General features: G+C 42.8%; 1 protein-coding gene across 2 annotated transcripts; it reads right to left on the reverse strand.

The window, feature by feature from the left end:
• Positions 1–59,202: 59,202 nt before the first annotated feature.
• SLC17A5 (solute carrier family 17 member 5) lies at positions 59,203–118,315 on the reverse strand. 2 transcript variants are annotated; one of them, XM_082669369.1, is made up of 11 exons: positions 118,127–118,315; positions 105,667–105,863; positions 103,235–103,468; positions 99,755–99,842; positions 98,249–98,335; positions 96,702–96,820; positions 86,101–86,259; positions 81,491–81,623; positions 79,466–79,613; positions 63,946–64,036; positions 59,203–60,577 (listed from the first exon to the last, which is right to left on the reverse strand). In XM_082669369.1, the coding sequence occupies exons 1-11, from the start codon at positions 118,218–118,220 to the stop codon at positions 60,440–60,442; spliced, it is 1,488 nt and encodes a 495-aa protein (XP_082525495.1). In that variant the 5' UTR covers positions 118,221–118,315; the 3' UTR covers positions 59,203–60,439. The 2 variants fall into 2 exon arrangements, with proteins under 2 accessions (XP_082525495.1, XP_082525496.1); XM_082669370.1 differs by lacking the exon at positions 63,946–64,036.
• Positions 118,316–121,186: the final 2,871 nt, after the last annotated feature.

The following is a 121,186-nucleotide window of genomic DNA, read 5'->3' on the forward strand; positions in this document are numbered from 1 at the left end:
CAAGAGTTGACTATTTCAAAGTTCGACATGAAATCCAGAATTGTAGTTAACACCTACCCTAAGAAAGAAAAAGTCAAAATGAAAACGGATGTTGGTAAGAGGAAAGCATCCCATGTTTAGAAGAAAGTGAGAGAAGTGATCTCTGTAAAATACACACAATTCATTGAACGTTGTCCCCAAGGCCCTCTGCCTGCAGATAAGCGTATACACTTAAAATACCTTATGGAGAATCCTTTTTCCAAACAGCACCTACGGAAGAGCAAAATTCTACATCACTCCTTGATTCGTACGTAAGTAACCTCCTGAGCACCACTGACGGGGTGCTCTTACTCATGTTGCGATAACGGCCGAGACTCTTGGGGACTGGAGGGATCTCGAGCCATACAGTGCGTTAGGGTCAGCCGGTGGCCACAAGCCTTTTCCCCGAGCAATGTTCACATTTGTGCTCTCGGTGGGACGGGAGCGCGGCGGGAACGCGCGTCGCAGGGAAGCCCGGCGCGGCTCGGGGCGCACTCGCGTGGCGAGGAAAGACGGCAGCGGAGGAGCCTGCACTGCGGGCAGAGCCCGCGCCGTCCTTCCCCCGCGCCCGCGCCCGTGCCGTCCTTCCTCCGCGCGCGCTCGGACACCTGTGGGCCTGCCGGGCTGGCGGCGGCGGCGGCGGCGGCGGCGGCGGCGGCGGCTGGCTCAGCTCACTGGGGGCCGAAGTCGCCCCGCCCCCGGCCACGCCCCGTCCTTGAGGTCACTCTCTTTGGTCCTCCGACTGCGGAAGGAAGCGCCCGAGAGGAGGCCGAAAACCCCACGTGGCTTGGGGTGGGGGATGGTTTTCGTCACCGTGGCGTGGCCTCCAAAAGGTTTCCCAGACCCTATGTTTGGAACGTAATCCTAGAGCATTTTTTTCCCATGACGTTACAGCAGTTACAGTGTGCTTTTTACTAACTTAGACGTTAAACCGGTAACAGTAACATTGTTGAGACTTGTAAATGTGTTTTGGGATCGTAATCTAAGGTCGTATTTTGTTTAAGATTTTCCTTAAAGTTGCTTGTGCCATTTAGAGTAGCAAACTGTTAAAACACATTGTAGTAAACATCTTCGCGACCCCTTTTAGGGGAAGAAAAAAAAAGATCTTGGTAATAACCAAATAAATTTACTTAGTAAAAGGGTGAACAGTGCTTTGGTATCTGTACAGTAATTGTGATTCACCGAGCATCTTTCAGCATTGGCTGATCTCTCTGCTTTGGGCCTAATTTAGAGCTGCTTTAAGTAATTAACATTTTGCTGTGGCTTGCCACATTTTCATCTTGCCTTTGCCAGTTGAAGATGATTTTTAAAAGGGTATTTTAGAACATGATTTTGCCAGGGAATTATTTGGATTGAGAATCCAAGTAAAATGGTACTTAAGTGTGCCAGTGTTCTAATATTTGCAATAGTTAATGTAATCCCGGCACCCACATTTTACAGATGGAGAGCCCGTAGGCAACTGATAGTTTGTGTAATAAGCAAATGCAGACATAAATTCTTTTTTAAAGTTTCACTCTTTTTCCCACAAAAGTGGTGAAATACACCTTGCTTTTTTTCACTGAATACATATTGGAGATCTTTTCTGTGAGAACACTGGGGCCCGGCAGAGCAGCGTTGAAACCCACATGGTCCGACAGGAGAGCTAGTCCAAACTTTTACCAGCAGGTCTAGGCAGCCCAGTCTAATGAAAATAGCAGTGGTAATTAGGTCGAGGGACTCAGTCCTCGATCTGCTGCTTACAGATCTGTGATAGGCAGCATTCTTGGCTTTTCAAGGCATCTGTTACAGTGGTCTGCTCATTACTCTTACTTAGTACCTATCTCACAACTCTGTTCACCTAATATGAAATGACGTGAAACGGTATCGCCTCAGGCATTCAATTATCGCATTTCTACAGGCTTTTTGGAGAACACCTTCCCTCAGTTGGTATGCCTTGTGACACTAACTTGATTCAGTAGAGAAAAACTCATTGGTATCTTTTTATTTGTAAAAATTTTGAAATAGGTACATAGTAAAAAATTGTACAGAAGTTATATAGTGAAATGTTACTCTTTTTTTTTTTGCGGTGCACGGGCCTCTCACTGCTGTGGCCTCTCCCGTTGAGGAGCACAGGCTCCGGACGCGCAGGCTCAGTGGCTATGGCTCACGGGCTCAGCCGCTCCGCGGCATGTGGGATCTTCCCGGACCGGGGCACGAACCCGTGTCCCCTGAATCGGCAGGCGGACTCTCAACCACTGCGCCACCAGGGAAGCCCTGTTACTCTCTTTTTAGCGCTTTAGAGAAAGTGTAAAAAATATTCCAGGAAAATTAAGGAAACTAAGGATATTTCTGCTACTGCTCTCATGATTCCAAATACAATGCCTACCAGGATATATGCTTTCTCATTTGGTATGAAAGAAAGGATAAATAATCTTCCCTCACTACTTTTTGTGAATCCACATTTTATAGGCAATATTCGTTTTTAGTATTTCTATGTCTTCATAGATAACATGGAAAGAACACTGGATTAAGAGAAGAGCTGGAGCCTGTTCCCAGCAATTTTATTTATTAGCTGTGTAATCTTGGAAAGAATCACCCTTGAGCTCATTATCCTACTGTAAAATATCTAATAACACCTACTTTACAGAACTGATCATACGATTAAATGAGATAATGTACCTAAAGATGCAGACCATTTCTACAAACGTTAGTGCTCTTTATACTTAGAAAATAATTGTTAGCTCTTTCAAAAAGCAAGAAAAATCTGTTCAAAACATAGAGAAACTTACTCTACCAATTGTCATTATTCATCCTAATAATGAGTACTTTAATCCATTTCTTGTAAGTATTAGAACTATAGATTCACCAATACATGTGACTGTGTGACTGTGCTTGTGCGTGTGCGTGTGTGTGTGTGTGTGTGTGTTCCATAAATGGCAGAGACTTTCAAATTATGGCATTCAGTATGATATACTAATTGTATAGGACCTCAGAGGTCAGTATTTATTCATCCATCCATCAGACATTAATTGAGGGAATTCTCTGGCAGTCCAGTACTTGGCACTCGGCACTTTCACTGCTGTGGCCCACGTTCGATCCCTCATCGGAGAACTAAAATCCCGCAAGCTCTGCACAGCCACAAACAAACAAACAAACAAAAAAACATTAATTGAGCATCTACTGTGTGCCAGATGCTTAGCTAGACACTGAGGAGACAAAAAACAATCACTGTTACATGGTGTCTGTGGCAGAGCCCTGGAGAGGTAGGGAGAAGGGACACAAACAGTAAGCAGATGCCTCCAGGGGGGCGTGAGTGCTGGAATCAGGTAAGCCTAGGGTTCTTTTGAGCAGTCAGGAGGGACCCAGACTGGGGGAGTGGATAAGGACAGCAGACCAGAGAGCTGCTCAGAGTAGAGAGGGTCTCACCTGGTTGGGTAAGAACTGTGGGAGTCGACCAGTGGAAGGAGACCATGGTGGGTGGGTGTTTTCGATGATTGCCCTAGAAAAGAAAGTGAGGAGAGTTTGCTCCTCCACAGATAGGAACAGAAAGCAAGATCTATCTGGGGTATTCACTGAGCCCCCCAAAGAACCTGTGAAGAACACCGGGGCTTCAGAAACAAACGGACCTGGGTCCAAGTCTCGCATCTATCACTTACCGGATGTGTGTCTCTGGGCAAGTTTTTTGGCCTCTAAGCTTCAGCTCCCTCCTCTATAAAAAGAGGATGCTAGTACCTACCGCATAAGGTTGCTATAGGAATTAGATAAGAATCTCTCAAGTCCTGAGTGTGGTTTTTTGCACCAAGTTAGAACAATAATTGGCAGGGAATTTTTTTTTCCTTTTTGTTTTTACCTGGTGTGTGTATTGTATAGCCCTTTTAAAGTGAGGCAGCTCTTCTGTCAGAAAGCCTTCACTCAAATCCCTGTTGGTGCCACCACAGCTAGCGATGGGATGTTAGGCAAGCGATTTAACCTATGTTAGACAAGGGATTTAACCTTTCTAAGCCTCAGTTTTCACATCTATAAAGTGCAGATAATAAATAATCTCTACCCTGGAGGATTGTGGTGAAGATTAAAGACAGTGAATGTAAAGTACTTAACCCAATGCCTGGCACCTGGTAAGCATCAACAAATGTAAATTGTTGTTTGTTACTCTGTTTTTTGTTATTTGAGAGTCCTCGTTAGCTGGAATCTTGTCACAGAATGAAGTTTCTTTACTAAGAAGATGCCACAGTGACCTTGCTTTGAGCTCTGTGTTTAACATCCTGCATTTTAGATTTGGTTATTAATTTCCCTATCAGATCCATTTTCAGAATCTTGAAGATGCTATGTTTTAAATATTGTAAAGTTAGAAATGTCAAAGAAAACAGTTTTTTTTTAACTAGGATTTTTAAAAATTAAAGGCAGCTTAAACAGTCACCCCTAATTCTAAAGTCCTGTCACATCCTTGTACTTTCTAAGATTAAATGCCCTGTATCTTAGGGCTTCTCTGGTGGCGCCGGCCGATGCAGGGGACACGGGTTCATGCCCGGGTCCGGGAAGATCCCACATGCCGCGGAGCGGCTGGGCCTGTGAGCCGTGGCCACTGAGCCTGCGCGTCCGAAGCCTGTGCTCCGCAACGGGAGAGGCCACAACAGCGAGAGGCCCGCGTACCACAAAAAAAAAAAAAAAAAAGTATTTTAATATAGTATCTTTTGAATTGCTGCTATGTCATCTCCTCTGTTTTTCCAGTACTTTCCATATATCTACTGGCAAGCTGTTTTTGCTGCAAAAAGAACTTTAGAGCCTTATTTTTTAAAAACACCCAACAATCTTACATGTAATGATTGTTTGGGAAACAGCATGTTACACAGTCATCACTGAAAAGGGAAAATCAAGTCTCAATAACTGGGGAACCACTATGGTAAGCTATTAGATCATCGTTTTTTTTAGAACACACTCATTCAAAATGAAAAAAGAATCTGAAAGCCATCGTGTGAATAGAGCTGTTAACAATCTCTCCATGAATTTGTTTTAATTAATTAATTTTTGGCTGCGTTGGATCTTCGTTGCTGCACGTGGGCTTTCTCTAGTTGCAGCGCGCGGGCTTCTCACTGCGGTGGCTTCTCTTGTTTCAGAGCATGGGCTCTAGGTGTGTGGGCTTCAGTAGTTGTGGCACCAGGGCTTAGTTGATCCATGGCACGTGAGATCTTCCTGGACCAGGGATCAAACCCATGTCCCCTGCATTGGCAGGCGGATTCCTAACCACTGCGCCACCAGGGAAGTCCCTCTCCATGAATCTGTATATCTGCCACCTGTGGGTCCACAGCAGCATGACTACTACTGTCCTTTTTTGTATAGTACTGTGTTGTTTCCTCACTTGATTTCATTAATTCCGGCTAAGCTGTACTGGCCTTTGCTATCAAGGTCTACAATAATAAACTCTCCAAGCTGGAAGAGAGTTTCTCTTTTTTTTTCTTTTTTTTTTTTTTGGCCACGCTGCACAGCCTGTGGGATTTTAGTGCCCCGACTAGGGGTTGAACATGGGCCCCTCAGCAGTGAGAGTGCAGAGCCCTAACCACTGGGCCACCAGGGAATTCCCAAGTGTTTACTCCTGATTTGCCTTGTGCTCACGAGGCTAAAGATAACGGCTGCCCATCTTTATGGCCTCCATTTTTTGCCTTCAGGGGTAAAGTGGCAGGGATTTAAAGGGCACATCCCAGAGCCAGACTAGTTAGGTTCAAAGTCCAGCTCGGATATTTATTTAGCTGTGTGACCTTTGACCTATTACTCAACCTCTTTAAGTCTGTTTCTTCATCTGTAAAATGGGGATAATGATGTTACTTATAGACTTGTTATGAGAATTAAATAAGTTAATGCTTTTTGTTCACTTGTTTTATTTGTTTGCTTGCTTGCTTGCTTGTCAAGCTGCGCGGCTGGTCGGGTCAACCAGGGATCGAACCCAGGCCCCCAGCAGTGAAAGCACTGGACCACCAGGGAGTTCCCAGTTAATGTATATTTTTAATGTTCCTTACATTCTCTAAGTGTTAACTATTATCATTTTGTCTGTTTTTTAAATTATTCTATCCTCAGCACCTAAAACAGTACCTGCTCAATAATTGTGTATTAACTGAGTCAGTGAATGGATAAAGGATGAGCTTTATCCCCATGCCATCATTGACTAACTTACTCTAAAAAGGTTTCTGTAAAAGATCTTTTTAGTTATAGGAAGTATGTTAAAGCTATAGGTAGAACTACTTAAAAATTTTTTTTTGGTCTACATTAATTAATATGATATGCAACAATAATGGCTGTACACTTTCCAAATTTGGTAAAGGACAGAGTCAATCTGTTCAGTGAAACACAAGGAAAACAATAAGACCCCTCTTAGGTACATCATAGTCAAACTGCTGAAAACCAAAGATAAAGGTAAAAACTGAATGTGCTCAGAGAAAAACAGGGGAGCACATATAGGGGAGCAACGATTGAAACGGCTGTGGACAAATCATGAGAAACATGGAGGCAAAGAGGCAGATGAAATGTTGTTCATCTTAAAGTGCTGAGAAAAAAGAAATCAAACCTGTTAACCCAGAATTCTATATCTTGTGAAAATATCCTTCCTGAATGACGGTGATAAAATCACAATGAGATATTATCACACACCCACTAAAATGGCTAAAATTAAAAAGACTGACAGTACCAATTTTTTGGTGCTCTCACATAGCTGGTGAAAATGTAAAATGGTATAATCTTTTAGGGAAAATGTTTAGCAATTTCTTAAAAAGTTAAACTTGTACTACCATATGACTCCTTCTAGGTTTTTACTCAAGAGAAATGAAAGCATGTATCCAAAGACTGGAGGCCAAATTTTCGTAGCAGGTTTAATTGTAATCACCCAAAACTGAAAATAACCCAAATGTCCATCAACAGGTGACTGGATAAACTGATGATGGTATACCCATACAACAGAAAACTATTCAGCAATAAGAAGGAATAAACTATTGATAGATGCAACAACATGAATGACATTCAAAATGATTGTGCTGATTAAGGAAACTATACAAAAAAGAATACATATTGAATAATTCTTCATTGGTATAAAATTCTAGAAAATGAAAATTAATCTGTAGTGATAGCACACTAATGGTTGCTAGGGAATAGGGAGGGAGGTGGGGAGGAGAGAGAAGAGGGAATTACAAAGAGGTGTGAGGAAGCTTTTGCAAGTGATGAACATGTTCATTATTTTGATTGTGGTGATAGTTTCATGAGTGTATACATATATGAAAACTTATCAGATTGTATACTTTAAAGGTACGCAGTTTATCATATGACAATCATACCTGAATAAAATTAGGAAAAATAGAGAAAACAAAAAAAAAAAAGAAAACAAAACAGATACATTTTTGGATAAAAGAAAACTAAGAGAATTTGTTGCCTGCAGACTTGCACTATAAGAAATGCTGCGAGTTACTCTCCGAGCTGAAGAGAAACAATACCAAATTGAAACTCAAATCTTCAGAATGGAGTAAACTAGAAATGATAAATATCTAGGTAAATATAAAAGGCTCACCTTTCTCCTAATTTCTTTAAATTTATGACTTTTTAAAGCAAAAATTGTCACATTGTCTTATAGGGTTCGTAATATATGTGGAGTGAATGCATATAACAATTATAGCTTAAAGGACAGGTGTGGAAGGTGAATGGGCCAATTGAGTTGCAAGGCTTCTATGTTGTACAAAAAGCCGATATCAGTTCTAAGTATTGATAGATTGTGAAAAGTTAAGGATGTATATTGTAAACCTTAGGGCAAACACTAAAAACATAAGGCAAAGAGATACAGCTAAAAAGCCATTAGATAAAATGGAATTCTAAAGAATGTCTAAACAATCCAAAAGAAGAGGAACAAAAAGCAGAAGGGACAAAAAAAAAAAAAACGAATAGTAAAACGGTAGACCTAAATCCAACTATTTCAATAATTACAATAGATGTTAATGGGGGAATTCCCTGGCAGTCCAGTGGTTAGGCCTCTGCGCTTCCACTGCAGGGGGTGCAGGTTCGATCCCTGGTGGGGAACTGAGATCCCACAAGCCGAGTGGCGCGACCAAAGGAAAAGACTTAACTGATTATAATGGACTTGGCAAATACTGTTTGGTGGAATTATCATTTCCTTATAACAATTACTTAATATGTACTTTACTCCAGTCATTCCATTGTTTCTTTCTGAACAGGCTCATCAATGTTTAATGTAAGCATTATCCCATTTACTAATATTACCCTACTTAATGATATATCGTTACCAATCAGCATGTTGAAATCTTAGTTTCAGAACCAAATATCCGTGAATTATTCTTTCCTCTGACATTTACGGTGTGTCCTTAGGCACGTTTCTTAACTTTATTTATTGAGCTTCAGTTCCTTCACCTGCAACAGGAGTATAATACTTAATGGATTAAATAAAATAACATAATGTGAAATGCTTAGCACAGAGCCTGGCACACAGTGAAGGTCAAATAGATGGTAGTTATCATCATCATCATCATTAATGATGACAAAGGTTAATTCATATATCTTCTTAAAAATATCATATAGCGGTCTTCCCTGGTGGCACAGTGGTTGAGAGTCCGCCTGCCGGTGCAGGGGACATGGGTTTGTGCCCCGGTCCGGGAGGATCCCACATGCCGCGGAGCGGCTGGGCCCGTGAGCCATGGCTGCTGAACCTGCATGTCCGGAGCCTGTGCTCCGCGACGGGGGAGGCCACAGAAGTGAGAGGCCCGCGTACCGCAAAAAAAAAAAAAAAAAAAAAAAAAAAAAAAAAAACATATAACAACTAACTGATGAGAAAAGACTTTTAAAAATTTTACATTTCTGTTGGTACTAACAACAAATTCATAATTATCATTATATTTTAAGGAAATAAATGGGGAAAAAATCTGCAACAACCCAAAGGAAGCAAAAAATGCTCCCCTAAATAATTCTCTAAATAAACAACAAAGAAAAAAAAGTAGCATCTTCTACAAAATTAAGTTGGTCTCTAGTAAAGTCTTCCTATGTTCGAAAACATTTACTCTGATACTAAACTTTAACAATAAACGAAGCAAATGAGAGCCAGATGGCAGAAGGAACCTATTATTAGATTCTTAACTTGAAGCAAAAGTTGCCTAGAGAAACCCTCTTCAGATGTGGGCACATCCGTTATGTGACAGGAAGGTGGGAGAACATAAAAAATTGCTGCTATAAGAATGGAAATTGGGGGACTTCCCTGGTGTCACAGTGGTTAAGAATCTGCCTGCTAATGCAGGGGTCACTGGTTCGAGCCCTGTTCCAGGAAGATCCCACATACCGCGGAGCAACTAAGCCCATGCACCACAACTACTGAGCCTGCGCTCTAGAGCCCACAAGCCACAACTACTGAGCCTGCGCTCTAGAGCCCACGTGCCACAACTACTGAGCCCATGTACCACAACTACTGAAACCCGTGCACCTAGAGCCTATGCTCTGCAACAAGAGAAGCCACCGCAATGAGAAGCCCACGCACCGTAACGAAGAGTAGCCCCCGCTCGCCTCAACTAGAGAAAGCCCGTGTGCAGCAACGAAGACCCAACGTATCCAAAAATAAATAAATTAATTAATTAAAAAAATAAAAAAGAATCCTCCTGCCAGTGCAGGGGACACGGGTTCAAGGCCTGGTTTGGGAAGATCCCACATGCCGCGGAGCAACTAAGCCCAGACGCCACAACTACTGAGCCTGCGCTCTAGAGCTCGTGAGCTGCAACTACTGAGCCCATGTGCCGCAACTACTGAAGCCCACGAGCCTTGAGCCGTGCTCTGCAACAAGAGAAGCCACCACGATGAGAAGTCCGGGCACCACGATGAAGAGTAGCCCCTGCTCACCGCAGCTAGAGAAAGTCCTCACGCAGCAACAAAGACCCAATGAAACCAAAAAAAAAAAAAAAACACCTGCGGTCCCATTTTCTTGCTGCCAGGAGCTGCTTGCTCTTAGCTCCCAGAGGCTGTCTGCATCCTTTGTTACATGGCCCCTTCTGTCTTCAAGTGTTTCCAATCCTTCTCATACTTCAGACCTCTCACTTCCTCTTCTGCCACAAGAAGAAAACTCTCTAATTTTAAAGGACTCCAGATTAGGTCAAACCCATCCCGACAGTCCATGTTAGGGTTGACAATGCCATGTAATGTAACCCAGTCACGAAAGTAACATTCACCACATTCACAGCCCCAGGGAGTATGTAGACATGTACACCAAGGGAAGGGAAACCTCGGGGGCCATCTAAGCATTTTGACCCCCGCAGGGATGGAGGTAAAGGAGGGGTCTTTTCATTTTGTGCTTTATACATATCTGTAATGTTTGAAATGTTTCGGAAAGACTGTATCACTTTTTGTAATGCAAAAGGTCTGGAAGAATATACTCTAATTTTTTTTTTTTTTTTTTTTTTTTTTGCGGTACGCGGGCCTCTCACTGTTGTGGCCTCTCCGGTTGCGGAGCACAGGCTCCGGATGCGCAGGCTCAGCGGCCATGGCTCACGGGCCCAGCCGCTCCGCGGCATGTGGGATCTTCCCGGACCGGGGCACGAACCCGCGTCCCCTGCACCGGCAGGCGGACTCCCAACAACTGCGCCACCAGGGAAGCCCTATACTCTAATATTTTAACAGTGGTTATGTCTAGGTGGTAGGAATAAGATTTCTTTAATATAAGCATATAATCATTTTTCATCATATAACTAAAGGACCATAAAGCTATTTCCACTTTGCAATTTTTTGAAAAATATTCATGCTGGCTGTAGACCAAAGCAGTGAACAGAGTTTGTATTGGTGCCTATTTGGTTAACGATAGTTTTTTGCAGTGGTTGTAAATATACATCCTGATAAATGCAGCGTGGCCAAGATGTAAAGCTATGAGTGGATTTGAGAAGAGTCTAGATACATTTCTGGATGCTAGACACACAGGTTATCAGGAGCACTGCAAATAGAGAGCATCAGGGGACAGACATCAGCTGAGGACTTAGGTTCTAGGGTCCGCTGACTTTTCCTGCACCCCTTTCCTTTCCTCGCAAAAATAAGGCGGTCACCCAGTGTTTTTCTCAGTCTTTTTGAGATTGTTACCATGGTTTCTGACAAAATTGTTCAAGTGTTACTGTCCTAAATAAACACCAGGCTGGAAGGATTATTAGCCTGATGCTGACAGGTAAGTCTTACATTCTTTTGAGTTATCAGTGTGTTCCCAGAAAGGAAGCGTTGACACTGGATTAGTCTGGGAAAAACAACGTACAAATACAGAATCTGACTGGAAGCTTGGACTGAGCGAGTGAGGCACACAGGCAGCACGGTAGGACTTTGGAACGTGGGAAGGGAAGGATCTCTCCTAGGAGCCCTCACACTTTGGGGGGGCTGAAGAATAAGAGCTTTCAAAGAAAACAGGCTCTTCTCAGAGACAACACTGACAACTCAGTCTTGATCAGGAGAAGAAAATATGTTTGGGTCATTTGTTATAGGCAGGTCAGGGAGCAAGGTCCATAAGTACAGGGCAATACACAGCAAAGTAAATGCTAAACTAGATTGATTTTTAATTTTCTCTTCTTTCCCAGCAGGTCTTTGTTCCCTGAAAGAAAGACTTATACCGATTAATTAGGAAAAACAAGTTTGTAACGATAAAGCGCTTCCCACACATTGCTGCCAGTCTGTGTACATCCCAATTTGCACACATTCTTAACATCTCTCTCCCACCCCTACATTCCTCCTCAACAAGGTCCAAAGCCTTCATTAGGACTACAACAGAATCCTCGCTCTTGTTGAGGTCAGAAGTCACGTTTTCATAAATAAAACATGTTGATCGAATGAAGAGAGCTGGGGCCCCAGAGTCAGCTATTCCAGACTCTCCCACTAACTAGTTCACTCATTTATTTGACAGATTTATTGAGCACCTACCATGTGCCCAGGCTAGGTGCTGTTCCAGGTGCCAGGGGCCCAGCAGGGAACCCAAACAAGTCCCTGCCCTCCTGGAGATTACATTCTAGTGGAGGGAGGCCAACAGTAAAGCAGTCCAGTGGAGTCTGGCAGATGGAGATGAGGGCTATGAAGAAGAGGGGAATATGGGCCGTGGGGTGAGGGGGAGGGAGTTCTCAGACATGACTTGCATTAGAATCACCTGGGAGTGAGGCACTTGTTAAAATACAAATTGCTGCACACTATCCTAGACTTTCTGATCCAGTAGGTCTGAGGTGGGGGGCTTGAGAATTTGTTTTGTTTGTTTGTTTGTTTTGTTTTTTTGCGGTATGCGGGCCTCTCACTGTTGCGGCCTCTCCCGTTGCGGAGCACAGGCTCCGGACGCGCAGGCTCAGTGGCCATGGCTCACGGGCCCAGCCGCTCTGCGGCAATGTGGGAATCTTCCCAGACCGGGGCACGAACCCGTGTCCCCTGCATCGGCAGGTGGACTCTCAACCACTGCACCACCGGGGAAACCCAAGAATTTGTATTTTTAACAAGTTCCCAGATGATGCTGATGCTGGGGTCCAGGGACCATACTCTGAGAATCAGTGGAGTAGAGCGTGTTATATAGGATGTCCAGGGAATGCTTCTCTGATAATGTGACATGTAAACAGAGGCCTAAAGGATCAAGCCATGCAGGGAAGAGCAGTGCATCCCAGTCAGAGAACAGAAAGTGGGAGCCCTGAGGTAAGCATATACTTGGTGTGTTTGAAAAATGACAATGGGGCCAGAGTGGCTGGAATGGAGGGGAGGGGAGAAAAAGATCTTACAGGTTTTGATGGCTAAGGTAAGAACTTTGATTTTTACCCCAAATGAGGCAGAGAGCCAGGAAAGGATTTTGAGCAGAAGAGTGATGTGGTCTGTGTTAAAAGTGTTAGGCAGGGCTTCCCTGGTGGTGCAGCGGTTGAGAGTCCGCCTGCCGATACAGGGGACGTGGGTTTGTGCCCTGGTCTGGGAAGATCCCACATGCCACGGAGCGACTGGGCCCGTGAGCCATGGCCACTGAGCCTGCGCGTCCGGAGCCTGTGCTCCGCAACGGGAGAGGCCACAACAGTGAGAGGCCCGTGTACCGCAAAAAAAAAAAAAAAAAAAATTTTAGGCAAATGTAAGGTATGGCTGCCCGTACTAATGACGATTTTTCAGCACACTGTAATAAGGTTCATATTTATTTCTTCTTGTGGATGGATAAATGGATGGAAAGAAAAGCCTGAAAATGTTTGACAACTACTATAGACTGAATGTTTGTGTGCCCCTAAAATTCGCATGCTGAAACCTAATCCCCAGTGTTATGGTATTTGGAGGTGGGACCTTTGGGAGGGGGTCGTGAGGGTGGAGCTCTCATAAATGGGATTAGTGACCTTACAAGAGACCCCAGAGAGCTCCCTCACTCCTTTGGTCTTGTGAGGACACAGACAGAAGACAGCCATCTATGAACCAGGAAGTGGGTCCTCACTAGTCTGCCAGCGCCTTGATCTTGGACTTCCCAGCCTCCAGAACTGTGAGAAATAAATTTCTGTTGTTTATACGCCACCTAATCTATGGTATTCTGTTATGGCAGCCTGACCTCACTAATATAACAACTTACTGAGTTTCATATTTTGAATACTACTTATAGGCCATGTTTAACTGAATATTAATAAACCATTACCTCATCCCTTAAAATAGTTTACTTTCCTGTGCCCCAATAGATTATAAAATCTATGAGGTCCTATGTGTGAATGGTGTGTATTTTGTGTGCATGCTGTCTTCTATATGGTTGTTTCTGTACCCTCAGTGTCTCATATCCTATGAAGCATAGTAGGTCCCCAATTATTATTTTCTTTCCCAATTATTTTTTGAAAGATGAATGAATGAAATATTTGTTTCTGTATAGAATTTTACAACACCAGCAACTAAGCCACAACATTCGTATGAAAAATGTTTCTTTTACCCATTTTCTCATGTGATCCTCAGAATATTCCCATTCGGTAAGATCATTCACTTTTTCAAGGGGAGACAGAGATGAAGTGATGACCCAATGCCTTGTGGCTCGTAAGGGGCTGAGGTGGGTCTGTAGCCAGAGTCTCACCTCCAGAGTGCAGGGCCTTTCCACTCTATTATGATCTTCCAGCACTAAGTTCACTTGAGGGATAGTCTCTGATGGAAATGTTCTAAAATTGGACTATGGTGATGATCGCATAATTCAGCACATTTGCTGAAAGTCATTGAAACCTACCCTTAAAAATGAGTGAATTTTCAGACATATAAAACAAACTTATGCTTTACCAAAGGGGATAGCATGGGGGGTGGGGGAGGGATAAATTAGGAGTTTGGGATTAACAAATACACACTACTATATATAAAATAGGTAAACAGGGGCTTCCCTGGTGGTGCAGTGGTTGAGAATCCGCCTGCCAATGCAGGGGACACAGGTTCGAGCCCTGGTCTGGGAGGATCCCACATGCCACAGAGCAACTGGGCCTGTAAGCCATAACTACTGAGCCTGCGTGTCTGGAGCCTGTGTTCCACAGCAAGAGAGGCCGCGACAGTGAGAGACCCGCGCACCGCGATGAAGAGTGGCCCCCGCTTGCCACAACTATAGAAAGCCCGTGCACAGAAACGAAGACCCAACACAGCAAAAATAAATAAATTTATTAAAAAAAAAAAAAAGAAGAGTCTAAATTAAAAAAAATAAATAAATAAAAAATAAAATAAAATAGGTAAACAAGGACCTACTGTATAGCACAGGCGACTCAATATCAATGGAAAAGAATCTGAAAAAGAATATATATAACTACGCATAACTGAATCACTTTTCAAGTATGCTTGAAACTAACACAACATTGTAAATTAACTATACTTCAGTTAAAAAATTGAGTAAATTTTAGGGAATTCCCTGGCAGTCCAGTTGTTACGACTCCAGGTTTCCACTGTCGGGGGCATGAGTTTGATCCCTGATCGGCAAGTGAACTGACATCCTGCATGCCGCACGGTGCGGCCAAAAAAAAAAAAGTAAATTTTATGATATGTAAATTATTTATCAATAAAGGTGTTTTTTAAAATGCAATTGTCTCAACTACTCATCTCTCTTCCCAAATCCTTGTAATTTCTTTGGCAGGATACTGTTAAAATCTCAGATTCCAAGACTTCCCTGGTGGTCCAACGGTTAAGAATCCGCCTTCTAATGCAGGGGATGCGGGTTCAATCCCTAGAGTGGGAACTAAGATCCCACATGCTGCAGGGCAACTAAGCCCACTCGCTGCAACAACATAGCCCACGTACTCTGGAGCCCGTGGGCTGCAACTACTGAGCCCGTGCGCTCTAGAGCCTGCAGGCCACAAATAGAGAGAAGCCTGCGTGCTGCAGCGAAGAGCCCGCATGCAGCAACTAAGACTGACGCAGCCAAATAAATAAATAAATAACTGTTAAAAAAAAAAATCTCAAATTCCTTTCCAAAAGTCCCTCAGGTCACTAAGTTACCATGCATTTATATTGACTAAGATTCTTGACCACACTCTAGCCACTCTCATCTGGGCCCTCTTGTCAACTAGACCTCAACTGTGGCCTATAAAAACTTGAGCAAAACACTAATAAAATTATTTCTAACAGTTCAAGGCCGATCTGTAGGATGACCCAATGACCCAATCTCCTCTTAAAGTGCCTGCCTGAGAAAACTCAAGGCTGCCAGAAGAATTTATGGTTGGTTTGTTCCAGCCCACACCTGGAGATAGGGCCCCTGTCTCCCAGCCTCTGTGGGAGGGGAGAAGCCTAACTTCCATAAGGGCCAGTTAACAAACACAGGTGGGTTTCACAGGGACCAACCTTTGCTTCCTACTTTTTGTGATTTTCACTTCCCTGGCTCTACTGAGCCCTCACTCACCTCCCTCTGTATTCCTTCATTTCCCCTTTGAAACCCCCAGTCACCTCTGTACAAATTGAAGCTGAGTTCAGTTCACACTGGGCTCTTCCTTATTGCAGTAGTATATTACTAATCAAAACCTGCCCTTACCACTTTAATTCGTGTCTGGCTTTGTTTATCTTTGACAATACGTGCACAAAACAAACTAACCACACATACACCCTTAATTTTATTTAACCCATTGGGTATCCAGTTGTGTTTTAGTGACATCTGAAATAATAACTATGTTGCTAGAAATCACATTATCAGTTTTCAAGCCCAAAAGATGAAACAACTTCTTTCTAATAACCTATGGTGGAAAAGAAGTTCTTGGAATCCAGTAGAAACAAGGAGGCATCATTCACATTCCTCTCATCACTACCTTACTTGTCCAAGTTCCTGATTTATTTACTGTGTGGTTTTTTTTTTTTGTCTTTGTATTGATTTGTTTTTGTGGTTTCGAAGTTTATTGGAGTTGATTACTATCTCAATATAGAGTAAGAATAACCTTAAAGAATGATCCTGAAGGTGCCAGATATCTTTTTTTCCTTCTGTTCTGTACACAAAGCATAGGGTCAGGTACTTTTCTTGTAGAAAATAATCAAATTATTTGAAATAACCCAAAGAGAGCTTTTTTTGGGGGGGGGTGATATAGGGTTTACTATGATAAAATATATATAACATCATATTTTTCATTTTAGCCATTCATAACTGCACAGTTCAGTGATATTAAATACATCCGCAGTGTTGGGTAACCATTATCACTATCTGTACCTAAAAGTTTTTCGTTATTGGGGCTTCCCTGGTGGCACAGTGGTTGAGAATCCGCCTGCCAATGCAGGGGACACGGGTTCGAGCCCTGGTCTGGGAAGATCCCACATGCCGCGGAGCAACTAGGCCCATGAGCCACACTACTGAGCCTGCGTGTCTGGAGCCTGTGCTCTGCAACAAGAGAGGCCACAACAGTGAGAGGCGCGGACACCGCGATGAAGAGGGGCCCCCGCTCGCCACAACTAGAGAAAGCCCACACACAGAAACGAAGACCCAACGCAGCCAAAAATAAATAAATTAATAAACTCCTACCCCCAACATCTTCTTAAAAAAAAAAAAAGTTTTTCATTATCCCCAACATCATCCTCTGTCCCCATTAAGCAATAATTCCCCTTTCTCCTCCTCTCCCTATGCCCTGGTAACCTCTACTTTTTCTACCAGAGAGAGCATTTTTAATACTACATGCTTAAACTAAAGTTAAATTTTAAAGCTGTTCAGAAAGGCATTTTAAGTTACTTTATCATTAGGGATAAATTGGACTCTCACCCAGCCTTTTATAAAGTATATTCTGATCTACATGCTGGCGATATGACTGTGCACGAGATACACACTACATTGTAGGCCGCAGGATGGAGAGTTAATCACACGAGCATGTAAAGCGCTAATGGACAATACCAAGTGTGAAATAATAGAAAATCTCTGTATTGTTCTCTGCCCCCATTCCTGGCACAGGGCTCCTAAAACCCTTGTATTTCCTAAGTGATAAGAGCATTAGGAGGACCTTTTGTTCTAACATTTGGCCTTCAATCCTATTTCCTGACATAGCTCTTAAATCCTTTGGCATTTCCTGGGGGATAGGATTGTCTTTTGCTCTTTTTTTTCTTTTTAATCAATTTATTTATTTATTTAAATTTGGCTGCGTTGGGTCTTGGTTGCTGTGTGTGGGCTTCTCATTGCGGTGGCTTCTCCTGTAGCGGAGCACGGGTTCTAGGAGCATGGGCTTCCGTAGTTGTGGCACACGGGCTCAGTAGTTGTGGTTCATGGACTCTAGAGAACAGGCTCAGTAGTTGTGGCACATGGGCTTAGTTGCTCCGCGGCATGTGGGATCTTCCCAGACGGAGGCTCGAACCCATGTCCCCTGCACTGGCAGGTGGATTCTTAACCACTGCACCACCAGGGAAACCCTGTCTTTTGTCTAATGAGGTTACTTGCTAGGCTCCTGGATGGCTTCAGGGTGGGGCTGGTCACCAGAAAGACCAAACCATGTTTGGAAACTTGGAACTTTCAGCCCCTAACCCTCATCTTCCAGGAGGGGGAGAGGGGCTGGAGATTGAGTCAATGATCCATCATCCATTATCATGATCAATCTTCGTAAATATCCATGAAGAACTTGGTTTGGAGAGCTTCTGGGTTGCTGAACACTTGGAAGTGCTGGGAGGGTGGCAAGTCTGAGGAGGTTGGGAAGCTCCTTGCCCTTTCCCCAATACTGTGCTCTAAGCATCTCTTCATCTGGCTGTGCACCTGTATCCTTTATTATATTCTTGATAATAAACTAGTAAACATAAGTCAGTTCTGAGTTCTGTGAACCATTCTAACAAATTATCAGACTAACGGAGGGGGTTATGGGAACCCTCCTGGCTGGCTGGTCAGAAGTGACAACCTGGACTTGTGATCGGCATCTGAGGTCGAGAGCAGTCTTGTGGGACTGAGCCCTTATCTTGTGGGATCTGACACTAACTCCAGGGTAGAGAGCGCCAGAACTGAATTGAACGGTAGGACACTCAGCTGGCGTCAGGAAAACCCACACATCTGGTGTCAGTAGTGAAAGAAATGTAGTGTGAGAGTAATGGAAAATGGGAGCTTGTCTTCAGACACCAAATCATATGAAAACAATGTGTCATACCGAAAACTTTTTTTCTTACATTAGGTGATCAGTGTCAAATAAAATATTAATTTTCATCATTTGCCTCTGTTCATATCTTCTTGACCAATTCTTCAAAACGTTGCATGCCACACTTGAGGCAGTAAAGAATTTGTTTTTGAAGCTAAATAGATATTTTAATATTAGACAAAATAGACTTTGAAGCAAAAACATTATTAGATATAAGTATGTCCAACACACGTGATAAATTGCACTAGGAAGATAACTTAAAATCTGTATGCACCTAATATAATTTCTTAAAGTATACAAGGCAAACATTAGGGAACGAAAAACAATGAGGAAAAATTCAGCATCTTAAAGTGAGTTTGTAATACATCTTTCAGTTTGGTGTATCTAATTGGTAATTCGAGCAAACCCCAAATGAGAAAGTTACAGAATACTTGAATGAATAAATATATAAATAATAATAATCCTGTAATAATCATGTTTAGAATATCATACTTGGGACTTCCCTGGTGGTCCAGTGGCTCAGACTCTGCGCACAGAAGCAGTGAAGAATTTTTAAACACATAGCTCAGGACTTAAATATTCATCATGCAGCCGCTTATATGCTCGTTATGTACAACCGCTCTCACAGGAGGTTGTGCTCCCTGTGGTTTTTCACAGCCATACGACAACTTTTTGGAAAACACCTAATCAGTACGACCTTCTTCATATATCTCATAGGCCCTGTTGCACCTTGAAGAGCCCGGTGACAGGCTGCAGTTACCTCCTCCCTGACGGCCACGCAGGAAAACGCAGAATTCTTCTTGATATGATGAAATTTTTATGTAAGGTCATTTACTAAGGTCAGCTTAAACTTCTTTTGTAACCAATACCAGGCCTTGGCAATCTTTTCCTATAAAAGACCAGATAGTGAATATTTTCTCCTTTGCTGGGCACGTGGTGTCTGTCTAACTCCCGGTGTGGTCCCAGCGGCCATAGATGATACATAAATGATGGGTGTGGTTGCATCTCAATGTGACTTCATTTAAGGATACTGAAACTAGGTTTTCACATAATTTTCACAAGTCATGCAATTTTATTCTTCTTTTGATTTGTTTTCAACTCTTTAAAAATGTCAAAACTTTTCTCAGCTCTCAGGCCCAACAAAAACAGGCCTGCTGGACCAAAGTGGGATCACTACCTCTACTCTCTATGAATATATTTGTTTGCACTGAGCCTTTATAGCTTATTGAGGTCCATTGAGTTTCACAGTGTGTGAAACATCTTAACATTTCTTTAAAGTGTCAAGTCCCACTCAGGTTTGAACAGTGAAAGTACTGATCAAAAAACAAGATCTTGGGAATTCCTTGGCGGTCCAGTGGTTAGGACTCCGTGCTTTCACTGCCGAGGGCCCAGGTTCGGGGAACTAAGATCCCTGCACTTGTGGTGCGGCCAATAATAATAATAATAATAATAATAATAAATATCTTACTCAGGCTAACAAGTTATTACTCTAAGATAGTACTACAGGACTCCCCTGGTGGTCCACTGGTTAAGAATCTGCCTGCCAGTGCAGGGGGCACAGGTTCGATCCCTGGTCTGGGAAGATCCCACATGCCCCAGGGAAACTAAGCCCTTGGGCCACAACTACTGAAGCCCGTGCACCTAGAGCTCATGCTCCGCAACAAGAGAAGCCACCACAATGAGAAGTCCGCGCACCGCAACGAAGAGTAGCCCCTGCTCAACGCAACCAGAGAAAGCCCGCGTGCAGCAATGAAAATCCAAGCCAAAAAAAAAAAAAGATAGTACTATAAGCTACACTTTGAATAACAACCTAGCTAGTTGCTAATTATTCCTTTCCAGTAGATTTTTTTTTTTTTTTTTGTCCACCACCTTGCGACTTTCGGGATCACCAGGGATGGAACCCGGACCCACAGCAGTGCAAGCGTTGAGTCCTAACCACTGGGCCACCAGGGAATTCCCTCCAGCAGCTCTTTTTGAAGTTACCCACACTTTTGGTCACACGTTAGGCATGATCTCATCCACTATACCTCCCAAATTCATTCACAGTTCGTCCCACTTAATCACTTTTTTTTTTTTTTTTTGCGGTACGCGGGCCTCTCACCGTTGTGGCCCCTCCCGTTGCGGAGCACAGGCTCCAGACGCGCAGGCTCAGCGGCCATGGCTCACGGGCCCAGCCGCTCCGCGGCACGTGGGATCTTCCCGGACAGGGGCACGAAACCGTGTCCCCTGCATCGGCAGGCGGACTCTCAACCAGTGCGCCACCAGGGAAGCCCTTAATCACTTTCTAATGTTATCTTCATCCATGTTGAACTATTCCTGTTCAGGAAGAATAGTTTTGTAATAACCTCATTAAATAAGTAAGGTTTTTGTTGTTGCTTTTTTTTAAGCTGAAACATTACTCAATTTGCGTGGCTTATGTTGCAACTATAAGAGTTTGGTGAGTCAATATCACTTCATGTGTAGCTTTCATCAAAATTCAAACCAGTTGGTAGCCAGGAGGATGAGAACGTGTGTACCCCCTGTTGGTGCTGTGCTAGGTTCCGTGGAGACATAAAAGAACTCCCTACCTTTGAGGAGCTTACCATTCAGTGGGGAAGACAACATGAATGTACAAGAAACCATAATGAATTCATTAATTAGTTCACTGAGAACTCCCACTTGCTACGAGTCACTGTATTGTGTATTGTATCAGTTAGTCCTAATGCAGAAGAGGGAAAAATTCTTTTTCCTACTACCCTCCTAGGTTTTCAGGCTGGAGCCTCATCAGTTGGACTAACAAAAGGCAGATTAACAGGAGAAAAGTATTAGATTTATACAACATAATTTTATGTGACACAGGGACCTTCATAAGGAAATGAAGACGCGAAAAAACAGTTAAACCCAAGTGTGTTTATACTAGGTTTGATGAACGGTAGAAAGTCATGGGAAAACGTGGTAGGACCAAAGAGTATGAGCTAAAGGCAGCGAAGTGGGGAAGCTCAGGAGGCCTGTCCACTTGGATTCCTCTCAGCATCTCTCTGTCTTTGCAGATAAAGATGCTCCTTTCCTCCAAGTTTAGGGACCGCCCCTCTCACAAGAGGCTCTTATGACCTGCTTCAGGGGTGAAGGGGGAGATCAGAGAGTCCTTCCTGGACCTGCTTTTTCTCAAATTCCTTCAGTTTGAAATATTCCGTATGCCAAAGTGCCATATTTTGTGGGTAGCGTGTTCTGAACCCTTCACTTACAGCTATTAAATAAGATACTGTAACCACTTCACGTGAGGAAACTGGGGCTATGAGAAATTAAGAAAGTTGCTCAAGGTGGCAATTCACAGGTATTTGTCTGACTCCAAGGCAAATTCTTTTCCCTCCTCTACCACTCAGATCATCTAGTCCAGTCTCCTCCTTTAAGGAAATAAAGAATTTACATGGGAAAAATAACTTTTTAACTTCCTAATTCAATGACCTATAATAGTGGTTATTGCTAGAATCAATATAATGAGAATACTGTGCTTGGGCAAAAAGGCCATGCTGATGAGACAGCTCGATCCACAAGAGTGTGTTTTGTATGGGGCTAAATGCTGTAAAGGAAACATATTTAAACTCAAATTAAAAACACTTAATCTAAATTTAATTTCAGTTTTATAGAGAGCTACAGTGCTAGAATCTATCAAGGGAGGTAGACATAGTGATATGATGCCTGTCCTGTTTGCAGACATCATTTAAGTCAGTCCCCAGAAGATGTGACAAAAGTTTTCTTTAAGGAAGAATGGGAAGAAACCAGAATGACTCCTGTTTAGATATTTTTTTAAAGAGTGTTAGCTCCTTTAATTGAGGCCATGCTGATCAGCGTTAATAGTGTCATCGAAGGGTCAAGGCCGAGCTTCCCCCAAGGTATTCAACCAGTGTGCCTTGTGCTTGGCGCCAAAGCTCCTAGGACTTAGAGTGAAGGGTTTAGAGAACGTTACCATCCCCTGAAGAGCTTTGTCCTGAGGTATAGTGAGGTGGAACAGAAGCTAGCCTAGGCTGGCCAGCAAAACAGACAAGTCTTCAGGATTACGTTACCGGATGTTGGGATGAATATTCATGTATAACAAAGTACTTAGGTTATTTTTTCAGATAACTCTTCTACTAAATGAGAGTATATGGGAACTCTCTGCACTACTTTGCAAATCTTCTGTAAATCTAAAATTATTCTAAAATACAGTTTAAAAATCTTTTAATGCCATCTTAACTATTCTTCCTCCTTTCCCCAGCAGTGCTTTTTGTAAGCCCCGTGAAATCCTACTAGCCTTTTATTGTTAGAAGTAAAAACCTTGGAAGTTACCCCAAGAAGTTAACTACCCTATGTGTAAACCTAAATAATCAATATTTGTTCTCACGTGGAAATGAAAGTGAAACTCCTAAAATTGTAGTTTCAATTTTATTCACATTGTAGTGCAGTAAAATTTTTTCAAATTCACCTGTAAAATACAGGCCATTAAAAAATTCCATTATCGGGAATTCCCTGGCAGTCCAATGGTTAGGGCTCAGTGCTCTCATTGCCGAGGGCCTGGGCTCGATCCCTGGTCAGGGAACTAAAATCCCACAAGCCTCACGGTGTGGCAAAAAAAAAAAAAAAAAAAAAAAAAAAAAAATCCATTATTTACATTTTTAAACTACTGAGGCAGTATAATAATAAGAAAAGGAATAAAGTTATAGCAGAAACATTCTAATGTCATAAATGTAAAACCCAAACATTCCCTCCCATCTCACTTCTCTTTTGATATCTCAACTTAAAAGAAAGAAAAGTTTAATCGCTGGGCTTCCCTGGTGGCGTAGCGGTTAAGAATCCGCCTTCCAATGCAGGGGACAAGGATTCGAGTCCTGGTCTGGGAAGATCCCACATGCCGCGGAGCAACGAAGCCCGTGCGCCACAACTACTGAGCCTGTGCTCTAGAGCCCGTGAGCCACAACTAGTGAGCCCACGAGCCACAACTACTGAAGCCTGCATGCCTAGAGCCCATGCTCTGCAGCAAGAGAAGCCACCGCAATGAGAAGCCTGCTCATGGCAACCAAGAGTAGCCCCCACTCGCCTCAACCAGAGAAAAGCCTGTGCACAGCAGCGAAGACCCAACACAGCCAAAAGTAAAATAAAATAAATAAATTTATTAGAAAAAAAAGTTTAATCACCAAAAAATAAAGTCCTTATTGTGGTACCTAACTTTTTCCTAACTTTTTTTAATTTGATAAGTGGAAATTAACATTTATTTACTGTATCCCAGGTGCTTTACAAATGCTGTATCATTTAATCTTCACAAAAGCGCCTGGAAGCCTAATAGGTATTTTTATCTCCAGTTTGCCTGTGAAGACACAAAGATTAACTTTTTAGTGACCTACAGCTAGTTATGAAGGAGAGGCAAGTCTTGATCCAGATCTGACTGATTCCAAAGCCTTTTACCACCACATCATCATGTTTAGCAAGAAATGTGAAACCTCTTCCCCATTCATCTAAAATATATTCTTCCTCACACTTAAGTGATTGCTAAGTTTTCATGCCAGGCAGTGTTCCTCAAAGTGTGGTCTGTGACCAATTTGCATTAGAATGACCCAGGACCCAGGCTAACAATGCAAATGTGGTGACCCTGCCCAGCCTCGGATCAACTGGATCAAAATCTCTGGGGAGGGGCCTGGAAATCTGCCCATTTAACCAGCTCCTCAAGCAATTCTGTGTACCTTCAAGCATGAAAAAACAGTTGGTATTTTTCAATTCTCCGTCCACACTTCTTAAACTCTTGCTTTTCCAGCAGTGGCCGCCAAGAACCCTCAAAATCGATCGCTTCACTTTGATGGAGTTTTGTGGGCAGCCTTGAGCTCCAAATTGTCAGAGGCAGTCTCACCTGGAAACCGGGTTCCCCTCTTGGTGCGTGTCAAAAGACACAACCACGTCAAAAGTCAGGACAAGGAAGGATTTATTAGTTCTAGCAAGTGAGGAGAAGACTGGGGGTGTTTCCCAAAGCCGCGTCTCCCTGAACAGCAAAGTTGGGAAAGTTTTAAGCTAAGAATACATGCATATTCATAAAGCGGCTTGAACAGGAGAATTCAGCAGAGAACTGGGGCAAAGGTTGACAGAGTCCAAGCTTTAGTAGATTGAAGTCATGAGGGTCAGAAAAGGTCAAAATCACCATCCCTTAGGTTTCAGTTGATCTGGAGGTTGAGCACTTGAGGGGGGTTTATTTTTATTTTTTTTGGCTGCAAGGCTTCAGGGATTGAACCCAGGCCCTCCTCAGTGAATGCGCAGAGTCCTAACCACAGGACAGTGAGAGAATTCCCAGAGGGGGGTTTAAATTCTGCAAAACAGCTCAAGAAAGCGCTTCAGGCTAGTCTTTACCTCTGAAACAGAACTGGGAGTCTTTACAACTGATTTATTTTCTTCGCTATTGTTACTTCTCTTGCCTGATAACAGTCATTTGTTCTTTTGCTCCCTTAAGATCATTATTACTGAGACCTGTGCAAAGGCTAGCAGTGTGGCTGGGCTTAGATCACAAAATGGCTTCCGTGTAAAACGGCTTCTCTTGTGTCCAAAAGCTATATCTGGTTCTTTTCCTTTAGGGACCCCCTACCCTATTTGCTTATGGAAACAAGAGTTTCTAGGTTAGAAATGCAAGTAATATCAATCGCAGGAGTTAGGAATTAAGGTTCCCTTTTAAACACAAATAGACACAACTCCCTAGGTTTCGCCTTCCATTGCTTCAGGTGGCTCCTCTGAGAGGTGAATGAACTTGGCCTTCCTACAAATATAGTGCAAGAAGCTTTCAGCACTGCATAGTGCTATCGATGATGTAAATGTTTTCCATCTCTCTCTCCCCTTTCTTTTTCTCTTATTTTCCTTTCTCTTTTGTATCTGTTTTTCCTCTCTAGTATGATAAATGCTAGAAACGAAATACACTAAAATGTTAACAGTGATTGTCTCTAGTTGATAGGGCTGTGAGTCGATGATTTTTGTCCTATTTTCCCCCTACTTTCTACTTTCAGGCTTGCCAGTGGTTAAGTCAGTCAGTAAACTTAAAACCTGTGTATGAGAATGGAGAAATCTGTGGAAGGAAGCACCCCATCCACTGGCTAACTTAGAAGGAGGGAGAGTAGGGCAAGACTCATTACTTTTTTAAAATTTTTATTGGAGTATAGTTGATTTACAATGTTGTGTTAGTTTCTGCTGTACAGCAAAATGAATCAGTTATCCACATACATATATCCACTCTTTTTTAGCTTCTTTTCCCATATAGGTCATTACAGAGTATTGAGTAGAGTTCCCTGTGCTATACAGTAGGCTCTTATCAGTCATCTATTTTATATATAGTGTGTATATGTCAATCCAATCTCCCAGTTTATCCCCCTGCTTCCACCTTGGTTACCATAAGTTTTCTACATCTGTGACTCTATTTCTGTTTTGGAAATGAGTTCATTTGTACCATTTTTTTTTTTTTTTAGATTCCACATATAAGCAATATCATATGATATTTGTCTTTCTCTGTCTGATTTACCTCGCTCAGTATGACAATCTCTAGGTCCATCCATGTTGCTGCAAATGGCATTATTTCATTCATTTTTATGGCTGAATAATATTCCATTGTATATATGTACCACATCTTCTTTGTCCATTTCTCTGTTGACGGGCATTTAGGTTGCTTCCATGACCTGGCTATTGTAAATAGTGCTGCAATGAACATTGGGGTGCATGTATCTTTTCGAATTATGGTTTTCTCTGGCTATTTGCCCAGGAGTGGGATTGCAGGGTCATATGGTAGCTCTATTTTTAGTTTTTTAAGGAACCTCCATACTGTTCTCCATAGTGGCTGCACCAACTTACATTCCCACCAAAAATGTAGAAGGGCTCCCTTTATTGTTTGTAGACTTTTCTTTTTTTTTTTAATTAAAAAAAATTTATTTATTTATTTATTTTTGGCTGCATTGGGTGTTCATTGCTGCGTGTGGGCTTTCTCTAGTTCTGGCAAGCGGGGGCTACTCTTCGTTGTGGCGCATAGGCTTCTCACTGCGGTGTCTTCTCATGTTGTGGAGCATGGGCTCCAGGTGCACGGGCTTCAGTAGTTGTGGCACGTGGGCTCAGTAGTTGTGGCTCACGGGCTCTAGAGCGCCGGATCAGTAGTTGTGGCGCATGGGCTTAGTTGCTCTGCAGCACGCGGGATCTTCCTGGACGAGGGCTTAAACCCGTGTCCCCTGCATTGGCAGGCAGATTCTTAACCATTGCTCCAGCAGGGAAGTCCTGTTTGTAGACTTTTCAATGATGGCCATTCTGACCTGTGTGAGGTGATACCTCATTTTAGTTTTGATTTGCATTTTTCTAATAATTAGTGATGTTGAGCGTCTTTTCATGTGCTTCTTGGCCATCTGCATGTCTTCTTTGGAGAAATGTCTATTTAGATCTTCTGCCCATTTTTTTTTTTTGCTGTATGCTGGCCTCTCACTGTTGTGGCCTCTCCCGTTGCAGAGCACAGGCTCCGGACGCGCAGGCTCAGTGGCCATGGTTCATGGGCCTAGCCGCTCTGCGGCATGTGGGATCTTCCCGGACCGGGGCATGAACTTGTGTCCCCTGCATCGGCAGGTGGACTCTCAACCACTGCGCCACCAGGGAAGCCCCTGCCCATTTTTTGATTGCGTTGTTTGTGTTTCTTGATATTGAGCTGCATGAGCTGTTTGTATATTTTGGAGATTAATCCCTTGTCGATTGCTTCATTTGCAAATATTTTCTCCCATTCTGAAGTTTGTCTTTTCATTTTGTTTATGGTTTCCTTTGCTGTGCAAATCTTTTAAGTTCAGTTAGGTCCCATTTGTTTATTTTTGTTTTTATTTTCATTACTTTCGGAGGTGGATCAAAAAAAATCTTGCTGCAATTTATGTCGAAGAGTGTTCTGCCTATGTTTTCCAAGACTTATTACTTTATATCTGTGCTTCTTCACCTGTTAGGTGTACTTTTTGAAAATAGTAAAGGAAAATTAGAACTGTTTCTCTAGGGGTTTTTTCACCCCGTCTGCCCCAATTTTCTCTTTCTCTTGCTGATTCTATCTTCTCCCTCCAACTTTCAATTCTGTGTTAGGGAAGCAGTTGGATGACACTTGCTGGAATGAAAGAGCCACTGTCTGGTCTTGCTGTGTAAGTATAAACCACACTGCGTTCATGTATAGCCTCTTCCTCCTGGAGGGTTGAGATTCCTCTTCATAACTCCACTGCTATTTTTAACATCTCAGGAGGGCAAGGAGAAAGCCAGTCCCTTTATCTTTGAGCTGGTCACAAGTTTTCGAAATCTCTGTTTTCCCCCCTGAACAAATGATACAGAGGTGAAGAAATCATCCACAGACAGTTTAGAAAGTCTTTCCAGACTCCTAAAGAAACCAGACCACTTAGTTCTTAAAAGGCCACAGAGAAAGCCTGAACATGTGTACATTGACTTGTATTTGGGGAAGGAGCTTATCATCCTTTGTAACCTCTGCAGCATCACTGGGCTTTGTCCTCTGGGTGAGAATGGAGGAAGCCCCAGAGAACGAACAGCCTAGCACATTGGCAAAGGCAAAAGAAACTGGCGACAGGTGCTCCAGGCTTTCAATCCCCAGGCCAAGCGGCCTTGATCATTTCCCTCATTACTCTAGAGACTGTTAATTTCTCAGTCTGTACTTGAAACTATAATTGCCCTCTGAGTACAGAGGGAGAAGCTAAATCAGCCCCTGGAGAAGACTGGCTGAGCTGGGCCAGCTGCCACAGCTGCTTCCAGGAGGTTCCTGGCTGCCCTCGCTGCCGAGACCAGAGAGCTAAGAACTGAACACAAGTACAACAGCCTCGGCTGCGCCCTTCTCACTAATTGAAAAATTAATTTGAACTCCCAATGCAGCGCTCATTTTTAGGTATATGGGGATTGTTTTAGCTATCTCAAGCCTGAGTTTTTCTTAGAAGTGTGAAAGCCTCATTTAAATAGCTTAAACTAGTACTAACAGCAGAAGTCCCTTGACTCTGCAGAAAAATGGGAAAATAATTTTGGGTAATTTCACAACAGAAGTGGCACACTTACATCGTGGTACAATCACATTTATAGTTGTTATCAGTTTATAAAGGGCTCACCCTTTATAAAGCTACTAAGGGCCGACTTCAACCACACCTGCTCTCCACTTTCTTTTTTTTAAATATAAATTTATTTATTTTTCTTATTTTATTTTTGGCTGGGTTGGGTCTTTGTTGCTGTGACCGGGCTTTCTTTAGTTGCGGCGATCGGGGGCTACTCTTCGATGCGGTGCGCAGGCTTCTCATTGCAGTGGCTTCTCTTGTTGCGGAACACGGGCTCTAGGCACGCGGGCTTCAGTAGTTGTGGCATGTGAGCTCAGTAGTTGTGGCTCGTGGGCTCCAGAACACAGGATCAGTCGTTGTGGCTCACGGGCTTAGTTGCTCCGTGGCACGTGGGATCTTCCCGGATCAGGGCTCGAACCAGTGTCCCCTGCATTGGCAGGCAGATTCTTAACCACTGCACCACCAGGGAAGCTCCTCCACTTTCTTTTGATTTGGGGTTACTTTTTTACACTAGAGCCTAAAAATAGGCTAGTGGGTGAGATTTCAGTGAGACGTGGAAATTAAGAAGTTTTAAACAGGGTTTTAGGCTGACAGGAATCTTTTATCTTGAGTTGTCCAGTATAAATATAAACCAAAAGCAAACAGATTTGGAATCTCACTGATTGCTGCTACATTTATACCTGAGAAAAAACCTACATGAGACCAGAGTCTATAATCGACAGTAATATATATACTGACTTTTTCCAATTAGGAGAACTTAAAAAATAGCCCGTGAACGCTCCAGCGTTCCAATGAATGATTACCAACTACATTGAGCCACCCATGATGTCCCAAGCAGTGTTCTTAGCATTAGTGATCCTGAAACACAAAAGACCAGGTCTTTAACTTTCAGGAGTGCTGTGGGATCGGTTGAGGGCACTGGAGGTGACAAGCATGGAAGTGGTAAGTATTTTAGTGTGGTATTAACAGACCCACTGCATGCTTCTGAAATAGGAGGGAAGGGGGCAGGGCACAACCTTTAAAAGAATAACATACAGGGCTTCCCTGGTGGCGCAGTGGTTGAGAGTCCGCCTGCTGATGCAGGGGACACGGGTTCGTGCCCTGGTCCGGGAAGATCCCACATGCCACGGAGTGGGTGGGCCCGTGAGCCATGGCCGCTGAGCCTGTGCGTCCGGAGCCTGTGCTCCGCAACCGGAGAGGCCACAGCAATGAGAGGCCCGCGTACGGCAAAAGAAAAAAAAAAAAAAAAAGAATGACATACATAGCTGTTCAGGATACGACAAAAACTGATTAGAACTGATTACATCCAAGATGGAGGAAGATTCGACTTCCAGTGGACCTTGAGCTTCATTATACTCTCATTGTAATAGATTAGCATATGATACATCCACAAGTGCCATGACAGTTCCAAGGCTGACCATAAAAGCCCAAAAAGTGGGCGGTGGCCCAATTCCTGGAAGTCTCCGCCCCTTCCCCAAAATAGTTGGAATAATCCTCCCACTCATTAGCCTATGAAATTACCCATCCCATAAAAACTAACCACCTTGTATTTTGGGGCCCCTCACCTTCTGTGATGGCCCACACTCTGTCTGTAGAGTGTCTCTCCCGGGGCCGTTCTCACCTTTTGAGACGGACTGCATTCTGTCCATGGAAACTCTCTCTCTCAATCTACTTCTTACCTATCACTTTACCTCTCACTGAATTTCTTCTGCATTGAGACATAAAGAACCTGAACTTCAGCAAGTCCTGAGGCCAGGTGTGCAATCTCGGTTAAAAGACAGTGGGTTCAAGCCCCAATCTGAGGTGTGCGGTTTCACTTCCGCTCCCAAATAGGCGATTTCTGGGAACCTTAGGGAAGAGAGGTCACCCAGGACGGAGGATATCTAGTCCTGAGCCCAGTCATGGCCTAGCTTAGTGCTCTTGTTGCAGGAAAGAGAGTGGGGCTTGAGAGGATGGTCATGTTCCAGGTCTCAGGCGAGTCCTTGGGATGGCCGCCAAGTGTGGGTTCTTGGCTTCATGCAGGAAATAATTCAAGAGGGAGCCATTGTAAAGTGAAAGAAAGTTTATTCAAGGAGAAACACACTCCATAGACAGAGCTTGGAAAGCGAGAGAGGCACCAGGGTACGGGGTTGTTAATTTTTACAGAGGTGGGTAATTTCATAGGCTAATGAGTAGGAGTGTTCCAGCTATTTTGAGGAAGGGGTGGGGATTTCCAGGAATTGGGCCACCGCCCACTTTTTGACCTTTTGTGGTCGGCCTTGGAACTGTCTTGGCGCCTGTGGGCGTGTCTTTAGCTTGCTGATGTGTTACAGTGAGCGGATACTGAGGCTCAGGGTCTAGGGGAAGTTGACTTGTCCGCCATCTTGGACCCATTTGGTTCTAATCAGTTTATGTCATGTCCTCGAGCTATGTCATTCTTTCAAAGGTTGTGCCCTGCGCCCTTCCCTCCTGTTTCAGCTTCATCACAGAAAAAAGGGAAAGCCCACAAGAATCTTTAGAACTTCAAGGGTTTTTAAAAAAGCATTACCTGGTACTTGGTCTAGAAAATTCTGTGAGGTAGGTGCTATTGTTCCTCATTTTAAATACCAGGGAGCCAAGGCCCAGAGGGTTGAGGTGACTGCTCCGGATGCGCAGGCTCATCGGCCATGGCTCACGGGCCCAGCTGCTCCGCGGCCTGTGGGATCTTCCCGGACCGCGGCACGAACCCGTGTTCCCTGCATCGGCAGACGGACTCTCAACCACTGCGCCACCAGGGAATCCCCAGTGCAAGTCTTTGATTGTTAGTCCTGGACTCTTACCACTACAACAATGGCCAGGTTTGTTTAACAAAGAGGACCTGTGACAAAAATCCATCTATTTCTTTTTTTTTTTTTTGGCTGAGCCTTGTGGCTTGCGGGATCTCAGTTCCCCAGCCAGGGATGGAACCTGGGTCATTGGCAGTGAAAGCCCGGAATCCTAACCCCTGGGCCACCAGGGAACCCGCATCTGTTTCCTTTTGTTTTTAAATTGCTTAACCTTTAAATTATTCAATCTCTTGCCCTCTTTTGCTTTGTGTTTTCATACCATCCTGTCATCAAAGAGGGAGAATACTTCTTCCTTGAGTAACTCTTGTATCTAAGCACCCACATGAAATGCTTAGGGAGTTATTTTGACTTTAAGAAGAAAACTCGGATCATTGTGGGTGAGAGTGTGCTTTGTCAACAGACAGAAATGGAGAGAATCAGGCACCCAAAGGTGAAATGAGAGAGTGAACAGTTTCCAGAATTTTCTACCTCTTTTATAATTGCTAATCACCACTGCTATAACTGTAATAGAAACCACGGGACTTTCCTGGGGGTCCAGTGGTTAAGACATGCTTCCACTGCAGGGGGCACGGGTTCTTCGATCCCTCGTTGTTTTTTTTTGGGGGGGGGTGCAGCCAAAAAAAAAAAAAAAAAGAAAAGCCAAATCCAAAGGACTCTCACTTCTCATTTCTATTCTTCTAATTCCCCTCCCAAATCCAGTTTCTGGGATACAAATTGTGGAGCAGCCCTCCCTCCTGCCACCCAGTTTCTAATCCTATTCCCCTCATTTAAATGAGCAAAGTAAAATTTTATATATGATAATTGTTGTTCTACAATTCCTTGTGCAAATTTAAAAATGCCTTACAGGAAACAAAAAGTCAAGTTCGAGTATGTAGGAATCAAAATTTTAGGAAATACCCTAATCCCATCACTCCATTATCTCCTTCTGTTGTGCTTCAGAGGGAAACGTTCAACAACTAAATATCAATGCTAATAGTTGAAGTTTTATCTGTAGGTTTAGAATTTCCTAAATCATGGAAGATTAATTTTTAACCATGACCCCATGTATTTGACAAATGCCCCTTCATAATTGGAAAACTATCATTGTTACTTAGAAAATAATGATACCCACAATATTGTTCACCTGCCAGTGGAAATTTTCAGAGGGATCATTTCAGTACCTAATAGTGCATGACTATCTAGGAAACAATTTGGACCTACATGGGAACACTTCAGCGTCAGCGGCCTTACTGATCTTACCAGAAGGTGGTTAGGGAATGGGCAAGCAAAGAATTTATCCTGTTCCCTTGCCATGGCCTGACTATTCCCCAAACAGAATGAACAGGATCTCATTCTCACTAGGATCTTTTCTTTTCTTTTTTTTTTGCGGTACGCGGGCCTCTCACTGTTGTGGCCTCTCCCGTTGAGGAGCACAGGCTCCGGACGCGCAGGCTCAGCGGCCATGGCTCACGGGTACAGCAGCTCCGTGGCATGTGGGATCTTCCCAGACAGGGGCACGAACCCGTGTCCCCTGCATCGGCAGGCGGACTCTCAACCACTGCGCCAGCAGGGAAGTCCTTCTTTTCTTTTTTTGAGGGGATGTATAATGCAAGAAAGGACTTGGATTTCTGCTCCTGGACATTATAGTTGTGGGAATTTATTTATTTAAATTTATTTATTTTACTTATTTATTTTTGGCTGCGTTGGGCCTTCGTTGCTGGGCGCGGGCTTTTTCTAGTTGCGGCGAGCAGGGACTACTCTTCGTTGTGGTGCGCGGGCTTTTAATTGCGGTGGCTTCTCTTGTTGCAGAGAGCGGTCTCTAGGCGCACGGGCTTCAGTAGTTGTGGCTCGTGGGCTCAGTAGTTGTGGCTCGCGGTCTCTAGAGCGCAGGTTCAGTAGTTGTGGCGCACGGGCTTAGTTGCTCCGCGGCATGTGGGATCTTCCCAGACCAGGGATTGAACCCGTGTTCCCTGTACTGGCAGGTGGATTCTTAACCACTTGGCCCCCTGGGAAGTCCCTATAGTTATGGGAATTTAGTATCTATTCTCAAAAATTCATATCTATGATTATGTAAGCATCATCAGGTATTTTCTTATTTGTCCACAGAGTATGACTATAGAAGTATCATAAAACAGAATAAGTAAATCTTAGTTGGGACCTTAAATCTATTCAGTTAAATCAATACTATTCATCCACCTCCATCATCCTGGCCAGCTGACTGTCCAGCTTACTTTGGAATACCTCCATTAACAGGGAATCCACTCCCTTCTGGAGAAATCATCCTATTTTTCAAGAACATTGATCAATCTTTTGGGGCTTTTTACAACAAATGTATTCTTTTTTTAAAAAAAAAATTTATGTTTTAAATAAATAATTTTTTAAATAAATTTATTTTTGGCTGCGTTGGGTCTTTGTTGTGGCACGTGGGCTTTCTCTAGCTGTGGCGAGGGGGGGCTACTCTTCGTTGTGGTGCGCGGGCTTCTCATTGCGGTGGCTTCGCTTGTTGTGGAGCATGGGCTCTAAGCGCGTGAGCTTCAGTAGTTGTGGCACGTGGGCTCAGTAGTTGTGGCTCGCAGGCTTAGTTGCTCCGTGGCATGTGGGATCTTTTCGGACCAGGGCTTGAACCCGTGTCCCCTGCATTGGCAGGCGGATTCTTAACCACTGTGCCACCAGGGAAGTCCCCACAGGAGATTGTACAGGATGAATAACCTGAGGAAAATAATGTCTAAGGAAGTTAGCCTGGACGAGCCAATAGTAATACTGATTTCTTTCTATTGAAACCCTGATTTGTGCCAGGGACTTGACCAACAGCCCTAAGAGGACAAGAATTACTGCTTCCATTTAAAACTTTGTAAAATGAGACTCTGAGAGGTCAGGTGACTGAGTGAGCAGCAGAGTTAGTATAAGGCTGAGGTAGGGCCCACATTTGGGTCTGTGCCTCCAAAGTTTGCACTTTAGAGCAGAGGTTGACAAACTTTGGTGTACCAGCCAAGTCCAACCGGTTTTTGTACAGCCCTTGGGGTAAGAATGGCATTTACATTTTTAAAGGTTAGAAAAAAATCAAAAGAAAAATAAAATTTCCTAACTTGTGAAAATTCTATGAAATTCACATTTCAAGGCCCATAGATAAAGTTTTATTGGAGTTTAACCACACCCCAAAACCCACATGTCATCTGCCTGATTTCATTCTACAATGGCAGAATCGAGTAGCTGGACAGGGGCCCTATTGCTCACGAAGCCTAAAATTTTACTACCTGTCCCTTTACAAAAAGTCTTCTGACCCTGCTGCAGAGTTTGCAGCTCAAAATGTGGTCTGTAGACCAGGAGCAAGGAGTACTATCCGGGAATCTGTTAGAAAGGCGCAATCTCGGTCCTGACGCCAGAGCTGCTGAATCCAAATCTGCATTTTAGCAAGATTTCAAATGATTTGTTTGCACATTCAAGTATAAGAGGCGTGTGCTGTTATGCGTTAAGGCTTGGTGGAGGGCAAGTCTGGGGACCAGGACATTGGCTGGTTTAAGATTAGGAGACGGAGTGGGGAGGGACGGGGTCCGCAGACATGTAAAGAATGTTTGCCTTTTAACTGTGCACAGGCAGCCGCACATTCCTGACCCGGGTCTCTGGGATTCCTGCATATAAATATGTAGAGAATAGGACACCATACACGAGTTAACACGCAGCTCTGCACTGGTTATTTTAAAGTGTGTTTTGCCATGGCTTTTTTTTTTGGGGGGGGGGCTGCATTGGGTCTTGGTTGCGGTGCATGGGCTTCTCTCTAGTTGCGGCGAGTGGGCTCTCTAGTTGTGGCACGTGGGCTCCAAAGCACAGGCTTAGTTGCATGTGGGATCTTAGTTCTCCTACCAGGGATCGAACCTGCGTCCCCTGCATTGGAAGGCGAATTCTTTTTTTTTTTTTTTGTGGTACGCGGGCCTCTCACTGCTGTGGTCTCTCCCGCTGCGGAGCACAGGCTCCGGACACGCAGGCTCAGCGGCCATGGCTCACGGGCCCAGCCGCTCCACGGCATGTGGGATCTTCCCGGACCGGAGCATGAACCCGTGTCCCCTGCATCGGCAGGCGGACTCTCAACCACTGAGCCACCAGGGAAGCCCAGGAAGGCGAATTCTTAACCACTGGACCACCGGGGAAGTCCCTGCCATAGCATTTTTAATAATTCTGATCAACAGGAGGATAATCGCATTAGCTAGTACCAACTTCACATCTCCAGCCTCCATTTTCAGATTTGCAGACAGGAAAAGGGGTTCCTGACAAGCAGGAATGTCTATGCTACTAGGAATTGGCCTGAAGCACTGCTGCTGGGAAGTTTTGAGAGATAGTAGCTCAGATATTTTGCTAAAGCATTTTTGCAAATGCTAGAATAGTTGTAAATAAGATGATGCGGCCTGCAGTCCTCCCCAAATATACTCTGCAAGGAAATGTGCCATTTGACTACCTTCTAATTTGCTTTTTAATCATTAGGCAAATTCAAGGAAGACTTTAATGCTCTCTAATTTGAAGACACTGGAGTTTGCAGCTATACACTCTTTTTAAAAAAAAAATTATTTATTTTTGGCTGCATTGGGTCTTCGTTGCTGTGTGCGGGCTTTCTCTAGTTGCGGCGAGCGGGGGCTACTCTTCTTTGCAGTGTGCGGGCTTCTCATTGCGGTGGCTTCTCTTGTTGCAGAGCACGGGCTCTAGGCGTGAGGGCTTCAGTAGTTGTGGCTCGCGGGCTCTAGAGCGCAGGCTCAGTAGTTGTAGCGCACGGGGCTTAGTTGCTTCGTGGCATGCGGGATCTTCCCGGACCAGGGCTCGAACCCGTGTCCCCTGCACTGGCAGGCAGATTCTCAACCACGGCGCCACCAGGGAAGCCCCATTGAATTAGTTTGATGAACTGCGGACGTGGGTTGTTACATGATTTACGTGTTTGTGGAGGATGCACTCAAACAGAAACAAATACATTATATCCAAAGGATGCCAAGTTCCCTCTGGGGATTGGTGCCCTAGGGCCTCAGCGACAACCATCCGATCTAACGCAGCTCCCTCTCAGCTAAGCCTGTGGAAATCATGAGACTCATCAAACCTTTATTTTTTAACTTTAAAAATAATGATAATTCCTGATTTTTCAAAACCTATTTCACAGCATCAACCTCAGGCTAAGGTAGTAAAAGAAAGCATGAAAAATATTTTAAAGCATGAGAAATATTTTAATTGTTGCAAAGGGCAATATTTTCATAAAATATTTTAAAACACAAGCTACGATTGCTTTGTGTAATTTGATTTCCTATTACCGCAAGGCAGCCAAGGATTCCTGGGATAGGGAGCTTCTTTAGGTGTCCCTGGCCTGTTCTGGGCTCGCGGAAGGAGTCAGGTGTCCCGTGCTCACCCTGCTTGGTAGCAATTTGAGGTTGCATAAGAGAACAGGGTAATAAGTACACAAGTAATGCTTCAGTTTGCATCATTTATCTGTTACACGTATTATCTCGACATGGCTTAGAGGTTGGTGGCATGACGGTAAATTGGAAGATGAGCGAGTGAGTGAAGTGAAGCTGGGGAGAGGTGGGAAAGCGGGTGGGACTGGCAGCGTTTAGATTAAGGATTGTGCGCGGAGGAAGAAAGTGGGTTCTTGCAATGACTGGGAATGCAACAGGCCAGCTGGGCATTCCTGGTTCCAAATTCTATGCAATCCAGGATGACCACGATATGGCTCAGGGTCTTTACCCTAGAGCTGCTGAGTAAATGCAGCTTCGTTGCATCATATGCATTCATTCATTCATCTGTTCAGTCTCAGCCATTCATTCACTAAACATTGATTCAGTGTCAGGTGCCACACTGGGCATTAGAACTACGAAGATGAGCAAGTGATCGTTTTAGACCACTAGAGGCATTCAGGGTACTAGAGGAGACAAGACAAGGAAGCAGGGGATTCCAGCAAGGATGTGAATATTGAAATAGAGGTCTGTATAATGGCTGGTGGAGTACAGAGTGCTTAGAGCAGATCCCCAGAGGAGGTGGCAGTGGACCTGAGTCTTGGAGGATGAGTGGAGACATTCTAATTTATGCCAAAGAAACAGTACCTGTAAAGGCAAGGAGACCAGAAAGAGAATGACTTCGTATGGTTGCTTCCAGGGTGTGGCAAGGAAGTGGCAGCAGACGGGACGGAGAGATAAGCAAGGACATCAAAAAAAGCAATTGCGGGCTTCCCTGGTGGCACAGTGGTTGAGAGTCCGCCTGCCGATGCAGTGGACACAGGTTCGTGCCCCGGTCCGGGAAGATCCCACATGCCGCGGAGCTGCTGGGCCCATGAGCCGTGGCCGCTGAGCCTGCGTGTCCGGAGCCTGTGCTCCGCAACGGGAGAGGCCACAACAGTGAGAGGCCCGCGTACCGCAAAAAAAACCAAAAAAAAAAAAAAAGCAATTGCACTTGTAACCAGTTATACCAGCTTTTGTTCTGGATAATAGCATTTGGAACAGATTGGTTAAATATAAAGTAGGAAAATTTCAGGAAGTGTGAGATAACTAATTGTGGAGTTTATAACATATCAATTTTAACCTTAAAGACAATTGTGTTTCTTTATAAGGAAACCGAGAAAAAGTATTCAGTTAAATGTGTATTAGGAAGGGCAGTTTAGGTGACCAAAAACACTCAACACTCGGGACTTCCCTGGTGGTCCAGTGGTTAAGACTCCGCGCTCCCAATGCAGGGGGGCCCGGGTATGATCCCTGGTCAGGGAACTAGATCCCGTAGCGAAGATCCCAAGTGCCACAACTAAGACCCAGCACAGCCAAATAAATAAATAAATATGAAAAAAAAAAAACCCACTCAGTACTCTGTAGGATGGTGGTAGATAAACTTTACTACCTTAGTTCAGTCATGCTATTTGAGTATTACGCATATAATGAGAAAAAGAAAAGAATCATCAAAACGAGTTCATTCCTATGGACCAAACAGTATAAAACTTCTCCAAGTCCGTACACATCTTGTCCTCTGAGCCGAGGAACCATGCCTTGGAACTGATTTGTTGGGTTATCAACGTTAAGAAGTTCTCATATTTTTTAATTTGTATTTACAGCCTTGAACAGCTAGAGAAAGGGTGATGTTTAATTGTTTGCCTTTTCTTTTGCATTTTTGGTACATGTATCTTATCTACATTTGAGCTGCTATAATAGAATACCATAGACTGGATGGCTGCTAAACAACAATTATTTCTCACAGTTCTGGAGGCTGGGAAGTCCAAGTACAAGACTGGCTGATTTCGTGTCTGGTGAAAGCCTTTTTCCTGGTTCAGAGATAGCTGTCATGCCCCTGAGTCCTCCTACAGCAGCAGGGGCAAAGGAACTCTGCAGGGTCTCTTTTCTAAAGTCATTAATACCATTTATGGGCTCTTCCCTCATGACCTAGTCGCTTCCCAAAGGCCCACCTCCAAATGCCATCACACTGGGGATTAGGTTTCAACGTTTTGGGGGTACACAAACATTCAGTCTATAGCAATACCTAAATCAATTTTAACCAAAGCGTAGTGCTTCTCTGATACGTGGCTATGAGATTTTTCTTAAGACATGTGGTTACAACATTCAGAGAAACTTATGTCTGGTACCAAAGAGAAAGGGAGAGGAGAAATAGTCTTGCAGGAGAAAGAAGGTTCTGGTTGTTGGTGAAGACTTCGAGAGAAACCAGAGTCTTCCACTGATATTAACGTACTTAGTTAACATTTATGAGACATTTACTGAGCCCCACAATGTACCAGACATGAGTCTTGATGATGAAACAGAGATGAGGGCCTGGTCCTGCTCTCAAAGGGCTCAAAACCTGAGGTAATAAGAAGTTACAATGACGCGTGATAAGTGATTTAAACAGAAGTCACCTCAGAGAGTCCCAGAGAAACAACATCTAACTCAACATTGGGGATGGAGTGTATGGAGGGTTAGGAGGCAAAAAATGCATCCAAGAGAAGTTGCTGACACTTGACTTAGATCTTTTTGAAAATTTATTTTATTTTATTTATTTTTTGGCCATACCACAAGGCTTGGGAGATCTTAGCTCCCTGACCAGGGATTGAACCCAGGTCCCTGGCAGGGGAAGCGCGGAGTCCTAATCACTGGACCGCCAGGGAATTCCCTTGACTTAGGTCTTTTGAAAAATTATAATTTAAAAAGTTGTTTTATGAAATGTTTCAAACATTTAAAACATTTCAGGCAATAATATGACACCCGTATGACTATCATCCAGCTTTAACAGATGGTAATAAGGGTGTCATTTATTTTCTATACTTTTCAATGTCTGAAATGTTTCATAAAACTGGAGTTGGATTTTGCACACTGGCAAGCTCTTTTGCAATTAGATGCTGTAAATGTTTTGGGGGTGACACCTAATGTATAAGCTCTAAATCTCAGTAAATCTTTCAGATCTGTAATCTCATCTGGCCACCACTCCAGTCCCCAGCAGGACAAGTATTTGAGGTCTCATTTTGTAAACCAGGAACCAGAGGCACAGAGAGAGTAAGCTGATAGGAATAAATGCTGTAAGAACATATGATTTTATGAAAAACACTTATATTTGTCATTTGTTCTTCAGAAGTAGCATTAATAAGTAGGTAGTGGATTCTGGGCATGAAAAATCCATCAGAGGTATTTTTTTACCTTAAAAAGAAATCATAACAGTGACATATATAGCACGTATAGCTTACAAGGGGTTTCACATGCATTTAATTAAAAAAAAATTTTAGAGAATATTTATTTTCTTTACTTTTTTGGCTGCGTTGGGTCTTCGTTGTGGTGCACGGGCTTCTCTCTAGTTGTGACATGTGGGTTTCTCTTCTCTAGTTGTGGCATGTGGGCTCCAGAGTGCCTGGGCTCTGTAGTTGGCGGCACGCGGTCTCTCTCGTTGAGGCAAGCAAACTCACTAGTTGTGGCAGTCGGGCTTAGTTGCCCCTCGGCATGTGGGATCTTAGTTCCCCGACCAGGGATTGAACCTGAGTCCCCTGCACTGGAAGGCAGATTCTTTACCGCTGGACCACCAGAGAAGTCCTCTCATGTGCATTTTAGAACTTAAGCTTCTTAGAGCTGTGAGATTGAGATAATAATGTTCATTTTGGAGACTAGAAAATTGAACCTCATGGAGGCCTTGCCCACCGGTCACCACACTGAGTGGCAGTTCTCTAGTCCTGAAGCCACATTCTTCTCACTCTACAACGTTGCCGGTTTTTTACCAACTGGTGCCCAAAATGTGTTCTCTAAGACAAATGGGTGGAAGGCTGGGCAAACTCGTGGCTCTCTCTCCCCTAGTTTGGGGCTGTAAGACCTGTGCACTGCAGTGAACCCTAAAGTCTGTTTGCCTCGCAGCAGTTTCGTTCACACACTACTGCTGCTTGTCAACTATGTGCTTACGAGTAATTTTTTCTCCCTCCCATGCTGGCATTTTTTCTGCCCCTTTTTCTTATTGTTGCTGCTCTTCAGTTTATGGCCCTGCAGCTGTCAGGGCTCTGTCCATCTTTCTGATCTTTCTTCTAAATTCCTTGCGCCAGCAGTTGGCCTAGGGCACCTGATCCTGTTTTCTGCACCCTGCCAGAAAACACTGCCATATCCCGGTGGAAAGTGTGGCTTCCTGAGCTGCCTCCTGGCAAAAGGCTCTTGCCTGTCCAGCTTTGGGCCAGCGCCAGGGTCTATGGGTTCCAAGAGAGGTGATGAAGTTCTGTGACAAATGCCTGCCCTGGCAGATGGAGCAAGCGCTGGCCAGCTTGAGAATGCAGTGTGTCAGCGGCTGCCCTGAGAAGGGACTCTGTGCTCCTGATGACGCTGTACATGCACTGACCCACCTGCTGGGTGAGGTCTTCACAAGCACCAGCATCTTTGGAGATCTTTACCTTCAAGCCATTGGCAGTTGCCACCAGCGGGCCATTGAAGGAATCTAAGCGGGATCCAGAAAAATTAGCTAAAAATCATTCTTTTTTTTTTTTTTTTGCGGTACGCGGGCCTCTCACTGTCGTGGCCTCTCCCGTTGCGGAGCACAGGCTCCGGACGCGCAGGCTCAGCGGCCATGGCTCACGGGCCCAGCCGCTCCGCGGCATGTGGGATCTTCCCGTACCGGGGCACGAACCCGTGTCCCCTGCATCAGCAGGCGGACTCCAAACCACTGTGCCACCAGGAAAGCCCCTAAAAATCATTCTTGAAAAGCATCCTGATGGAGAAGCTTGGTCCCGGAGAAGTCTGCGGACCTGGATCTTAGGGTTGGCTCATATGTTGGGATGTTACAGAAGACTCTGACTCAGTCTGGCTTAAAAAAAAAGGAAATTTATTATTTTTTATAACCAGAAGTAGGATGAGCTCCAGGCCTTGTGGGATCAGTGGCTCAGTGATGTCATTTTAGGAGCCAGGATTCTTTCTGTCTCCCCAATCCCTTTATGCTCAATGTTGGTGACATGCTAACACCAGGCCTGCCAGTTCCCCTTCATGGTTCCAAGTTGATTCTCACTAAGACTGCCAGGCGAACAGAGCTAGAGGCTTCCCCAGTCACTACTAGCAGGCAGAAACCTCTCCCAAACATGGACTGTAAATCCTCTGCTTCAGTCTGATCAGCCCAACCTGGGTTTCCATTCTGGACCTAATATGGGTTGTCATGGGAATGCCCTGTTGATGGGCTCAGACCTGCCTTATCCAATATGGAAGCTACTAGCCACATGTGGCCATTGGGCACTTGAAATGTGTCCAGTCTGAACTAAGAGAGGCTCTAAGCATAAAATACTCATCAGATTCCCCAGACTTCTCTCTGTCTCTCCTCTCTCTGTCTCTGTCTCTTTCACGATCTCTCACACACAAGTAAAATATTGATTTAATGTTTTTTTATATTGATTACACGTTGAAATGTTAACATGTTTTGGGTTTATTGGGTTAAATGATATTTATTATTAAAATTAATTTCTCCTTTTTATTTTTACTTTCTTAATGTGGCTACTAGAAAATTTTAAATTACACATGTGAACTCACTTTCTATTTCTATTGGGTAGTACTGGCTTAGAAGAAACAAGGGTCTACTTTCAGAGCTGGAGATGGAAAGATACCTGAATAAAATCGTGGTTCTTTTAGAAGGAGGAGTCTTTTCCTTTTGCAACGATACATATGTATATATAAATCTATATAATTATATGTATATATTTGCCAACATTTAGCAGAGAGGATGAATGAAGGGCAAACAGTGTGGACTGTACATTCAGAGAATTACTTATGTGAAAATGTGCTGCGCTAAGGGCTGTGGGGAGAGAAAATGCTGACTCAGCAGGGGAGGTAAGATACGCAGGCATGTGAGTGGTGCAGATAATAGAGGTTGTGGGATTTCAGACTTTGGAGAGTTTCTGTCCAGTGTGACAATGGAATGCCAGTTTGATCTGGGCCTTGAAGTAGATGGGGCTGCAAAGAAAGAAGTCAACTGGGGAGAATTGCCTTGGGGGCCTTCTAGGTGGAGGGAAAAGCACAGAGACAATGCTGAGGCAGGAAAGTATGAATTGGAATTTTTGTCTAGCTGAAGCTGGGGGTTAAAGAGAAAAGACTGGGTCACACTGCTGAAGGCCTTACACCGCCGGGGTGAACCTTAGTAGCAGATTTAGTTTAGGATGGCTGATGGGAACACCTCTTAAAGAGGTATGGGCAGCAGCTGAACACAGTTTTGCTAACACATCTTTAGCAAATGCGCTTAATTAAGCCAGTTCACATGTCTACTGCCCTTATGAAGCATTCACAGGTCAGATTAGTGTCTGGATGTGTGAACTCTGGCATGGACTGCCTGGGTTCTAATCCTACCTGTGCAATTTATTAGAGATGAGATTTTGGACAATTTACTTAACCTCTCTTTGCCTCAGTTTCCCTATTTGTATAATGTGAATGATAGCAATATACTTCATAGCGTTATTGTGAGGATTAAATGAGTTCAAGTTCTTAGAGCACACAGCACGTGCACATAGTACGTGCTGTGAATTTGTTAAAAAGATGACTGGTTGGCTACTGCTGACTACACAGAGCTAGGATGCTAAAAAACCCTCTATTTTTTATTGCTAAAAAAAAATCTCTATTTTTTTCAAAATTTGTCTATAGGCAGGTAATTTTTTTTTTTTTTTTTTTTTTTTTTCTGGCTGCATTGGGTCTTTGTTGCTGCACCCAGGCTTCCTCTAGTTGCGGTGAGCAGGGAGCTACTCTTCGTTGCTGAGCAACGGGCTGTAGGCGCTTGGGCTTCAGTAGTTCCAGCACGTGGGCTCTAGAGCGCAGGCTCAGTAGTTGTGGCGCACGGGCATAGCTTCTCCGCGGCGTGTGGGATCTTCCCGGACCAGGGCTTGAACCCGTGTCCCCTGCATTGGCAGGCGGATTCTTAACCACTGCACCACCAGGGAAGTCCCTGTATATAGGTAAGTAATAATCATGTGTAGATAAAGAATCCCCAGGAAGAAATACCCTTGTCAGGTCAGCACAGTCAGGCTAGTTCCACATCCGCTTCCATGTTTGCTAACCTTGCTTTGCTGATATCCACAGAAATTGTTGCAGAGTTCACAAATAAATCTCCAAGTATTTAACAAAAGCGGTGCAAAATACACGAACTAGGTCTAAGAGCTCTTTTTTTTTTTTTTTTTTGCGGTACGCGGGCCTCTCACTGCTGTGGCCTCTCCCGTTGCGGAACACGGGCTCCGGACGCGCAGCCTCAGCGGCCATGGCTCATGGGCCCAGCCGCTCCGCGGCATGTGGGATCTTCCCGGACCGGGGCAGGAACCCGCGTCCCCTGCATCGGCAGGCGGACTCTCAACCACTGCGTCACCAGGGAAGCCCAGATCTAAGAGTTCTTAACGAAATAGGATATTTTTCAAAATGCAGTGCTGAATTGGGCTTTCTTTTCTTTTTAAACTGCATCTCCACCTGCTTCCCTCCCTCCCTCCTTCCTTTTCACTGGGAGTGTGAGGGGTAAGGAGTGTTTTCTGAATTCAGATAAATTGCTCAAATCCCCCAAGGTGACCCTAGTATCCTGGTTTGCCCCAGACGGGTTTTCGGCCTTCGTCCATGTGACTCATTAACATATCCCTTTCCCTTTTAGAAGTCTTTTTTTGTTTGTTTGTTTCTGTATTGATTTTTATTTATTATTTAAAGAGAAAGTCTCTTTCTTCAGACAATTTAAAGAGAACACAAGAAATAAGTAGAAATCTGCTATTATTCAAATTGGTCAACCCAATATTGTATGTATTTATATTACTGTAATCTATCAAGCAATCTGGGTATCCTTAGAATGTTTGTTAAAAAGCACATTTTGAATTTACCTATTTTTACCATATATATATATATATATAAAACAATTGGGGATTTACCTTCATTCTATAAAAATTAAACAATGTATGATTCATGTCAGGTAGAATATGGATATTTCCCTTTTTATTTTTATAATTTTTTATTTTGTTGTTAACCATTTCCTAATCTCATGAGATTCTGAGATGACCTTGTTTTTCAAGCTTTATGGTAACTGCTAAAGTTCAGGTTTGAACTGATCCATAAAATTTAGCATTGTAGTTCTCTATGACTCTTGTCTGACAGAGTGTTGAGCAAATGAGATATTGACACCAGTGGAAAATTTCTGTGTGGGAGTATTGAATGACATTTGATCATTGGTTATCTTTTTAAAAAAATTTAATTTAATTTATTTTTTATTGAAGTATAGTTTATTTACAATTTGTATTAATTACCGCTGTACAGCAAAGTGACTCAGTTATACATCTATACACATTCTTTTTCATATTCTTTTCCATTATGGTTTATCACAGGATACTGAATATAGTTTCCTGTGCTATATGGAAGGACCTTGTTTATCCATTCTATATATACCAGTTTGCATCTGCTAATCCCAAACTCCCAATCCATCCCTCTCCCACGCCCCCATCCCTTGGCAACCACCAGTCTATTCTCTATGTCCCTGTTTCAAAAACAGGTTCATTTGTGTCATATTTTAGATTCCACATATAAGTGATATCATGTGGTATTTGTCCTTCTCTGACTTACTTCATTTAGTGTGATCATCTCTAGTTGCACCTCTTAGAAGTCTTGGTTTGGATAATAAACCATATGGTTAGCTCATCTACAGGAAAATGAGAGGGACTCTTCATGTGCTAGTGTATCAGGGATTGGGGGTATCAGAGTATGGGGATTCGTGTGTTCTTGGAGGCTGGGAGGGAGATCTGGGGGGCGGGGGCAGTGCATGGGTGGGGATGGCATCCTGGGCTTTTGGGCTGGCAGGAAGCTGTCCTGGGCAGAGCACAGGGGGCCAGCCAGCCTGAGTGGGACGCGGAGGCGATGCTTCTCCCCCAGCGCGGCGCGTCCTCCGCGACCTCACTCTGCTCCGGGGCTCGCCGAGCCAGGGCGCAGCGGGCAGGAGCCCCTTGGGCTGCACGGGCGGCTGGGTGTGGGGTGAGGCTGGGGGCGCGCCCGGCCAGCTCGGGGGCCCTGCTGGGGCTCCCCTCCTCCACCCCCCGGGACACTGAAGAGTGCCCGCCCCCGCCAGCACCGCCTTTCATCCTGCGCACCGGCAAACGGGCCGACGACATCAATCAGGGTATGAAACACATTCTATTGATTTTGGAATCTTGGCTGCAGCTGCCAGATTCCTCGAGAGACACTGAGTCCCGGACAAGAAACCCCAAGCTCAACACGTTTGTAGTAGACGATTGCTTTTTCCAGAAAAGAGCTCCTAACCACCAGGGCCTGGGCTAGCTTCTTCCCCCAGTGTCTGTTCCCGCCGAAGGGCGAGTTCGTCCCCCGCGAGAGGCAAGCCTTCACCCCTGGCCTGGAAGCCGAGGCTGTGATCTGGGCCCTTGCGCCTTTTTTCAGGATAGTTTTTGGTGAGTGAGGAGAACATGTACAGGGTCCTGCCCACCCCCGGCGTCGGCGTGGGAGTCGATTTGGGGTCTCCGGGCGTTTTTTTTTCCTGCGCCGCAGCGACCCTGGCCTCTGGGAATGAGATCCCACGACTCCTGTGAGTTTTACAAAATAACATCATTATATTGTAATCGTAAAAGCTAGTTCTGCATCTTAGGCAAAAAAGCAAGAAAAGAAGGTTAAGTAACAGTCACTTTTACTTTTTGGAAGCGTCCCTGGTGCCCGGAGCGGGTGTAGACGCCGCCGCGGCTGGCTGGGAGGCCCAGCTAGGAGGCCCCGCTGTGACTCTCCATTGTTCGCGCGGCCCGGGCTGACTCGTTCTAAATGCTTCTCTTTGTGTTTTCCCTCCGCGAGCGCGCACAGATGGTTGCTCTAAGAGGCATCTTCTTTCCTCAGACGAAAGAAATCTAGTCTTTGAGAGTTCCGCTGCACGAGTCAGCTAAACTATATGAGTTAAACTCCAGTTTCCTGAGAGCTAGAAATATCTGCTCCGCCCCACCCTGATGGGAAGTGCCAACAGTTCGTGTTTCGCCACCAAGTGGCTCAAATCTGGAGGATTTCTTTGGTGTCCAGGGCAAAACCGATCTGCGCGCCGTGAGTGGTTTTTAGGGCAGTGAAGCTGCAGTGTAGGCCGAGCTGCTGCAGAGGGAGGGGTGTGTGTGCGAGGAGGGGGCGCGTGCGCGCACACGCTCCTTAATCATCAGTTCTTTATGAAATTGTTACGGTGGAAACGGTGGACATTATACTGGGATATAGGAACGAAGAAGATAGCAGAACTGAATGGCATCCTCCACGGTATCTTGTGGGGTTTTTTGGGGGGCAAGTAAATACGGGTCGTTTGGCATGGCCTGTGGGCTGACAGGGATATCGACAGGGGCCACCTTTGTAGGCCACAGAAGCCACTTTACGCCCAGGGTGAGGTATAATTTTTGAAGGTGATGACGCCGGGGGGCGGCTCTTTCCAGTAAGAGCTCCAGGGCCAGAGACTCTGGGTTTGGTTTTGGAAATATAAGGGGACCAGTTCTGGGGCTGACCCTGAGTTTCTGGGATTTTTTTTTAAACGATGTGTTTTTTCCTGATTAAAAAAATCAATTTTTATTTTCGAAAATTGAAATTAAATAAAAAAGCTCAAAGGAGAAAAAAAATGAATTACCTATTATTCCACTGTCCAGAAATTAACATTTTGGTGTGTGTGTGTGTGTGTGTGTGTGTGTTTTTTGTTGTTGTTGTTGTTTTGCGGTACGCAGGCCTCTCACTGTTGTGGCCTCTCCCGTTGCGGAGCACAGGCTCCGGACGCGCAGGCTCAGTGGCCATGGCTCACGGGCCCAGCCGCTACGCGGCATGTGGGATCTTCCCGGACCGGGGCACAAACCCGTGGCCCCTGCATTGGCAGGCGGACTCTCAACCACTGCGCCACCAGGGAAGCCCTGTTTTTTCTTTTTAATGCATATTTTATTCAAACAAAAATGGAATCGCTGTATTCAAGAGAATTGAAAACATATGCCCACACAAAAGACACCTGTGCATGAATGTTCACAGCAGCATTATTCCTAACTGCCAAAAAGTGGAAACAATTCAGATATGTCCATCAGCTGATGAGTGGATCAACAAAAAGTGGTCTATCCATTTAATGGAATATTATTTGGGACTAAAAAGAATGAAATGCCGATACATGCGGCAACGTGGGTGAACTTTCAAAACATTACACTAAAAAGAAGCCAGACACACAGACAGCATGTTATGTGATTCCATTTTTATGAAACGTACAGAATAGGCATATAGAGAGAGACAGGAACTAGATTAGCGGCTGGCAGGGGCTGGGGGAAATGAGGTTTCTTTCTGGGGTGATGAAATGTTCTGGAATTACATATGTGATCGTTGCACAACTCTGTGAATGTACTAAAAACTACTGGATTGTACACTTTAAAAAAGATGAATTTTATGGTACGTGAATTATATCTCAAAAAAGCTGTTATTAAAACAAAAGCAGATATAATCTCACTATACCCAGTAATATATTATGAACATTTCCCTAATATTCCTAATAACTACTCTTCTGTAATATTTCTGTTTTCAATTATCAAAGTAATGCACATTCATTCTAAAAAAAAATTAACTAATGCAGAAGAGCGAACAGAAGAAAGTGAAGTATTTCTCCCCCGGCCCAACTTCAACACCTTCCAAGTACCTGCTTAAAAATTATTTTTATCTCATACTCTTCTGTTCATAGAAACTTCAGTTTCAGTGAAAGCCCACTGTTTTGTTTTATTTTTAATTTTCCTCTTCCCCCCAACTCTGTTTTCATTCTTCCCTGTGTTGCCACTCACTCTAATGTGTTCGTTACATGTTCTAAATTATGCAAGTATCCCTGGAAAATATCATGTTTTTGTATGGGTTTTTAATTTTCGGAAGTGGTTATTGTGCTATTAATTCTTTTTACACAGCACATTCTGAGGCCTCTGCATGTTCTTGGGTGATACTATTCCATAATAAAATTCACCATATTTAGCTTATCTATTTCCCTAATGAGGGACACCTGGCTCGCCTCCAGCTCTGTCACAGTGAACAGTGTGGTGTATATGCTCCCTTAAGGACTTGAAGGTGGGATCTTCGGATCTATCATTCTGTGACAAATACCCAGGTATGGGGCGGTATACCGGGGCAAAGGACATATTCTTATTTAATTTAAATACAATCATTTGCTTTCTGGAATGGATATGCCAGTTTATATTCCCTTCTTCCCCCTGTGGACAATAATTTTCATCTCCCCACATCCTTTGTCAACACTTGGTAGCATCAAACTTTCTAATTTTTATTAATTTGATGGGTTGAAAGTAATATCTCGTTTGAGTTTTAGTTTGCGTTTCTTTTTGTTTCTATAATTACTAGGGAATTTAATCACTTCTTCATATGCTTGTTTGACATCTGGTGTTCTGTTAAGTGAACTGTTTATTCATTGCTCGTTTTTTCTGTTGGGTTTTCTCACTTTTTCTTGTTGATCTGTAGGAGCTCTGAAAAATCTAGATACTGAACCTCTTCTACTGACAAGATGTTGCAGTCTCCTCTAGTCTGACATCTGTTAACTTTGTTTGGTATGTTTTGCTGAATGGAAGTATTTAATTTAATGTAGTGAAATCCATTTAATTTTCCCCCTACTCTGAGGTGCTAAAGATATTTTCCAATGTTTTTTGCTATTCACTTTCTAATTTTACATTACTACTATTTTTTAAAAGTACTTATTTATTTATTTATGGCTGCATCGAGTCTTAGTTGCGGCACGTGGGCTCCAGAGTGCATGGGCTCTCTAGTTGCAGCACCTGGGCTTAGTTGCCCTGCGGCATGTGGGATCTTAGTTCCCCGACCAGGGATTGAACCCATGTTCCCTGCTTCGGAAGGTGGATTCTTAACCACTGGACCACCAGGGAAGTCCCTACATTGCTACTGTTAACAGAACCTTTTTCCATGTATGTATCAATACATCCATAATTTGTTTGTTAAAAATACGATAAAACAATGTATATTGTTAGGTAACTCTTTCATCCTCCAACAAATTGTATGGACATTCTCCTATGTGTCTATTTCAGATCTTCTTACTGTTTAATGGCTGCATAGTATTCTCCTCTGTGAATGCACCATAACTTCTTTAACAATTTCCTTACTCACAGAAAATTGACAATACTCTAAAAAATGCCTGGTGCTTGTTCAAGTATTTTTAGGCTGGATTACCATAGGCAGAATTGCTGGTTCAAGGACTGTATTTAATGTTGACTTACTGACAAATTACTCTCCAAAAATGTGGCAGTGATTTGTATTCCCATCAACAGTGTTCAAACATGATTTGCTGCTGTTGTAGTTGTTACATAAATTAACCCAATTATTATAGGCTAGCAATGTTTCCAATGGTGGTACTTCTACTGGTCTCTCAATTCCTTCAGTCTCTGATGGCGACTTCACTGTGAGGGTAGTGGTGGTGTGGCCCAGGCACCACCGGCCACCGTTTTGATGCATGAACTGCAGCTTGTCTCTTCATCTGGGTTTTGCCACAGAAGGAGTAGGTGTCCTTGGCGTGTGGGCTGATTTTCTTCATGATCTTCCTGTGGGAGGCACTATGTTGACATCTTCCTGTATTGACGATGGTTCTGACCTTCCGGGTGCATTTAGCCACATTGCCTCAAACTAGGTCCAAGCCCAGAGAGGAACCAAACATGGTTTGTATTTTTTTTGGTTTTTAATTTAATTTAATTTTAATTTTATATTGGAGTATAGTTGATTTACAAAGTTGTGTTAGTTTCAGGTGTACAAAAAAGTGATTCAGTTAAACATATACATATATACATTCGTTTTCAGATTCTTTTCCAATATAGGTTATTATAGAATATCGAGTAGAGTTTCCTGTGCTATACAGTAGGTTCTTGGTTTTTAAAAATTAATTAATTAATTATTGGCTGCGTCGGGTCTTTGTTGCTGCACGTGGGCTTTCTCTAGTTGCAGCGAGCAGGGGCTACTCTTCGTTGCGGTGCACGGACTTCTCACCGCGGTGGCTTCTCTTGTTGCGGCTCTAGGTGCACAGGCTTCCGTAGTTGTGGCATGGGGACTCAGAAGTTGTGGCTCACGGGCTTAGTTGCTCTGCGGCATGTGGGATCTTCCCGGACCAGGGCTTGAACCCGTGCCCCCTGCATTGGCAGGCGGATTCTTAACCACTGTGCCACCAGGGAAGTCCCCAGGAGGTCCTTGTTGATTATCTATTTTACATATAGTAGTGTGTATGTGTTAATCACAAAATCCTAATTTATCCCTCCCCCTCCACCTTTCCCCTTTGGTAACCATAAGTTTGTTTTCAAAGTCTGAGTCTCTTTCTATTTTGTAAATAAGTTCATTTGTATCATTTATTTTATATTCCAAATATAAGCAATAACATATGAGATTTGTCTTTCTCTGTCTGACTTACTTCACTTAGTATGCTACTCTCTAGATTCCTGCATGTTGCTGCAAATTGCATTAGTTCCTTCTTTTTAATGGCTGAGTAAAGTTACATTGTATATATAGTACCACATCTTCTTTAACCATTCCTCTGTTGATGGACATTTAAGTTGCTTCTGTGTCTTGGCTACTGTAAATAGTGCTGCAATGAACACTGAGGTGTATATATATTTTCGAATTATGGTTTTCCCCACATGTATGCCCAGGAGTGGGATTGCTGGATCATATGGCGGCTCTATTTTTAGTTTTTTAAAGGAACCTCTGTACTATTCTCCATAGTGGCTGTACCAACTTACAGTCCCACCAACAGTGTAGACGGGTTCCCTTTTCTCCACACCCTCTCCAGCATTTATTGTTTGTAGACTTTTCAATGATGGCCATTCTGACTGGTGTGAGGTGATACCTCATTGTGGTTTTGATTTGCATTTCTCTAATAATTAGTGATGTTGAGGATGTTTTCATGTGCTTCTTGGCCATCTGTATGTCTTCTTTGGAGGAATGTCTATTTAGATTTTCTGCCCATTTTTTGATTGGGTTGTTTGTTTTTTTTGATATTGAGCTGCATGAGCTGTTTGTATATTTTGGAGATTAATCCCTTGTCAGTTGCTTCGTTTGCAAATATTTTCTCCTATTATGAGGGTTGTCTTTTCATTTTGTTTATGGTTTCCTTTGCTGTGCAAAATCTTTGAAGTTTAATTAGGTCCCATTTGTTTATTTTTATTTTCATTACTCTAGGAGGTGGATCCAAAAAGACATTGCTGTAATTTATGTCAGAGAGTGTTCTGCCTATGTTTTCCTCTAAGAGTTTTATAGTCTCCAGTCTTACATTTAGGCCTTTAATTCATTTTGAGTTTATTTTTTTGTATGGTGTTAGAGAATGTTCTAATTTCATTCTTTTACCTGTAGTTGTTCAGTTTTCCCAGCACCACTTATTGAAGAGACTGTCTTTTCTCTATTGTATATTCTTGCCTCCTTTGTCATAGATTAGCTGAGGTGTGTGGATTTATTTCTGGACTTCCTAGCCTATTCCATTCATCTATAAATCTGTCTTTGTGCCAGTACCATACTGTTTTAATGACTATAGCTTTGTAGTATAGTCTGAAGTCAGGGAGCCTGATTCCTCCAGCTCTGTTTTTCTTTCTCAAGATTGCTTTGCTCTTTGAGGTCTTTTTTTGTCTCTATACAGATTTTAAGATTTTTTTGTTATGGTTCTTGAAAAATGCCATTGGTAAATTAATAGGGATTGCAATGACTCTGTAGATTGCCTTGAGTAGTACAGGCATTTTGACAATATTGATTCTTCCAATCCAAGAGCATGGTATATCTTTCCATCTTTTTTTGTCATCTTCAATTTCTTTCATCAGCATCTTATAATTTTCTGAGTACAGGTCTTTTGCCACCTTAGATAGGTTTATTCCTAGGTATTCTTTTTGATGAGATAGTAAATGAGATTGTTTCCTTAATTTCTCTTTCTAGTCTTTCCTTGTTAGTGTATAGGAATGCAAGAGATTTCTGTGCATTAATTTTGTATCCTGCAACTTTACTGAATTCATTGATGAGCTCTAGTAGTTTTCTGCTGCAGTCTTTAGGATTTTCTACATATAGAATCATGTCATCTGCAAACAGTGACAGTTTTACTTCTTCTTTTCCAATTTGGATCCCTTTTATTTCTTTTTCTTCTCTGATTGCCATGGCTAGGACTTCCAAAACTATGTTGAATAATAGTGGTGAGAGTGGACATCCTTGTCTTGTTCCTGATCTTAGAGGAAATGCTTTCAGCTTTTCACCATTGAGTATGATGTTAGCTGTGGGTTTGTCATATATGGCTTTTGTTATGTTGAGGTATGTTTCTTCTATGCCCACTTTCTGGAGGGTTTTTATCATAAATAGGTGCGAACCAAACATGATTTTTATTATTATTATTATTTTTTTCAAACATGATTTTTAATGGAGACAGTATAGTTAGGACTAAGGAGATTCTGCTCTAACATCAGAGAGACCTGGTTTGAATCTTGCCTCTGCCTCTTAGTTGTGTGACTTTCTCAGTTTCCTCATCTGTAAAACGTGGGGTAGGGGTGTGGAGAGAATTAAATAAACATTAAATGTAGAGCCCTTGTACACTACCTGGCACTAACTCTCTACTCTGAGAAATTTATAAATATTGTTTTTAATTTTAATTTTTTTTTTTTTTTGGCTGTGCCACATGGCTTGCAGGATCTTAGTTCCCTGACCAGGGATCGAACCCTGGCCACCGCAGTGAAGACGCCGAGTCCTAACCAATGGATGGCCAGGGAATTCCTATAAATGTTGTTATTTAGCACATAATAATTCTAGGTACCACTACATCCAATTCTGAACATGTCTTTGCTATTTCCTCGTCTGCTTTAGCTTTTGTTCCGTTGACAGCCTCAGATAGTCCTGGTTCCATTCCATCCCTTCCACCCTCTTCCTGTTCTTTCCAGCATCCTCAGGGTCATAGCGGAAGGATGGGGACTCAGAAGACTTAACAGCACTGTGCACCCCATGCCTGCCTGCACCTCTGCCAGTCTAAACCTGGTGAAGGAAATCAGCCTATTGGGCTCCATTTTACTTGTAAGTTAAAAAGAAAGGGCCGAAAGAGGGACTGGTGGCTGAGGAAGCCTCCTGGAAAGGACAGAAGAGCCAGGCACACCGACAGTGACTCTGCACTATCGTTCCTGCTATCAGCAAAGACGCGTGATGGTTAGAGCCTGCCATCTGTGAGGGGACCCTGTCAGAGGCCAGCAGTGAGGAAGATGTGGAAGGGGAAGTACGGAAAACACAGGCGGAGGCTTCTGGACTTGTTTTTCTCCTACATTCTGAACTTTCACTTCCCAGTGGGAACTGAGATCCTTGCCCCCCAAATCCTTGCTTCCCATCCCATGATTTGAACTAACAAAGTCCATGCACCAAGAATGGAATGTCTACAGCTCTCCTAGAGGGAGTTTATTTTTCAGGAACAGCACAGAGCGGGAGGGTTGGTCTTTTGCCCCACCCCATAGTGTCCTAAATTGTTGAAAATTTCAAACCAGTACAGTAATAGAAATAATGAGTTAAAGTTTTTTCCATAGAAGCAACTGAATCGTACTGGCATGCTTAGGTTTACAGAAAACGTTAAAAAGATTCACAGTACTATCGAATAAACATAGAATAAATATTCCCTAATATCATACATGGAGCTAAGCTAGTGATACAACAAATTCCCAACCAATGTCATAGTTTGAGTCAGTGGGTTTATTTGGTTGAAGTTGGCACTGGGAACCAAGATTGCTGGCGGGGTCCCTGGAAGGGCCGAAGACCACTCCTTTAACAGAGCGTGTATCTCTCATCCCAGCTTTAACTAGGTCTTGTTGCCTGCACATTCAGGGGTATTTATGAGTATGTAGTGAGGTAATCTATGTGACAGTGGTATAGACATGCTGTCACCTACCATATGCTTCTCTGTAGCTGATGATGATACAAAAGGGACCCCTGTGAATGCCCCAGGATAAACTTCCTGCCACTGATGACAGAACAAATCAAAGCACAGCAGACACCTGAAGTAGCTTCTTGGTGCGAAAAAAAAAAGCTGCATTATCATACATATTGTGTAGGTAATTTATACAATATACCCATTGGAATTTCCTCTGACAGCATCCCAATACTTCATGTAAAACAGTTCTTGAGCGTTAAAAGAAACAGACTATATATCCTAGCCCGATCACTTTCAATCCCAACCAAACTTCTGTGGGAAGCTCAAGTTTCAGGCTGTGGAGTGAGTGCGAAGTTGTGAAATGCTCAAAACGAGGGGCTATTTGTGGCTGTAATGCAAGATGAGGCCAGCATGCACACTTGATCCCCGAGAGGCGGCGTCTGTCGGAAGGGCTAGCATATTTCAGTGGTTTCTGCTGAGGAGAGCACGCCAGGAAGAAAACTTAATACGGCTAGGCTGGAAGGGGGATCGCTGTGTCCCAGGTGCAGCCTATCATAGCAGGAAGGCTGTGTGAGGGAAACAGGTTGCTTAAATACTTTTCCAGCTCAGTTGTACAATCAGGGCTTCTCACTTAGAAGCACAGGACTGGCAGTGCCGGGCCGTCAAAGTTTCCTCCTTCCCAACATCAAGATAAAGTGAAAGCAAGCAGGCACTCGGAAAATTACTGGTGTTCTTCCTCATCAAGCCGCATGGCAGAAAATTGGTCACATTTCATTTGGGTTCAGTATTTCCTGTACTCAAAGCTATCCATAGCAGAGCCCCTAGAAAGTAGTTTCTTCTTAAAATAATTTTTTTAAATTAATTTATTTTTTATTTTATTTATTTTTTGGGCTGCATTGGGTCTTCGTTGCTGCACGCAGGCTTTCGCTAGTTGTAGCAAGCGGGGACTACTTTTTTTTTTTTTTTTCCGCTGTACGCGGGCCTCTCACTGTTGTGGCCTCTCCCGTTGCGGAGCACAGGCTCCGGACGCACAGGCTCAGCAGCCATGGCTCACGGGCCCAGCCGCTCTGCGGCGTGTGGGATCTTCCCGGACCGGGGCACGAACCCGTGTCCCCTGCATCGGCAGGCGGACTCTCAACCACTGTGCCACCAGGGAAGCCCAGGGACTACTCTTCATCGCAGTGCGTGGGCTTCTTATTGCGGTGGCTTCTCTTGCTGCAGAGCACGGGCTCTAGGCACATGGGCTTCAGTAGTTGTGGCACGTGGGCTCAGTAGTTGCAGCATGCAGGTTCAGTAGTTGTGGCTCGTGGGCTCTAGAGTGCAGGCTCAGTAGCTGTGGCGCACGGGCTTAGTTGCTCCGTGGCATGTGGGATCTTCCCGGACCAGGGCTCGAACCCGTGTCCCCTGCAAAGGCAGGCGGATTCTTGACCACTGCGCCACCAGGGAAGTCCCGAGAGTAGTTTCTATATGGCTCTCTTAAAGCACAAACTTTTATAACTGGCTTTTCTGCTTATGGTCGCTCTAAGAGGCAGAGGCATCTGAAAAGGCTATGTGAGCCACCTCAGTTTGCATTTCTATGAGAAAGATAATTTATTCTTTAAAACTGAAATTAGACATTCACCCCATATCTAGTCATCTGAGGCAGTGACATGCTTTTCCTGAGAGGAAGAGGAACCAGACCATTTCCTGCAATGTTCTTCCTGCCTTCAAATCTAAATACTCTATCAATATTTTTCTACTGGGTGAATTTTATTTTGAGCAGTGATAAACTACCCCCAAGGAAATTATTTACTTTGCAATAGGGTCTAAATTCAAACATCTCTATTTCTGATTCCTTGAACATGAAACAAAGGCTGAAGTAAGAAGGACATTAAAATAGTTAATCCAAACTGCAGACTCCAGCATTTGCCTCTGTTTCTTTCATAACTCTGGTTCCCAGGGTCAGTTGGCATGCTCATTCCCCCTGGATTTGATTGTTAGGTGGATAATGACATTCTACAAGGCAGGTTTCAAAGGCTGGACCCTGTGAAGGAAGGTGTTCAATAAATCAGAGTGTGAGCTCCATGGGAAAAGGGGTTTTTTTTTTTTCACGCTGTATCCCAGGTACAAGAACCAAGCCTGGCCCCTGATGAATGTGCGGTAGATATTTGTTGCATAACTGAGAGGGGAAGTACTTTGCCTATATTGGACTGAGCTATTCTCAAACACTTTCAGAACCATTTACCAATAACCGCCACTCATAACTTACTGTGAGGTGAGCATATCATTAATACGTTAAAAGGTGTTGCACATTTAAACGACTTTTTTGAGAAGAAAACAACCTATTGAAAAAAACAATATATGAGATTTTAAAAATTCCATTCATTTAACAAAGGGTTATTTACTAAATATTTGTTAAGCAACTAAAATGTTAAGACAACACATATTGTTATGAGGAAGATCATGCTGAGATTAATCAAATGGACATCACCCTCAGGATGCTTGTGGTGTGGGACTTCCCTGGTGGCGCAGTGGTTAAGAATCCAGCTGCCGATGCAGGGGACACGGGTTCGATCCCTGGTCCGGGAAGATCCCACACGCCACGGAGCAACTAAGCCAGTGAGCCACAACTACTGAGCCCGTGAGCCACAGCTACTGAAGCCCGCGCACCTAGAGCCCGTGCTCCGCAACAAGAGAAGCCACCGCAATGAGGAGCCTGTGCACTGCAATGAAGAGCAGCCCCCGCTCGCTGCAACTAGAGAAAGCCCATGTGCAGCAACGAAGACCCAACACAGCCAAAAATAAATAAATAAAATTGATTCTTTAAAAAAAAAGATGCTTGTGGTGACTCTAACAGGGAGACAAACACAGACATGTGTTCCTGTGTATTGTACAGAGAATGCTGGGGAGGACCCGGGAGATCCGGGAGGCTGACAGTTCCAGGGAGACTTCCAGGAGGAAGAGGACTGTGTCAAACACATATCTGTGTATCCTTACAGCCGAGCAAAGAGTAGATATTCATGTTTGTTGAATGAATGAATGATCCTTTCTCCATCACTGAGCCTGAGTCCTCAAGTTTAAAACAAAGCAAAAAACTCAAAATTAATAAATAATATGGTGTTTCAGTGGATCAAAGAAAGAGACCACATCTAGATCACAGAGGGTAGAAGAAATCGAGGGTCCTGAAGCAGATGGGGATGAAGCGCAAACTTCCAGGCTCAGGGAAGGACGTTCGTAAAGCTATGGAGGGGGAGGGGAAAATGGAGAGTGCGGGAAGTCCCCGGATGTAGCTGAAACAGGTGTGGGAGATGAGGATGGAGCGGACCGAGCCTAGGAGTGAGCAGGGCAGGCTGCTGGGCTAAGGGATTGATTCCCGGGTGGGCAAAGGGAGGTGCGGGGAGCGGGTTCACCTCGGGGGAGCATCCTGATCCGGGAGAGGGGATGCATTGTACTTGGACCAATGACCCAGCACAGGTGGGAAGCTGGACAGAAGAGGCAGTGAGACCAGAAGAGGCAGTGAGACCACTTAACTTTTCCATTCCAGGTGGAAACAAGAGCCGCAAAGATCTTATTTAGGAGATGGCCAGAGGGATTTTTTTTTTTTTTTTTAAATCCGGAGACTTTAACGAACTGGAATGGAAAAGACAGATGGTTAATTATACACAGGGTCGAGGGTGAGGTGGGAGATGCAGGAAGAGGAAGGATAAAAAATGACTCCAAGCCCGAGCCTCAGTGACAGGAGTAAGGAGAGTGGCAGGAACAGCTGGTTTCATTGGGGGTGAGGCGTGAGGGTGAGAGCGTGAGGCTGGATTTAAACCTCTCAGGTGCAGTGAAGACAGCTCGCTGGGCATGTCCGTCGTGCAGTGCAAAGCCTGGGGGTGATCACACAGTAGTAGCTTGAGCAGCAGGTGTCTCGTTTTTTTAAATGATGTTTTTATTTGAATAGGTTATACTGTCACATTTGGCAAGGTGAAAATGAATTCCCCGTCCCAGCCCTGGTTGCCTATTTTTTCTCTCTAGAAGGAACCACTGTTTCCAGTTTCTTGAGGATCATTCTAGAAATATTACATACGTATGTTTTGTGTGTGCGTGCCGCGCTGTGCGGCTTGTGGGATCTTAGTTCCCCAGCCGGGGACTGAACCCGGGCCATGGAAGTGAAAGCCCCGAGTCCTAACCCCTGGGCCACCAGGGGATGTGTGTGTTTTCATGCCCCCAGGAGGGTTAGGTATTTTTGTTTTTTTAAAGGCTAGAAGGCTTGTATGTCTTTGAGACAGAAGGGAAAGAACAAGAAGAGAGGTGGAGACTGTGCAAGAGGAGTTACTCAAGCAAGGTCTGGAGGAGGTGAGAGGACATAATCAGGGATGCAGGCATATGCTTTAGCAGGAGGAGTTGACCCATTTCAGAGTCAGGAAGGGCAGGCTGATGGCAGTAGAGGTTTCTGATGCTGCATCACTTAGAGGACCTATGTATCCTGGCTGAATGGTGGCAGAGATGTGGGTAGAGGTAGATCAGTGGTTGAGGAGGACGAAAGAGAAGATATAAAATAGCCACTGTGGCTACTAGAAGGTGTCACAGGGCTGTCAGATCCAAAAATAATCAATCCAAAAAGGTTTATTTTGATAATTTATAAAAGAAAAATCACCATAGCAACTTAAAGTTATTTACAGATTTAAAAATAAATTTACAGAAATGTGTACATGTCATATTACATTAAATAGCTTTAGTTAAGATGTTCCAGGTAGTGTTGAACATACACAACAAAACGTAAGTCAAGTTCCAAACCACATAAATGCCCTCGAAGCACGCTCAAAACCCACTGGACGATGGCCCAGGAGAAACTGGCAGAATGAGCTTTCAGAGACCAGCAGTAAAGACGGTCACTCCACTGGTTGCAGGTGCTGCGGAAGTAAGAGTCACCCTAACCTTGAGCTGCGACCAGACACTGACACGTAAGACAGAGGGAAAACATGTGAGAGTGCTTTTTTTAAATTTAATTATCCTGGTGGAGCTCATAGAACACAGGACTTGAAAATTTATACTCTGATCCCACACGAAGGTGGGATGATGCTACTTGTGGCTAATTGGGCATCATACTTTCTTTTGCAGGTTACATGGCAGTCAGTCTTCCAGCGTGCTGGGAAGGGAAGGGTGAGGGGCATGGAAGCCATGGCTGTGGACTGCGCTGTCCCTGCCGGCTCAGGGCTTCAGGCACTCGTTAACAGCCCCAGGGGAATGACACCATCCAAAGCCTTGGCGCTGACCCTGGTCTTGGATGCTGCCTCTGGTAAGTGCTGGGCACTGTCCCTGCAGCCAGAGAGGGAACGCCTGGCAGCGGCCTGGGCACGCTCCCCTCAGTGAAGTTGCCAGGCTGAATGATACAGTGGCTGGCAGCTCCGTGGAGATGCTGAAGTTTGAGAGCTAAGTGTCAGGGAATGTTGATGACAGATAAGTTTCTGAGGAAAGTGTACAAAAAAAGGTGTTTACCAGGACCTGAGAATTACTATCCAGCTTAAGCAAAGGTATAGAGGGGTCCGTTTCTGCTCGTCCCTTTAAGTATGGTCTTGAAAATAAACAGAACTCCCCTCTTTCAGATTGCCTGACTTGCAGCCAGGTATGTGACCCTGAATTGTAAGTTCTAGCAAATGTGTTATTAATCATTAAAAACAGCTAATTTTACGAATCTGGCAACTAGTGACATTTCATGATTACAGGCCTTAAAAATTTAATACAGTACAATTTTTTCTTATATATAGATTGCTTACACATTAAAATATCAAAGGCACTGCTAGGTTACATGATAAACAAAAATACATCGAGACAGGATTATTTATTGGTTCCTTCAGTTTCTGGGTCCACCGTGATCCCTAACAGCCCAGTTTTGTGCTTCGCCTTTGGAGAACAGTGTGAAGGTAATGGCGCCAAATACGTTGACAGCAGCAGCAAGGCAGAAAACAGTCTGCCATTCTCCAACAGTGTTCTGCAGAGAAGGAAAGAAAAAATGCAAATGAAAAAGGATTTTGTTTGTGGTCCGCTTTAAAAAAAGGTGGTGTCACAAGATTGTTTTTATATGGCAGTAGCATTATTCATAAAAACTGGAAACAACCCAAATGTCCATCAACAGTGAGATGGTGGCATGTGTGTTCCACGGACTACTTACAGCAACGACAACGAATGACCCACAACGACATCGATACGCCTCACAAACAAAGAGTGCACACTGAACGATTCCACTGATATACAGCCCATAATCTACGGTGTTAGAAAGGAGAGTGGTTCCTGTTGGTGGGGGTGAAAGAGAAAGGAAGGGCTACCCGGAGGCTTTGTGAGGGAGATAACGTGCTGTTTCTTGATTGGGTGGGCACTGGTCACACAGATGTACTAACTTTCTGAAAATCTGTCCAGCTTGTGTACTTAGGATTTGTGCATTTAAAAAAATGCATGTTACACTTCAATAAAAACGTTTACTAAAAATAAAACATTGGCATGTCCTCAACTCATGTGTTACTAGGAAAGTATTAGTATTATGCCTGCACATCATCTCCCAAGTTCTCAGGTATGGGGTGTCAGGGGCAGATCGAGTAAGGATGAGTTAAGATGGACACAGGTTCAGCCTGGCCTGAAAGATCCTGCAGGGCTCTTGAATGGCACACAACACAGAACATAGATGGGATCTGTCGGTAAGAGATCAACAAGACACAGTGTGTAATCCAGTGGTGTAAAAATATCCAGTAGTTATCTAAACCTCTGGGTCGTGTGACTATCTTTAACAACGTTTTTTTTGGATTTTCACAATTTCAATGTAACCAGAGTTTGCAGCAGTTAGAAAAGAAAAAACCGAGCAGCTGAACTGGCAATGAGGAAGAAAAAGGAAAGGCACCAGCAAGTTGGCATGAAGTCATTTATGTAGGAAAAAAGGAAAAACACGGAGAAAGAAAGGAGTACTCTGTGGTCAAATATACTTTTCTGAGATGAATGTATTCTGGTGGAAAAAAAAATCTTAGAAACCATCTTAAATTTTAGGGACTATTTAGATATGCTTGCTAACAACGTGTTACCATCCTAGAGCAGAAGTCGGTCAGTAATTACTAATTACTAATTACGGTCAGTAATTACTAATTACTAATCATATACCCGAGAGACGGGTTTACCACAGCTTCTTAGGATTCTAAGAAAAAGCTGCTCTGTGTGATCTGCTGGATAAAATAATACCCCAGTGTTACCTGGAGGCAACGGGTGACTTAAAATCAATCAACTGTACCAGAAATCACACAAAGCTCCTGGTTTGTTTTTTAACAAAAACTCCACCAGTTTTTAGAGAATGCTGTTGTGTCTGTAACGGAATTGAACCTCAGACACACTTTGACCTTTACTTCATCATCATTATTATTATTATTTGGCCACACTGCGAAGCTTGTGGGATCTCAGTTCCCCGACCAGGGGCTGAATCTGAGCCATGGCAGTGAAAGCGACAAATCCTAACCACTGGACTGCCAGGGACTCCCTATTTCATTATTTATTTATAATAAATAAATTATAAATTATAAAGTGCGGTAAACTTTAATTGTAAGCAATTACAATTGTACAGGTAAATGTGTTTCTCCTTTTTAAAAATAATGGCCTTTTTAAATAACATGAAACAAATGCTGTAACAATAGATCTGAAATCCAGTTCAGTTCCCACTTTACAAACATTCAAGACTTGAATTCAGGAGTCCAGATCTTCCCAGCAGAAGTGCCAGGACTAGTGATAATGAATGAAATTACTCGTGGTAGTGTGCTGACTTAGGTTCCTGTGTTGCCACAATGCTCCATGAAGATAAGGGTAAACATCTGTGATGGGACATACTGAGCGGTCCCAACATTCCTTTCTGTTAAGTGGGAGAAAATGGTAACAAGGAGGCACTGATTCACTTGAGTAAGGAATTAGAAATGGTAGAGCACCACGTGCAGTGAACACCCCCGTGTCTGAAGTCAGAGTATTCGGTAATAAGACAATTTGTAGGCATATACTGAAATTCTAAGGATTAGATAGTGTTAATTTCATCACAGAGACAAAACAGAGAAAATTAAGTCTCTTTTAGAGGTTAAGTCAGCCTCTTGAAGAACACATTTCATTAGTCCTTTAGATTTTCTTAAGCAGTAGAAAACTGGAGTTGGAAAGGGCCTTTGAGGTCGCTGAATTTGATTTCTTACACAATATAACTCAGTGTCTCTGCTTCAGGCCACACAACCCCGGGCCCGCTGTGTTTCTGGGGCCTCAGTGCCCTGACACAGGCCGGATACCAGCCCTTCCCACACCCTGGCTCACTCCTCCAGGCTCCTTCCCCGCAAACTGGTTGTTCCCTCCTCTGTGTCCACAGCAAGAGCATACATTTTTTCTGCAGCTTTGTCACACTGTACTTTCATTACATATAATCTCTATTTTTTTTTTTTTTTTCGGTACTCGGGCCTCTCACTGTTGTGGCCTCTCCCGTTGCGGAGCACAGGCTCCGGACGCGCAGGCTCAGCAGCCATGGCTCACGGGCCCAGCCGCTCCGCGGCACGTGGGATCTTCCTGGACTGGGGCATGAACCCGTGTCCCCTGCATCGGCAGGCGGACTCTCAACCACTGCGCCACCAGGGAAGTCCTTTTACATATAATATCTAAATAATGAATTTCTCAAGTGTAGAATCTTATAATTTTGCCTTTGAATCCTTAGTATCTGTCACAGTAATAAGCACTCAGGAAATGCCAGTTGAATACATGTTTGACCGTTTCAGGGCTCACTAACTCAAAGGGCAGCCCATGCCACACAGTAACAGCTCTAAACAGAAAACTTGCCTATTGTCTCCTCGTACCTTCTCTCCATCTGGCTTTGTGGAACTACCGAGAATAAGTCACCCTCTTTCAAATCTGTGAAGACACCTATACATCTTCCTAAGTATTCTGCTCTTCTAAACGTTCTGGATTCTTTCAACTGTTCTTATTCATTCTCACCTGATTTCCTGACACTTCCGTGGTTCCATTTCTGGAATAATTCTACATTGCCAATTTTTATTTGTTCAAACCAAAGATACAAGTTATTTATCTGGTATAATATCACAACTTTTAAGTACTTGTGTGGTTTCAGTTACAAGATCTTCATTTAACTTAGTTCCGTTGTTCTGTCTAAAATTGAAAGTGTTCTTTGAAAATATACTTTCCTACCTATTACGGTATTTAGCTTTTTGTTGCTGTAAATAATTGCATAAGAATAGACATTCAGAATTTTATCCTTAATTAAAATATACTCAACTTTGACACAGGTGTGCAGCTTCAAATGAACTGTTTAGAGCTTTTCAGTTTATAGGCAAATTATCTACTTACCTCAGGGGTCAGACTTCTAGCAATGATGGGCCCAATCATTCCAGGTATAGTGGCAAAGGTATTTGTGATGCCCAGGAGGATACCAGCATACCTGCAGAAACATTTTCATAGGGGTTTATAATTGTGTTACACATTTTTTGGGGGGCGGGGGGCACTGTGCAGCTTGTGGGATCTTAATTTGCCAACCAGGGATCGAACCCGTGCCCCCTGCAATGGAAGCGTGGAATCCTAACCACTGGACCGCCAGGGAATTCCCTGCATCACACATTTAAATAGCTTTTGTCCATAGATAGCTAGACCATTCCAAGGCTGTATTCTTGTGAAATTTTATGTCTAAATGAAACGTCTTACTGAAATAGGACTAAATATTTGGGGAGTGAAAAACTTACATTTCAATAGTTCTAACATCATATAGAGAAACACAGCCATTAAAATGATCCCTTTTACAGTGAAATAGAAAAGTGCAGAGATATGATTTTCATACAAGGCTGTATCTAGATAGGAAGCTTCATGTGCCTTAAAATTTTTTAAGTTAAAAAGAGAATTTAGGGCTTCCCTGGTGGCGCAGTGGTTGAGAGTCCGCCTGCCGGTGCAGGGGACACGGGTTCGTGCCCCCGTCCAGGAGGATCCCACATGCCGTGGAGTGGCTGGGCCCGTGAGCCATGGCCACTGGGCCTGCACGTCCGGAGCCTGTGCTCCGCAACGGGAGAGGCTGCAGCGGTGAGAGGCCCGCGTACCGCAAAAAAAAACAAAGAGAATTTATTTCCCGATTACAAAATTTATGTCATTGTTAAAAATTTTTAAAAAATATTACAAAGAAAGTAAAATTACTTATAATCCTTTTATATAGAGATAATCGACATTAATATTTTGGTAAATATCCTAATTTTTGTTTTCTGTATATATTTTTAATATAGAAATGAGATCATACTGAACACACAATTTCACAACTTATTATGTATCTTCTTGTCGCTAAATCCTTGCACACTGTCCCAGAAATAGACAAGTTGGGTTTATATATATTGTAGTGTATGACAAAAATGCATTTTGAACTCTGTCTTTTCAGAATCTTTACTGTCCTCAAAGCTAGTACTTTGTGTTTTAAGAGGTACTCGTTCTCTAATTCAAGTTTGCTAATTCTGACTCCATAGTCTCCCTGAAAACGCGTGTTTTATTCCCCTTTATTATTTCCAGTAGCCAGTGCAACATCTATGCTCATTCAGTATGTGCTGACCACAGAAGTGCGTGTGACCCACAGGTGTTCAGGCCCACGCGTGGTCCTGTGAGGCTGCACTGCAATGACTGCTGAAGCTTGTCCCATGGAGACTAGCACCACTTCTGCGCTTTGGCGCCAAAGGGTCGTACAGTATGCAACATTTCGGATTACATGCTAGGGTCGCTGAACATTATTTTAAGTTGTTGTGTGTATCGATAGTTGTGTGTGTCCATTGAAGAACCTGGGATTTTGTCCTGTAGATGGACCTACATTCTGGAGTTTGTAGACTGAGGCATCATTTAACATGGAGTTATTGTCCCCTGTATTTCCTGCACACTGGTAGTATCTAGACTCGAGATCCTAAAGGGTTCATTAGATTTACGTTTGATATTTTTAGCAAGAAAACGTAACGGTGGTGGTGGAGTTAAAAACTAGTTAAGCACGGACTTCCCTGGTGGCACAGTGGTTGGGAATCCGCCTGCCAATGCAGGGGACATGGGTTCGGGCCCTGGTCCGGGAAGATCCCACATGCCGCAGAGCAACTAAGCCCATGTACCACAACTACTGAGCCTGCGCTCTAGAACCCGCAAGCCACAACTACTGAGCCCGTGAGCCACAACTACTGAAGCCCGTGCGCCTAGAGCCTGTGCTCCGCAACAAGAGAAGCCACCACAATGAGAAGCCCGCGCGCCGCAACGAAGAGTAGCCCCCGCTTGCCACAACTAGAGAAAGCCCGCGTGCAGCGACAGGGACCCAAGGCAGCCAAAAATAAATAAATTTATTAAAAAAAAATTAGTTAAGCAAGTAAATGGCATTTATTAACTTATCACCTAGGTATATTCAAAGTCCAATTAGAGCTTTTAATTGTTTAATGAGATAATCAGTATTATAAAATTGTGGTCCAAATGAAAGAAACTTGATGTTTATTAGACCATATCGTCTTATTGTGGGATAATACTATTTCTATTAGGGTTTAGGATCCTCAGTACCTTGGTTGCAGACTACTTATCTGAAATTCCTCTCCCCATTTTAGACATGGAAAAGTGCCCGCAATGGACTGAATTGTGTCCTCCCCCAATCCATACCTCCAATGTGACTGTATCTGGAGACAGGGCTTTTAGGAATTAATTAAGGTTAAATGAGGTCATAAAGGTAGGGTCTCAACCTAATAGGATTGGTGGCCTGCCAAGAAGAGGAAGAAAGAGAGATCGGGCTCTCTGTCTCTGTGAGCATATATGGAGGAAAGGCCACGCGTGAGGACACAGTGAAAAGGTGACTGTCTGCAAACGAGGAAGAGAGCCTTCACCAGAACCTAACCCTGCTGGCACCCTGACCACGGACTTCTAGCCTCCAGAACTGTGAGAAAATCAATTTCTGTTTTTTAAGCCACTCAGCCACTTGGTGTTTTGTATGGCATCCTGAGTTGATTGACACAGTGCCTAAATAAAATATCCTGCTGAACCGAATTCAGTTATCTATAAACATCACAAATTTTTATGTTGAAAACTCGTGCACACAGGGTACAATAACAAAACCACGTGGCACAGATCTTTTTGGCTTATGCCCTTTAGGGAGCTGATCTTAAATTAACCAACCTTGGCAGAACCTGTCCTTTTTTTTTTTTTTTTAAAACCATTAACACCTTGGCAGTAGGAGGAACCAACTGCAATGTTGCCAGGCCTTTTCAGTGACAGATATTAAGTGCAGATGAATGCTGTGAAATTCTAAATGTCAGCACCAAGAAGCTCATTCAAGTATTTATATTACACTTGGCCAGGAAAGGCCATGAAAGATTGATGAGAGCCTGGAAAAAAGGAACATGTTGTATGGACTCAGTCTGGATTCTGTGCTATTGGAGTCCTAGAATTCTGTGGGATTAATGGTTAAAAATCTATCCAAATCCCTTGAATCTGGGCAACAAAATTATCCATAGAAAATATCTATTTTAGTCCACAGAAGAAAAGGCTTAGAAAAATACCATGTAGACATATATTTATATGCTAAGAGGAATACTGACTGCCTACTGAAAAACCTTATGTCAGGCAGGGTTCTAAGTATTTTATATAATTTATCCCACTTTAATAGTAAAATGAACCCCAACAGGTAGGGATTATTACCTATCTTCATTCGATAGGTAAGAAAGAGAGACTATAAAATGTTACCCAATTTGCCTGATTCCAAATCCCTACTTAATATTGGGATGTTATATCTATAATGCTGGGGCTTGTGGTGAAAAACTAAGCAAGAGAAAACTGATCTTTCCTACAGATTGAATTCAGTGATGACTGTTTTCAATAAGGCAGCATTATAGATATATAAAATGTCCATCAACAGATGAATGGATAAAGGAGATGTGGTACACATATATACAATGAAATGTTAATCAGCCATAAAACAGAATGAAATAATGCCATTTGCAGCAACATGGATGGACCCAGAGATTGTCATACTGAGTGAAGTAAGTCAGACACAGAAAAGACAGATATCATATATCGCTTATATGCGGAATCTAAAAAAAAATGGTACAAATGAACTATTTACAAAACAGAAATAGAGTCACAGATGTAGAAAACAAACTTATGGTTACCAGGGGGTAAGGGGAGAGGAGGGATAAATTGGGAGATTGGGACTGACATATACACACTACTATATATAAATAGATAACCAATAAGGACCTACTGTATAGCACAGGGAACTCTACTCAATACTCTGTAATGAACTATATGGGAAAAGAATCTAAAAGAGAGTGGATAGGGAGTTCCCTAGTGGCACAGTGGCTAAGACTCCATGCTCCCAATGCAGGGGGGCCCGGGTTCGATCCCTAGTCAGGGAACTAGAGCCCACATGCATGTCACGACTAAGAGTTCACATGCCACAACTAAGGAGCCTGCCTGCTGCAACTAAGACCCAGTGCAACCAAATAAATAAATAAATATTAAAAAAAATGAGTGGGGCTTCCCTGGTGGCGCAGTGGTTGAGAGTCCGCCTGCCAATGCAGGAGACACGGGTTCATGCCCTGGTCCGGGAAGATCCCACATGCCGCGGAGCGGCTGGGCCCGTGAGCCATGGCCGCTGAGCCTGCGCGTCCGGAGCCTGTGCTCCGCAACGGGAGAGGCCACAACAGTGAGAGGCCTGCGTACCGCAAAAAAAAAAAAAAAAAAAAAAATGAGTGGATATATGTATATGTATAACTGATTCACATGAAACTAACACAACATTGTAAATCAACTATATTCCAATAAAAATAAAAAAAATAAACTATAGTCTCCTTGAGGATAGAATCTGGGTCTGCCTAGGACACATACCACTTTGGACAGTAGATGCTCAGTTAATATCTGTTGAATAGATTTTTTAAAATGTTTTATTTTCCCGCAATTTATCTACTATTCTCAGAGTAAGGGAGGAAAAGTATGAACCAAACCAAATTGTTGATTATGAAGATACTCCTCAAATGTGCAAGAAATACATCCCTCACCCCACCGCCTCGCTTGGATACAGCCAATTCTCATCACAGTTTCCAACCAATTATAATTATAATGCACAAAGGAGAGCCAATGGTTCAAACCATTTTAATAGTAAATACCAGTTATTGCTGTCATCCACCCATCCATTCATTCATTTAACAAACAATTCTTAAGTATGTCACTTATGTCAACCACTGTGGAAGACTCTGGTGTCCAACAATGAATTAAACATAGTTCTTGTTCTCAAGGAGCTCACAGTTTACTTAATGAGAAAGATTATGGGCCAATAATGGAATAAAACCTAGTAGCCCGAAAAATCAAACTACGTTAGCAATTCATACCACGGTTTACAGAAGCACAGAGGCAGGGCCTTAATCAACCCTCTGTGTGGGCGGGGGACATTTGAGGGGACCAGCGGGGGGATGCCTCAGGAAAAGCTTCTTAGAGGAAGTAGTGCTGGAGTTTGGCTGTAAGAGACGAGTGGGTGCAGAGAAAGTACAGGGAGGGGATGAAAACGTGTGAAGTCTCGGCAGCTGTCAAAGTAACAGGACAAGGGCCCACGCGGCACGTCCAGACATGGGAATTGCTGGGCTTGCCCAATTTCCACTCATTTTCAGCCGTTTAGCTTGAGATTTGAACTCTAATGAGGCCTAGAACTGTAGCCTGTTAGTATCTTCCCAAACTTTCTTTCACAGTATTACTTTCTGTTCTAAGTTTAAAGGCAACCACGTGCCCACTGCATTCCTGAAATATTTCTTTGATGCTCAGAAGCTCTACTGTTTTCTGTGATCGTTCATTGGTTTTTAGCTTATTTTTCTAAAACAAACTGTGCACTTGAAACATTTATAATGAGTACCACATTAAGATGTGAAAAAAAAAATGTGATATTGGTGGAAGGTCTTTGTTTCATAAAGGTTTTCTTCTATATGATTTAATATGTGTGAGAAAAGTCGAGGTTATAAAAGCCAAATGATTTGCAGTGAGGCTGATGTGGTCACGTGTCACAGCTAGTGTAATCTCTCAAGTCAAATAAAAATTAGATCCCTTATTTCAGCCATACAAGGCTTATTTTGTGGTTTACATGGAATAACTATGTTATTCTTATATTATTTTGAATTCCAAGTATTATTTTATTTCTAGTCTGTTTTACTGATTTGTACTATATGGAACTTTAATAAAATTACTGTCATTTTAAGAGCAAAATAAATAAATAAATAAATAAATAAAGGACTCATAAAATGTCAGGGCTGGACCAGGGTCTTTCAGACCGAGCGTTCAACCAACCCAGCTGATGCTTGAAGCCCAGTTCCAGGATACTGCCTGCAGGCTGCCCAGTAAATGCTTCAGGACAACACCATATCACCCTCCAAGCCAGCAGAAGCTTACCCAGGTGCAAGCAGGGTTTCACGTTTATGTCTTCAACATCTGCTACGGTGCTTGGCACAGTGCTTGCTTAATGACTAGGTCCATTAATCAGCATGCTATGACACTGAAGTTTAGTGATGACAAATCCACCTAATTGTACATGCAGTTCCTCTCTCTCCATCCTGTCTAAAAGGACATCATGGGAGACCTTGCTGAAATCCTGATATACCAAATATACTGTGTATACACGGTCGAAAATGATGTTGAGAACTTTGCTATTTTGGGGCTTAGTGACCCAGTGGTGGCTCCTTAGTGATCAGTATTTTCTTTTCCAAGAGCTCACCAATCATCCCTTTAGTATTCTGCTTGGATTGATTTGTGACCCTGATCATGGCACCTGACTCAAAGTTTGCCAGAAAATAATAATGAAGTTTATCGCATTATGTGCAAATGCATTTATTACATTATGAGTGAAGTGTTCTCTGTCTCTCTGTGCTTTACTTAATCCTCAAAACAATTTTATAAGGTAGGTACCATGGATATGTGTTTTTTCCTTCTCTAGCATGCATTTTCTTTTTAAATTAATTAATTTTATTTTATGTTTATTTTTGGCTGTGTTGGGTCTTCGTTGCTGCACGCGGGCTTTCTCTAGTTGCGGCGAGCGGGGACTACTCTTTGTTGTGGTGCGTGGGCTTCCCATTGCAGTGGCTTCTCTTGTGGCGGAGCACAGGCTCTAGGTGTACAGGCTTCAGTAGCTGTGGCTCGCAGGTTCTAGAGCGCAGGCTCAGTAGTTGCGGCGCACGGGCTTAGCTGCTCCGCGGCACGTGGGCTCTTCCTGGACCAGGGCTCGAACCCGTGTCCCCTGCATTGGCAGGCGGACTCCCAACCACTGCGCCACCAGGGAAGCCCTGGCATGCATTTTCATCTTCTTTTGACAATAGCTCCAATTTCTATTTAATGATCCAGTTTTCCTTCACTGCCCGTTTGCGAGAGCATAGTGGGGCCCTTGCCAGAGCTCTGACAGACTTCAGGCACCTGATCAGTCCCAGACTGCACTGCAGCTTCATGAAATGGAGTGCGTGGCTTACCACCCTCCTTCTGGCTGGGTGGCTGCTTAGCCACTTCTACATTCCTTATCATTTTTATTTCCCGTATTTATTTCCTTAGTTTTATAATAAAATCACATTAACTGAGGCAACCAAAGTACGTATCTGTTCTCTGCAATGAATTCTTTTTCCTGAGTTTTCAGAATAACTGCTAGTGCCTCTTCAATGACCAATTTGTAAGATCTTTTAAATAAGTCATTGAGAGGCACCTTGATGTAGCAAAAAGATCCCGGGACCACAGAGCTGGAAGACCTGGATTCAAGCCTTCGGTCTGCCGTTTCCTAACTGTGACTTTGCAAGTCACACAGCTCCTCTGTGCCTGAGTTTCTTCATCTTCCAAATGAGTTCTTTTCTTTGTGTTCATATCTTCACCTGTTGTGTGGACGTCGCCAATGGCTGCCTCGGCGTCCATTCCCATGAGGCTTAGGGGCCCTGACTCCTTCACCTCTAACTTAGGGGCGGGTGCTGATTGTGCTGAAGTCTAATGGCATTCCCTTGGCCATGGGGGTTGGTTCAGGCGTGGATATGTGACTCAGTCTGGTTCCAAATGAAGCCTGTATTTCCCTGATGGAAAGAGGAAAAGATCATTTTCTTTCTTGCTTCCTGTGAATGAAGAAGCATGTAGGGCTTCCCTGGTGGCTCAGTGGTTGAGAGTCCGCCTGCCGATGCAGGGGACACGGGTTCGTGCCCCGGTCCGGGAGGATCCCACGTGCCGCGGAGCGGCTGGGCCCGTGAGTCATGGCCGCTGAGCCTGCGCGTCCAGAGCCTGTGCTCCGCAACGGAAGAGACCACAACAGTGAGAGGCCCGCTTACCGCAAAAAAAAAAAAAAAAAAAAAAAAAAAAAAAAAAAAAGAAGCATGTAACCCTCGTTGTTACTGGCAATCATTTCACTGTATGATTTTATTCGCAGATCCAGCCTTAGGATAAAACAGGTATGAAAGGCAGGGTAGAGAGTGGAAAAGAAACGAGTCTTGGGTGAGATTAGTGGACAGCTGGATATCAACTCCTGCTTGAAGCCTCCCGTCTCTGGACTTCACACGAATACATTATGATGTTTAGCCAGCTTGAATTAGGGTTTCCATTCCTTCAACTAAAAGTGTCTGAGAGATAACACAGCCTGGGCCTCTGCTGTGCCCAGACTCCCAATTCCCAGATCCCTTTGACTCAGCTTGTTGAAATCTCAAGCCTAGATCAATTCAACAGCACACTTTCAGTCCTCCACTCGGGCTGCTGAACAGCACTCAAAGGAAAAACCACCTTGTAAACTAGGGAGAGCACACGAGTCCTGTCCAACCTGAGGTGATCCTCACCAAAGCCCAGATCCCTTCTATGAGTTCTCAGTGACTATTTTTCTCAGGCTCCGGACGTGCAGGCTCAGCGGCCATGGCTCACAGGCCCAGCCGCTCCGCGGCATGTGGGATCTTCCTGGACCGGGGCACGAACCCGCGTCCCCTGCATCGGCAGGCGGACCCTCAACCACTGTGCCACCAGGGAAGCCCATTCTCAAGTCTTTTACTCTATTTTTTTCTTAGTCTCAGCAATGAACCTGACTCCCATGTCACAGAGAAAATCAAAAACACTTAAGATTTTTTAATCAGTTATTTACTGCCACATAATAAATTACCTCCAAAGGCAGCAGCTTCAGATAACAAATATCTGTCATCTGACAGTTTCTGTGGGTCAGGAATGTAGGAGGGGCTCAGCTGGGAGATTCTGGCTCAGAATCTCTCAGGAGATTTCAGTGACGCTGTTGGTCGGGGCCGCGGTCATCTGAAGGTCGGCCTGGGGCTGGAGGACCAGCTTCTGATCCCACTCATGTGTCTGCTGGCTGGAGGCCTCGTTCCTCCCCACTGGGCCTTGCACTGGGTTCTGAGTGTCCTCACCATGTGGCAGCTGGCACCCCCAGTGTGAGTCATCTGAGAGAGAAAGAGCAAGCAGGGTGCTACACTGCCTCCTGGGACCCAGTCAGACACCATCACTTCTGCCAGATTCTACTCCTTAGAAACAGGTCACTAAACCCAGCCCACACGCAAAGGGAGGGGACAAAGGCTCCACCTTTTGAAGGGAAGAGCGTTAAAGAACTTGTGGAGTTATTTTATTTTTTTTAAAGCTTTGTATATGCATTTTATCTTTTGAACCAGAATCTTTTTTAAAAAAAATTAATTCTTTTACTTTCGGCAGCGTTGTGTCTTCGTTGCTGCACGTGGGCTTTCTCTAGTTGCAGTGAGCAGAGGCTACTCTTTGTTGTGGTGCGCGGGCTTCTCACCGCGGTGGCTTCTCTTGTTGCGAAGCACGGGCTCTAGGTGCGCGGGCTTCAGTAGTTGAGGCACGCGGCTCAGTAGTTGTGGCTCATGGGCTCTAGAGCGCAGGCTCAGTAGTTGTGGTGCACAGGCTTAGTTGCTCCGTGGCATGTAGGATCTTCCCAGACCAGGGCTCGAACCCATGTCCCCTGCATTGGCAGGCGCATTCTTAACCACTGCACCACCAGGGAAGTCCCATGGAGGTATTTTATTATTTATTTATTTTTTTGCGGTACGCGGGCCTCTCACTGTTGCGGCCTCTCCCGTTGCGGAGCACAGGCTCTGGACGCGCAGGCTCAGCGGCCATGGCTCACGGGCCCAGCCGCTCCACGGCACGTGGAATCTTCCCAGACTGGGGCACGAACCTGTGTCCCCTGCATTGGCAGGCAGACTCTCAACCACTGAGCCACCAGGGAAGCCCCCATGGAGGTATTTTAAAACCACAATCCTTGGCTTCTCAACTCACCTGAAAACTTTTCTTCAACTGAACCCATCTTACTGCTTTCCTTCTTTTCTCAGTTGAAAGCTCATCCCTTCCACTGGGCACTGGATGTCATTCCTTCCTGCATTCTACCAGCCTGTCATTTTTACTTCTTTCTTTTAACTTTTAATCTCTCATCCTTTACTGGCCTTCTTTTCTCAGCATATTAACATACTTAGGTCTCAAAATCCTCCAGCAGCATGTGTCCATCTTTAGTTTTTTTTCCTTCCCTTCATGGTTAATAGTTTTGAAATAGCTGTTTATTGGCAATGGTTCTCAAATTTTAATGTCCATGAGGACAACATGGAGGGGCAACAAAATGCAGATTCCTAGTTCTGTGATCAACAATTCTGCTTTGTTTTCAGCAAGCACTCCTGCTGATTTTGATGTGGATGGGTTAAGGATCACACTCTGAAACCACTGCTGTATGCTGCCTTCAGCCTAGCTTCCTTCTCCTTCCTCCATGGAAGCACTGTCACCAAGATCTTTAATGAACTTCTCCATCTGGTTGTCCAATCCAAGGAACACGTTCGTTCTTATTTTACTTGGCTTCTCTGGCGCATCTGACATTGCTGATCAAACTTTCCCTTTGGGGATCCTAATCTCTACTTATTTTTCCTTATCCTTCTCCTGTTGCTTCTTCTCAGTTATCTTTTTTTTTTAATAATGAAAATGTAAGTCTTTTTTTTTTTAAATAAGTTTATTTTACTTTTGGCTGTATTGGGTCCTCCTTGCTGCGCACGGGCTTTCTCTAGTTGTGGCGAGCAACTACTCGTTGCAGTACGCGGGCTTCTCATTGCGGTGGCTTCTCTTGTTGAGGGGCGCAGGCTCTAGGGGCGTGGGCTTCAGTAGTTGTGGTGCGTGGGCTTCAGTAGTTGTGGCTCGCGGGCTCTAGAGCACAGGCTTGGTAGTTGTGGTGCACGGGCTTAGCTGCTCCACGCAATGTGGGGTCTTCCGGGACCAGGGCTCGAACCTGTGTCCCCTGCATTGGCAGGCAGATTCTTAACCACTGCGCCACCAGGGAAGCCCCCTTCTCAGTTATCTCTGCATCAGGCTCTTCTTTCTCTTAATGGATTCCCAAGGTTCTCGTCACAGTTTGCTGAGTAATTTCGTCCAAGCCCACGGTTTCATCTACTACTCATACGTTGACCACTCCTACACCTTTATCTCTTGTTCAGATCTCATTCTTGAACTGAAGACGGGATAGTCTTGGCTTCCTTGACACCACATTCTTGATTTTCCTTCTATCTCCCTGGTTGCTCCTTGCTGGTCTCCTTGTCTGGTTATTTCCCCTCTTTCTGGTCTCTACATATTTGTCAAGACCCAGTCCTGGGGATCCCTAATCTTGTCATTCTACTCTCTCTCACCAGTCAATCCTTGTCTTTACAAACTCTGAAATGTGGATTACTCTTCCCTAATTTTCATTTCTGGTCAGACTGATTTTCTGAGTTCCAGATCCAAATGTCAACCTGCCTACAACTACTATTTTCTAAACGATTTTCACAAATATCTAAAATTTAAGGGACTTCCCTGGCGGTCCAGTGGTTAAGACTCTGCGCTTGCAATGCAGGGGGCCCGGGTTCAATCCCTGGTCGGGGAACTAGATCCTGTATGCCTCAACTAAAGATCCCGCATGCTGCAGCGAAGATCCCACGTGCTGCAACTAAGACCCAGCGCAGCTAAATTAATAAATATTAAAAAAAAAAAATTAACCTGTGAAATTTTTTTTTTTTTTTTTTTGGCGGTACGCGGGCCTCTCACTGCCGTGGCCTCTCCTGCCGCAGAGCACAGGCTCCGGACACGCAGGCCCAGCGGCCACGGCTCGTGGGCCCAGCTGCTCCGCGGCACATGGGATCCTCCCGGACCGGGGCACGAACCCGCACCCCCCCGTATCGGCAGGCGGACTCCCAACCACTGCGCCACCAGGGAAGCCCTAACCTGTGAAATTTTTTATCTTACCCCAAGACTCTTCTTCCTCCAGACATCCCAGTTTCAGTAAGCGGCACAACTATCTGCCCATGCAAAATACATGGAAATTATCATCCTTGGTATCTTCCTCTTCAGGTCTAATCTACTGTCAAGTCCCACCTATTGTAATCACAAAGATCTCAAATCTATCTACTTCTTTACATCTTCTATCCCCATTCCAGGCCATCATCACCTCCTATATGGATTACCGCAATAGCCTCCTAATTGGCTTTCTCCACTTGTATTCGTCCTCACAGAGTGACCTTAAAATACAGAGAATGTCACTTCTTACTTGCTTTGGATACAATATAAAACGCTTACTATAGGCTCCTGCTTACTTCCCAGTGGCTTTCTTCCCTGCATCTCAGCCACAAATGACCTTCTCTCAGTTACGTGCAATACGCTGTTATGGACTGAATGCGTGCTTCCAAAATTCATATGTTGAAGCCCTACCCCTCAGTGTGATTGCATTTCGAGACAGGGTCTTTACGAGGTGATAAAGGTTAAATGAGATCATAAGGGTGGGACCCTAATCTGACAGGGCTGGTGCCCTTATAAGAAGAGTAAGAGACACCAGAGCTCTCGCCCTCTCTGCACACACCCATACACGCATACCTGAAGAAAGGCCGTGTGAGCACACAGCAAGGGGTCAGCTCTTCTGCAAACCAGGAAGAGTCCTCACCAGAAAACAATTGTGTTGGCACCTTGATCTTGGAATTCTAGCCTCTAGAACTGTGAGAAAAATTTCTGTTGATTAAGGTACCCAGTCTATGGTATTTGTTCTGGCAGTGCAAGCAGACTGAGACACACACCAGTTTCTTCTTCCTGTCATGTAAATTCCTCTATCGGGAATACTACTTCCTTTTTGCCTAACTTCTTACTCGTTCTTCAGGCTTTAGCTTAAATATCACTTGCTCAGAGAGACCTTCCCTTGCTCCCTGATCTGCATTATATCCCCCTACTATATTCTCTCAACTTTCTCTTCAAAAAGTTGGTTTTTATTTCTTTCATGTCCACCACCCTACACTAGGAGCTCCACAGGCCACAGTTGTGCTGTTGTGGCTGGTAGGCATTTGATAATTATTTTTTGAAAGAATTAATTATCATCGTAATATATTACAATTGTTTATTTTTTATTGTTTCTTTCCTAACTAGACTAATCTCATTGCGAGCAGGAGCTGGGTTTTATTTTCTGTAGCACTACGTGGAGGACTGATGGTATAGCAGGTACTCTCTAAACGTTTGTTGTATGCATCAGAGGACTGGACCAGACCAGGGTCTCATGCTCAAAGGTACAAGGGTTCTAAAGGATCCCTTAGATCCCTGAGGATCTAAAGATGCAGATTCTAGTTCAGTAAGTCTGGGGAGATGCCTGAGGATCTGCATTTTGCACAATCATGCCGCTGCTCCGTGGACCACAGTCGGCATAGTAAGAGACAAGAACGCTCCAAATCCTTCCCACTTCTAACTTTCTCTGATTCTATAAACCACACATAGTTTATAAAAACAATGCTATTTGTTTAACTTATTTCAAGGGAAATCCTTTCCAGATTCCTTTTCTAATCAGTAGCGTAAAGGAACAGTCCTTTAATTATTTCCTATTCCTTGAATCCTTTTCTCTACTTTGTAAATCTCAAGGCCAAGTCTCAAGCCCGAGCAGAGATTTGTTTAGGGCAATGGGCTGGCCCTGGTCCCCACGGAAATGGCATCTTACGCCTTTACTCCTTCTGCTTCAATGGGCTCTTTATTATTTCAGTTAGGTTTGTATCCAATCTTTCAAACTTTCACTACGTTTAACGAAGTTCTCTTGAGATTAATTTACTTTCCAAGTAAATTACTTTTTTAAAAAAAATTAATTAATTTACTTTCCAAGTTAATTTACTATTCTTCTTCTCTTTCCTTATGTTAAACTCCTTCAGTTCTTCTTCTTTTTTTTTTTTTTTGGCTGTGCTGCATGGCATATGGGATCTTAGTTCCTTGAACAGGGATTGAACCCATGCCCCTGCATTGCAGGCGCAGAGTCTTAACCACTGGACCGCCGGGCAAGTCCAAAACTCCTTCAGTTCTTAACTCACCAATATGTATACTTAACAAACATTTTCCAGCTTGTAAAGTTCACAAAATTCTTCCCTTATTTCTTATTTCTCATAAGAAAGAGCTTTAAAGAAAAGTGTTGACCGACACACAGTAAGGTCAACACACAAATAGCGTTTTAGAAAGAATTTTGACATGGTACTGAATATGAACGTCTATTTTCATTCTTCCATTCATGTAATTGATTGACTGAGCACTGACCATGGCCCAACACAGGGCCAGGTGCTGGTACTTCTGGGGTTAATAAGACAGACTTGGGCCCTGAACTCTCAGAGATTATAGCCCCAGAGTGTTTGCTGAGGCTACATTTTGTTTCAAACGGTTTCTTGGCCCAATACACAAGTGTTGCTGGTGTTCTTTCTTTGGTTCCCCACTGTTAAGGGTATGTAGCACTGAAGCTCCTATTTGCTTAGTATGATCAGATAAATCAACCACTCAGCAAGTATGGACTGGGGGTGCCTCTCCTTCTGCAGAAGCTGTGATATGGGTATACAGGATGTCTCAGTCTGAGGAAGCTTACATGCAAATTGGGGAGGTAAGAAAGAGAAGAGTTACATTTAGAAATAATTACAAATTAAGGTATGGTATCCAGCATAAAGTTGTAAATTGAGAAAAGGAAGAGAAAAAGCACAATGGCCTGGAAAGGCTTAATGAAGAACTGGGATGTGAACTGGAAAGGATTCGGATGGATGGAGAGGAAACGGCAGTGGACCACAGGCCGAGAATGAGCCCCTGTAGCATTATGGAGCGGCAGACAGGACCCCGCCCAGAGTTAAGCATCTCCCATGCTACGGAGCCTTCCTGGACTTCTTATATAAAACCAGAGACTGGATTAGAATGATTTCAAAGGTCCACTCAAGCTCTGTGAGCATCAGTTTGTTGGAGCTTATTTAGAAGTATTTATTGAAGGGATGGGAGACAAGGATTAACAGAAATCAGAAGATTCTGTGGTAGTCTAGGTGGGAAGAACTGGGGGTAGGGGAAAGGTGGCAGGAGACTACTGGTCTTTTCTCCAAAAATAAATTCATATTCATTATTTAAAAAAAAAATTAAGTGCATCAAATCCCCTGGGTTAAAATATTTACATAATCCCCTCCTCTACCTTGTCAACTGGCACAGGCCCAAAGAATATTTCCAGAGAAATAGCTGTAGAAAGAATTCTGGGATTAAAAGTAAGATTTTAGGGGGAAGTTGTGGCTCTATCATTTACTAGCTGTGTGGTGTCATTCCTAGAGTAGTCAAATGCATAGAGACAGAAAGTAGTAGAATGGCAGTTGCCAGGGGCTGGGGCATGAGCGGGGGGAATGGGAGTTAGCGTTTAATGGGTCCAGGGTTTCAGTGTGGGAAGATAAAAACGTTCTGGAATGGATCATGGTGATGGTTGCATAATAATGTGAATGGATGTACTTAATGCCACAGAACTATACGCTTAAAAATGGCAAATTTTATGTTATATATATTTTACCACACTTAAAGGAAATAGTTTCAAGTCAGTCAGAACGAATCTTTATATATCAGTACTCACGAAGGAGCAATGTCCAGATGGTTGATGCTAAATCCAGAGGAGCAAAAGCCTCCCAGTGTTGTGGATATGGTTAGGAACGCAACAGCCAAAGAATAATCACAACCTATAAATCCAGCGGCTACCAGGAATACTGCAGGTCCAATCATTCCTGGAGTGAAAAAATTATAAAAAGAAAAAAAGGAAGCCCCAGCATTAATATTTGCTTGCTCTTTAATATAGCATAAATCTGAGATTTGATATTACTGCCATCTACTGTAGAAACAGTATATTGCCTAGAAGACTCAGTTTAAATTACAGTTTCATGAAAAAAAAATTTGCTGGAAAACATATAGGATTAATGCAACTATTATAAAACATAAAAAACAAAAATCTCACTATGCAATGTTATTAAATCTACGTGTGACCAGCACTCAAAGTTCTACAATGTTTAAGAAAAGAACAAGAGAATGACTGAAGAATATGGTTCTAGAGAGAAGCAATAGTTGATACAGAATGTGATTCAAAGTTCACATAACCAAAGAAGATAAACTAAATAATAAACTTTGCTGGATAAAGTTAGAAAAACACTCCATCTAGGTTTTGACAACTGAAAACGATACGTGGAGTTTATTACAGGCAGTTAAGCATAAAATACAAGTAATACAGGAAGGGACCTAACGAGTGGGCTGCTGTTTTCTCTCTGTGTCAATAGCAGTGCCATCCAACAACTCTCTGTGATGATGGAAATGTTGTATTTGTATATACTGCAACCAAGGAACTTATTTTTAAATTTCAATTACATTTAAACAGCCACATATGGCTAGTGGCTACTGTACTAGACAGAGCAGGTCCACAGAAAGCCAAAAAAGAAAAAATCGAATTAAATCTAAAGGGATTTATTTCACTTGTAGATGTGGAAAAATTTCTCCAGAGTCGAGGTCAGTAAGCAGTGGGACTGGACAGCACATTGTAGCTGCAGGTGCTCAGAAGGTGTTTTCAGAATTACATTGAATAGGGTCCCTTTACAATGTAATTATGGAAGTACAGTCATCAGTGACTTTGAGGGTCTCTACTTACTCGAATAATTGTCCTACATGGGTTTTTTTGTTTTTTTAAAAATTTATTTCCTGGCCACGCCACATGGCATGTGGGATCTTAGTTGCCAGACCAGGGATCAAACCCGTGCCCCCTGCAGTGGAAGCCACTGGACTGCCAGGGAAGTCCCTGTCCTACATAGTTCTAAAATTCACATTTCTGAAATCAGACTCTGAAACACATGATTATTTAAGCTTCCTTTGAGTTACAGCTTTGATTTATAGCTCCTCATTTGATATAATAATGTTAGTATACATTTTTGATTGAAATTTAAAATAGAAAAGGGATGGAGACTTAAAAATCTTATTTTCATTGCAAACTTAGAGTTGAAAACAAAGTGATTTTTAAAATTCTGGGGAAGATGGACTTCCCTGGTGGCGCAATGGATAAGAATCTGCCTGCCAAGGCAAGGGACACGGGTTCGAGCCCTGGTCCGGGAAGATCCCACATGCCGCGGAGCAACTAAGCCCGTGCGCTACAACTACTGAGCCTGCGCTCTAGAGCCCGTGGGCCATAACTACTGAAGCCCGCGCACCTAGAACCCGTGCTCCGCAACAAGAGAAGCCACCGCAATGAGAAGCCCGTGCACCACAACAAAGAGTAGCCCCCGCTTACTGCAACTAGAGAAAGCCCGCGCGCAGCAACAAAGACCCAACACAGCCAATAATAAATAAATAAATTAAAAAAAAATTCTGGGGAAGATATTCAGCAAAGCATACCTTTTTTTATAGTTACAAGAGTATGGTAGATATAATAGGATATTATAAATCTTAATCTTCATAATGCATCATTCAAAAAGAACCATCTTGTATAGACGTGCACTACATGCATTAAAATATATTGTTTTAATATGTGAACAAATGACTACTATTATCATTTTTATTTTGCCTTGCCTTGTAAACACAGTAAATAATTGTAAACCAAAACCAAACCTGATTCATTTTTACTTACCTATAAGGCTAAAAACTCTTCGAACACATAGAGTTGAAAAATTCCATTTTGCCCTTAAATTGTCAGCGGCCTGACCAGACAGGATCATACATAACCAGCAGCCTAAATAAGGGACTGCAGATAAAAACCCATTCTGGAAGGAATAAGAAGATCCGGAATTAATTATGGAGGGAGGAAGAACCAAAACAACATATACACACACACACATCCACCACCATATGAAAGCAAAGGAGATTCATAGCAGTATTCTGTTAATTTTTATATAATACAGCAAATAAGTCTGATTTTTCTAAGGATTATGGGATTCAGTTCAATGCAGTCCCAGAGAGCCTGTCTCAGAGGGAACCAGAGCTCCCATAGTGCAGTATGCTCAGGGTAATCTTGAATGTTATTTTGGGACTTGGGCTGTAGCTTCAGTGAGAGAAGACGTCCTCCTATTAGCCTATGGATTTTCCCCCACAGGACAGTTTTCATTTAGTTATTTACTTTAAAAATAATTTTTATTATAAAATAAAATTCAGATAGAGAAAAGCACATAAGTCAAATGTATAGCTTAATGAATTATTCTAAAGTGAGCACCGTCTAGGTGCTGCTCGAAACTATACTGCTCTCTTCCGGCTTCTCGCTTGAGGATCCCCAGACCTGCTCCAACCGCTTCTACTGCATGATCGAGCTGGGCAGGGGCACTGATGAGGATGAAGTGACAGCGCTATCTGCAGACTTTGTTCCCTCCGTAGAGTGTCCCCATGGCTCCCCCAGCGGCAGCCCCAGTGGCCCTGGCCCACCTGGCTCCCTCTGCTGACGTCTAGTGGTTTTATTTTTGTCCTTCTGTCTAAGGCAGGATACAAGGGTCTCAAGTCCTATCCCTTTCCACATTTGACATGGGGTTTGAAGGTTGTGTATTGTGTTTTTTTTTGTTTATTTTGTTCCGAAATTAAAGTATGCAAAATCAAGATGCAGTTAAAAAAAAACAAACGTGGGCTTCCCTGGTGGCGCAGTGGTTGAGAGTCCGCCTGCAGATGCAGGGGACACGGGTTCGTGCCCCGGTCTGGGAAGATCCCACATGCCGCGGAGCGGCTGGGCCCATAAGCCATGGCTGCTGAGCCTGCGCGTCCGGAACCTGTGCTCCGCAACGGGAGAGGCCACAACAGTGAGAGGCCCGCGTACCGCAAAAAAAAAATAAAAATAAAAAATAAATAAATGAAGGCAATTAAGTACATATACTAATTACCAGTAAGCTATTGATATTTCATTCTTTCTATAGTTCTCCTGGGAAAATTGCAAATAGAAGCATCAGTGGAATGATCTTTAAACTTGCATGCAATTTGTCACTACAGTAGGAGACAGGCTCTGTTAACAGAGAGCTTAGGAAAAGCAAGGTTGCTTGCAACAAATCCGTCCCACGCTATTGGCAAAGCCTTATTTCAGTTTAACTTCTGTCAATGCAATTGGTGGATATATTTCAAGTATAATGGATCTCTTTTTTCAAAAGTCACTAGAGGAGTTCTTCACAGCTTAGCTGTTTGGGTCACGTTTAAGGTTTGGTCCATGTGGCCAGTGTTTTCAGTATGCCTTGGAAGTGAGGTGACGGAACAGTTCACTTTAACACTGTTGACAGCTCTAAGTCCTTGTAACCAATGCAGTTGTGCAGTCAGCCTTGCTATCATCACATTCACCACCCAGGCTTCTGCTTTACTTCCAGGGCTTCCACTCTGTGGCTGCGTAACAGTCCACTGTGGAATATACCATATTTTGTTTATCTATTCACCAGCTGATACATATTCGGGTGGTTTCCACGTTTTCATCATTACGAATAATGTTATGAACTTTTGTGTACATGTACATGTTTTTGTGTGCACAGATGTTTTCAGTTCTCTTGGGTATAGACCCAGGAATGGAATTTCTGGGTCATAATAATAACTTTATGTTTAACTTTCTGAGGAATTGCCAAACTGTTTTCCATAACAGTGACATCCCCACCAGCAATGTGTGAGGGTTCTGTTTCCTCTACATCCTCACCAACACTTGTTATTGGTTTTCTGATTCTAATAGGTGTGAAGTGGTATCTCATTATGGTTTTGTGTTCCATTTCTGTGTATATATATATATATATATATATATATATATATATATATATAGTTTTGGCAAATAAATTTTATTTTTTGACATCTTTATTGGAGTATAATTGCTTTACAATGGTGTGTTAGTTTCTACTGTATAACAAAGTGAATCAGCTATGTGTATACATATATCCCCATATCCCCTCCCTCTTGCATCTCCCTCCCACCCTCCCTATCCCACCCCTCTAGGTGGTCACAAAGCACCGAGCTGATCTCCCTGTGCAGTGCGGCTCCCACTAGCTATCTATTTTACATTTGGTAGTGTATATACCAGCATAGTCAATGCTACTCTCTCACTTCGTCCTCCCAGCTTACCTTTCCTCCTCCCTGTGTCCTCAAGACCATTCTCTACGTCTGTGTCTTTATTCCTGTACTTCCCCTAGGTTCATCAGAACCTTTTTTTTTTTTAGATTCCATATATATGTGTTAGCACACGGTATTTGTTTCTCTCTTTCTGACTTACTTCACTCTGTATGACAGTCACTAGGTCCATCCACCTCACTACAAATAACTCAGTTTTGTTTCTTTTTATGGCTGAGTAATATTCCATTGTATATATGTGACACATCTTCTTTATCCATGCATCTGTCGATGGACACTTAGGTTGCTTCCATGTCCTGGCTGTCATAAGCAGTGTTGCAATGAACATTGTGGTACATGACTCTTTTTGAATTATGGTTTTCTCTGGTATATGCCCAGTAGTGGGATTGCTGGATCATATGGTAATTCCATTTTTAGTTTTTTAAGAACCTCCATACTGTTCTCCATAGTGGCTGTATCAATTTACATTCCCACCAACAGTGCAAGAGGGTTCCCTTTTCTCCACACCCTCTCCAGCATTTATTGTTTGTAGATTTTTTGATGATGGCCATTCTGACCGGTGTGAGGTGGTACCTCATTGTAGTTTTGACTTGTATTTCTCTAATGATTAGTGATGTTGAGCATCCTTTCATGTGTTTGTTGGCAATCTGTATATCTTCTTTGGAAAAATGTCTATTTAGGTCTTCTGCCCATTTTTGGATTTTGTTGCTTATTTTTTTTTAAAATTAATTAATTTATTAGTTTTGGCTGTGTTGGGTCTTTGTTGCTGTGCACAGGCTTTCTCTAGCTGTGGCAAGCAGGGGCTACTCTTTGTTGTGGTGCATGGGCTTCCCATTGAAGTGGCTTCTCTTATTGTGGAGCACGGGCTCTAGGCACACGGGCTTCAGTAGTTGTGGCATGCGGGCTCAGTAGTTTTGGCTTGCGGGCTCTAGCGTGCAGACTCAGTAGTTGTGGCACACAGGCTTAGTTGTTCCGCGGCACGTGGGATCTTTCTGGACCAGGGCTCAAACCCGTGTCCCCTGCATTAGCAGGAAGATTCTTAACCACTACGCCACCAGGGAAGACCCTTGCTTGTTTTTTTGATATTGAGCTGCATGAGCTGCTTGTATATTTTGGAGATTAATCCTTTGTCAGTTGCTTCGTTTGCAAATATTTTCTCCCATTCTGAGGGTTGTCTTTTCATCCTGTTTATGGTTTCCTTTGCTGTGCAAACCATTGAGTAATAATGTTGAGCATCATTACCTGGGCTTATTGGTCACTTGCATATCTTTGGAGAAATGTCTATTCAAATCCTTTGCCCATTTAAAAAATTGGGTTATTTATCCTTCTATTATTGAGTTGTATAAATTCTTTATATATTTATCAGATATATGATTTGCAAATATTTTCTCCCATTCAGTGGGTTTTTATTCTCGATAGTGTCCTTTGCGGCACAAAAGTTTTCAATTTTGATGAAGCCCAATTTATCTATATTTTCCTTTGGTCATTGTGTGCTTTTGGTGTCATATGTAAGAAACTGTTGCCCAGCCCAAAGTCACAAAGATGGACACTTTTAAGAGTTTTATCATTTTAGCTGCTAACCTTCACATCTTTGATTTATCCTTCATCTTGAAGGCAAAAACACGACCAAATTTACTTACAAACTGTGCCTCTTTCTCTTTAGGTTTTTCTTCAATCTCTTTAAAGACAAATTCCGTCAACATAGAGATAATAGGAATTGCCTCAGTTTGATGAGTTCAGAAGGAACTGGCAGTTTTAGTGGGGGGTCTGTCTCACACAGCTTTGCAACTATAGCTCTGCCAACACCTGGATAACACTGCAGAGTGACTTCTGTACAAGAACCTTGTGTCTCCCAACACCCCTCTTGGCTCCCAGCAGAGTCGGGCTACCATCCCAAGGGAATATGGTACCACCTGCATTTATCATCTGAGATCCTGGCATGTTCCTGGGGACTAGTAAGACCTTCACAGTTAAAGGGCATACCAGCCAAGATACTCTGAATCAAGAGTTAACACACACAGAGGAAAGGAACAAGCAAGGCTAAAAAGAGCAGTCTCTAGGATTTAGTATATCAGAGTAAAATGGAAGATGCAAAATAACTGAGTCTCACATAGATAAAAACAAATTCTGTACACTCTCTATAAGAAGCAGATACTTATGTTTTCTTACCTCTTGAATATTGAACCTTAGGACCTCCTTCATATAAGTAGGCAATAAGGTCAATAAAGTATAAAAAGTCCAGTTGTAAGAAAAATGTGCAACTACAATAGCCCAAAGTGCTAGTGATTTCAGCATAGGTACCCATGGCACTGACTTCTGTGAAGAGAGCTGAAAAAGAAAAAAAAAAAAAAAAACAGGCATAATTAGGATAAGCTACAGCTATGTTCATGCTATGTTTAGATCTGTATCCGATCAGCTAAAATTCCATCTAGAATACGTTATCAACCTTGATTACTAAATCCCAGAGTTTTAAACAACTCTATTAAAGTATTAAACAGCAATAGAAACTCCATGATTCAGATCTGAAGAAAAAACAGAAATGTAATCTTAGAGCTAAAATGTCAAACTAAATACTCCTTACGAATGTCAGAAGTCACCTGCAATATTACTTTCTCCACCTAAAAAACAGAGGACAGTTTAATAATCAAATTCAGAGGCTGACATAAGGGCAAAGGAAAGAGATTAGAAGTCCTATTAGAATTCATATTTCATTCTCCAATCTTCATTCATTTACAATGATCTATAAGAACTGTGCAATAGGTGGTTTTTATGTAGCCATCTGGAGTAACCGTCTTCAAAGCAGGATGTAAGCACCCCAGCGGTAGCAAGATAATACACCATGGTGTGGAAAGACATAACAGATCTTCTATCTATACTCACTTTTATTGTACAAAGAGAAATTAAACTCTATTAATATTTAACAAACAGGTTGGCCCTGGAATATGTCAGACCATCACATGTTGTATGATCTCCCCAATGAAAAGGGGTTAATGGCATCCTTACTTGTTGGTCTGCCCTCGGTGTAATATTACAGCATGTTACAGTTTACATCTGCCTTTTAAAATGGATGTATGGATTTTATTAGCCAGTTTTAATTAAAACAAATCTACAAAATCAAACAATGTCTTCAAAAGATTCTTAAGGAGAAAGTAAACAGAAGTCTAATAATGTAAGCACGAGTGAACACCAAGAAAATAGTAGAATTGACACTTTTCCTCTTGAGTCCTTTCACCAAGCGAAATAATGGCAGGCTCATCAAATACACCGTATTGGGACTTCCCTGGTGGTGCAGTGATTAAGAATCCACCTGCCAGTGCAGGGGACATGGGTTCAAGCCCTGGCCTGGGAAGATCCCACATGCCGTGGAGCAACTAAGCCCGTGCGCCACAACTACTGAGCCTGCGCGTCTGGAGCCTGTGCTCCGCAACAAGAGAAGCCGCCGCAATGAGAAGCCTGCGCACCACAACAAAGAGTAGCCCCTGCTCGCTGCAACTAGAGAAAGCCTGTGCACAGCAACAAAGACCCAATGCAGCCAATAAATAAATAAATAAATAAATTTATTTTAAAAAATACACCGTATTCAAACACACTGGTCCCATTAAACAACATATCATTACTAATTTTAAGTGATAAAAAGGTTTCTCCAATTAAAATTCAAAACTGATGTACATACTGTTTATTTCACCTTACTCACCCTTTAAAGAGCCTATCTTTATGTAAGTTTTATAACGTCCATACGTACAGCAGTGCATGTAGATAACTGTAAAAACATGCATATATTCAGGTTGTTAAGCCCCTGTCCCCATTGCTTTATTGATGCATGATTAAGTAAAGCCTGAAGACCACTGGCCTGGGAAATCAGTTCCTTACATTTCCTATATCCTGAGGCTCTGCTGTGTCTTCCTCAAAAGCTAGAGCAATCTATGTTTCTACCTCCAGGGTTCACTATTATTTCAAAAAGAGGAAGAACCAAAAAAAAACAAAAAAAAAAAAAAAGAGGAAGAACCAGTATTAACCTTCTTGTGGCCTTTTTCTAGGGACTTTTGTTGTGACTTGGTAGATATGCTCTTGTGCTCTCCACTATGTCAAAGATGTAGGGGAGGTGGGAGCAGAGAAGGAGAGGGGACATTTATTCTTACATAGCAGTGGTTCTCGATTCCAGCTACACTTCAGAATCACCTTTGACACTTCAAAATTACAGATGGCTGTGTTCTACCCCAGACCTGCTGAATCAAAGCCAAAGCCAAACTTCCGAGTGGAGGGCCAAGGCATATATTTTATTTATTTATTTATTTATTTATTTATTTATTTATTTATTTATTTATTTATCAGTAAGGGATTCATTTTTCTTTTATTTATTTATTTGTTGCTTATTTAGTTTTGGCTGCACTGGGTTTTCGTTGCTGCGCGCGGGCTTTCTCTAGTTGCGGTGAGCAGGGGCTACTCTTTGTTGCGGTGCGCGGGCTTCTCATTGCGGTGGCTTCTCTTGCGGAGCACGGGCTCTAGGCGTGGAGGCTTCAGTAGTTGTGGCTCGCGGGCTCTAGAGCAAGGCAGATATTTTAAAAAGCTTCCCTGGTGATTCTACACAGCAGTGGTTCCCAAACTTTGCTGCACATTAGAATCACCGGGGGAGCTTAAAACACTCCAGGGCCAATATTACACTGAGACCAATTAAATCAGGTTGGGAGGTGTGTAGGAGGTAGGTGGCTGTATTTTTTAAAGATCCCCAGGTGATTTCAAAGTGTAGCAAACTTTGGGATCCTCTGCTGTAGTAATTAAAGAATTCTGCAACCTCCCCCCTGCCCTCTGCCACCCCTTGCTTGAAAATCTTAGGACAAAGAGGAAGGAAAAAACCAGTCTAGAGATTTTAGAGTTTAAAGGAATTTGGAATATAGCTCTTTTTACATGGCTGTGAAACTCACAAAGGAAACGAAATCACACTTCTGTGTTGAAAGATACGAGCTTAAATGTATCTGATCTCTGAAAACTAAATATATTCTGAATAATGTATTCCCCCCTCCTGGAAATATAAACTTTAATGTGAAATACGTAACAATTTTAAGACTCATGCTGCATGTATTTACACTTACTGATGGTGATGTTTTAGAAGCTCTGATAATAGCTTTTGTAGCTCTTCACCAGTATTTAGGCGTAATCTTGCTTGTACAAATGAAGCAAAACTGAAGCAAACTGGGCCATACTGGAATATTTTTGCAGTATATCAATTGAATTTTTGATAATCTGATGTTTCTGGAGAATCACTCAACCATAACCAGCTATATGTGGAGAGTGACGTCAGCAAGATGGCCAAATAATATGTCTCCTACTGGTATCCATTGTCCTCCACCCCCGGCAACAATTTGGCATCCATCCACGGGCAAAAGTGCCTTTCTGGGGGCAGAGGGATCTAGAAACATGTCAAGAGACCTGGCAGGAGTCACGCATGCCTGTGTGTTATGTAAAAGACATACAGATCTTGCTCCCAGCTGTGAACCCTGAAGTAGCCTGTGAACCAGCTCTAGCCCCTCTTGGCTGGGAGCAAATTTTCTTTAGATATTTGAGTAAGGGAATTTCTGAAGGAACAATCAATGAGGTCTTGGATCTTGTATAGAGAATGCATCATTAAATTAGCAATAATAGCCCATACAGCTTTTTCTTCATACAAGTTGAAGCAGAAAAGGACAAAACAAAAATGTATTTGTTGTCAGATGAGCAAATTCTTCTAGACTATAAAGGAAGGGTAAGGATATTCAACAACATTTGAGTATCTTCTATGCGTAACTTCACAAAAAAAATGTCTTCCTGTCAAATGCAAATAAAAGCAAATTGGTTGAGAAAAAGCTGCATGCAATACATGTTCTTAAGTTAGGTCAACTAAATATTCAAGCCAGAGCCCTCATTTGCTTAAGGCTGCAAAATTGTACACTCTTTCTAAAAGGTATAAAAGAGAAGCAAAACAGTTATAAAACATGCTGTTCTCAAGACTTAAGTAAAGGGACTTCCCTGGTGGTCCAGTGTCTAAGACTCCATGCTCCCAATGCAGGGGGCCTGCATTTGATCCCTGGTCAGGGAACTAGATCCCACATGCCGCAACTAAGAGTCCACATGCTGCAATTAAAGAACCTGCATGTTGCAATGAAGACTGAAGATCCTGCGTGCTGCAACTAAGACCCAGCACGGCCAAATAAATAAATATTAAAAAAAAAAGACTTAAGTAAAGAAAAGAAAAAAACCAAAAGCAGATCTACTCCCACATGCCACAACTAAGAGTCCACATGCTGCAACTAAAGAACCTGCATGCTGCAACGAAGATCGAAGATCCTGCATGCTGCAACTAAGACCCGGCTCAGCCAAATAAATAAATAAATAAATGTTTTTAAAAAAAGACTTAAGAAAAGAAAAAAACCAATACGAGATCTCTTGAGAAAAGAAAACTTCAATGGGTAAAGTGGTAATGTCTTAAAAATTTTTTTAAAAAGAGACCTTCATATAATGTGTTCTTGGATCGGAAGAATTAATATTGTTACAATGACCATACTACCCAAGGCAATCTACAGATTCAATGCACTCCCTATCAGAATACCAATGGCTTTTTTTGCACAGAACCAGAACAAATAATTTTAAAATTTGTACGGAAACGTAAAAGACCTCAAATATCCAAAACAATCTTGAGAAAGAAGAACAGAGCTGGAGGAATGTGCTCCTGACTTCAGACTATATTATAAAGCTATAGTAATCAAACCAGTATGGTACTGGCACAAAAACAGACACATAGATTAATGGAACCGAATAGAAAGCCCAGAAATAAATCCAGGCACTTATGGTCAATTAATCTAAAACAATGGGGGCAAGAATACACAATGGAGAAAAGACAGTCTCTTCAATAAGCGATGCTGGGAAAACTGGACAGCTACATGTAAAAGAAAAAATTATAACATTCTGTAACACCAGACACAAAAATAATAACTAAAAATGGATTAAAGACCTAAACGTAAGACTGGATACCATAAAATTCCTAGAGGAAAACATAGGCAGAACACCCTCTGACATAAATTGTAGCAATATTTTCTTGGATCTGTTTTCTAAAGCCAAGTAAATAAAAGCAAAAATAAACAAATGGGACCTAATGAAACTTAAAAGCTTTTGCACAGCAAAGTAAACCATCAACAAAACGAAAAGACAACCTACTGAATGAGAGAATATATTTGCAAATGATATGACTGATAAGGGGTTAATATCCAACATATATACACAGCTCATACAACTCAACATCAAAAAAACAAACAATCCAATAAAAAATGGAAAGAAGACCTAAATAGACACTTCTCCAAAGAAGACATACAGATGGCCAAGAGGCACATGAAAAGATGTTCAACATTGCTAAATATTAGAGAAATGCAAATCAAAACTACAATGAGGGGACTTCCCTGGTGGTCCAGCAGGTAAGACTCCATGCTCCCAACGCAGGGGGCCTGGGTTTGATCCCTGGTCAGGGAACTAGATCTCACATACCGCAAATAAGAGTCTGCATGCCACAACTAAAAGATCCCGTATGTCGCAGCTAAATATTCTGCATGCTGCAACTAAAAAAAAAAAAAAAAGATCCTGCATGCTGCAACTAAAGATCCTTCATGCCACAACTAAAGATGCTGCACACCGCAATGAAGATCCCGCATGAAAGTCCTGCGTGCAGCAACGAAGACCTCACATGCTGCAACTAAGACCCAGTGCAGCCAAATAAATAATAAATATTTAAAAAAACTACAATGAGATACACCTCACACCAGTCAAAATGGCTATCATCAAAAAATCCACAAGCAATAAATGCTGGACAAGGTGTGGAGAGATGAGAACCCTCTTGCACTGTTGTTGGGAATGTAAATTGGTGCAGCCACTATGGAGAACAGTATGGAGGTTCCTTAAAAAACTAAAAATGGAATTACCATATGATCCAGCAATCCCACTCCTGGGCATATATCTGGAGAAAAACATGGTCCGAAAGGATACATGCACCCCAATGTTCATTGGAGCACTGTTTACAATAGCCAAGACATGGAAGCAACCTAAATGTCCATCAACAGAGGAATGGATAAAGAAGATATGGTAAACATACACAATGGAATACTATTCAGCTGTAAAAAAGAATGAAATTTTGCCATTTGTAGCACCATGGATGGACTTGGAGGGCATTATGCTAAGTGAAATAAGTCAGACAGAGGAAGACAAATACTGTATGATATCATTAATTGTGGAATCTAAAAAAAATACAACAAACTAGTGAAGATAACAAAAAAGAAGCAGACTCACAGATATAGAGAAAAAACTAATGATTATCAGTGGGGAGAGGGAAGGGGGGAGGGGCATCATAAGGGTAGGGGATAAAGAGGTACAAACTATTAGGTATAAAATAGGCTACAAGGATATATTGTACAACATGGGGAATATAGCCAATATTTTATAATAACTATAAATGGAGCATAATCTTTAAAAATTGTGAATCATTATATTGTATACCTGTAACTTACATAATACTATACATCAACTATACTTCAATTTAAAAAAAAAAGAGAGAGAGGCATTGCTTTGGGGAAAATCCCCCGTGTTCTCCTTACTCATTGCAAGTAATAATAAATCCTTCCTTCTACATCTGAAAAAAAAAAGGGACATCTTCAACACAGAGCAGTAGTTGATGATCTTAAAACACTCACTAGTTACTTACTATAGGCAGTCTATCCATGAGCTAGTCATGAGCTGGCCTTCTGAGTTTACCTGCAGAGTGCCTTGAAGATTTTATTCTTCTCTTGTAACATTTCTGAATCAGAATTAGAACTATCCATGCTGTCATAAATGTAGAATCTACTTATTGCAAGAATGAAATCACATTTCTGCCTATAAGTACAGGCTTTTCTTAGCTGGATAACTGAGAGAGCATTGTAACTGGAGCCCCTGCTTGTCTGGCTCAGACCTTCTCTCCACACAGCTGTTAGTGTAAGCTTTATAAAACTCAAACTTCACTCTGTCACCTCAAGCTTACAAACAGTTCATGGCATCGCAGTGCCTAAAGGATAAAGTCTAAGCTCTTCAGCGGGGTGTACCGGACGCTCCATGATCAGGCTTCTGCCCACGCCCTACGATCTCCTGCCACTATCTGCCTTTGCCTTTTACCTGCAGCAATAGCTGACTCCTGGCACTATCCTGGCAGGTACGACTCTCTCTCCTCTGTCTCTGCTTATACCACATCCTTGGCCTGGGATGCCCGCACATCTCTCACTCTCCCAATTTGCCTGGTTAACTCCAACTTCTCTTTCAAGATTGTGCAGATACAGCCTTTACCAGTAAGAAAGAAACAAGCAGCCTCTGGCTGCTGTCACCTGAGCTGGCCTGCTTCTAACAACTGGGCCACAGTGTGCTCCATTGACTGTGAACAAAGTCACTCTATAAGAACGATGGGGCTTCCCTGGTGGCGCAGTGGTTGCGAGTCCGCCTGCTGATGCAGGGCACACGGGTTTGTGCCCCGGTCTGGGAAGATCCCACATGCCACGGAGCGCCTGGGCCCGTGAGCCATGGCTGCTGAGCCTGCGCATCCGGAGCCTGTGCTCGCAACAGGAGAGGCCACAACAGTGAGAGGCCCGCGTACCGCAAAAAAAAAAAGAGAATGATGGAATGAGACAAATAGGCCACTCCTTAATCACCTCTGAGCACAGACAAAAACAAAATCTATGAGGACTTCCCTGGAGGTCCAGTGGTTAAGACTCTGGGCTCCCAATGCAGGGGGCATAGTTTCGATCCGTGGTCAGGGAACTAAGATCCAGCATGCCGCTCAGTGTGGTCAAAAAAAAAAAAAACACCCCCCAAAAACAAAACAACAACAACAACAACAAAACAAGAAGGTATGAACCACACAAAGGTGCAAAACCTTCCTCTCCCGGCTAATGTGAGTCACTACTGCTTCCTAACACAAGTCTAAGCTATAACAAGCTGCCCTCTGCTCTCTCGCTGGGATGCTCTGTGGTTCCTCATGGTGTGCTTTCTTCTTCACTGCAGCAAAACAAGAAACGCCGTGTTCACACTGGCAGCACATGTACTAAAACTGGAACAATACAGAGAAGATTAGCACGGCCCCTGCACAAGGATGACAGGCAAATTCACGAAGCGTTCCACACTTAAAAAGAAAAAAAAAAAAAAAAAGGAAGAAAGAAAGAAACCCCTTTGTTCAACTACAGGTATGTTGCTGACAGTCTTTGGCCAGAGACCATCAACACCAGAACTTTTCCTATCTGTTCCTAGGCTGGCTGAAGACCCCTGCCTTCTCTGTACCAAAGATGTACTGTGTAACCTGTAGCACAGCACTGTTCAGCCTGTATTATATTGAAATTCTGTTCATCCATGTCTGTCTCCCTCTGGAGATCACAGGTCCCACAGGAACCATGTCTTGTTCACTCCCTCTCTTTGATTAATTTTTTAGTCCTCAGTACCTGACAAAGAACCTAGAACACAGTAAGCTTTCAAGGAAGTTTAAGGAATGAATGAAGTACAGCAGATGCCGAACATTTCTTGGATCCAAGATTTAAAAGTGGAGCTTCATGTAACACAGTATTTTATGACATTTTCAACTACAGTGTCATCTGGTTTAAGAATGCAGTTTGGAGTTCTATGAAACCTAATTCCCCTAATTCCTCTTGCTTCTGACTATTCCAATTTCTGAAGCATATGGAAAAACAAATTAACCTTAGGTTTGGATAATGGACAGATTTAGGCATATATTAAGCTAGCTTTAAAAAAAACTAAATAAACTAAAAGGTTTCATAAGTCCACAAAAAGAATGATAAAAATGAAGTTTTAGAAGAAGCAAATTAATCATCAATGCTGAAAAAATGTGAGAAAACATATCAAGTTTTTTAAAAAATTGAAGTATAGTTGACTTACAATATTATATTAGTTTCAGGTGTACAAAAGAGTAATTCAGTATATTTATAGCTTATGCTCCATACAAAGTTATTATAAAATGTTGACTACATTCCTGTGCTGTGCATTACATCCTTGTAACTTACTTATTTTAGCTGATAGTTTGTACCTCTTAATCCCCTTCACCTATCTTGCCTCTGCCCCGACCCCTCTCCCTCTGGTAAGCACTAGTTTGTTCTCTGTATCTATGAGCCTGTTTCTGTTTAATATTTGTTCATTTGTTTTATTTTTTAGATTCCACATATAAATAAAAAGACATAGTATTTGTCTTTCTCTGTCTGACTTATTTCACTAAGCATAATACCCTCCAGGTCCATCCATGTTGCAGCAAATGGCAAAATTTTATTCTTTTTTATGGCCAAGTAATATTCCATTGTATATATAAGATATATCAAGTTTTACGTGGCAAGACCCATTTACAATGCATTTAAGTCTTTTAATCTGTTCCTTAGTGAGAAAGAGTGGGTGATTCATTTGATTAACATCTCAGAGAACACTGAGATCTCAAAGTCATTTTCTTTATTACACTGGTGATTTCTTCCAGATTTTTGTCAACCTTTGGCAAAGACCAAGCGATGCCATATTTCTTAAAATTCAGCAGTTTATAGAGATCTTTGTAGCAAATTGTAAAACTTAAAAAGAAATGCGGGACTTCCTTGGTGGCACAGTGGTTAAGAATCCGCCTGCCAATGCAGGGCACATGGGTTTGAGCCCTGGTCCAGGAAGATCCCACATGCTGCGGAGCAACTAAGCCCGTGAGCCACAACTACGGAGCCCGTGCGCCTAGAGCCCGTGCTCCGCAGCAAGAGAAGCCACTGCAATGGGAAGCCTGTGCACCACAACAAAGAGTAGCCCCCACTCGCTGCAACTAGAGAAAGCCTGTGAGCAGCAACAAAGACCCAATGCAGCCAAAAAAAAAAAGGAAATGTGAGTGAGTAAATGTTTAAGTACTGTCTGGTTTACTATATATAAAAATTGAAAATATCAGTAATAATAACTCAGTGGGCAAGAAAAGTCTTACATGAAATATTTTATGTTCTTAAACAAATAAAGTGACTATGAAGCCATTAACAATGCTAAAGAAAAGACTGTATATATTTTAATTTTCCTAATGTTTTCATGTTCTTCTTTTATTCCCACCAAAAGGCAAATATTTTGTCCCCGTGGCTTGAGAATTTATGATAAATTATGTATTAAATTATGATACATAATTTATTATAAATTAAATTATGATAGACTTTTATTTCTGACTTGCTATTGTGCTCAATTAAGTGAAACAAATCTTACTTTAGTTAAGTATAAATTTTTCCTGAATGGCTACCCTAGAGGAGCAGACAGGTGTATATCATATTATATTATTATATATTACAATAAATGTGCTGTCCTTGTTAAATCACACTCTAAAATACAGATAAAAACACACTAGTTTTCTAACAACTAGCATTTAGGGTATAGCTATAAGATTCCTTTTGTAAATAACACATCTTATTTTCTACTAATTAAGAAGACAAAGGAGGCTCACTTGATGATCATTACTCTAGAAGGTTTAAAATGACTTAGAAAAGTAATTTTTCATAGATTTAAACTAGATTTAAATAAATTTCTAGATTTTAAATTTCATAGATTTAAACTAGAAAGAATTGACATTTCTTGGACAAAACAGTACTTTGTAGATTTATTTAATTCGCCTGCTCTACTTTGCCTAGAGTGTGCACAACAGAAATATCTATTAAAAAAACTGGTATCTTAATTCTGAAGAAAAAAAAGATTCTGAAATTATTTTTAAAACGTGCCAAAGTCCTTACCTGATTTCTTAATGATGAAAGAATGTATTCCTTTTCATAGGGGGAGATTGTCTTGTGAGTTTCTGGTGTATCACTAACTAACCAGATCCACAAAATAAACCAAATGATTCCAACTATACCTTAAAATAGAAAAATAAGAGGTAAATGAAATTAGTATGCACCAACGGCAATTTTTCTGTCTTGAAAAAATTATGTAATTATAAACTTAATGAAAAATTGGTTTCAGCTTTGTTTTCAAGTTCTTCTCATAATTCTTTAATGGGATAACTGCTATTTGCATTATCTCCTATAAATTTTTTTTTTCTCCTATAAATTTTTAAGAGGAAAAACTTTTTAAAAAAATTGCAGTATAACTGACATATAACATTACATTAGTTTCAAGTGGACAACAAAATGATTTGGTATTTATATACACTGCGAAATAATCACCACAATATGTCTGGCTACCATCTATCACCATACAAAATTACAAACATTTTTTTTTCTTGTGATGAGAACTTTTAGGATTTATTCTCTTGGCAACTTTCAAGTATGTACCACAGGGACTTCCCTGGCGGTGCCATGATTAAGAATCCGCCTGCCAATACAGGGGACATGGGTTTGATCCCTGGTCCGGGAAGATCCCACATGCCGTGGAACAACTAAGTCCGTGTGCCACAACTACTGAGCCTGCGCTCTAGAGCCCACGAGCCACAACTACTGAAACCTGTGCGCCTAGAGCCCGTGCTCCACAACAAGAGAAGCCACTGCAAGGAAAAGCCCGTGCACCGCAACGAAGAGTAGCCCTCATTCGCCGCAACTAGAGAAAGCCCACTACAGCAACGAAGACCCAACGCAGCCAAAAAAAAAAAAGAAAAAAGTATGTACCACAATATCACTGTGCTGTACATTACATCCCCATGACTTATTTATTTTTAATGGGAAGTTTGCACCTGAAGAGAACAACTTTTAACCACATGACTCTGCCTATCAGGGCCTACCAGACAAACCTTTTAAAAAATAAAAGTTTACAATCTATTATTTCCACAGGTATCTGCTTTTGTTTATTGATGTTTTTTGTTTTGATTGCAGCTATATTTCCTGCATAAATGTTTACATGGCAATCTAATTTATTAAATATGTGTATCGTCCTGCTATTGAGATTGAGAAATGAAAGGCCCTGGGACTAAACAAAGAAATAAAAAAGATTAAAACTACCAAGTGAGAGCATCCTACTTTGTTTGAGAAGAAATATTTTCAAAATATACATTTTTTATAATAAACAACACAGCAGTTTTTATAGTAAGTATAGCATTTATGTCCTGGATTCAACAGCAGTTTCTATTGAACAAATATTCCAAAATTAACATCAGGTCGCAACTCAGCTGGATCATTTTAACCACATAAACTTGAAAAACAGGTTATCAGTAAATGTTTCAGAGCTTTGTGGTCTAGGAGATGGGTACTTCAGTGAATTGGAATATACATATTTTAACCAATTATTAGATCACTATTACATTTTGGATCTATCACATTATAATTTAGGTTACATTTTTGAATAAACTTACCAAAGAGGTAGAAGACGTAAGTCCAATTCATATAGTAGCAAACTATACCAGAAAGAGGAAGAGAAACTACTGTCCCAAGCTGTGCTCCTAGAATAACAACAAAGACTTTGTAAACTTTGGAGAAAAATGAACAAAGAGGGGACACAGGTCTACAGCCTAAAGAAGACGGATAACAGACAATAGAGAAAAGAAAGAGTGATTCAAATCCTATAGGAGTTGAGTTAGTCACATGTAAATATAAACAACCCATTCTCTTAAGGGATCATTTACTAGAAAACCCACAATATGTAAAATGTATACATTAATATGTAGTCATATTAGTTACAATTATGTAGCTACTGATGAATTAGAAGGCATCAATCAATAGAAGACCTATTATAATATGAGCTAGTAAATGCCACATTACTAGTAAATGTGTTAGAAAACCAAGTGTTTGGGGAAAGGCTCAGAGATGGTCTCTAAACATAGCCTACTGCAGCACACCTGGAGAAAAAAGAACGAAGCTTTTGGTAATCTAATTTGCCCCAAATATATTACACACAATTGTTTCGGATAAATAAGTGATAAAATTCATTTTAACCACCAAACAGAAGACATCTTAGAAGGTACAGTGGGAGCTAAAATAAGCAGACATTGTTTCTGGTCTCAAATTTTAGTCTTATATAGGAAGTAAATATAAACAAATAATTATTACACGTTAGAAAGTGTTGAGTGTCACAGAGCAATATGGAAGTTCAAATGTAGGACAGATTACCTCTGACCTCTAGAGATCAGGAAAAGATGTAAGAAGCAGCAGTGGGACTTTGAAAAGATGGGCAAGATCTGGTCCCATAAGAAAGAAGATATAGAGGCAGGTGTAACAGGGTGAGCAAATGAATGGAAGTAGGAAAGCAGAAAGTGGGTTTGGGAACTTCAATTGGGTGAAGGCAAGGAATAGGAAGCCTAGAAAACCGGGTTGAATAGTTACTGAATATCTGCTCCATGCCAGGCACTATGTGTCAAAAAATAAATAAAAAGTTTTCATTCAGTGTGTGAGCTGGAAAAGTTATAATTCACATATAAAGCTCATGCTATCTTACCTATAGACCAAATGATAGCAAATAAATGCATAGAAAACAAGGTGTCTGAAGGGAGGGGTTGAAAGTCATGACCAGCTTATCAGATGATCAAATCAAATCACAATTTAAGGACAAAAGTGTTCAATTTTCCAGCTTTTTTTTTTTGGCTTTGTTTTGTTAAAGCATTCTCTATATCAACATCTGAAAAGGCAACATGTTTTGAAATAAATCATGGCAGACGGAGAAAATGACAGTAGTCAATGAAGCCACTTTGCTATATGCTGGTGAGCCAAAGAAGAACATTAAGAATAAAGTTATACCCCTGCAACTTAAGTTTTCCCCAAAGAAAGCACCTGACATTGCATGATTCTGCTTTGCGCCCTTCCCCCAAGGTTGATATACAGATAACACATTGTAGCGAAAACCTTCACAAGAACAGTTATCTCACCTGCATATGAAATGCTGAGAAGCTTGCTTCTTTCAAGAGGAGGAGCCCACGAAGACCACATGGCATGCATGGCGGGAAATGTGACACCCTGGGAAGGGAAAAAGATATTTCTGACGAAATGCAAGGTAGTTTTGTTCATGTTTTAAATTCAGTTGAGTATTTTGTTGCAAGAGAAGTTTCTGGATAAGACTCACGCTGGAATCAGGTTTCATGGAGTGAGATGTCTTTACAGTGCTGAGTGCAAATACCTCATAATGAAGTACTTTCAAAATCTGAACAAAGACTTGTGGACTCTGTCAACTGATTTGAGGACTGCAAGGCAAGGGTTACAAAAAATGTAAAAGAATGTACTGAATGAGGATATAAAGGTACCCTCCCACGGTGAATTTTACTCATTTACTTTATTATTATTATTTTTAATAAATTTATTTATTTATTTATTTTTGGCTGTGTTGGATCTTCATTGCTGTGTGAGGGCTTTCTCTAGTTGTGACAAGCAGGGGCCACTCTTTCGTTGTGGTGCACAGGCTTCTTATTGCGTGGCTTCTCTTGTTGCGGAGCTCGGACTCTAGGCGCACGGGCTTCAGTAGTTGTGGCATGCAGGCCCAGTAGTTGTGGCTTGTGGGCTCTAGAGCACAGGCTGTAGAGCACAGGCTCATTAGTTGTGGCACACGGGCTTAGCTGCTCCACAGCATGTGGGATCTTCCCAGATGGGGGCTTGAACCCGTGTCCCCTGCATTGACAGGCGGATTCTTAACCACTGTGCCACCAGGGAAACCCTCATTTACTTTATTTATGGCCTGAATGCAATGGGAATGTTATCAATACGTAACTTTTAAAAATACTGAGCTAATACTGTGGGATACTAGAAGAAAATTCAGATTCACCTTACTCAACAGGAAAAATAGTCCTACCAAAAAATGGTACTACCAAAAAACACTCAATTAGAGTGTTTACCAGTATTTTTTTCTTTTCTGGTGATAATTAGCCTAGTAAATGCCAATTAGGGGAGGGGCAAGATAGGAGTGGGAGATTAAGAGGTGCAAACTACTATGTATAAAATAAATAAGCTAAAATGATATATTATACAGCACAGGGAATATATAACCAATGTTTTATAATAACTATAAATGGAGTATAATACATAAAAATTTGGAATTGTTATACACCTGAAATTTATATAATATTGGACATCTACTATACCTCAATTTTAAAAAATACTAGTTACTGGTAATGGAGAAGCAACAAGACAGTGAAGGCAGGGAGGCTCACAGAGGCTTGGGAGAGGAGGAGATGCTACAAGGGAACAGGAAGGAATAGATTCTGGTAGATTTGCAGCAGTCGATTCACAGCTCTCCTTGGCCATTCACTAGCTGTGTAGCCTCAGAAAGATCAGTTAACCTCTTAGAACTTCAGTTTATCTGTAAAACATATATTTTACTTAGATGAGGAGAAAAGGAACCTGTTAGTAGGGGGGTAATTTTATTTTGTAGTCAAGGAGGGTTTAGTTTTTTACTTAGATAAGGAGAAAAGGGACCTGTATATATTTTACTTAGATAAGGAGAAAAGGAACCTGTTAGTGGGGGGGTAATTTTATTTTGTAGTCAAGAAGGGTTTATTTGGTATACCCCTATTTGATAAGGACAAAATAAGAATGTCCAGATGAGTGACCAAAGCTTACATTTAAAAAGCACTTGGCAATTTCCAAAGTTTTTTAGCAGTTATTATCACATCTGAGCTGTGACTGAGGATGGGGCACGTATTTAATATATTTGATTTATATTATATATTGTATTTGTATAATATTTATATTAAAACCTATGGTTCCAGCGTTAGATACAGTGGAGTCATTATTCAAACTCTGATTTTACTACTCCAGTCAGTGTTTTTCCTACACAGCATGATACAAAATAACCTTTAAGCTGTACACTAAACCCAGAGGCCACTATCTTGGCTTGGTTAAAGAAATGTTAAGAGAGAGCGAAATAAACCTATGCCTTGAGAAGTTCAAAGTTAGAAATGAAACGAGATCATTATTTAAAGGTGGAGGTACACATGACGAAATGCAAAAGAGAAGTGGAAAGGAAAAAAAATAAGAAATTAAATTTTTAAAATAATTAAAAAATGATCAAAATCTTAGGAGGAGAGGAAAAAAAAGATAAAAATTAATAATAACAATTTTAAAAGCAGCAGAAAGGCCAGAAGAATCACAGGACTAAAAAAAAGATAGCTACATAAAACGATAAATTATTTGTCTCTAAGTTTGATCACCAGAAGAAAGAACAAATGATAAAGAAGAAGTTCTATGAAAAACAACAAATTTAAAGGAAAACAAGGCAATTTGATAGTCTATTGGGTAAAATATGTTTTAGACCTGGGCAATCAATGATGGAGCAGAGGTAAACAGTGGCAAAAGTTCAAGAAGTAGGATGGTCTGTCCTCATGGTTTTAATAGTGGTTTCTTATCTCCTCAGTAGAAGGGAGTAGGTGAAGCTATGAAGTATTTCCCTAGAAAATGTTTTCTCTAGTCTTTGAGTAAAGCTTCTAATTTTGGAGTGCCCCCACTCAAGACCTCACTGACCACAAGTGAAATCTACTCATGTTATTTCATAGTCAATCAGTTTCTAACTAAAAAATAAATCCCTATTATCTTCCAGTGTCATTTTTTCTGGTTCATAGTCATATCAAAGAATGATATCTTTTTTTTTTTTTTTTTTTTTGCGGTACGCGGGCCTCTCACTGTTGTGGCCTCTCCCATTACGGAGCATAGGCTCCGGACACGCAGGCTCAGAGGCCATGGCTCACGGGCCCAGCCGCTCCACGGCATGTGGGATCTTCCCGGACTGGGGCACGAACCAGTGTCCCCTGCATAGGCAGGCGGACTCTCAACCACTGTCCACCAGGGAAGCCCGTTAAACATAATTAATTACATGTGGGGTGCTTGGATTAGTACTTGGCTCGTAGGTAGTGATCAATAATTATCAGCTACTATTATGACCGTATTAACCTTGTCTTTTTGCTTCTTTTTGCCTAAATAAGAAACAAATTATTACTATCCGTTTTTCTTTTTTATAATTTTTGAAAATTTAAGAAATTTTATTAACTGTTGTTATACATGTAAAATGTGTTCAGCTCTAGCATTCAATGTCTTTCTATATGCCAATGAAATGAATCATTTTTCTATGGTAGAATGATATCTTTTTTTTTTTTTTTTTTGCGATACGCGGGCCTCTCACTGTTGTGGCCTCTCCCGTCGCGCAGCACAGGCTCCGGACGCGCAGGCTCAGCAGCCATGGCTCACCGGTCCAGCCGCTCCGCGGCATGTGGGATCTTCCCGGCCCGGGGCAAGAACCCATGTCCCCTGCATCGGCAGGCTGACTCTCAACCACTGCGCCACCAGGGAAGCCCAAGAATGGTATCTTTAAGGAGACAAGAAAGTGATATAGGGTAAGAAGAATAACAAAAGAGAAAAAAAATTACCTCTCCTAGTCCTTCTAGGGCCCTGAGTGCAATGAGGGCTCCAACTCCGAAATCTGCAGCGAGGGGAGTGAACAGCGTGAAGACAGAGGTGCCAAGGACCCCAAATCCCAGCAGCAGTTTCCCCCCACTTCTGCTGGCAACATATCCTGCAGGAATCTGCGTGATGATGTAGCCATAAAAAAAAGACCCGAGAATCCATCCTTGAGTTTCTGCATCCCATCGGTACTTTTTACCCTGTAAAGAGTAGGAGGAAAAAGAACAGCCTTTTAAGACCTTGATGAAACGGCTCCTTTCTCTTACTGGCATGTGAGTACATATGAATGTAATTTTGAACCACTGTTTTTTGTTTGTTTGTTTTTTTGGCCGTGAGGCTTGTGGGATCTTAGTTCCCCGACCAGGGGTTGAACCTGGGCCACAGCAGTGAAAGCGCCGAGTCCTACCCACTGGACTGCCAGGAAACTCCCCAGAACCACTGTTGTAGACGGAAGAACATGCAGACTTTCTACTGGGTAGGTGAGTCACCGTGATACAGACATGCAGATTCTAGAAGTGAATCGAAAATCATTGAAAGTCATAATGTTCAGGAAGGCTTGCTATTTTATGAAACTAGACTATGGGATGAATTGTAGATATTTTGTAATGACCATGACAAAGAAGGCTCAAAAAAAGGCAGAGGTTTAATCCAGAAAGCTACGAACAGGATACTGCAGTGGCCAGGCTAGGCTTTGGAGCCCGGCCTGGGTTCAAGCCCAGCTCTGTTACTTACTGGATTTGTGATCTGGGAAGATTAAATGAAAAAGGCCCATAAAATAAGGCCTGACACACACTAAATAGTCACTTAATGTTGGCTACTAGTATGCAAAAGTATAGATAATTAAGAGACCATTAATTAATAGACCATTTCAGACCAAGCACTTCAACAAGGACATAGAGCTATACAAAAGAGCAAGAATTTAAACCAAGCCAGAAACTTCACGTGAGTAGGAAATGTCTTTTAATTAGTAGCAGTACACAGTAAGGTGAAAATGAAGATCTGGTGACTGACATCTTCAGCACACATAGCCCTGTAACCTACCCACATGTTAAGAACCATTCAGGATTTCTTTTTACTGTCGATGTAGGGCAAATAAGTAGGTGGATCATGAAAAGTACTTATCGAAAGTAAAGACACAAAGCAAAGCCCTAATTATTCTTGTTTAGAGTACCAATCTGCAGCTTCTCTGTGGAATTCCAGGGCTTCATGGAGTGTCCAGCAATTACAGGCTGAGGTGGGGAAAGTGGGTGATGTGTACCCAAATACATATTCGGCAACATTATTGAAGTCCAATGTAAAGATTTTTGATAAATCATTATTTTGTACATGTGCTTGTTTGGGCAGAAACCCTCTTCCCTGTTTGAGTGATCTTGTCTGTAAATGGCAGGAGAGACTCACCCACGTGGGATTTGGCTCCTTTGTGAGCACTGAAGATGGATGAAAATACACTTATAAAAAAGGACAGGGGCTTGCCTGGTGGCGCAGTAGTTGGGAGTCCACCTGCCGATGTGGGGGACGCAGGTTCGTGCCCTAGTCCGGGAAGATCCCACATGCCGCGGAGCGGCTGGGCCCGTGAGCCATGGCCGCTGAGCCTGACATCCGGAGCCTGTGCTCCGCAACGGGAGAGGCCACAACAGTGAGAGGCCCATGTCCCCCCCACCAAAAAGGACACCTGGGACTTCCCTGGCGGTCCAGTGGTTAAGACTGTGCGCTTCCACTGCCGGGGGTGCAGGTTCAGTCCCTGGTCGGGGGACTAAAATCCCACATGTCGCACAGTGTGGCCACACACACACAAAAAGGACACCAGCCTTTCCCGCCTGTATTGTCTCCCCATGTGAGACAAAAGAAAATGTTGAAAGTGTGTAAAACTCAATTCTGAACAAATGATGAACATGCACTTATCAATTCCAGTATAATATGAGGGAGGCAAAATGACATCAGCAGCTTAGGTGAGGCATGTATAGAGTTTTTTTTTTTGAAACTGACCCATTCTTATTTTTCATCCTGTAGTTGAGATTATCTTAATCCTCCTGCAACAGGACCCTTTTAAGTAGTACAGCTATTAAATAATGGTCCCATAAAAACTATTTAGCAACATCTAAAACAACCTAATTTTCTAATACACCAGACAGGTTTTTCCAAATTCTCTTCAAGGACGGTATGTTTACGGAGGAAACTGAAAAACTGCTTTTCAAACAGATCAGGGCGCAGCAGCAGCAGCTACAGTTATAAGTTAACTGTCTAACCAGTTACTGGGAAAACACAAAAGAAAATGATTCAGAGTTTACACGAAGAAAGTGTCTGTGTTTCTGTAGGATGAATACATTCAATATTTTTCAATATTTTTACTCGGAAGTATTTTAGGATTAAGATCATTTGCTTGAAAAACAGCACTGACCGTTTGGTTGTGAAGAACTTTTATGGGAGTGGAATGCTCTGCACACTCGTTGGCAGTTCTATTATCTGCTGTAGTCGTGTTGGAATCTACCATATCCACTAACGCCACACTCAGATTCACCCGTAATGAATAGAGAACGAAGAAACCAAAAAAGGCCAAAAATGCTAGGTTGTAACGAGCAGAGCAGCACACTGGAGCTGAAATAAAGATTGGTGGAAAAACTTTCATTAAAAGAGTAACTTAGATGATACTGTCTAAATCACTAAAGAGGTCACTTCTTAGATGTACACAAATGAATAAACCATGAATGTTTTTCTGAGAATAGTCTCAGATGAAGCATATCTAAAAACATGTACCAAAGAGAATTTGTTCCCAGTTCCTGTAGTTTTGATAAAGATTTAACACATGAGAGCCTGAACTGTAAGACGGTTTCTTAAAACATGGAGGCAACAACTTTGCTCAGAAAAATCTGCATTCCGGAGTCAAAACCAAACCCCCAATCCCTGTCAGCTGGCAAGAGAAGAGAAAAGCAGGTAAGCGGGTTTAACGGCATCACTATTTCTGAAAAACATGTCTCAAACATGGCCAGTAAGTCCTCGAGCGTTCAGCGTGGCACGTACATTACTGACTACGGGTCAGTAGCCCTCTCATCATAAACGTTATCTCAGCACAAAAAAATTTACTGCCAAGGCCAGGGCAGGAAACCCCCCCTGATAATTTCTTACCTTGAAAAGTATCCTCAGAGGCTGGGTTTGAATCAGAAGCCATGATTAATACTTAAGGCTCTCCTAAACTAAATGCATTTAAGAGCCCAGAAGCAAACTTGCAGAATCTATGACAGTTGCAGCCCCTGTGACAGTTGCTCAGTTGGTCTTGCTTAAAGGGCTCACAGTAAAAAGCACAGTTAGTGAATGTACCACAATGATTTAAAAAAAAAAAAAGGAAGGCAGAGTGGGTTGGAGGAACCAATGAAAGGACGATCATGTGACAGGAGGAGTCTGACCTAGTTTTTTACTCTATAGGCGTATGCACATATTTTCTCTTTTTTCTTCTTTTACTGAGTTGCAGAACTGGAGGGGGGATGAGAATGCAGGAACTGACCCCGAGCGACAACGAGGAAGTGGCTAATCCAGGTTTTTACAACTTAAGTTTGGTCAACACTGAGTGTTTGATAAATATCTGTTGAAAGATATGAACATGTTTCATCTACTAATGACAAGTTAAAGTTAAGTACATATATATGAATATATGTGTGCTTTTATTTGGCAATGACTCATTAGCATTACACACACACACACACACACACACACACACACACGTGCCTGTTTTTCCCTACTCAGGAAATCTGGTGTTTTCATTGACCTAACCTCACACAAGGATACATTTTTCAGAGTACAACGGTCTTGGTACAGATTCAGATCGAAGCTTTAATGAATACAGCACAACTGTATTTAGGTGTATGTTAATATACTGTGATCCAACTCACTTTTCTACAAGCACTCATACACTTAACAACTGCTATCACTTTTTCCTCTGTGCAAGACTGACATCTTTTAACAGACAACTTTTCATTTGGCATTCTTGCCTCCCTTTTCAGTACAGCTGGCGTTAGAACAATAGCACCACTGCCACAGTTCGATCCAGACCTGTGAAAACTATATTTCTAAAGCTTCATTCACGCTGCCTCTGTTACCTGAATCTAGACACACTGGCTCTCTGCCCCAGGCAAAAAGGCAGCTGTCTAGTTAAGGCCAGTTGCAGAATGCAAGGCATGTTTTCTAGGAGAGCACATTTTCTCTGTCATTGCTCTGTGTTGGACGAGAATATACAGAGAAGTCTGGATGGGGGCGGGGCTCATAATCTTTCCAAATTTGGGCAATTAAAATGTGTTACTCTGGGTAATTTGGAGCAGGAAATATCCAGATTAATGTACTGTCTGCTTTGCCAAGGTACTATATACAAAGTTCATTATTCGCTTCAGCAGAGGAGTGACAAGATGTGATTTACGGTTTAAAGAGCTTCTCTGGTTGCTGTGTGGAGATGACAAAGGGGCAGAAGTGTGAACGGTGGTGAGGGATGTAGACTCAGGGAGATCACTCAAGGGATTATTGGAAGTTTCCAGGAAAGAGGTGATGGTGGCTTAAAGTAGAGTAAAGCCCAGGCAATGGAGAGAAATGAGTGGATTTGAGATAACTTTAAAGGCAGAACTCACAGGCCTTGCCAACACACTGGACACGGGGGTTAGTGAAAGGGAGGGACACAGCTACCAGCGATGCTCTTACTCTGAACAACTTTATTTTTTGCTACTCTGACTTGTAATGTTATCACTCCATTCTATCCTTATTTGAGTTGCCTTATTTTAACCGTATGTTATCAGTTTCTCCCCACACGATAACTGATTAGGAGTATGATATACCTTACCGTGTGAATATCATGTAGGGGTAGAAGCTTGGGAAGTGGAGGAAAGGTGAGTAAAATGATTTCAAATTCCTAGTGATACTACTTGGAAATCTGACCTAGAAGTTATGGACCCGGCAACGTTAACTTTTGGGGGCACAGAGTCAATAATCAGAAAAGAAAAAGCCAACACAGGAGTCACGAAGTATATGACTATGAGATTTTAAGAACATTACAAATAAGGGGTTACTAGTTTTAAAAAATGATTGTCGATTACAAATCAGTCAGAAAGATTTTGTTTCAAGAAAGTATGGTGACAGCGCAAAATGTGCCTGTGAATTTGGCCAGTGTTTGAAATTGGTCCAAGAAAAGCGTGCTTGCGTGACGAGGGGACAGAACATTCATCTGGCGCCCGCCACACTGAAATCAAGTTCAGAACAAAAGCATGCTTGCGTAACCAACGGAGCACCCATCAAAACAAACATCAGCTTCTAAAACACGGTTTAAACTTAGGAATGTGGAGTGGGCGTAGCTGAAAGAACAGAGGCTGATTTAGATTGAAGCCGACCTGGTGACGGAGCTCAGCTCTGATTTTCACTGGCTGTATGTCTTTGGGGAAGTTAGTTAATAGTTTTCATTATCAGGTTTCTCAGCTCCCAAATGAGGTGACCGCCACCCACCTCACTGGGTTGTGTGTGCATTAGATGAAATACTGAAGGGCAGTCAGTAAAAGTGAGCTCCTTTCCCGTTTATCCTGGAAAAAGTTATACCACCGAGATAAACGGCTACGATACACATATGTGTGTAACACGGGACAAAAGAGTGACATAAGTGTGCTGTGTGTGGGGTAGGGGATGGTCAAGGAAGGCTTCTGGGAGAAAGAACACTTGCACTGAACCTTCATCAATAAGCAGGTTCGAGGAAGGAGAGCAGGGCAAGCAGAGGCAGCGGCAGGTACAGAAGTATGGAAAGCAAGCCAGAAGGAGCGGGAAACAGCAAATGATCTTATGGGGCTGAACTATGGTGCTGCATAACTCAGAGTGGGACACTGGGCACTGAATTTAATAACAAGAACAACAGGGAATAGGGTCAGAACAGGTATAAAGACGTAGAGGATGGACTTGAGGACACGGGGAGGGGGAAGGGTAAGCTGGGACGAAGTGAGAGAGTGGCATGGACATATAGTCACTACCACATGTAAAATAGATAGCTGATGGGAAGCAGCCGCATAGCACAGGGAGATCAGCTCGGCGCTTTGTGACCACCTGGAGGGGTGGGATAGGCATGGTGGGAGGGAGGGAGACGCAAGAGGGAAGAGATATGGGAACATATGTATATGTATAAATGATTCGCTTTATTATGAAGCAGAAACTAACACACCATTGTAAAGCAATTATACTCCAATAAAGATGTTAAAAAAAAACCCAATAGGTAATAGTTATTGAGCCCGATGTGCTCGATATCAGCCTAAGTGTTTTGCCTATATTAGGGTTATAAAGATTAGTTGAGGTGGGGTACATGTAAAATACTTAGAACAGTGCTTAGCACATAATATGCCTTCACATAACTGTGAACTGTTGTTATTATTATTGCTCTTCCTGGACATTAGGAATTGAGGTAATTTGTTACAGATCAAGGTTATTTCTCATTTGTGAGAAATCAGAAGTTGAAAAAAGAAGTTAAGAAGCTGTTAAGCGGGTGTTAAGTTCCCAGTGAAACATGCAGAATTGCCGAGCGAGTGGACACCCACCCAGAACTGGTGGGCGCAACCTGCCCTCGCGTGTGACCTTGAAGCACGACTTGCCTGTACGCAGAGGCAAGCACCAGGTAAGCAGATAGCTGGCACTGAGATGGTGTGGTGACAAAGCAGGGAATTTAGAGTGCTGACAAGAAAATAAAGCGTTGGACTGTGATTCTGACCCAAGAAGCAAGTGAAATGGAGAGGGATAATGGTTTAGGAAAAGGCACACTGGAATATAAAATCTCAGGGAGGGCAGGAGCTTCTGTTCTGTTTTGTTCACTGCTGTACACCTTCAATGCCTAGAGCAGTGCCTGGGAGAGGTGGCATACGAATATTTAGGGGGCTTAAAAGCAGAGAGGTGTTTCCTGATGGAACTTCACAATTCTACCTATGAAGTTCTCTTGACGACAGATGAAACAGACAGATCTTCTCTCTACTTTTGTGTATGTGTGAACTCTTCCATAAAAAGATGAGGGGTCAGGCAGCTTCCCCGGTGGTGCAGTGGTTAGGAGTCCGCCTGTCAATGCAGGGGACACGGGTTTGAGCCCTGGTCTGGAAGGATCCCACATACCGCGGAGCAACTAAGCCCATGCGCCACAACTGCTGAGCCTGTGTGCGCGCCTGGAGCCGGTGCTCCGCAACAAGAGAGGCCACCGCAGTGAGAAGCCTGCACACCACAGCGAGGAGCGGCCCCCACTCGCTGCAACTAGAGAAAGCCCATGCAGCAACGAAGACCCAACGCAGCCATAAAATAAATAAATAAATTTATTAACAAAAAAAAAAAGATGAGGGGTCAGTGGGTGGAAGGTCCAGATGAAATGAGAGTGGTCAAAGTGGAGCAGTTACACAGGCAGGTAGGAAGGAATTCTGGTTGTCGTTAAAGCAGTCATGGGAGATGACAGGGCCCAAGGGGTGACTGAGGAGGAAGTCATCAGACACGCAGGAGTCTGAGAAGTTGAGGGGACGTGGTGCTGGATGAGGCGTCACTCAAGATCATGGTGGGAATTAGAGTGTGGAAGATGGAGGTGTGTGAGGTGGTAAAGCCTATGATGACTGAAGCGAAGTGCTGGGAAGTGGGCAGAGGAGAAAACCACGTAGGGGAAAGGAGCCTAGCCTAATGGCGTTGCGAGTGGAGGGGTGATTGTCTGGAAGCATCAATGTGGAGTAAGGAAGAGTTGATCCCACCAACTACTACAGGATAACAGAAAATCACCCCGTGAGACAGCAGGGAGGAGTGGTGTGCCCAGAAGGCCAGCTTTCTGCTGCAGCAAGGAGGTGCCTGAGGTGAGGGAAGGCTGCTGAAAAGCTGAGGATGTCCAGCCTTTCTTCATTGTGGAGGGTCTGGCAGTGGGGAGAAGCAGGCCTGGCTGAGGGGCAAGGAAGTACTGAGCAGTGGGGGGCTGAGACTGAGGCGGAAATCCACGGTCGGGGGCACTGACCTATGCAAAGACGATGACTTTCTCTAGAGGAGGGGGCCTGGACTGGTGAGCCCCCCGACCAGGGGACTGCATTAAAAAAGATTTCCTGGGGCTTCCCTGGTGGCGCAGTGGTTGGGGGTCCGCCTGCCGGTGCAGGGGACGCGGGTTTGTGCCCCGGTCCGGGAGGATCCCACATGCCGCGGAGCGGCTGGGCCCGTGAGCCCTGGCCGCTGAGCCTGCGCGTCCGGAGCCTGTGCTCCGCAACAGGAGAGGCCACAACAGTGAGAGGCCCGCGTACCGCAAAAAAAAAAAAGATTTCTTATCTAAATGGATAAAACAAGTTTGGCTTTTAAACAGGGTAACATTTAACTGGTCTTAGCCTGCCTTATGGGTTGTTCATTCCTGATAAATCCTTATGTATTCTTAGCTCCCAAATTAATACCCATTTACAAGAAAACACCAAATTCCATTAAAATGGACTCTGTTACTTTAATATTAACATTGATTATCACATGACCCAAGGCCATTTCCCTTCCTTCTGTAACATGGTTGCTGTCTACCAGCGCTCCATACCTTATATTTAAGACTATATTTACACACAAATTACGTTTGTGAAACACAACGCTTATGTAACTGAACCTTGAATGTAACCATCTGCCTCCCACACCAAAAGAATAGTAGAGGTAAAAAACAAAACAAAAAATGAAATAAAGCAGAGGATGTACCATTATAAGCTAGAAAATCACAACTTGCAACAGTGTGACATGAAGAATGGGGCCCTTATTCTGCAGTGCCAGCTTCTCTGAGGAATGCAAAATCCAGTCTTCACTGATGATGATGATGATAATGATAATAATTAACACTGACTATATGCCAAACTCTATTCCAAGCACTTTCTATTAGCTTATTTAATCCTCACAATAACCCTATAAATTAGGTGTATCATTTTCTCTGATTTGCAGGCACAGAGAGGTTAGGTTAGGCAGCAGAACTACGATCGGCCATTAGGCACCCTGCCTCCAGACCCATGTTCTGCCTTTAAACACAAAGAAATGTCTTAGGAGACCTAAAACTGATTTTTCATAACGTGAATGAGCACATTTTGGTGCAACGGTATGTTGAAAATCCACTTAATCAAATACAAGACACATCTCATTCATACAAAAGTAAACCTTCAACTGGTGGAAAGTGTGAGGAACGGAATTTTTATGTGTGTGCCTAATTCCCTCCTCCCTCCTGCCTAAATTAGGCAGAAGAATCTATACACTTCCTGTGGTGTACCAGTATTGAGCCGCCCTTCCCCCATCACTTTGTTGTTTTGCTTTTAATCTTTATTGGCGTATAGTTGATTAATAATGTTGTGTTATTTTCAGGTGTACAGCAATGTGAATCTGTTATATACATATATCCATTCTTTTTATGATTCTTTTCCCATATAGGCCATTACAGAGCACTAAGCAGAGTTCCCTGTGCTATACAGTAGGTCCTTATTGGTTATCTATTTTATATATAGTAGTGTGTATATGTCAATCTCAATCTTCCAATTTATCCCTCTCCCCCTTACCCCTTGTAACCATAAGTTTGTTTTCTACATCTGTGACTCTATTTCTGTTTTGTAGATAAGTTCATTTGTACCCCCCCCTTTTTTTAAGATTCCACATATGAGCAATATCATATCATATTTGTCTTTCTCTGACTTACTTCACTCAGTATGACAATCTCTAGGCTGAAGGAATCAGGCTCCCTGACTTCAGACTATACTACAAAGCTATAGTAATCAAGACAGTATGGTACTGGCACAAAAACAGAAATATAGATCAATGGAACAGGATAGAAAGTCCAGAGATAAACCCACACACCTATGGTCACCTAATCTATGACAAAGGAAGCAAGAATATATAATGGAGAAAAGACAGTCTCTTCAATAAGTGGTGCTGGGAAAACTGAACAGCTACAGGTAAAAGAATGAAATTAGAACACTCCTTCACACCATACACAAAAATAAACTCAAAATGGATTAAAGTGCTCCCCTGGTGGTGCGGTGGTTGAGAGTCCGCCTGCCGATGCAGGGGACACGGGTTCGTGCCCTGGTCTGGGAAGATCCCACAAGCCGCGGAGCGGCTGGGCCCGTGAGCCATGGCCACTGAGCCTGCGCGGCCGGAGCCTGTGCTCCGCAACGGGAGAGGCCACAACAGTGAGAGGCCCGCATACTGAAAAAAAAAAAAAGGATTAAAGACCTAGATGTAAGGCTGGACACAATAAAACTCTTAGCGGAAAACATAGGCAGAACACTCTTTGACATAAATCGCAGCAATATCTTTTTTGATCCACCTCCTAGAGTAATGAAAATAAAAACAAAGAAAACAAAGGGGACCTAATGAAACTTAAAAGATTTTGCACAGCAAAGGAAACCATAAACAAAATGAAAAGACAACCCTCAAAATGGGAGAAAATATTTGCAAACGAAGCAACCAACAAGGGATTAATCTCCAAAATATACAAATAGCTTATGCAGCTCAATATCAAAAAAATAAACAACCCAATCAAAAAATGGGCAGAAGATCTAAATAGATATTTCTCCAAAGAAGACATACAGATGGCCAAGAAGCACATGAAAACATGCTCAACATCACTAATTATTAGAGAAATGCAAATCAAAACTACAATGAGGTATCACCTCACACCAGTCAGAATAGCCATCATCAAAAAGTCTACAAACAATGAATGCTGGAGAGGGTGTGGAGAAAAGGGAACCCTCCTACACTGTTGGTAGGTAGGAATGTAAACTGGTACAGCCACTATGGAGAACCATATGGAGTTTCCTTAAAAAACTAAAAATAGAGCTATCATATGATCCAGCAATCCAACTCCTGGGCATATATTTGGGGAAAACCATAACTAGAAAAGACATATGCACCCAGTGTTCATTGTAGCACTATTTACAATAGGCAGGACATGGAAGCAACCTAAATGTCCATCGATAGAGGAATTGATAAATAAGATGTGGTACATATACACAATGGAATATTACTCAGCCATAAAAAAGAATGAAATAATGTCATTTGCAGCAACATGGATGTCCCCCATCACTTTGGTGTGCATCTCTGAAATCTACCTGACTACGTAAAAGCAAATGCTCGAAAAGCAAACCAGTCAGGTTACTGACAGGTTACTGAGAATTCTGTTGTGTTCTGTCAACCTGAGACATATTCTTTTCTTTAAAAAAAATAAATTTATTTATTTTTGGCTGCATTGGGTCTTTGTTGCTGTGCACAGGCTTTCTCGAGTTGCGGTGACCGGGGGCTACTCTTCATTGCAGTGCACAGGCTTCTCATTGTGGTGGCTTGTCTTTGTTGTGGAGCACGGGCTCTAGGCACGCGGGCTGCAGTAGTTGTAGCACACGGGCTCAGCAGCTGTGGCTCCCAGGCTCTAGAGCGCAGGCTCAGTAGTTGTGGCACACGGCCTTAGTTGCTCCACGGCATGTGAGATCTTCCCGGACCAGGGCTTGAACCCCTGTCCCCTGCATTGGTCTTAACACTACAGAAACATACTTTAATTTTAGCTCTCTCAATAAAGCAGCACTATGCATAACACAAAACCACGTCCTCTTATTCATGACGGAGCAGGGAACTTTCAAATTTGTGAAGGATTCAACAAAAATGATTAAGCATTTTGCAAACAGGAATTTCTCCAACGTAACGCAAATGTGGCAGTGTTGTGACAAGGAGGAAGGATGGGACTAAAAACTGGAAAAACTCTGGTTAGTCCTTAATATGGCTACAGCAATAGTGGGAACTTAACCTTTCTGGCCCTCAGCTGTTTACATATAAAATGATGCCCACTTGATAGGAGTTAGTCTCTAAGGTCTTTTAACCGCTGTAAAATTTTATGACGAACATTTTATCAGCTTTTCTCTTCTGAAAAATAAAACTATACACACAGGCATAGATAAGGTACAGCTAATTTCATAGAGGTTTGTTCCAGAAACAAACATAAAAGATAAGTAAAACATATGCAAACATATAGAAAGAGAGGTTTTAAGGTCTGCTGAAGGTCTTCAGGCACCAAAAGTGAAAAAAACCCAATTCTGGATGGAAAGTTTTTTTTTGTTTTTTTTAAACACCTACACTTTCTGGAATGTGCAAAGTAAATATATAGAACATAACTTAAAAAATATAACTAACGGGCATCGTGTTTCTCCTATTAGCCGTACATGGTAGATAGTATGACTAAAGCTAGGACAAAGGGCACTACTGCGAGAAAATGAGGTAATACCTGGTGCCTCTTATAAAGCGGTTACATCCATCTTTGTCTTTTCCATCCCTTCTCCTGGTGCCCCTCTCCTGTCCTGCTCGCAGCACCCCAGACACAGAGCTTAATTTAAAATATTGTTGACGGGCTTCCCTGGTGGCGCAGCCGTTGAGAGTCCGCCTGCCGATGCAGGAGACGCGGGTTCGTGCCCTGGTCCGGGAAGATCCCACATACCGCGGAGCGGCGGGGCCCGTGAACCATGGCCACTGAGCCTGCGCGTCCGGAGCCTGTGCTCCGCGACGGGAGAGGCCATAACAGTGAGAGGCCCGCGTACCACAAATAAATAAATAAATAAATAAAAATAAAAATATTGTTGACTAATGCAATACTCTATAACGGTAGGCGCCTATTCTCTAAAACCCTTATCATATTTTAAATAGCAAAACAAAATGTGTTGCTGCTATTCTTACTTCACTTTTGCTCTCCAGTGGTATGTAAAGAGTAAAAATAAGAAGGAAAATGGTTATAATGAAGACAGCCGCCTCAAGGCATGAGGAACAGGGCTAAGATCTATACACTCAACCCATGAATCAAGCAGGGATTGTTCTTAAAAGGAATGAGTTAATTTTTTTCTTTTTCAATCTACTTTATTGAGGTATATTTTACATACAATAAAATGCTCCCATTTCAAGTGTACAGTTTGGTGAATTTTGACAAATGTATACATCTGTGAATCCCAGTCAAGCTGCAGAACCTTCCCATCTGCATCTTGTACCCTAAAAAGTACCCTAGTGCCTCTGCAGGCAATTCCTTCCTGCCTGTAGCTTCCAGGCAACCACTGATCGGCTTCCTGTTATTACAGATTAGTTCTGCTTGTTTAGAACGTCATACTGATGGAGTCATACATTAATATGGTGGTTTCTTTTGTGTCTGAGATTTACCCACGTTGTTATGTGTATCAGGAATTTCTTTTTATAATACCACTGAGTATGCATGAATATACCACAATTTGTTTATCCATTCACCTGCTGATGAACTGATGGATATGTTGTTTCCAGTTTTTTACTATTATGAATTAAAGCTGTTATAAACATTGTTTGGTATTATGGTAATGTATGTTTAACGTTAAAATAGATTGCCAGTTTTCCAAAGTAGTTGTACCATTTTACACTCTTACAAGCAAAATATGAGGGTTCTAGTTATTCTGTATGTTGGCCAATATTTGGTATCTTCAGCCATTTTAACTTTAGCCATTCTAGTAAGTGTGTAACGGCTCATTGCGGTTTTAATCTGCATTTTCCTTACAACCACTGATGTTTAACATTTGAGCTAAAATTTGATTATATTTATGTATATGTTTCCCAATTGCAACAGAATATAGTAGTCTCTAGGGAATATCTTTATTATTTCTGTATTTCCAAACTAGATTATTTGGCAGAAGAGGATTATAGAAATCTAACTCATATGCTATAGAAAAAGATCAGTTTATGGAACTAAGTCTGACTTCCAGGTAAAACGGCATTATGGTACAGTGTTTACATTGAGCGCCCACAAAAATAAGCTCCCAGTTGCCAGATAGAGCTATAATGTTACCACCTCTACTGCCACCATCTGGTAATGATAAAAACAAATTTAGAAGATACCACAGGATTGTACTGTTCTTGGTCAGGAAAAGTCAAATTTCGAATTCAACTCTGTTTCTCATGCACACATCTTTGAAACTATAGAATGCATGCAAACTGATTTATTCTTTAGTTTTAATTTCTTTTAAAGAAGTATAGCAAAATATTTTAATTTCCCCAAATTCAGGGAAGATGCATTGTGAAGTAACTCTTTTTCCATTTGTTGCAAGACTTTGTGCAAATTACCTTAGTGCTCTATCAATAACCTATCTTGAGAATAACCTGTTTCCTAACTTAAGTCGTAGAGTGCTGAGACTTAATCGTAGACAGCTATACGGGGGGGAAAATGTATGCAGTACTTTTAATCTCTTATCGCACAATTTCAAGATATTCGCTGGGTTATCCAATAATTTTCCTCCGCATACTCACAAATGTTAACCTCAGTCCTTTTTTGTGTCTCCTCTTCATGCCCAGGGAGCTAGCTACCAGATCACGTGCTGGAGGGCGAAGAGCTGTGGCAACCTGGCAGTGACACGGAGGAAGAGCCCGCGGCTCCGTCCCGCCCTCTATCCTTCAATTGCAGATTTCTCCCCAGTTCGCTCTTCTACGGGGTCCTCCCCTCCGCCCTCTGCCCATTGATTTCAAGATTCTCCCCAAGTTCGTTCTTCCACAGGGACCCCGGCTCAAAACTACCGAAAATCGCCGGCAGCCCAGCGCCGCCAGCGCCCAGCAGCTCCCCGCCCGGGCCCGCCTGCTGCACCTGCCGAGGCCCCCGGGGCTGCACCTGCCGAGGTCCCCGGGGCTGCGCCTGCAGAGGTCCCGCCCGAGCCTCCGCCCGACCCGGCCCGGCCTCACGGTCCAGCCCGCCTCCTGGGCCCCAGAGCTGCTTCTGGGCACCCGAGAAGGCGGGGGCTGAGTGGGGTCCTGGATGGGCCCCGCGTTCTCAGTCCCCTCGCGCTTAAGCAGCTCTGGACACCCTCTACCTTGGGACCGCCTCCCGCCCGAAGACCCTGATTCTCTCAGCTGCTCACCGGTTTCCGCCCGCGGGGCGCGCTGCAAGAGCGGCGTGCGGTCCTCGCCCTCCTCGCCGTCGCTCGGGGCAAGGTCCGGAACCGGGGACTTCATGACGCCTCCAAGGAGCGGCGGCACCGACCACCCAGCGGAAAAGAAAACTCAGACTGAACAGCCGAAGACCCCCCGGGCCGCAGTGGCCAGGCCGAGTTGGGCCGCTGGCACCGCCCCCGGCCTGGCACCGCCCCTCGGCCACGTCTTGCCTCGGGCCCCGCCCAGGGGCAGTTACGCAGACTCCGCCCCTGTCGCCATCTTGGGTTCCGGCAAGTCGGCAACCGGTAGTGAGGGGGACGGCGGGCCTCGGGCGTCTGGGCTTGCTGAGGCGCAGTTGGCGCCTAGGTAGCTGGCCCGCTGGGTCGCTGGTGTTCTAAGGAACAGCGTTCCCCTCCCTGGCGCTCCCTTTACAAGTTGCTCAGGGAGCAGGGGTGACTGGGAATCTTGAGGCGGGCGGCAGGGGCTTAAATCGTGCATAATTGAGGGGAGGGCTTGGACCGAACTTGGAGTGGATGTTTTGTATTTGACGTTCAGTTATAGTAGTAAATTGCCGTGAATATTAGCAACCCTGGTACTATCTGACCGTGACAGCATATTGTCTCTAGGATACCCTTTGAGGCGGAAAACCAGGCAATAGAAACGTATTGTTGAGTCCTATGTAATTGCCTACTTCGTAGGTCAAAATAACCCAGTATCAGCAGTTTCATATGGTTCACCCTGTAGAATCATGTGACGTATGTCTCCACAGGTCTAAATCGAACAGGTTCTCCTGGCATTTGCTGACTCTAAGGTAGAAGCGCTAGGAAAATGCACTAGCCTGCCTTGCGGGGAGGGGGTGGGAGTGGGACAAACCTCTTCTGACCACAGGCAGTTCTCTGTGGGTCATAAAGAACTGGAGATGAAAGGGCAAATGAGATACGGTAGGTGCCCTTGGGGAGTTCATTGCAGCAGGGAAGAAACCCACAAGTCAACAGTTAAATCAGCCAGGTCAGAGGCTTGGTGAGGTCCACATGGGAACAAATGAGAGGGTCAACCTTGTCCGGAGGGGAGGGTGGCAGCGACTGCTGGAGGCATCCCTAACCTCCAGATCGGTAAATGCTAGTAAGGTCATCACGTTACAAGGAGGACAAATCAAGCCTTGTTTCTGAGTTACTGAAATTATCCTGTATGAGATTTAAACTGTCCGAGGAGGATTCTGGCCCTTCAGGAATATTGTAGAGCAATGCCCCTTAAACTTGAATGTAGGAAATCACCAGGCAGTTCCTTTTAAAATTCACGTTCAGGTTTATCAGGTGCGGTATGACAGTTAATTAAAAAATTTTGAAATACCATTGTTTGGTTTTTATTTGTTAATATGATATAAAATACATTGATTTCTAAAAAATTGAGGTTTAATTGATTTACAATATATTAGTTTCAGGTATACAACATAGTGATTCGAAATTTTTATAGATTATACTCCATTTAAAGTTATTATAAAATATTGCTTATATTCCCTGTGCTGTACAATGTATCCTTGTAGCTTATTTATATTATACAGAGTAGTTTGTATCTCTTAACCCCCTACCTCTATCTTGTCCCTCTGCCCTTCCCTCTTCCCCACTGGGAACCACTAATTTGTTCTCTATATCTGTGAGTCTACTTCTGTTTTGTTATATTCATTTGTTTTATTCTTTAGATTCTACATATAAGTGATAACAGTATTTGGTAACAGTTAATTTTATGTATCTACTTGGAGGGTGCTTTTGGATGAGGTTAACATTTAAATTGGTGAACTCTGGGTAAAGCAGATTGCCCTCTGTAATGTGAGTAGACCTTATTCCATTAATCTAAGGCCTGAATAGAAGACCTACCCTCTGAGCACGGGGGGATTCTCTAGCAGACTGCTTTCAGACTTCATTTGCACCATGGGTCTCTAGGCTGCCAGGCTACACGCCGATTTAGGCTGGCCAGCCTTCATAATTGCACAAGCCATTTCCTTATAATTCTTTTTAGCCATTTCCTTATAATTCTTATTATGTGCCTGCACGCACACACACACACTATTGGTTCTGTTTCTCTGGCGGACCCGGGCTAGTATATCTGGGATGGGCCTGAGATTCTGTATTGTTAGGAAGCTCACAGGTGACCACAGTTTGAATAGCAAGGTTATAAAAGACTTGAACCAGGGAATAAAGATTCCAACAGACTTGAAATATTTCAAACCACAGGAGGTCCTTTAAAAAAAACAAACAACCCACACTTTTTATTTTAGAAGTTTTAAGTTTACAGAAAAGTTGTAGAGATAGTCCAGAGAGTTTTTCATACCCTTTGCCTTGTTTGATCTTTTGCAGAGGTCTTAAATTAGTATGATACATTGATCACAACTAATTAGCCAATATTGATAGATTAAAAAAAATACATTTATTTATTTATTTTTGACTGCATTGGGTCTTCATTGCTGCACGCGGGCTTTCTCTAATTGCTGCGAGCTGGGGCTACTCTTTTTTGTGGTGTGTGGGCTTCTCATTGCGGTGGCTTCTCTTGTTGCAGAGCACGAGCTCTAGGCGTGGGCTTCAGTAGTTGTGGCATGCGGGCTCAATAGTTGCGGTGCATGGGCCCAGTTGCTCTGTGGCGTGTGGGATCTTCCCAGTCCAGGGCTCGAACCCATGTCCCTTGCACTGGCAGGCGGATTGCTAACCATTGTGCCACCAGGGAAGTCTCTGATAGATTATTGTTTTGTTTTTTTTCTTTATAAATTTATTTATTTTTGGCTGCATTGGGTCTTTGTTGCTGCACGTGGGCTTTCTCTAGTTGCACTGAGCGGGGGCTACTCTTCGTTGCGGTGCGCAGGCTCCTCTTTTTGGTGGCTTCTCTTGTTGCGGAGCATGGGCTCTAGGCGCACAGGCTTCAGTAGTTGTGACTCATGGGCTCAGTAGTTGTGGTGCACGGGCTTAGTTGCTCCACGGCATGTGGGATCTTCCTGGACCAGGGCTCGAACCTGTGACCCCTGCATTAGCAGGCGGATTCTTAACCACTGCGTGACC

Source organism: Grampus griseus (genome assembly GCF_964374135.1).
Source record: "Grampus griseus genome assembly, chromosome: 13".
Lineage (NCBI taxonomy): Eukaryota > Metazoa > Chordata > Mammalia > Artiodactyla > Delphinidae > Grampus > Grampus griseus.

What these genes read in the sequence shown, in the direction of transcription:
- SLC17A5 (XM_082669369.1), bottom strand. Translation starts at nt 118,220, where the DNA reads ATGAAGTCCCCGGTTCCGGACCTTGCCCCGAGCGACGGCGAGGAGGGC. An exon ending in TTACGTCTTCTACCTCTTTG is followed by an intron (nt 96,821 to 98,248) that starts GTAAGTTTATTC and finishes TTCTATTTTAAG; the next exon opens with GTATAGTTGGAATCATTTGG. An exon ending in CTAGAAGTCTGACCCCTGAG is followed by an intron (nt 60,578 to 63,945) that starts GTAAGTAGATAA and finishes CCTTCTCTGCAG; the next exon opens with AACACTGTTGGAGAATGGCA.